Here is a 142,173-nt window from a genome sequence, read left to right on the forward strand (position 1 = left end):
GTATGTATGTCCATGATAGTCTGTTTATGACACATAACTCCTAATTAAGAATACAAATGGAGGCAAGGGTGAAGTCTACTTTATTCTTGTCAATGACTTTTTAGTCCTTAGTCTTATTTCAAGACTTTCTAGTCTTTTTGTCTTTGGCAATAGCTATTCTAGTTTAATACTATATCATCTTTGACTGATTTTATAGTCTTTTTGAGTGACATAAGAGTATATTGACATTTTAGTTCTTTGAAGTTCATGTTCTTCATACTTACACTAAAAAAATAAAAAAAAATACAAATTTTGATCAACAACAAATAATTCTTCTGTAGTTAGAGTAATTTCATCTTCAAGCTATAAAATCAATATTGATTGTTTGTTTAATTTTTTTAAAACAAATTAAATTAATTATGTTCTTAAATATTTTTATTTTTAATAATATAAATATAAATATTTTTTTAATTTCATATTATTTTTAAATTTGAGATCAAGAACGATCTTTCCTATTTTGAAAGTTACTTATATATTTAAAAAGATGAAATAAGAGCATATACTCTTTAAGTTTGTCATAGTTTTTAAGCTGTAGCATATTTTTGATACAATAAGATCTTTAAGCTAATATTCAAAGATTTTTGGCAGCTTCAAATATAGATTGCAGCTAAAGACTTTGTGTAGTCATGTGATATTTACTTAAGAATAAAAAATTTCCATCATTAATCTTATGGACTTTTTTAACTACTACCTATATCTAAATAATTAGGATCTTTTGATTTTATATATTTCCTTATGAATCTTTAAATTTCAAGTTCATATGATTCTTTATTTATAATAATAGATTATTTAATAAGATGGCTTATTTTATCCAATATACAAAAACTATCATAAGTAAGAAATTTCTAAATTTTTCTTTAATAATATATATTACTATCATAGATTGCTAAAGAATATAATATCAAATAAAGGAATTCAATTTGTATTAAAGTTTTAAAAAATCTTTTTTAAGATGCTGAAAGTAGATATATAATTATCTTTGATTTTTTATCTTCAAATGAATTGAAAAATTAAACTAATAAATCAAATTTAGAAGCAATATTTAAGATATATCATAAATTATTATTAAGATGATTAGTCAATTCCTTTGATTAGACAAAAAATTAATATAGATATTTATTACAAATAAAAAGCTTAATTACACATTTGTAATAAGATATGGTTACTTCATACTAATATTAAGACTATTTTTCTTATAAAAATTTGGATTATTGTCTACTTTAACCATTATAAAAAATGAGAACTAGAAGAATGTATTTAAGAAGAAATTCAATTGACTATTGGTAAAGACTAAAAAACTAAAAACTATTTAAATTAGAGTAGTAGTAAGAAAGAAATTGATAAGTATAAGAAAGGTCTCATTCTTATCTTTATATACACTTTTTAACTACGAACTATATGGTGATGTTTTATAAAACCTCCAACACATGCATAATTTGCAAGGCACCTATCTATTTTGTAAAACAAGCTTCCTATATGTGTGCTACATGTCCAACTTATTGGCTAAGTTTTTAACCTACTAATTATCTATAGACACGTATGAAAGCAAAGTTTTATCTATGAAGCATCTAAGAAGCTTATTTAGAAGATAATATCAAATTTATTTATATTTTAATTACTTCTATTTAATCAAATTATTTAGATAATTATTAAAATAAATATATAGAATTCTGATAATTATATCTTATTTGTGAACAGATAAATTTAATTATTTATTCATTATATCTATTAGAATATATAAAAAATATCTTGTATTCTACATGTCTCTTCTTAAGCCATACAAGATAATAGATATATTAAAAAGAAGATAAATGGCACTCCTCTCTATATGATTACATACTAATAATCAAGAGTTTGAAGTTGAAGAACTCTTAGACTCAATGTTGTATTGAAATAGGTTGAAATATATTATATATTGGTGCGGATATGATATTAATAAATATACATAGAAGCCACTTATGAAACTTGCATATGCAACAAAAAAGTTTGATATTTTTCATTAACAACATCTATCAAAATAAAAATAAAGAATCAAGAAATCACTTATTTTAAAAATAACAAGGTTTAGCAAAGACTACATTTTATTTCTTATCTTTATTTGTGGTTTTTATATATTTGTAGTGCTAAAGAAATAAAGAATCAATAACCAACATATTTAACCAAAGATGTTGCATTTTCTAAGTTATTAGACAAAGCAATGAAATTGTCACTACTTTCAAGACAATATAATAGAAATGAAGATCCTTAAGAACAAAATATTCTTCTTCATATAGATGGTAAAATGTAATATATTTGATATTAAAATCTTCAAAGAAACTCTCAATATTTGATAATATTATTGAAGGTAGAAAGCATCCATGATAGTATTTCAAATATTTTATTTTAAAGTAATTATAAAGGTGTCATAATGATCAAATAACAAGGTGTTCTATTTGCACAAGTATGTAATACTACCAATGGATGAGAAGACCTACTAATTATCTTTAAAATGAATAAAGATCAAAATATGTGATAAATATAATTTATCTCATTTTGGACTTCCTCAACATGTCATTACCACTCCTTGAAGAATTCCTTCATAAAATAGGGGATTAATATCATACACATACATATTTATGTAAATTAAAGAAATTAAATAGAAATAAATAAAGTAAGTAAATTTAATATTATCTTATAGAGAAGCTTTTTAGAAGCTTTTTAAAGATGGATTTGACTTTTTACATATTTTTAGTTAATTAATAAGTTATACACTTAGTCAACAAGTTAGCTATATTTTGTTTATGTTGGTGACTTGTAATACAAGTTAGTCATGAGGTGCTCATGAAAGAAACTTGTCTTGCAAGCTGGGCATACATTATAGATCCTATAGAATGATGCCACATAGATCCTAAATTGGATAGTATATATGGAGGCAAAAGTGAGACCTTCTTCAATCTTATGTCTTCCTATCTTATTCCTAGTCTTGTTTCAAGAGTCTCCACTTTTCTTATCTTTGAAAATAGTTATTGTAGTTTTAATATTAAACTATCTTTACGTGATTATCTACTCTCTTCATATGACACAACAATGAATTGAGATTCTTATAAGTTGTGATTCATGTCCTTCGTAAATATCAAAATATTCTTACAACTTCATATTAGAATAAAATCTTCAAGATATTTATTCTATAATTATATTAATAATATTAAAGAATCAACTAACTAAAAAAAATCAAAAATATTTTTTCTAAATTATTATTACTTTATTTATAAGAATTTATAAAAATTAGAAAAAATACAATAGATTGTTTAAGGTATAATAAATAAAAAAGCAAAAAAAAACAAAAAATTAAAATAAAGTTTAAAAACTTTGTTTTTACATTTGCGGTCTTAACTATGTTTTAATTCTATGTACTTGTTTATAAATTATAATAACACTTAATTTACATCTCTTTTTTGTTTACTCATGAATATATTTTTAAAAATAATTATATATTCTTTGTATATTTTTAATAATTTTAAATAATAATAATTTAAAAATATTAATTAATTATCAATTTTAATATATATTATAATTTATTTTTAATAATTTGACAAGTATCGTAATAGATTGTGACATATAATTGTTTAAAAATAAAATTTAGTCTTTATTAATTCAACAAATAAATACAAATAGAAAAAAAATCACTTAAAATTCACATTTGATGTCACCCTCTTTATTGTTCACAATTTAATTAAATCCAGACATTCAACCTTGAATGTTTTGCCGAAACAATCAAGCTAAGGTTAATCTAGATTTCAATGTGTATTTTTCTAAAACTTACTACTTAATTACAGTGCATTAAAAAAATAAATGCCCAATGTAAACATTTGTATTTGCAACTAAAACATCTCATATCAAATAAAGAATAACCAAATTAAATTAGTATTAATATAAAATTTATTATCAAATCTCAAAAGAAACCCACAACAAGAACTTGAATTCAAACAGTTTCTACAAACGTGAAAATCAATAAGCTACTTAAATTAAGCCTAATAACAACAAGAACAACAAATTTTGACATAGGCTGTGATACTTTCGAAACTTCCTAATCTTGTCATATATGGCACATTTAACAACTATACCATACTAATCTCCAACACTCTAGAATATCCATGAATTTTTTTAAAAAAAACTTTTGCATAATCACAGTTATATAAAACTACGAATCGCTTCAACAACAAAACTTCATCCACTTACCATATGTTTGACTGGCTTCTCAACACTCTTTCTAACTAATTTTACAAAAACTTCAACTTAGTTTTATTCAAACCAAATAAGCCATGAATAATCTTCTAAGCACTTAAAGGACCGATGTAATCTCTCATCAATCAACTTACAAAACATCAACATTGCCAGTAGGTTCTACCACAACAAAAGGTGGCTTGTCCTCTCGTCCAAGCTACACAACACGCGCACTATCCATCCCACCATAACCGAAGTGGTTTAAAGAAGAGAGCGTGACAGAGCTCCCTGTCCCAATATTCGTCAAATTCTACAAGAGCAGGTTTCTAATGGTACAACGAAGAACAAATTGTTAGTGGTGGGCCATTCTTCGTCCTTGACGGGAGCTCTGTCATCGCAGAGCTCTAAAGCTTGTTTCATTGTCAAATATAACCAGCGTCAAAGAATCCAAGATCACACACTCGTCGATGGTCCAGGTGATCACGGCACGCGTGGGCTTGTCCACCTCAAGCGATAGTGCTCGGCTTCCTTGTGTCCACATAGACCCATCGACTTTTGGCACGCAGGATCCAGCACACCCAACGTTAACTTTCCGAGGCTCACAACGGTGACCACCATCACACTTGTATTTTGTGGGCTCCGAGTGCGAAAGATCCTGAACTTCGCGGTTTGTGAGGCTGGCGGACCACCAGCGGAACAAACTCCACAGAAGGGCCATGTTGGTGACGATGCTGGGAAAGGAATGCCACATTCATCTGGTTTTGATGGAAGCGGAACCCGTTTCCGTGGCTGCCAGCAGCGTCCAAGACGACCAACCTGATGGGAATTTCATCCAGATTGTCTCGCTATCCTGGTGGAGCTCGCCTTCTCCAATCCGCTCGCGATACAACTGCCCCGAACATGATTTGCGCTGGACGAAGTCCTTATAAAGCCCTGGCCCGGGGCTGAATGACGGCATCGAGGCAGTCAAGCGAGTCCGCTTCATCTGTGCATTTGATACTTGTAAGACATCTCCCGTTGAGGAACGTGGGTGTAAACATGGCAGCAGCTACCGCAATGCACTCGACAGCCTTGGCTGGGCAGAGTCTGGTGAAGCCCGTGAACGAGCTGTCCCGCAAGGTTGGCAATGTCGAGGCCCGCGTCACAATGCGGCGAACCGTGAGCAAGTCCGCTGGCAGCGATAGCATCTGGTACTGGCTCTACCTCAGAAACTCGTAGTTGACAGTCTTGGGTGCTTGATGGTTGTGTTGGGATTGAGTTGGCTGTGATGTGGTGGATGGAATTGGGTTTGTTGGCAACTGGAGGCTCACGCCCGACGCGTCCAATTTGTGGTTAGAACCGAGTGCCGGGAATGGCACTCGTCTAGGGGTTGCGGTGGATTGAGTTATCCCCTCTCTGATGAGGCGCAGAACTGGGAGGTGGAGGCCGGCAGTGAAACTCTGACCAATGTTGGGGTTGCAAGGGAGCCCCATTCCGAGAGAGTGCATTGTGAATGTGGAATCCGGGATAGGGCGAACCGATGTCTAAGTGGAAATTGGTACTGGTGGTCAGGTACGGAGCTGACAGGCCAAAGTTCTTGGGCCCATTCTCCGGCGAGACCCCGTCATATCTGAATGGCGAGTTCGCCGGCGACTACGGATGGGACACCGCTGGACTGTCGTCAGACCCGGAGACGTTCGCCCGGAACAGGGAGCTGGAGGTCATCCACGCCCGTTGGGCGATGTTGGGGGCTTTGGGGTGCCTGACCCCTGAGCTGTTGGCGAAGAGCGGTGTGAAGTTCGGCGAGGCGGTGTGGTTCAAGGCCGGAGCTCAGATCTTCAGCGAGGGGGGGTTGGACTACCTGGGCAACCCCAGCCTGGTGCACGCTCAGAGCATTTTGGCGATCTGGGCATGCCAGGTGGTGCTGATGGGAGCCGTGGAGGGGTACCGTGTTGCGGGAGGACCGTTGGGCGAGGTGACGGACCCCATCTACCCTGGAGGCTCATTCGACCCCCTGGGTTTGGCTGACGACCCGGACACGTTCGCAGAGTTGAAGGTGAAGGAGATCAAAAACGGGCGATTGGCGATGTTTTCGATGTTCGGGTTCTTCGTGCAGGCGATCGTGACCGGAAAGGGCCCATTGGAGAACTTGAACGACCACTTGGCGGACCCGGTGGCCAACAACGCATGGGCGTACGCCACCAACTTCACCCCCGGGAACTAGATAGTGCATCCGTCGAAATCACTTGAGAGTAGGACATTGAGATGGTTACGATATTTTCTGTGTTTTGGGTCGCCCCCAATGTATTCTAAGTAATGCGAATTCGAAGAACCTTCCGTTTGTGAGACCTGGAGTGGTGTTTGGTAAGCCACGACGATCTGTGTCCGATGGTTTGCTGTGTTATTGAAGTTGTATGGCGCAATTCCCAAATTGCTTTGTCATGGATGTATCGTTAATATCTTCAGTAACTCTTACGTCTTTCACTTACTGTCAGCGCTAAATAGACTGTGTGAATGATCTTGCACCAATGTGTATTGCTGCAAGCTCAATGGGAGCAAATATGTATTACCCCTGTTTCTGCGACATATGGGGTGAAAGATATATCAATTGGCAAGTGAAGCTTAGTTATCTATAATCTGTGATTGTAGCCTACAGTAGCCTCTGTAATATGTGTTGTCAACTCAATTCAGTGTAAACAATTACGGTTCTATATCTCTACATTAATTCACCATTTTCTATCCAAATGCCTATGTCCACTTAGCTAATTGCTATGATATATGTTGCATATATAACCTATTGATATACCTTTCACCCCTAATGACAAAATTGAAAGAAGGCAATTGAATATGCCGAGGATGTATATACCGTAGTACAGGCTGAATAATATGCTTTAACTTTTGCGTCTGCAAAATGGATGTTGATCAACATTTTCATAGACAGGGAATATAACCAAATGGCACCAATAATTTTAATCCATGTACATGTAGAAGTTGTTATCAATAATTTGTGTAACAAATGATCACTTTTAGAGACATGTCATTTCTGAACCACAACTATTGCATTTTTAAAGAAAAATCCGAATTTTCAGAATTACATTAGAAAGCAATCAAACTCAATAAATCATGATTGTTACAACCTCAAATCTCTGTAACAACCCATATTAGAATAAAAATTGTTGTAGCTCAATATATACATATATATATATTGAGCTACATATTGAACTGTATTGAGCTATATATATATATATATATTGAAGATTAGCAAGATCTTACATAGTTGCCACCACATAGAGTTAAACCATAGTAAGTTGCTAATAATCAAAAGATAACAAAAGCTTAAAAGATGTTACTATGGTAGCGGCTAGGATTTTAGGTGGCATCTAGGATAAGAAGAATCTAAGGTTTAGTTGGATGTAAGAAAGAAGGATGAAAATGATTAAGTTCATTTATAATTGATGTAAACTCTAGCTATAAGTAAAGAGTGTTGGAAGTAAGAGTCATCTTACTCCACACTTCATTTTGTATGTAATCTTGCTAGTATTGAGTGTTGTAGCTTCTGACTTTTCTTTCTTCAATAGGTTATGGACTCACTCACATTCCTTTGTGAGTTTTTTTGAAGTTTTATGAAGTCTTTGTTGTTGTGTGGAATAGATCACATTATTATTGCTGATATTAGGATTTTAAAACTTCTAACTTTTAGATTCAGATCTAGATCTAGATCTTTGTTTGCTCTTACTTGTTAAATACATCTTGGATTCAGGGTTTGATTTGCACCTTATGGTGATGTTATAGAATACTACTGTTGTGTTTTCTTATTGATTAAGATTCTTAGTTGATTAACTTTGTAGTTTCATGTGTTAAAAGAACTTAAGGTGCTTAAAAGTCCTCTTATAGTATCTAGAGGTGATTTGTAAGCATAAAAGTAATAGAAGAGTGACAAATCTAGTTTGATATGTTTATATTCATCATTGAACTTGTAAGAGGTCTTAGAAGTGAAGTTGAAAGTATTTTGAAAGTGAAAACAATAGTTTATTCACAAAGAGGGCATTTTGAGATTTTAAAGCAGCAACTCTTTCTTGCTTATTTTGAGAGGTTTAGAACTATTTCTCTTGATCTTTTTTGATACATCTCTTCCTAAAACATGGCTTTAAGTGAAAGTGAAGGCCTGAGAGTAATTGAAAAGTTTAGAGGTGAAAATTTCTACCATTGGAAGATCAAATTAGAACTTTTGTTGGCTTCTTTGGACCTATGGAATATTGTAGATGAAAGTGAAGAGCCTCCAAGCATGCATGCTGATATAAAGGAAAAGAAGGACTACAAACGTTGTGAAAAGAAGGCCTTTGGATTGATTGCATGCAATGCAGATGAAGCCAACTTCTACCACATTATCTCTTGCAAAGGACCAGCGGAAGCATAGAAGACTCTTTGCAACATCTATGAGAGCAAGAACTTATCTAACATCATCTATATAGGGAAGAAGTTCTTTACATGTAAGATAGAAGGAGGTGAAGACACCATGACACACATCAACAAGATGACGACACTTGTAAATTAGCTTGTAATTGTTGACAAGCCCTTAGAAGAAGCAAATGTTGTCATGACTCTATTTATGAGCTTGCCAAAATCCTACAACTATCTCATTGTAGTTTTGGAATCCATCAAGTTGAAAGAACTTACAATGGACTACGTGATAGCAAGACTTAGCCATGAAGTAACCAAGAAGAAAGAAAAAGAGTCTCAAAGTAAAGATTAAGCACTCTACTCACAACAAGATAAGGACAACTATTCAAGCCAACGAGGTAATGTCAAAAATTGCTTCATTTGTGGCAAAATAAAATATTTTTCTTGAAATTACTACAAAGATAAAAAAAAAATGGAATAAGAGAATATAAATAATGTACAAGATACATTTGGAGGACAAGATTATGCATTCATGGCAACAAACAGGACCTTTATGGCTGCCATGTCAAGATGGATTGTAGATTTAGGCTGTTTCAAGCATATGACACCTTATAAGTATTCATTTGATACTTATGAAGCTATTTCAAAATCAAATGTGATTTTGGCAGATAGTAGCACATGTAAAGCCATTGGAATTGATTCTATTATGGTAGAGGATGTTGTGAATAGACAAACCAATAGAATCAGATTAAAAAATGTGCTCCATGTACCTAAGATGAAGTAAAACTTACTTTCAGTGAGTAAACTTGTAATATAAGGTTTTATGGTTCAATTCAACAAGAATGGATATTTTGTAAAAACATTGTATGGAAACATAGTTGCCAAAGGCTCTAGAGAGGGAAATTTGTACTATCTCAAGTGTAAGAAGGTTAATAGAGTAGAAGTAGCTGCATTTGCTGAGTTTACATCAAAGCAAGATTAATTGAATATATGGCATGGTTGTCTTGACGATTTGAACGTGAAGAGCATGAAAAAGCTTAAGTCTATGGTAAGTGATTTAAATCTTGGAAAAACAAGCCAAAATGTAATACAACTTACATGTGAAGGATGCATACAAGGCAAACACAAAAAATGCCTCATTTCTAAGTGGTGTAGCAATATGTCCTACAAAGTTATTAAAAATTATCTATTCTGATGTATATGGACCTATAAAGAATATAAGTATTGGAAGGGTAAGGTATTTACTCATTTCTATTCATGATTTCTAAAAAAAAAATTGGATTTATATTCTTAAAGCAAAGAGTGATTGGTTTTGGAAGTTTAAGGAGTTTAAAGTATTTGTTGAAAAACAAAGTAAGTGCAAGATCAAAGTGCTACATACAAACAATGGAGGTGAGTACATATCTAAGCAATTTGATGTTTATTTGAAGAATGAAGGAATTGCTAGACAAACAACAACTCCATATATTCCACAAAAAAATGGTATTGCTGAAAGCACAAACTGAACAATTGTGGAGATGGCAAGAAACATGCTTCATGTTCAAAATTTTGAAGTATGAATTTAGGATGAAAGTTGTGGTGAATGTAGTATATACAAGGAATAGGTATTCAACAAGTGTTCTTACATCAATGACAGAATAAGAAGCTTGGAGTAGAAGACAACCTTGCATTTTACATATGAGGACCTTTGGATGCATTACATATGCAAAGACACCAGATTGTATGAGGTCCAAATTTGATGCAAAAGATACAAAGTGTGTTTTCTTAGGATATTGTGAAGGTACGAAGGCATATAGGCTAATGTATTTGGACACCAAAAAGATCATCAAAAGTCGTCATGTTGAGTTTTTAGAATATAAAAGTACTTGTAAGTACTTGGAAATGTGTCCAAGTGGGAGTAATGATGTATTTGTGGACACATCTCTAATTTCAGCAACAAAAGAAGAAGTTGAAGAAAATAAAGATGATAAAGGTGTGAATGAAGATGAAGAGGCAAAGAAGATGAAAAAGAAGGCCTTACAAATTCTAAGGACCAACAATGAAGATGTTGAAGATTATGATGATGATGATGATAATGAAGAGTATTAATTTTTAAGTGAAAAAAGACAAGCTTTAAGAGAGAAAAAGCTTAGAAGAGAACTTAGAGTACAACAAGCTGAATTTTCTTCAAATCAAAAAAAAAAAAAAAAAAACCTTGTGGCAAATGATAGAAGAACCATATTTTTTCTCAAATAAGTGAAAAATATGCAAATGTTGCTTTCTTTGCTGATCCGTTGTCTTTGTGTGATGCTATAAAGTTCCAAGATGAAATTAAGTGAGAGAAGGCTATGGAAGAAAAATACTAATCTCTTAAGAACAATGATATATGGGAATTGGTACTTTTTCTACCTAATTAATCTAGTGTTGGTTCTAAGTGGGTATTTAGGACTAAAAGAGATGTAATGGATATGGTGGTGAGGCACAAGGCAAGATTAGTTGCCAAAAGATATTCATAAGTTACTAGAATTGACTTCAATGAGACTTATGCACTTGTTGCCAAATTCACCACCATTAAGACCATTGTGGCAATTGGAGCAGCAATAGATCTTGAAATGCATCAAATGGATGTGAAGACAATCTTTTTGAATGGAGAATTATAGGAAGACATCTACATAGATCAACCTCAAGGATTTGCACAATAAGGCAAAGAACACCTTGTATGCAAGTTGAAGAAATCCTTATATGAATTGAAACAATTACCAAGAGCATTGTACCAACGTATGAATATATTTTTTTGTCAATAAGTGATTTGTAAGTAATGAAACTGATCATTCATTATATGTGATGTAATCTAAAGAGTTCTTATTGATTGTAATCCTCTATATTGATGATTTGACCATCTTGGCTAATAATATGGAAAAGATGGATTGAATGAAGGCCATATTAGAAAAAGAGTATGATATGAGTGATTTGGGAGAGCTCCACTATTACTTAGGAATGGAATTTATAAGAAATTGTGACAACAAGACCATTACAATGAATCAAACCAAGTATATTAAAGAAGTGTTGAAAGAATTTAATATAGAGGAGTGCAAGCCCATTGAAACTACTTTAGAGGCCAAGTTGAAGTTGATGAAGCTTATGGATGAAGAGTATGCAAAAGTTGAAGGTGAGATGCAAAGTATTCTATACAAGACAGCAATAGGCTCACTTATGTATGTAATGGTGGCCATAAAAGTGGATCTTGCATTTAATATGAGTGTTAAGAGGCAACACATGTCTAAGGCAAGACCTTTGTATTGGGCAATGGTAAAAAATATATTGATGTACTTAAAAGGTACAAAGAACTTCAAATTGTGCCTTGGTGGTAATAATATTGATTTGCAAGGATATTGTGATACGGATTCAGTTGAAGATATAAATGATAGAAGATCTACAATGAGATATGTATCTTTTATTGGAGTGGGAGACATTTCATGGAGTTGCAAGAAACAACCTACCATTCCAAGATCAACCATAGAGACTGAGTACATGATAACAAGTCATTGTACAATGAAAGCATATTGAATAAGACAACTCTTAGAATACATTGGAATAGTGCAATTGGAAGCAACTCCAATAATGTGTGACAATCAAAGATGTCTTGCATTTGATAAGAATCTAAAGCACCATTCAAGAACCAAACACATTGATGTTCAACATCATTTCATATGAGAAAAAATTAAAGATGGAATAATAGGTATGAAGTATTATACTACAAAAGACATGCTTGTTGATGTGCTTACAATAGCATTGGTGAAGGATAGATACCTCAAGTTGATAGAGGCATTAGGCTTAAAAGCCTTTTAACAATTAGCAAAGTGGAAGTGTTGAAGATCAGCAAGATCTTGTATAGTTGCCACCACATAGAGTTAAACCATAGTAAGTTGTTAATAGTCAAAAGATAAAAAAGAGTTAAAAGTTATTACTATGGTTGCGGCTAGAATTTTTAGGTGGCAGTTAGGATAAGAAAAATCTAAGATTTAATTGGATGTAAGAAAAAATGATGAAAGTTATTAAGTTCATCTATAATTAATGTAAACTCTAGCTATAAGTAAAGAATGTTGGAAGTGAGAGTCATCTTACTCCATACTTCATTTTATGAGCAACCTTGCTAATGCTAAGTATTGTGGCTTCTAACTTCTCTTTCTTCAATAATAAATATATATATATATATATATATATATATATATATATATATATATTAATTAGTAGAAACTTGTGCCATTGGCCATAAAAAAAGTATAATAGATTAATTTTTGGTTGCTAAGTCAAAAATTGACCACTTCTAAAGAAATATTAATCAAGAAAAAAATATATATATGAGTATATGCATAACAATAGAACCATTTATATTTCTTTAATGTAATTGGCAAACATATACATACTTTTTTATTACAAATATAAAATAACTAAGTTAAAATAATTTCTAGATAAACTACATCTATAGTGGTATTTTTGTCTTTATTATTTTCAAGATGTAAGAACTTCATCATATTTGGAGAAACACATTGTGAAAAGACAACATACAATTGTTCATGTACAAACATTGTGTTTCTATAATATATTCCTACTTTCTTTAATGACTATCTTTGAGATTTGTTAATAGTCACTGCAAATCCCACCTTTATTAGAAAGTACCTTTGTTACCTAAATATACATGCACATCTGAAAATGTATATATATATGTATATAATGTTATGATTTGTTTTGCAAATTTACAACAAAGCTACTTATATCCAACTTTTTTCATAATGTTCTATTGAATGTCATTGTTATTGTGAATAGAAAAAATAAATGAAAATAGAAAATTTATATTTAAAATATTTAGATAAATGAGAAATCAAGTCATGGTGTAGCAAATGCAAGCTTCACAAATATGGACAAAATACAAAGCGATCAATTAATCAACATGGAACTAATTATTTTAATATTATAATAAAAAAATTTATAATAGTGATTTTATATTAATTTAAAATATGACTTAAAATAACTTTAAAAAATATAATATGTGGCTAGAAATTTAAAAATTATCATATATGTATATATAATTCTTTATAAAAATGTGTAATGATTTTAATTTTATTTCTAACATTGTATCCTTTGATATTACTACATAATACAGTTGAAAACACATACTTGATTTTTTCCTTAAATTTTAAGTCAATCACCTATTGTAATTAAAATGATTTATCTTAAAATTAAAAATTAACAAAAAAATCAACATCAATTTATTTTATAAATTTTATTTTAATTACATTTTTTTTTTCCTTATAACACATCTATAAAAAAAATAATAAAAAAATAATAAAAAATATAGCATATAATAATAATAATTAAGCTAATCTGATTTTGGAAATACAATGAAAAAAGAAAAAATAATTAAAATTTAACATGGTTCAGAAACATATTCACACAATCAATAATTTTCATGTACCTTTCTATTTATTGTGCTGTAAAAATGATTACAAAATTGATATTGTGATTGCCATAACTGTGGAATAGTATATATGAAGAAAATATGAAAAATTGTATAACTGAATAGTACATGATATGAATGTCAAAATTATATTTTTTGAGACATTGAAGAGAATAAAAAAAATGTAAAATTTATTTACAAACCAGAATTGTTAAGAATAGCAGTAGCTAAAATCTAAGTGATATCCACTTTGTTCTAAGATTATTATATTATGAATCATGTTCATTTTGAACTATAGGAAAGAACTTTCAGAAGGAAGGCTTCTAATCAGAATGTCTGTTTTGCATAAGTGATGTTCATCATTCTGAAGATATGATACCTTTTGATATTTGTAATTTTGGCAAAGAAATTAATATTGGAAAATTTTACATATATCAAGTTTGAATGATTTATTTCTTATCTTATTTATTCCAATATGTAAGTTCGATCTTCATTGTAATGCATTTAAACTTTGAAGTAGGTCATTGAACTATCTAATAATGTTTGTTTATTTTTTGAATTTTTATTATTGAATTTTGATTCATTTTTTTTGTATTCCTTATTATAAATTTAATCTAAAACTTTATGCAAATACATCATTTAATCTTATATAGATTGAAACCAAATTATAAGTTGTACTTCCAAATTTAATTTAATTTTTTAATTATATATCATATTATGCAATTAAATCTAAATATTATAATTGTATGCAGCTAGAATTTAGGATTTTATTTGCTTTGAGTGTTTGATATTATAATCATAAATTTTTAAAAAATAATAATAGAATCAAAAGATATATTTCAATTTTTTTCTTATAATTTTAAATAAGATTATGTAAGTTCATAAGATGTTTATATTAATTAGATAAAAAAAACTTAATAGAATCATATATGGTATATAGTTTTTTCTTTAAGAAGCTATAAAGAGATTTTTTAGTCATAGATTATATATTTAAAATTCTATAAATGTACCATATGGCTATTGAAATTATTTATACCTTTAGAATGTTATATTGGAAGCAATTTACATCTTGATGCTTAAGCCACAAGCCTGATGGTATTTAAAAAGCTTCCACAAGACATTTTTGGTAGTTAGTATTAAAAGCAATACCAAGGCTATTCTATCACTATTAAAAAAAGCTTATACAGCTTTATGATGGTCTTCAAATGATAGTTTTAGTAGAACTCTTTGTTAGATTTATAACTATTGTGATTGCAATATTAGAGACATGGTCATCAATACAAACCTATATATATATATATATAAAAAAATATAAAAATATATATATATATGAAGACAACAATATTATAGTAAAGAAGATAGCAAAGCATTACTCTTAGAGACATGATGATGACAAATTTGATATCAAAAAATGGTATAAAACGTAGAAGATTAAAAAAACATGATTAACATTAAATCTAATTCAATATTAAAAAATATCTTAAGAATGGATTATTTTAGCTTACATAATTTTAACATCCTTAAAGAGTACCATACATTGAAACTATAATATATATATATATATAGTCATTATAAATATTTTTGAAAGAGCAATTGAATTATTCATGGTTAATATGTATGTAAAGATAATACATACGTAGAGACATAATTAAAAAAAAAAAACTCTTCAAATTTGATAGCCATAATAAAGAGTAGCAAAAGAGTTTTTTATATAGAATATTATATATACAAATCCAATCTTTGCATGTAAACTTTTTACATAGAAAAGGGTTGTTTTTATTTAGAGCATCAGATAGACTACATAACACAAGTCTATACTTAGTTCTACCTACATGAATGCATGCACTTATAGAAATAATACTTGGCTAATGCAAACATGTCTTCTTCTTGGCAAGATCTTATGTAATATTATTCCATGTATCTATGTAAAAGATAATGTTTCATTTTTGTTGAGTTGGCATAGACTTCTCTGCTTAGTGATATTGTTAATTTCCATCCTTAAACACATTGATTATACTAGTATTAAATTATGCCACCTACTATTGGAATACACAATACCAAGGTTGTATCACTATTTGGCCATTAAAAGTTCTAAAGATTGTGAATCCAAGTCAATTGATAATAGATAGTGAGAGATAGTAAGTGTTGTATAATAGATAGCAAGAGCGGCAATTAAAGTCTTAGAAAAGATAACAAAATCTTACTTCTCACATCAATTATGCTATATTCACTTGAAGATATTAAAAATAGTTCTTTTATTTCTTCTTATATCTAAAATTAAGATTTAGGATAAAAAAAATTAAAAAAACAAAAAAAAATTAGAACCACCAATTTCCTATTTTTTGATCTTTTCATCTAACTAAATTCTAAATCTTTTAGTCTTGTTGAATTAACTAGATTTTGAAAATTATGGATATTTGCTAATAAGTTAATATCAACGAGATTTCAATTAAATTGACTCATAGACATTAATGATATTAGCTAAATCAAAGATATCATAATCAAGTTACTTTAGCTAAGTTATAGGTACTATATTTGATTCAATAATATAGTGTCATTCAAATTCATCCTAAACTTTGCATGTAATTTTGATTTATAATATTCAACTAATATTATGCATAGCTTTATTCAATGCTAATTCAAGAACTTGATTTAGTTTTGAAGCATTCACAATAGCATCATTACTTGTGTAAATTTGATTAATAGTAGCTTTTATAACCAATTTTGTAGCAAAGCTTAGTAATAATAATAATCATGTGAACATAGTGTCACAGATATATACATTTATCTCAATAGTTATATGATTAGGTAGGAGTAGGTAAATATAGATTAATTTCTTTAAAATCTTTTAGAGAAGCTTTCTAGAAGCTTTATAAATACGGTTTTGACTTTAGATATATTTTTAGGATAGAAACTTTGCCAACAAATTAACCACGTGTTGATAGCTTGTAGAATAAGTTAACTCTCTGTAGAAGCTTGTAGAAGAAGCTAACTATGTGGCGCATACATAGATAACTTGCCTTACAAGTTAAAACATGTGGCTAACAAAGTCAACACGTTTTGGAGGTCCTATAGGACATCGCCATGTAGCTCCTAATTAAGAGTATATATGGAGGCAAGAGTGAAGCCTTCTTCACTCTTGTCAATGCCTTTTTAATTTTTAGTCTTGTTTCAAGACTTTCTAATCTTTTTGTTTTTGGCAATAGCCATTCTAGTTTAATATTTCATCACCTTTTGAGTGACTTTCTAATTTTCTCTAGTGATATAAGAGTGTATTGAGGATTCTCTTTCTTTAAGATTCATGTCCTTGACAATTAAAGCCTTTAAATAAGAGATTGAAGAAGTAAATTGTAAGTTTAAAGTAATTGATAATAAAAAACTAGTTGGTTGAGTGAATATGAGGTATTAGGTCTTACATAGAAGAAGACTTTATTAGAGTGTTATATAGTGAAGGAAACTCAAGTACATACTCACTTTCATTCTTTTCCTTGATTATAAGTAGAAATGTAAAAAAAAAAAATCACCATTTAATTGTCTTAAGATAGCCACGTTTAAAGTCTTTGGAAGATACCATTATTTTGTTGAAATTGTAATACATTATATTGTATGTAATATTTGGTTCTTTTTGTTTCTCTTAGATCTAAAAAAACATTGAATTACTTTTGCAATTCCCGTAGATGCAAGAAAATAGTTATGTTGTATGATACTATGGTCTAAAGCAGAGACAAGTGGTGAAGATTATGCAACCTAGTAAAATTATAGATTAATACATCATCTATTGGTTTCTTGTATGATTCATCTATCTAAGGTTGCTATTAGAAAATTACAATGCATCTACAATATACAAACTCTTGTTATTGTTTTCATTGTGGTTTAAAAAGCTTGTTTTTAGTATCACAATTTTTTTCTCCTTTTGGAGTTTGGATATCCTAACATTATATTGGATGAACTTTGTAATTTTTTGCAACTCAAATACAAGATTTAAATATTAGGTTGTTGCTATTACCAACAATGCTATAGTGAATATTGTAGAAGGTATTGATAAAACATCCTTAATAAAATATCCATAGATAAGTGCCCATAATTAATCCAATTTTTCTTCTAATGATGATTATAATGCCATATTTTACCTTAATAATGTATTTTTTAATTCCAAATTCATATGAATATTGCTATATTTAAATAATAATATATATTTTTCATGATTTTTATGATTGATGGATCAAATTCACAACTTATGGGATTATTGTTTAATTTTGCTCAACTAGCCTATCAAGGGCTTTAGTTTTCCATGCATTCTTATATCATATACTATTCATACATTATCTGGTAACAATTTTTAAATAACTTAAACAAGAAGGAAATCATGCAATATATTGATCTCATTCAACAAAGGTATAATCAACCAAAATATACATAGATTAGAATAGACATCCAATGTTAAATTCTTTTTGTTGATAAAGTTTATAAACCTATGAATATTGAGATATGAAATTATTTGATTGTATATAGAACTAAAGATAACGGATTATTTTTCTTTTGATTAACAGATGCATAGATTTTTTTTGTATTCATATTGAGTTGAATGGATATAATAGCTACTAGTATATTAAAAGCATTATAGAATAAATAATATATTGTATCCTAACAATACAAAATATAGTAAAAAATTATTCTAGATAAGAAAAAATTATGTATAACATCACAAAATATATCCAAGCATAGTGTTAATACACATTAGGTACATTGTGGATATACAGAAAGCAAGTATCTATGAAAAGACCTTTGCAATTTACTCCTATAATTACCTAGATAATATGAATAGATAGAAGTATGTAAATCTAAATTAATTTTATAAAATCTTATAGAGAATCTTCTTAGAAGCTTTGTAGAGGTAATTTCACCTTTATATGTATTGATAAGTGATTGCTAGATTGAATACTTGGCAAATAAGTTACCTACATATTACACATATTGGTAGTTTGTAATACAATCTAATTATGTGGCACACACATAAGAAACTTGCCTTGCAAGTTTAAACATATGTCTTATAAATTGAATACATATTAGAGGTCCTATAGTATTGTCACATAGCTTCTAATTAGATAGTATATATGGAGGCAAGAGTGAAGCCTTCTTTATTCTTATCAATATCTTTCTTGTTCTTAGTCTTGTTTCAAGAGATTCTAGTTTTCATGTCTTTAGTAATAGCCATTTTAGTTTAATTTTATATCATCTTTAAGTAAATATCTAGTCTTTTTGAGTGGTATAAGAATATATCAATCCTTTGGATCTTTGAAATTTATATCTTTAATAACATGTGGCTAACTTATTAGCCAAGTTTTCAACCTATTAATCACCTAAAAACATGTATAAAGTCAAAACGTGTCTGTAAAGCTTCTAAAAAGCTTTCCTATAAGATATTATCAAATCTATTTATTTCTACTTACATCTATTTAACTTCTTTAATCTAGCTAAATATATATATCTATGACACAAATCCAAGATGGATTTGCATTGATAGTAATAATTTTAGATTATATGCTACTAAATTAATTTATTTTTAATAACAAATAGATCAAGTTTTGGATAATCCAACTTATTTCAAGGTCAATTAGTCTTGATAATATAATAAAATAACCATACCCTATCAACAACTTTGAATGAAAGTTGTTTTTTTTTAAGAACATATAAGTTAATTTTTTTATTTTTCTTTAGCCTCTTTTAATTCTATCTTTATTTTTGTGTAATTTTTTTTAATTTTACTTGCCAAATCTTCTATTGTTGAATTTTTAACGTTTAAAAAAATCAAAAGTAGCACATTATACATGATAACCATAATTGATTGAGATTGGAGTTTATTTAATAAAAAAATATTCTTGTATTTCTTGTTGTCTTATTTGAAAATGTACGAGGTGCTTGGCTATCAAAGATAACTTGTATTATGCAACAAATAATAAATCTTAAAAATCCTAAATAAAATTTTATTGAACCTTAAATTTTTTAATAAATTTTTGATCAAATCCTATAGAATTTTAAAAAAATCCTAAAAGATAAATTAAATAAATTATAAAGAACATTAAAAAATTAAAGAAATTTTAAAGAAGTTATATAAAAACCTTAAAATAAATTTAAAAACAAATCTTAAAGAAGTTATAAAGAAATTATAAATAAATTCTTTAAAATTTCTTTATAAATTTTAAAAATTGGTAATTTCAATGAAATTACAAAAAGACCTAAAAGAATCTCTAAATAAATCTTTAAAATAACCTAATTTAATCTTACATAAATCCCAATTAAATCCTAATAAAATATTAATAAAATCTACTAGTTTACAATAAGTACAATTTTTTTTTTAAAATCTAACCTATTAATTAGAAGAAAAATTTCCTAATTTTTTCAGATATCAATTGTCTTCTTTTTTCAACCTTGATGTTAATTTACTAATAATTGTATCTTAATATTGTATTATTCAATTGCCTTCAAAATTTATAATTTTTTTTTTTTTATTAATTTAACTATTATCTTACAATATGTTGCCTCATTCCAACTAACAAATTGTGCAAGATCAAAAAAACCTTTACTGATGCTTGAAATCCAAAATCCAAGGTCGTAATCCAATTGAAATTTATTATCTTCAATCTAACCATTCATTCGATTTCAATTTTACAAAATGCATTGAAAAAAATTAATTTAATAATTCCACAAAGTTTTATATGTCTATGTTCTAGAATTTTTACAAAATCCTCATATATATTAACTCTTTTTTATTGTCTCAAAACCTTGAATTACTTTAAACATTTCTATCTTTAAAAATAATTTAGAAACTCAATATTAATTAAAATCATCTACAATTAATACTCAATAAAATCTTGCAAAGTTTGATGTATAACCATGCTCTCCAATCAACAATGGAAGTCCAAAATTTGATGTAGATATGCGCTTATATGTTGCCAAGTCTAGATTCAATCCTAGTTCACAATTGGTCCTCTACAAGTATCAATTTTTAGCTTTTGAAGGTAATTTTTGTTAAAAACTACTCTTAATTCTTTTTTAAAGATGCTTATATTTCTTTTTTTCTAATTAATTATGTTTTTTTCTTGTTTATGGCCTTACAAAGTAAATAGAATTCTTTTTTTACAAAAAACAGCATTAACACTAAATATATTTATTATCTTCTTATCTTTTACCTATGACTTTTTAAAATATAAGTCTTTTTTCTTTTCTTTTTTATCTTATAGCTGTATTAAAATAAAAAAATATATCATATAATTATATAAAAATTCTACTAATGGCAAGAAAGTTGTTAAATTGTCTTGGTCATAGTTGATGGTGCATCACAAAAATCATTCTAATACTTCATTTACACATTCTTTTTATCAATCAATTTAAGGATGAAAAGCTAAAGATAACTTGATATCAATTTATAATATATTAAAGACTGTTATCTAAAAGATTTAAATAAATTAATGCTTGCAATCAAATATAATGTTACTTTGAGGTCTATGATATTCATAAATATTATCTGATAGGAATTTAATTGTTTCTTTTCTAATAATTGTTTTTAGATATAATATATTTTTTTATTTTAATAAAATAATCTACCATTATAAAAATAGAGCCATAAGGATTTTAAATTAAAAGATCTATAATGAAATCCATTAAAAAAAATGAAAATGATTGCTTGAAGGAGTCTACATGCTTGGTGATGTGAAATCTTTACTTTAGAAGAAGTGTTACATTATTGAAAAATTGTTCTAATTTCTTTTCACATTTGAGGCCGCCAAAAAGCCTTTGAAATAAGTTCTAACATTTTCTTACATCAAAAGTAGTTTGCTACTAAAAAGTTATATTGTGCTAATAATACACATAATAATAATTTATCTTTGAAAAAATATAAACAACAATTATAATAAAAGAAGTTGTTTTTTGATTCAAATTCATTAGAATCATTATAAAGGCTATCTTTAACATCAAGAATTTAAAAGGTCTATTTTTATACTTAAATAAAATTTTATCAAAAAAGTAAAATTAAAAAAATAAAAGCAATAAATATTATTGGCTAAATAGCTTGAGACTATAATTCTCTAATTTCATAATGAAAATTTTGTTTCTAGATCTACTCCATAATGGAATAGTTCTTTGCAAACAAAGATGTTAAACAAGGTTTTTTGCATAATTTTCATTAATATTTTATTTTTAAGAAGTAAGATTGTTCTACAATAAGTTTTAAATTGGTCTAAATGGTGATTGAGTTCTTTCTTGAAGATAATTTTCACATTTATAAGATTAGTGTTTAGACAATACATTAGCATTTTTCTTTTCAAATTTGTCTTAATATTCTTTATATTGCTCTTAAATTCCATTATAGCCCCTATTAAAACAAAGACTTAATATTACATCAATCACAAAAAAAAAAAAAAAAAAAAAAAAATCTTTATTTATTTTTTTATTTTTTTTGGCTTATATAAGTGCATTAATTCCAACAAATAACAATTAAGATGGTTTGTTGATATTTAAAATGAATCTTAAAGAAAAGTTTTATAATTTTTAATTTATATTTAGATTATATAATACAAAGAAATATTTTGAATTATAAAAATTATTATTAATATTATAGAATATTATTTTTTATTTTTTATTTTAAAATTAAATTTACTTTAGTTTTATATATTAATAGTAAGATTTTTATAATACGCATATAAAATACTGGTATTAAATAATTTTAAATTTTAGTTTTGAATCAATTGTGTAGAATTTTTTTAACATTTAATACTAATAAATTCAAGAGTAATATATAATTTAATAAACTTAGTGTTTATTTTTGAAAGATTTATGTATTGTTTAAATTGTATGCAAATTGCATAAGTTCCATGCAATATTATTTTAATAAATTATCTCTAAAATGAACATTTTTTTTTCTTATATTCATAACTATATATATATATATATATATATTTATTTATAAAATACTAACTTTAATTTGTAGACAATAAGTATTAAAATAAGAAAGAAAAAAATGAAAGAATATTAATGCAAATTTACTTTTTTTGTTGGTTAATTTGTATTGACATTTAGTGGAATCATTTAAAAACTTTAAAAAATATATATATTTTTAAAAACAAGTAAATAATAATATTTAACAAAAAAATCTATTTAATTAGCATAAAAATTTATGTATTTGTGTACTAAACTTTCATTGGGCACTAAAGTTTGAAACATTTTTTATTTTATTATAGCAACATGGTTTTGGGTTCTTGGCGTTATGTATACAACACTTTTGAGTGTTATCAGATCTACAACTTTACCAAGGTAGCTTTGAATTAGTACACAACACAAGTTTTTGCAACCATTTTTTGATACAGCGACTTGGGTTTGGGTTTTAGAGTTTCAGCGCTTGAATAACAACACACCCATGAGATGTTATCAAGTTTAAAGCGTTAAACTTTACCATGAAACTTTTAGACATAGCAATTTTAGAAATGTGTATTTCATAAGATTCTGCCACGTTTCTGATTTCAGCAACATAACAACATAATTTCTGGGGTTTTCTGATTTCAACAATACAGTTTCCTGATTTCAACACACACCAACACAATTTTTGCCAATTTCTCATTTCAGAGAGACATCAACACAATTTTCCCCCATTTCTAACTCAAGCAATTCAGTTTACTGATTTCAGCGACACAGTGACACAGTTTTTGGAGTTTTCTAACTTCAGAGAGAGCTTTCTGATTCCAGCCACATACAGTTCTTGCCATCTTTATTTTTTAATTCAGTAACACAGCAACATGGTTCTTGCTGCTTTTTTTTTATTTCAGCAACACAACAACACATTTTTCTTAAACCTCACCAGAATTGCTGTAGAGATCTACAACCTTACTTTGGCATTCTTCTCCGACCACACTCCGGAAACATGTGAAGACAGACTACATGCAAGGGAGAAAGACGACATGAATTTGCACTGCAAGCAGATTGAGAAGACATCTCTTTCGACCACATGCCAGGTGGATGCAAAGAGAAATTGAGAAGAACTCTAAGCTCAGGAAGCAACTCAGGCTGAGCTACAACACTTAAACAAGGCTCAGTCTGAATTGATCAACCATCCGCTCCATACCCTATGAGAGCCAGGCGTCACTCTTAATACAGGATTCGAACTACTGTTTAGGATGCGGTGAAGCTGGAGTGGCTACTGAGGAAGAAGAATATCGGGGTGTCCAATGTCCAAAAGACAACGTTAAATGTGCATGGCACTTCTACAACACCTGCAAAACTTCTACGACCAAAACTAACAGTGTGGAAGATGAAACCACAACATATTAATTCAAAAGTGACCGGCCCAGGCCTAGACAAAATGCCATCAGTCTACACATGTAAATTGCATATACATGTTCTGGGCGTTCCGTGCTGTTTCCAAAATTGTCAGAAAATAAGTTAATCTGTGGACAGCACGCTAAGGGCAGCTAGCACTGCGCGAAGACAAAGCTGGGCCAGCCTGGGCTAAACGTGTGAGGCAGCTCAACATACACTAATGTCTTGAACGTTGTCAAACACTTATATCCACAACTTCGGATGTTTCAGAACTTGACTTGATACCAAACACTTCCAAACACACCCAACAGACAAAGCGTCGAAGATACAAGAACATTCCAGGTCTAACAAATAAAAAGGTTCTTCGAATTCGCATTACTTAGAATACATTGGGGGCGACCCAAAACACAGAAAATATCGTAACCATCTCAATGTCCTACTCTCAAGTGATTTCGACGGATGCACTATCTAGTTCCCGGGGGTGAAGTTGGTGGCGTACGCCCATGCGTTGTTGGCCACCGGGTCCGCCAAGTGGTCGTTCAAGTTCTCCAATGGGCCCTTTCCGGTCACGATCGCCTGCACGAAGAACCCGAACATCGAAAACATCGCCAATCGCCCGTTTTTGATCTCCTTCACCTTCAACTCTGCGAACGTGTCCGGGTCGTCAGCCAAACCCAGGGGGTCGAATGAGCCTCCAGGGTAGATGGGGTCCGTCACCTCGCCCAACGGTCCTCCCGCAACACGGTACCCCTCCACGGCTCCCATCAGCACCACCTGGCATGCCCAGATCGCCAAAATGCTCTGAGCGTGCACCAGGCTGGGGTTGCCCAGGTAGTCCAACCCCCCCTCGCTGAAGATCTGAGCTCCGGCCTTGAACCACACCGCCTCGCCGAACTTCACACCGCTCTTCGCCAACAGCTCAGGGGTCAGGCACCCCAAAGCCCCCAACATCGCCCAACGGGCGTGGATGACCTCCAGCTCCCTGTTCCGGGCGAACGTCTCCGGGTCTGACGACAGTCCAGCGGTGTCCCATCCGTAGTCGCCGGCGAACTCGCCATTCAGATATGACGGGGTCTCGCCGGAGAATGGGCCCAAGAACTTTGGCCTGTCAGCTCCGTACCTGACCACCAGTACCAATTTCCACTTAGACATCGGTTCGCCCTATCCCGGATTCCACATTCACAATGCACTCTCTCGGAATGGGGCTCCCTTGCAACCCCAACATTGGTCAGAGTTTCACTGCCGGCCTCCACCTCCCAGTTCTGCGCCTCATCAGAGAGGGGATAACTCAATCCACCGCAACCCCTAGACGAGTGCCATTCCCGGCACTCGGTTCTAACCACAAATTGGACGCGTCGGGCGTGAGCCTCCAGTTGCCAACAAACCCAATTCCATCCACCACATCACAGCCAACTCAATCCCAACACAACCATCAAGCACCCAAGACTGTCAACTACGAGTTTCTGAGGTAGAGCCAGTACCAGATGCTATCGCTGCCAGCGGACTTGCTCACGGTTCGCCGCATTGTGACGCGGGCCTCGACATTGCCAACCTTGCGGGACAGCTCGTTCACGGGCTTCACCAGACTCTGCCCAGCCAAGGCTGTCGAGTGCATTGCGGTAGCTGCTGCCATGTTTACACCCACGTTCCTCAACGGGAGATGTCTTACAAGTATCAAATGCACAGATGAAGCGGACTCGCTTGACTGCCTCGATGCCGTCATTCAGCCCCGGGCCAGGGCTTTATAAGGACTTCGTCCAGCGCAAATCATGTTCGGGGCAGTTGTATCGCGAGCGGATTGGAGAAGGCGAGCTCCACCAGGATAGCGAGACAATCTGGATGAAATTCCCATCAGGTTGGTCGTCTTGGACGCTGCTGGCAGCCACGGAAACGGGTTCCGCTTCCATCAAAACCAGATGAATGTGGCATTCCTTTCCCAGCATCGTCACCAACATGGCCCTTCTGTGGAGTTTGTTCCGCTGGTGGTCCGCCAGCCTCACAAACCGCGAAGTTCAGGATCTTTCGCACTCGGAGCTCAGATAAAAGCAAATGTCGATGTCTTCGTCCTGACACAAGTCTCATTCTACTCTTGGTCGGAAAACTTGATATCCTTCTTGTTTGTCTAAGGCACCTTAAGAAACATCATCATGGAGGCCTAGTAGCTGGCTTTATGAGGCTCATCGCACAGGAAGTTCACGTTTGGCAAACAGAGAAATACATTTTATCTTTTGATAGTGTATGCTTCCTGTTCACTTTGTAGTTCCGTAATTTCTAGTCATCGTTTCCTTCGCATTCTGTTCACAAGGTGACGTGTTTATTGTAAGGAATTTGAACTATTGGTTCGAGGTAGATAACTCAGGCCTGATTGCTACTTCATGAGTACCACACTGCTCATGCGGAGACATTTGAAGAGCATGTTCACATGCATCCTGTACAGGATGGTCGTAGATTAATGGCAGTTTCCGATTTCCACCTATTTCTCGTTCTTGGCTGCGTACGTTGTAAAATACGCCAACTTGATGAATACTAAAGGTTTGAAGCGAACAAGTCACTATCTCTCGTGTTAGGTGCTAGACACTCTAGACGCGTAGATGATTATGCTGTGTAAAACCATCCTACAACCTGTCTGGAGATAGGAGTCTTCAAGTGGCACTACAGCGATTTTTTTTCAAGATCATGGGGATAGTACAGGGTTATTTTGCATTTGACCACAAGTTGGATAGCATTTAAGTCCTCCAAGACAAAGTTGATAGCTGAGTAAGTCATTGCAGCCTTTTCCACTATTTAATAGACTACTAAGTTTATTGAAATTTCTCTTTAATGCTGATAGCTAGAGTCTATTGGAATAAAAATTATAATCGAGCTATAAATTGAACACAAGTTTAGAATGGAATCGTCACAACAAGCTAAAATATGAATAGTCTTGGATGTGCATTCCCAAAATAAGTCTTTGGATATGGGCAAAACATTGCTAGATAATTAAGCCAACTGGTTCTTCACATTCTATAAGTAAGTGAGACAAAAACCCCAACCAATACCTAGTTTTGCATAAAAGACTCCTAATAATTTAAATGGTTTTAAACACCTTGTTTTCTTTGATTGAAGTGCCTATGGGAATTACCTTCAAAACATCATATCCCATAGTTTAAGTTTCCAATATAATTAGATTTCTCAATCCACTTAAAAACTATTCCAAATCTACTCATCTCCATTTTTTTTTCTTCTTCAAATTTATGAAATTTCTCACCTTTTATTGCAACTTAATTATCTTTGTTCAATTCTTAATTCACCATTCTCCAATGCAATTTAATTTTCCAATCTACTTGGAAACTCATCCAAAGCATCACATCTCCACATGCTAAGCTTCTTCAAATATGTCAAGTTTCCAAACCCTTCTTGTAAGTTTCTCAAATTTCTACACTTTGAGAAATCTAATTCTTCTAATGCAATAAGATTTCTCAGTCCACTTGAAAACTCTTCCAAAGCCTCGCATCTATGTATATCTAGATTCTTTAGAAATATTAAGCTTGTAATCTCATGTGATATTATTTTTAAGCTAGCACACTTATTTATTTTTAACTCCTTCAAAGAAATGAAAATTTTCCATCTTTTAGGAAGTGCTTCTAATATTGGATAATTTTCAAGGTAAAGAGCAACTAAGGATGTCATGTTGCATAAGTTGGTTGTCAATTGTTTCAAATTTTTACAATTTTTTAGGTGTAAATTTGTCAATGATATAGATTTAAATGCATCATTTGGAAAAGATTCAAGAAAATTGCAATTGTCAAAGTAAACTATACGCATTTGGCTAAAAGCTTCATATTCAATAATGTTCCAAAACTTATCAACATTCTCTTTTTGGATTTGGTAAATTGAGTTTCAATTAAAAAGTGCATAATCAAACATCGAAGCTTGAAATTTTGTCTTACAAGAGATAAAATAAAGTTAAAATCTTTACAATAGTAAAAAATCAACAAACAAAGGTGTGTATATTTCATAATATTTACTTTCAAATTTTTTTGGTAGTTTAATTCTTGTTACAGCTTTGTGAAAGATAGGCCTTCAATGAATTTTGATCTCTATACATACAAATATGAAACTAATATTAAATAATATATTTTTATTGCACAAATTATTTTACATGCAAATTTACATGTTTGAAAAGCACAAGTTTTGATAAGTTAATAATATAAAACTCACCTTTTGGTTACAATCATTAAATATAGCCAAACATAAATCTTGACCTCGAGATCTCCCAAACTCAGTCTCTGCAATCATATGGCCCATATCATGCAATTGATCATGCATGTGTACATATCCATCATTATCTACAATAATTAATGACTTGTCTTTAAGATTTGTAAGGACTTGTTTGAAAATTCTAATATCATCATTCAATGGGCATAAAAGTTTTCCTTCAAATATGCTTCCTGGATATGAATCTTTGCCAAAAAAATATGAAACATCCAAAAACATGTTTTTTTCATCATCTTTAGATCATCGAAGCTAATTTTTAATGTCCTCCAAATCTTCTCATCTCTACTTCTATTATCCCTTACTCGCAATAATCTATACAAAGTTTGCTCTCATATTCTTAGTTGTTGATTTTTGTACAAGTAAGTACCCATAACTTCCATATTCAATAGACGTCTACCACAAGCATTAACAATCTTCTTAGCCACATCTTTCAGGTATAATAAACAAGGTGCAGTGGTTGAAAAGGCATGCATAGAAAATAATTTTGTAGACTGTACTTTATCAAGGATTTTCATTTCTATTCTACCTTGTATTAGAACATGTTGTTCTAAAGACCTCCAAGTGCAACTAGTTACAATTAATTTACTACCATCATTATCTTTAAATAAATCAACACCAATAGCTCATCCAATTGGCTTATACTTTTTATGTCATCCAAGACAATGAGAATCTTTTTTATTTTTCGAGCATGTTTCAGGATGTCTTGTTCCTCTTGTAAAGAACACACTTGAGATTACTTATGTAAATTTTCCAACTTATTCTTAAATATAAGTCTATATTTTCTATCTTTTAAGTCATCTATAAAGCATGTTGCATCAAACTTATAGAAGATATGGCTATTGAAAGCCTTTGCTAATGTTAACTTGCCAATTCCACTCATCTTAATGATCCCCAAACTACAAGCATTTTGTAATTTTCCTTGCAATTCAATCAACTTTTTTTCTACACCAATTAATTTTGAATATCTGAAAACTTTGTCATGGACTTGAAACAATTCACAACCTCTTAAACTTCAGTATTACAATAATTTATACAAATAAAAATGTCCACATTTATTACATTTTTAGTTACATATTATACTATATTATAGTATTTACTACAATAGTACTATAATCTCAAAAAAATTCTTACCTTATTAACAATTTGATTTGATGAATCTAAATTTTCTTGATTAACAATCAATGGGGTAGCAAAATTCAAAAATATGATTTTTGTTGAGAATGTTTAGAAACACACAAGAATAATAGTAAGTCATACACACACACAAGAGTAATAGTAAGTCATACACACAAGAAGGTTTCTAAGGAGAGAGAGCTTCACACATAAAAATCTATTGATCTGGTTGTGTCTTGTATACAAGAAGAGAAAAGAAGAGAGGATAAACAGTACTTCTCTACTAGACTCTAAATATTGTAGCTATGGTATTTATTATAGTCTACAGTAAATATTATGGAGAGCATCGGCTACATTTAATGATCTCAACACTCTTCCTCGCTCATCATAATATTTACATAATATTTACATAATATAAAATTTGTATAGAATTATGATCTATACTTTTCTAAAATCTTGTAAGATCGACAATTGTTGCGTCATTAAAACCTTATCTAAGAAAATCTTATTGTATTTAAGGACAAAACCATACATGAAGGAAAAAGAGTACAACTTCATTTTCTTTAATTATTTAAAGAGCTCATTAACTTTTTTATTCAAGAAAAGTAAGTTGTTGCATACAAATGCCATAAGTAAGTCGATGATAGTTGCACAATGGAAGAGCTTTGGTGAAGAGATCAGTAAGGTTATTTGTAGATTCAATTTTCTTAATTATAAGTGCTTGATCAATAATCAAGTCATGGGTATAACTAAAATACTTAGGATCAATATGCTTTGTCCTGTCGCCTTTAATGAAACCAACTTGGATCTGTACAATACAAGCACTGTTATCTTCATGCAAGATAGTTGGAGAATCATCATATAAAAATCCATAAGTTTTTTGAATGAATTTATCAATTGATCACAACTAAATACATTCTCAAGATGCTTCATGTAAGGCAATAATTTCTGCATGGTTGGATGAAGTTGCAATTATTGTTTGTTTCACTGATTTCCATGATATTACAGCTCCATGTCTTAAAAATACATATCTTATTTGTAATTTAGCTATTGTAGTATTAGATTTATATCCTGCATCACAATATCCAACCAATTTTGGATCTATGGATTGTGTGTAGTATAATCCTAAATCTTCAGTACCTTTTAAATAACGTAATAAATATTTGATGTCATTTCAATGTCATAGTGTTGGATGTGCACTACTTCTTACAAGAACACTAATTGCAAATGCAATATCTAGTCTTGTAGATGTAGCTAAATACAAAAGTGCTCCAATCGCTTCGAGGTATGGATATTGATCTTCCAATATTTCTTCCTCCTCTTCGCATGGACAGTATGGAACATGACCATCACGACCATGTCCAACCATTAGTGAGGACAATGGATAAGTATCAATCATATTAAAACTTTGCAAGATTCGTCTAATTTACGTTAGTTGGTAGAAAAAAAAAGCTACCATCTGTTAGATGCATAATCTGAAGATTAATGCAGAAAGTTATTTTTCTTAGCATTTTCATCTCAAATTCACGTATAAGTAGGTTAGTAGCAGTAACACATGCAGATGTAGTGCCCACTAGGTTAAGATCATCAACATATATAGCGATGATTTCAAAACCAATTTTATTTCATTTGATAAATAAACAAGGGATTAGTGGATCACTTATAAAATTATTTGTAATTAAATAATCTCAAAGACATTGATACCACATGCATCCGGATTATTTTAAACCATACAAAGCCTTACATAATTTAATACCACAGTATTGTCATGGAACGGGTCAATTTGGAGTTCTTGTTTGTAAGCCAAGTCGAACTTTCATATAAATATTTGCATCAAAAAAACCATGTAGATATGCAGTTACCACATGCATCAAATGTATCTCAAGGATGGCATAAACTGTCATTCCAACAATATATCGAAATGTAATTGAATCCATGACTGGAAAATATGTGGATTCATAATTAATGTCAAATCCTTGAGTAAATCCTTGAGCAACAAGATGAGCTTTATAGTGGGTTATTTGGCCTTGAGCATCTCGCTTGCATATTAATACCATTTTATATTCCATAGGGCGAGATGTAAGAGTATCTACAATTGGACCAAAGACTTTTCTCTTACGCAAAGAAGCATACTCCTCTTCAATAGCAGTTTTTCATTTTGACCAATCAGAGCGCGCATCGCCTCCTCAATGGTTTGAGGTTCAAGATTGTCTTCCTCGCAAGAAAGGGCTTCTATAATCATATATGCAAATGATTCATCTACCATAATAGATGGTCTGTCCCAAATATCATTTGTAGCACAATACAGAATAGATAATGCTTTACTCAACTTGTTCTTATTCCTTCCAATTCCAAGATTATTTTTCATAAGAATTGAAGGTATATTCATGATGATATTAGATATATCATCATGAATTGGTAGTCCCACAAGATGAGTGGCAATTTCTTGAGAAATAATACTAGGATTAGTCAATTTTATAGCTTTCTTCTTACGTGGTTGCTTATCTGGTCTATGAATTCTTTTAGTTGTTGTTGTTATAACTTGAGGTATTGTAGTCAATAGCACTGCAATCTAAGCAGGTGCATTCTGAGCCTCATTAATAGGAACTCTTGTAATTCTAGGTGCATCATTGAAGCCATCAGGTATTTCATCTGCGATTCATTTTAGATGCAAAATTTTAGCAACTTCAGTTTCTGCCAAAGATGTCCTAAGATCGGGATTCATTGTAAACATTTTTGGTGCTTCAAATATGAGTACTTTATTCTTTTGTTGATTGGATACTCTTCTTTGAAGAGATGGGAATACATTTTCTTCAAAATGACAATTTTACAAACAAGCACATAACAATTTGCTAGTTGATGGATCAACAATACGAATAATGCTTGATGAATCAAAACCAATATATATGCCTTCTTGTCGATGAGTTCCAATGGTATGTCGTTGAGGTTATCATATTGGAATCCAAGCACGGCAACCAAATACTCGTAAGTGAGATACATTTGAAACACGATCCAAAGTTCTGCAAGATCTTCCATTTCCAAAAATTGATGTTATAATGTAGGTACAAGATGACGACAAAGGAGAAGAAGTGCTTTCCAATGAATAGCAGGAGGTATAGAAATACTTATTATAAGAGATTCTTCAAACATAATGGCATCCAAGAGTTGTTCTGAAATAAATTTGTTTTTGCTATTCTTTCCATAATAGATAATTATTTCCATCCATAATCAATGGTGGAAATAAAAGAGCTTGAAAATATTGGGATGCACTAATAATAGTTGGAACCATAGTAGAAGTAGTTAAAGATGTTGAAGCACTCATTATAAATAAATCTGTAAAGAAAATACAAGATCAAGTAAAAAAGTTGAGTAAAACGTACCTTAAAATATAAAGTCAAATAAAATGATAAACTTGAGCTTGAAAAATAAAATATATATATATATATATATATATATATATTTATAAAGGCAGCAGAACAGCAATCAGATGGCGGCAACAGAACAGGCAGCGGTAGGGCGACAGTGACGGTAGGGCAGCGACAACAGCGGCGGGCATCAGCAGAGGCGATAGGGTGATGGTGGTAGCGGTGGTGGCAGGTAGCAATGTCAGTGACGACAAGGTGGCAGCGGCAAGGAGCAATTTGGCGACAATTTGGGGTGCAACATGGAGCAAGCTAAGGTGGAGCTAGGTTGGATGAAGTATTCTAAAGAAGTATTCTAAGCAAGCAGGGCAGAGAGTAGAACAAGTGCTCTAAGAAAGCAGCTAATGTGTGAGGGGCCAGCAAGAAGAGCAACAACATCATGAGGCAGACACTGAACAAGAGTAGCAATAAGTTTAAAGAGTCAAGACTAAAGCAAAATAAATTGTGATAGTGTGTAGAAGAGAGTCGTGTTGATAACGTATTGAGAATGTTTAGAAAGACACAAGAGTAATAGTAAGTCATACATACACACAAGAATAGTAGTAAGTCATACACACAAGAAGGTTTCTAAGGAGAGAGAGCTTTACATATAAAAATCTATTGATTTGGTTGTGTCTCATATACAAGAAGAGAAAAGGGGAGAAGATAAACACTACTTGTCTACTAGACTCTAAATACTGTAGCTACAATATTTATTGTAGCCTACAATAAATATTATAGAGAGCGTCGACTACATTTAATGATCTCAACAATTTTGAATAACCATTGAGAGAACCATATGCATTGAATACAAGTGACAAAATATTGCAAATTTACTTTGAAACTTGTCTATCATTGCTTTGAATTCAAAATAATGTTATCGCATGATGTATACTTTTTATACTTTGAATCTCTATCTTCCAAAGGACCTTTGAGCATTGTCTTCTTCAACATTTTTAAACTTGTATGAATCTCAAGAAATGTAGGCCTCTTTAATGGATTCAAAGACTAACAATTATTTAACAATTGCAATTCTTGTGAACAAGCATTTTGTAAATTTGGTCTTTTACCACTCTCTATATTTGCTTGTTAAATTTTAAGTTGATATTCACCACCAAAAGATTTTGTTCTCAAAATAATCTCATTACACATCATCCCAAAACTAAACAAATCTAATTTCAAAGCATTTACCTCTAGCAAAGCTTCTCTACCTATATTCTTTTTTATAACCTCTGGAGCCATATATCCAATTGTACCTAAATTTTCTCCTCTTGTACATACTTGTGGATTGTCCTTCACTTCAACTTTTGAAATACCAAAATCAAGTAACTTCACATGTACACATGTCATATCATCCACTTTTGATATATCTACTAAATTAACAATAACATTCTTAGGCTTCAAGCCACGACATGCTACCTTCAAGTCATGCATGTAACACATTCCACATGCAATTTGTAGCATAATATCCATTGCAATTACCTTTGGAAGTGGCCCACTTTCTTTTATCATTGTAGATAAGGTCACCTTTCCTTCTTCCATAACATATTCAAATTCTTTTTTTTTTTTTTAGAAAAACCACAACAAAAAAACTTAATGATGTTTGAATGACTTAATCCACCTAAAATGCCAACTTCTTTTAAAATTTCTTTTGTGTATTCCTTTGATAAATCAACAATAGGAGTAACCTTATTTGCACTCTCCAAATCCAACCATTTTGTTGAATATATTGCTACACCTCCTTGTCTTTTTCTACTCAATAAAATAGGTGGTCTTCTATATTCAAGAAGAGGATACTCATCAAGGAGAATAATAATGTCTAATCCACCTCCTTTAGCCTTTTCAATATCCCTTATCCGTCCTATAAGATAATGTGCAAGTTTCATGTCTTCACTTCCAAGTAGTTGATGTAATAAAATTCCATTAAGCATCTGGAGCAATGACAATAAATCTTGATCAACTTCATCAATACATGTTGGAAAAAATTTGGTACTTCTTTTAATCTCAATAATTTCTTTAATTTGAGTAGAATAATAATATTGAGAAATATTACATATGGTATCACAACAACATTTAAAGTCCACAAGAAGTTCTCTAAAAGTTTTTTTGTTATCAATTTGCAACACTACAATCTTAAGCCAATCTTCCTTGCAACATTCTTCAATCAAGGCTCTTGCTTTGTATATAATTTGAAACAAGTCTTTTTTTGCTCCATCAAACACATTAGTGCAAGATCTACCAATAATGCTTTGAATTCTTTCAACACCCCTTGAAAAGTTTTGCAATAGATTCTTACATTGTCTTTCATTCAATGTTGCTTCTCTCAATGATATTGTAGCTTTTGTTATAATCTCTATTGATAGTTGCAAAAAGTCCATTTTATAATACTTAAACAACCTTAGTTGCTAAAACTATTTGTTGCATCAATAAGAAGTTTAGAAATAGGTAGGATCACATAATATCTCTTCTAATATTTAAAAGAAACTTTTTTAATCCACCACCTAACTTCATTTCTATATCATTTTAATTCTTAGAAACAATCTTAGCAAAAACCATCAAATATGTAACTAGAATATATTATTAATATAATAATGCTCTAAACACTTAGTAGTAGCATACTAATAATCCATGCATTTATCCAACTACTCACAATACAATAAAAACTTACAAGTATGACAAGATCAATGACTCTTAATTAATGATATAGAATATTGTGCCTAATCATTATAAACATTAATGTCAAAATATAAAATCACAAGGTGAACCAAAAAAAAAAACAAATACCTTAAGTGTTTTAATAGAGCTATTCCAATGTAAATTCCATAAGAATTCCAATTCCTCCAAAGGCAACTTCAAGTTAGAGCTTTCAAAAAACAAATATGCTTGTCTTTATAATTTAGAATATTTCAAGTTGGTATACATGTACACCTATTGTTCACAAAGACAAGCATCCTAAGATGTCAAAACTAAATCATTATCAATTTAATAAATCACAAGATACAACTCCCTTACAAACTTGAAAGCATTATAATAATCTTGTTCTAAATTACTTTTTGGTCTTAGTTAATATTATGAGACTTCTATATATAATATAAAATTAGCAATGTTATAACAACACAATGATCTAATGACCTAACTTCACAATACAAGGAAAATAGTTCTATAAAGGCCAAGGAAGGCCTTTATAATAACTATCTTTTTTCCACAACATCCACATAGAATAGATAAATTCTTGCAAATTAAATATTCTACAAATACTTCACACTATAGAAGTTATGTTCATTTATAACAAAGCTCAATAAATCATAATTGTTAAAGAAAATATATTCTAAGATAATTCATTTAATTTTCTCATATTAATTAAGAATGTGTAATACATTAATTAAGAATATGTAATATATATCATACATGAGTAATAAAAATGTATTATACATATAAACTATAACAATCAAAATACTCTAATCTTGAACATACATCTTCACAAATTCCTCATTTCAAATATAGGCTTGATTTCTCTCCATTACACCTCTAAAATCAATTCAAACAATCAAAAACCATATAATTCTCAAATGATTAAGACTATTTACTCACCATTAGAAAGCTATGCTTAATAATGGAGGCATTGAAAGTACACAAAGAATAAAAAATAATGGCAAACATGATTACAATTCAAATTAAAGAAAAAAGATATAACCAAGTAAAAACTTCTAACCAATGACATCCTACACTTCCTAAATCTAAACCTAAATCCCACACTTCTTAAATATAAGCAAGGTTAATATTCTTCAATACTTTCTAATTCCAAAAACTAAAAGAATTCCAATCTAAAATCACTCCCAATTTTAATTCCATGCCAACATGTTCATATCCTATTTGATAAAACATCCTAAACAAATCAAGACTTCAATGATGATAACAAACACAAATATCATATAATTTAACTCATATAATATGCACCAAGATTACATTATTATTATTATTATTAAACTATTCTTAAAATCATTTTCTTAAGTAAAAAATTGTTTTCTTATTCTACGCTCCACATCAAAACAATCTCTATGTACATAATTACCATCACTCTATTCCACAACCCACAAAGCTGCATCATCGCATATGTTACCTGCTACTGGATATGGGTGTCATAGGAACAGTAAACCATGCAACGCTTGTCCACAACATCCGCCGTGCTTAGCTTCTCTCGCCCGCGGTTGTCGTTAATTGCTCCTTGAAACTCAACCAAGTGATAGCTATTTTGCATCTGAAATAACACATTAAGCCCACTCATCGTTAAGAGATGATCTCTACATGTGCAGTGGTCATCTCCCTCGCTCCTCTGCAACACAAACAATGACCGCAGAGCTCAATTTCGACTTCCGGAGCAAGACCGTCGTCAACAGCAAACTCGCCGGCGTCCCGTGACTGAGCCGCAAGTCCCGCGTGAAAAGGGCAATAATGAGGAGGCTTTTCCTATACTAACGAAAATACAGCAGTAATTCCTTCACAGAATGGTCGTGAAAGTGGTCATGTTCTGTGACAGAATGGTCGTGCCCTAAATCTTGTCCTTCTTCAACTGCCCCAAGAGCCGCGAAAGCTCTTCAATCACTCTTTAGCATTTTTGAACCTTCGCCTGCGTCGTGCATCCTCCGCTTCGTTCCTCGATCAACCAGCTCAAGCACCATGGCGGAGCAGGTGCTGTTGGATGTCACATAGTTGATTGTCTGAAGAAGTTTTCTTCCTTTGGGAATTTTGGCACTAGAGGTGTGTGATTAGAGATAACTAACTACTTTCTGGAGAAGCACGGAGAGCACAGAAGCCTGTTTCACCTGCTCTAGCCAAAGAGAGCAACGTCACAGAATGTGAGGATGCGTGGAAACGAGAAGAGAAGACACACAGCTTTCAGCGAGCGGGAGGCAGATAGTGAGGGTGAGGCCAGGCCAGGCGAGAAGACATCCACTGCATGGCTGTGAAAACGCGTGGCTGTCGGAGGTGGCAGCCTTCGCGCCAGAATTCCAGCGCTGGCTCCTTGCCCGATATATCTGCATGGCATCCGCCCTAGAAGTAGCCGCGTGCACCACGTTGTATACAGCCCTGGAACCGCGTCGAACTATAATAAATAAAAGTTGACGTCGTCGCAGAACCAACCACAGAAATCGACACAAATGGTATCCTTGATTGATATCACACGTCGACAACTTGGACTTGGTTCTAGATGATAATACACCACCACCCCATATGTCCTTCGCATCCCGATTTCTGGATTTCATTCGGAAACAGACAACTCATTCTTTTTACCAATAAGATATCAAAGATTACCATTTTACTAAGATTTCTTACATTTCTGAGTTAAAGCAGTTTCTTGTAACACTACATTATTTGATCTCATCTTGTAACATGTTTTAATGGTAACTCGTACATTTGTTTTTACTAATCGATTTTCCTAACAAACCAATGTTCATATCAGAGCAGCTCTTTGACCCAAATCTTCAAATACTGCACTGAAGAAAATGCCTTCCACTACTCCACAAAGTACAGAATAAATTTGAGGCTTGCAGATTTATCTACAAGCAACTCAGCACAAGGAACATGATGGGGTGACGGCACAAATTTCTTGCTCCTCAAACAGGCTAAGAGATGCACAAGTTAGACCGAACAACGATTCAAGTGACTCAAATGGCTATTTCTCAGTATGAAATAGGTGATTTCTTAGGGCTATTCATGAGATCAAAAAAACTCTAATAGTTGCTGCAGCAGCCATGCTTGGCTTCTCACTATGTTCATCTTCTGTAAGCAATGCGCCACTAGAATGCAGCAAACTGCTACTTGGAGGAGCTAACATAGACAGCACCTACTCTGCCTAAGTCCGCTGCAGTTCCTGCATCTTGTGGTCTTCAAGGACTTGCCTGTACAGAAACAAAACTCTTGTTTTGTGTACTCAACCTCAACAATCCAACAGCTACGAGTTCTTTAAGTTATCTAGAAGCACGAGCACTTTGAAAATCAGGAGTGTAGTTTAGAAACGCATGAATCTAGGCTCCAAGTCCCAGGTTGAGGTAAATTCCACTTACTTCAGAAGAGAAGCGAGTCGCTCAGGGTGCATTCGCCAAAAAGAGCTTCCGGAACTACGGGTGAATTCAATAAGATGTTAGAAAGCGAGATGTACTCCAACTTTGTGCGTGATTTGATCAGCCACTCCGTAATTGGATTGGCACGGTACGCCACCACACTTGGAACCCTTGCTAACAACAATTGCATGCTCGCTGTTCCCGATGTACACAACCCTGCATCGCTTGCCTTGCAAAGAAAGAAAATACATTAAAATAAGATTATATTCACACCAGATAAGCTTTGTAAAACAGCAGAAGTTCAAATCAATCTAGACAACCTGTGGAAGCAAAATATGAGGTCCTCCTAAATCTTGAAACACCAGGTTTAGGGTTCTTAAATGAAACAACACACGAAACATTTACATTTACAATGAACAGCTGCAGCAAGTCATTTATACAAAGGTCTAAGCCACTACACCGTCGGTTTCACAGACAAAAATATGAAAGGAGAGCTTGAAACTTACAGCAAACGCATCATATTTTTCGAGATCTGAAGCAGCTGGAACAACTATGGCAGGGATTTCCCATCTGGATACGGATTCTTGTACCATGTTTGTGACAACAGAACTTTGTGCAGTTGGTACGACAGCTTTGATATGCGGATAATCTTCAGCTAGACGGTGCATGGCGATTCTGAACAGTGGCAGCATGCGCTTCACTTCTTGAACGCGACTCCCAGGCAACACACTAATAATTTTTGTCCCTGCAAATGATTAGATCTACTTCAGTGAACACTCGAAATGACTAAACTCAAAATTTCTCCAGAACTGGCAGGCATTTATTTAAGGCCTATTAAGAGAACATTGTTGAAAATATAAAGCATACCAGACTGCACACCATGTTTTTCTCGAAAATTGGTCCCAAATCCTTGAATCTCCCAGTTCCTTGGTGCGCTATTCTCTGCACTCTGCACATGACATTACTCATCCTCAAAATTACTTCGTGAGCTGAAACAAAACAACACAGAAATATGATGTGCAAGAAAAAGAACTAGAAATTAAGGAGCCTTACTAGAACTAGCAATCGGATGAATTCATGCATGAGGGCTTAGGTACCAGAAGGCCCGTACAGGTACATTCATATAGGGGTCTTCCAGTACAGGTTGTCCCACAAAAGTTGCTCCCAGTCCATGAGCTTTATACATCGGAGCTTCGAAGGGCAAGATACACAAAAGGTGGTCAACAAATTCTTTCATACTATCCAACCTCGCATCACCCATTTTCCATGCCCAGTATGATGGTGCTAAGTAGTGCACCAAGATGGGCGGCTGCTCTGTTTTTTTTCTCGTATATGGCTGCACCACAGAAGGCACACGCTGGTCCTCATTAATTTCATGATGCAGAAGAACAGGAATATGAGGAAGAAATTTCTCGTTGTTCGAACATGGAATAAAAAATGATGTACAAGTCATGTCTCTTACTATATCAACAGGCACAATGCTTGCAAGCAGTACCAATCTCGAAGTGTCCGAACCCGAAATCATACTATAACCATTACTTGTCAGGCTGCGAAGCACACGAAACGAGAACCCTTTCGCGTCCACTGTGACAACTACATGCGGCTCGAAATCTACAACTTCTGCAACAGTCTGACGGAGCCGCCGCTAATCCATGACACAGCACATTCAACATGCATGAAAAGTCGATGAACATGTCGACAAGAAAATTGGTTGCACTAACGGACTAAATCCACAATAGAATATTAGATACTCTAATGAGCAGCGTCCAAAGATTAGGCTAGAATATTAAGCGAACACCAAACAGCTGCGTCTCAGCTCACATGGTTCGGACCTAATGGAAATCGATAAGTGCAGAAGGTGTACCCATATGCGAAACATGTGAGGAAAGAGCTCAGCTGCGCCCATGACAGTGATGTATTCCATCTTGAATACAGAATTCAACCCCTCTTTCTCCATGTTAGCTCTGCTTGCATAACCAAATCTGCTGTCGAAATGAAAGCATCGAGAAAGACTACGAGAAAGGAAAAAGAAGAAAGAAAGAATATCCCTTGTAGGATTCTTGAACATAATATATCTTAACGAAACTGCATGCGAGAAGTATGCATACACCCCGAATGCTAAAGATTCATTACCCGCCTACTCCTGCAAAACGCAATGGCTTTGGTGACAAGCGGCGCAAGGACCCCATGAGTCGACTTCCAATGACATCTCCAGAAGGCTCCCCTACCACTATAAAAACCCGGAGCTCTTCGACGCTATCCCCGACATCCGATGCCACATTCGACAAGGGAGATGCAAATCGCGGATACTTCAGACCAACTGCATCTAAGATCCTCCATTCCGCAGCAACTCCAAGTGACCTCTTCACAAACAGCAACCCCTGCCGCAACATGAGGAACCCCCGCTTCCTTCCTATCTCCACGAAAACCCGTCCCCAAAATCAGCCCTCAACCTACTCGCCCAAATTGCGAAATACTTCACAACCAATCTGTTGCTCAACGATGATTACCCATACATAACGATGATTAAAGGAGTTGAGGTTTAAAGTCTTTTAGAATTTAAATTTCTATGGGTAAAAATATATTTTGGCAGAGGTATTGATTTATTTGAGATAAAATATGTTGAAATGTTTTGAGAAATTAAAAATGTAGGAAGTTTGAACAGTATGCACATTAAAACATACTCAGTATCAAGTTCTTAAAGTATGTGCTAATTTGGTTGTTCTTAATGAGCTGTATTTTTTGTGGATATTTACATACAAGACATTTCACACTCCCCGTGTCTTGTTGTTTTTCTTGTTTTAGTGCTGGTTCTATTATCCATCAGAGGTTTGCTCGTGCTGCAAGGAGTGGCGAGACCCTCGTCCATGGCCACGTCCATAGCTGTACGTCGCCTTGTCACAGCGCAGGGCCTGCAGCTTCGCCGAGCACTGCAGCCTGACCCCTGCGCTGCCCGCGCCTGTTTCCATCTCGCTAGCAATGGGAGGGGTGTGGTTTTGCTGTGAGTCTTTTGGAGAATTTTGGGTTGTTTTGATGCTCGCGTTGTACAGATGTTTTGGTTCTTTTTTGGGTGTTTTGTGTGCATGTATTCAACGGAACGTGGGATTTGTGTTGATGTATTGCGTTGGTTTTGTTGTTAATCTTGTGTGCTTTAGAGCGCTGTTGTTTCCCAGGAGTCAAAGTTTGGTCAAATCTCATGCAACGGTACGCCTTGGCTGTCGTTTCTCTTTTGGAGATGTTTCGGCTTGTTGTGCCATCATTGCAATTACTGTCGCGACAGCTTGTTTGATTAGGTTTGGTTTGGTTTTCTTTGTTTGTTTTAATGATTTTATGTAGTGAGGAGTGAGCTGAAATGCTTCCAAAGAGATTGCAGAGACACCTTGCAGCTAGAGATTGTGGAACCTGTTAAATGAGATTCAGAAGGTCTGCAGCCTTGGGCGATGTGGCGCAAATTTAGAGCGTGAATTTGCATAATGCTGTGGTGTATGGGATTGATTGCACCTGATTATTGAGCTGCAAAAGAGTAGTTGGATTTTTTTCACAGGAACATGTACTTGTCAGAACAATTTATGGGTAGATCCCAGTAGTTTGCAGTCGTTCTTGGCGCTTGGAATCGTTGGCCGTCTTGAATTGCTACAATTTCATCCGTCCTTAAAGCAAGCAATAAAAGTTTGAAAAGATTTTTCTTCTGGGTTGAGCTATAAAGATGCTTTAAATGAATTGGCAAGCTTTAGCATAATTGTTACAGTTCACTTGGAGGCGCCTTAGAGAACCTAGCTGTAAGACGCTTGCAATTCAGTAATAATCTAATAGATTTAGCGTTCAGCTGAGTTAGACGAGAGAGGTTTCTCGCTCATAGGCGCCGTCCTCGATGTGGGTCTCATGACTCGCCGCAGCAAGTTTGTCCTCTCGTCCACAGTTTGAGCAATTTTGATACAATTCGAGGGTTGGCAATGAAAGAACCAGTAGTTCGACCAATAGAAAATTTTGATGAGAGGACCAACATTCATGTAAGGATTGGCAATAAGTTTCTACATTAATTTTACATGAACAACATGAATGTTATCTTTTAATATGCACCGTGGAATATGGATTTCTGTGACGCTTACTTTTGCACCATGCATGCAACAGTGGCCGAAGCAGCTCAATGTCAATATCGTTTAGGTCGATCCCGAAATTACTGACATCATTGAACACGAGAAAAATCTTCAATGGAAGGTATGATTTCTAGCACTGTTTCCATTATGTTTATGTCAGAATATCAAGTGGTGTTTGATGCTTGCATTGCCTTTTTTAGGGCTTGACGATGTTGTATCTTCCTCCACTCGTGTCACGATTGACAGGGCCTCGAGTTGATCCCATCAGAGAATTTCACGTCTGTTTCAGTTATGCAGGCAGTAGGTTCCGTCATGACCAATAAGTACAGTGAAGGATATCCTGGTGCTCTCTAGTACGGTGGTAACGAATGCGTCTTCTCCCCTTCTCGTCTTTAATCGATTTTCTTCAACACATCTTCACTGCGACATTGGATGTAATTTTTCCATTTATTATGTCGTACTGACTTCTCTATACAAATGCAGATTTATTGATAAGGCAGAAAGGTAGTGTCAAAACAGTGCTCCCGCAGCTTTCCTCCTTGACCTAGACAAAGGAGTTTGCTTCTTTTATCTGTATTTGAACAAACCTTAAGCTATTAGACTGTGTCTCTGACCTCGAAATTGTTCCTGCCTTATTTAGTGTAGCATACTACACTAATATGAAACATCTGTTGAACAATGAATTTGCAGCCCCTCGCTGGATCACCAGCCAACTTTCAGGTTAACACAGCTCTCTTGAAGCCACATGAGCGCATAATAGTTTTAAATCTTCCCCATGGTGGTAATATATCTCGTGGGTCCCGGGTGTGACTGCTGACAAAGCTCTTTGCATGCTACTTTTCATTACTGACTTCACAGCGCCACAGAATTTGTTCAGCTATTTTTGTGCTTGTTAGTAGCTTTAAATTTCTCGAATTGCCATGCATTTACTAATTGGCTCTGGATTTCATGGCAACCTACGGATACAAAGAAAACCTTGGCTGTTTCAATTTCCTTTGAGACCATGCCCTGGAGACTAGACGAGTCAACCCGTTACTTTGACTGTGATACGGTAATCGTTGAAGTTTATTGATTGGGGTTTTTGAAAATCGTCTTCATGCAGCTATTTCATCTTCTCAATGGACGTCTTTGTATCCTCTAATTTTTTGGGGGTTAACTTTTAAATATTAAATGCAGCAATGCTTACTCGTCTTGTTTTCCTCAATCCATGATGAAATTGTGCATCAGTTATTGAAAAAAATAACATTTACGTTCAGTTGGAGAAAAATGCATTTCTTTTCAGGCCAAAACTGATAGTAGCTGGTTCTAGTGCCTATGCTCGCCATTACGACTACACTGGTATGAGTAAGGTGGGTTTCAATCTCCTCGTTACAATCAATTCTACTGTATTTTTCTCCATCTGCAAACGCCAAGATTAGTGTCACTCACACCGAGATCATGTCACCAATATAACAAACCATAGAGACTGAACATATTGGTGCCAAATTGCCGTTTTGTGTAGCGAATAGATGCCGAGTTTTCTGCAGTGAGAGGGCATGCACCTTCGGCTTGTTTTCTGCAGTTTGTGGGACTTACTTTGACCACAACTTTCAAAAATTTATCCAGGATTAGTTTCCATTGTTTCATGGACTAAACTCCTAAGGATAGTATAAAATGATAAATAGTAAAAGTACTCATTTTGTTGAATCTCATAAGTAAAGCAATGTTTGGGCTTCCAAGGGAACTGCCACATGAGAATGGACGTGGGAACTCAAGGATGAAACGGATGAATGATATTTCCCAGAATTCATCAACTTCTGGTTTCCACGTCAGCAAATTCCCGGCGCCAGCTCAGCTTGAAGGGGAAACCCCTCGCGGCGCCATGACGAGCACGCGAGTGACGAGCCTGCGCCAGCCGCGACGTCTCCGCTGCCGTATGCGCGGGATCGCCGTCCCGCGATAGAATCCTCACACGATCGCAGTCCGTAACCTGCAAGAAAACCAATACGAGCTCGGACCGGACTGTTGTGTAGATTCTGTCCCACCTGAGCTGCTCACGCACAAGCCCTAGACAGGGTTTCCGTGTGCCCTCGGTGCGTCCGTAGCTGGGGTTTTCCTTCTGGTCATCACCACTCTGACTTTTTCGCAATTTCCTCTGTAGATTTGGTGTTTGAATAAGTGAGCATTGAATTCACGGCGGTGTGATGGGAGACTCCAGTGCCAGGGCGACAGCGCAGCAGCCTGCTGGAGCTGTTCCGTCGGCCCCTTTGAAGCCGCCGCTGTGGTATCGGTACAGAGCAGGCGTGGGAGCTCTTTTGCTCGTCAATCTCGGGATAGGAGGTTTGTGCTCTCCTGCTGTGTTCTGGTTTTGTCTTTGAAATTATTCACATTTTTTGCGGAATGGATTCAATGTTCGACTGGATTGCTTATTGGGGGGATAGAACTTGTGGGTTGTTTCGAATTTTTTCTACACAGAGATTAGTGAATTCCTGTGTACCTAGTTTTTCTTTTTTCTTTTTCTTCTTTTTTTTTTTTTTTTTTTTTTTTTTTTGTATCTTGGAGTACCGGGGTTGTGAATTTTTCAGGAGTTGCAGCAGGTATGATTCGTCACGTTTGATATGGTAATGCAGGAATGCGATCTAGCTGCGTCTCAAGTTCATGACTCCTAGATATCCTATGGACCTGCGAGAGTTGTTAGGGTATCCGGTCTTAGTTCTCTGTAACGTAATACTTGTTTTGACGTTGACCGATTCTAGTTTCGGGAAAGGTCGAGCTATTTTTCACTTTTCCAAATAGGAGCCATTCATATCGCAATATGCTTTCACTTTCGTCATATACTACTTGTTTTGTGTTCAATGTTTTGAAAGAAGAATTTTACAGCTGGATGTTCCTGTCACTTTGATCTCTTTTTTATTATATTTAGCAGAATATCCAAATTTTCAAACATTTTTCACGTTTTAATTAGAGGTGTTTTAGATTTTGGGTCCACTGCTAATACAGAATATATGTGCAGAGTCGAGAAAGTGCGTATGTATGCGGTGTCTTGGTCTCAACCCCGTTCTTTGGAGTAGATGTCGAGATCTGATTTCATCTGTGGCAATTGAAGTTTCCGATTGTTGAAATGTCTGTGTGTTTGTTGTGCAGGTTATGTCTTGTCTCGTCCGAGGCCAGTTCTTGATGCTCAGCTGCATAACACAGCAGCTGAGCCTGAGAAAGAGAAAGCCGTCCCTGAGCAGGTACCTGTGGCAGTTGTGGCGTCTGCCGTTGCAGCTGACGAAGCTCCACAGTGGGCACCACCTTCAAAAGTGCCCATTTCTGAAGACGAGCAGCGGCAGATGCTGCAATGGGTACTTGAAGAGAAGAGGAAAGTAAAGACTAAGAACAAAGCAGAGAAGACAAGGATTAACGAAGACAAGAAGTTGCTGAAGCAGTATTTGAGATCAAGCCAACTTCCTCCGCTGGTGTAGGCTTTTCAGAGGACAAACTTGACGAGAGCGGATTTCCTCTTCAATTGGTCGTTTGATATTTCAATGAACCAGCAAACTATGGCATGTCGTTGATGTTTTCAAAGCTGCAAGTTATGTGAGGAAGGAGAGATTGCTCTAACATGGGAACAGTGGGTTGAATAAAAAAAAGTAATTGATCATGGCATTGTTAGATAATGTATTGTCTGGAAAACGGTCGTACATATCATTGATTTTTGTAAATATTCATCTTGACGTTGCTTCGACATTGGCTGAAATGTACACATTTGTCAAGTATTTGTGAATCAACATTTTTACCATTTTTCGGTGCATCTTACACCAGCTCAAGTAGAAAAATGTGTTCTCATCATCTTTTGCTTTACTGTCTTACTACATTGATGTGCATGTGTGAGTAGGGACATGTGTTCACTATGCAAATGATTGTTACATGCCCGTTGATTATTTTGAAGGAAATTGGGAAATATAATTGTCATTTCATCATAAATTTTACTACGGCAAGTAATTATAAAAGCATGACTTTGTAGGTTTAATAATTCGCATTTGTGTAGGACTAAAAATTTTTGAAGATTCATTAATTATTCTCCATTCAAATTTTTGTTTGGATAACAAAGTGGCAGTTTGTGTATATTTTCATTTACCAAGCTGATCTGCATACTACTCGATAGAGCATAGTGATTATGAGAATCTTTTTCCAAATTAAATTTGAGCAATGCACAAGTTATCATCAAGTTAAGCCAATAGCTTCAGCTGCGTTATTTTACGATGCTACATTAAAAAGCTATATTTGACATGACGCTCACGCGAAAGGAATCAGATAATCTAGTGATATTTCCCCAGTTGACCGCCAATATCAGAGTACACTTTCATTGCCCGGCGACTATGGTAAGCCAGCCATGAGCTATGATGGCACCAACATGATACTGATGAAAAAGCCGTGTAGGCAGTACCTGCAAATATCATCACATTCCTTCTCAGACTGTAACAAATGACACGGAATTATCAGCTACTACATTTGATAACAAATTATCTTGAGAATATATTGTAACACAATCCTCCAAAGGCTCAGCTGAGTAAGAGGTTCATCACAAGTGAGAAAGACATAAATACAAGGCGACTTCAACCTTGCTACCCCATACCTGCAGCACGATGGTGAGGGTACAGGTTCACAAGAGAGACCCCAAAACTTAACACTTCCTCACAAAGTCAAAAATACAAGCTCCATCATCGCCTTCAACCACATGCTGGACACAGAAGAAATAAACCGATTACTGGACATAGACTACGTCATATACCAGGCGACTTCCAGGTACACACAAACCAAGTGGAGTAAACTAATCACCAAACCCTACACTACAAAGAAGCATAAACAACTACTCATTAACCAAATCAAGCCATTCATCACAAGTCCGTCAAACAGACCTCCTATTACGGCACGAAGACAAAAAACCATAAGACCTCAGTACTGATTTGAAAGGGAGGGGGTAGCCCGCAGGTCGCATCACGGCTCTTTGATTACAGAGCTTGCTTAGCGGGCAGGCGTCATTGTGCACAACCACGCGAGCCCCTGTTTCTACCCCGAGCGGCACACGATCCATACAGCCCAAGCAACCAAGCGCACAGACCGAAAACAATCGGAGTGACGGCAACGAGGGCGAGATCCGAGGCCTGAAGTAGAGCAGAAGCCCGCTCGTGAGCACTCAGATAAGATCAAGTAGTGTTTTAGGGTTAAGGCCTCACTCACTCGGTTATATAGAACGATGAAGGCCTCACCCCCGTTTGGATGAATTCTCGTTTTACCTGTTCGTCGAGCTGTGTGTGAACTTATGTATAGAGCTTTGCAATTGCTTTTTGATTAATGGTTGAGTTTGTTGTCAAATGTATATATATAAGAAAATAAATAACTGAAAAGCATGTTGTAAAAAAAAAATTGAATTTTTTCTTTTGAAATTATTTTGGCACACAATATATTATAGAATAAAAATCATAATAATAAAATTATTACTGTAAAGAATAATAAAGCAATTTCCAATAAGCCATTTCATACAATGTACACAAATAAAGTTCAATTGCCTTTTAAAAAAATTATTCTTGTTCAATATTTAAACAGATTTTAATATATTCAGGAAGACTGCTATAAGAGAGACCAAGCAAGAAAAATGTTGTTCTATATTAATATTTAAGTATAAAAATACATGGCTTTATATTTTTAAATAATAGAATCAAATGAAAGGTATGGAATTGAATATGTAATTAGTTGTATTTTTATAGTGTCTCAAAATTTATAATTAGGCAACATAAAATAAAATAATATCAACAAAATTAGATGGATCAATATATATATATATATATATATATATATATATATATAAATTCAAGAATATGATAGAAAAAATAATCAAAAATAAGATATATGTTATCAAAGTGAGTTTTTAAATATTTGATAGTTATTATAAGAAATTATAAATATTCTTGTAATTTTTATTTTAGGCATATTAGATTTTTATTTGTAAAGTTAGAATAAAAAATACATTATGCATGTTATATGTTAAAAGTTTTGACCTCATATCATATTGATTGTTTGTTTTCTTTTCTAAGAAAGTAAAAAAAGAGTAAATATTCACTCAAAGATAGTTATAATATTGACCGTACAGTTTCAAAAAATAGTTTTAAGTCCATTTGTAAAATAAAATAAAAAACATACGAATATCTGTTATGGAAATTTATTTTCTACTACTAAGATTTTAATCATTCATATGTTAAGTATAAATTTGTCTAATTAAAATAAATATGTTTAACAAGACTTTAGGTGGTGTTTTCTTTTTAAATTTAAGATTTAAAACATGGGCATATTTTTTGGTTCCTTTTTTTTTTAATTAAATCTGATAAACCATTTTATTTTTAATTTGTTTTTAATATTCGGTCATGAATCTAAATAAAATATATTGTATTTAGGTAGAACAACATCTAAACTTATTGTCCATAATTGCATGTTATTTTTAGATTATCATCTATAGCATTTTCTTTATTTGTTGTTTTTTTCAGCTTAGATAACAACATAATAGAAAAATACTCTTTTTTATATATTTATTCCAAAATTCTTTAAATATAGGATATAGTAGATACTGTAAAATATATGATTGGAAAAAATAACAACATAAATATGGTTTTATTTCTAAATATAAGCACCAATGAATATATATATATATATATATACATACATTCTTAGTGCTTAATATTTGTGCTTGCTTAACCATTTTGAGTCTCAGTATCTATACTTAATTCATCACCTTCATCATTCTTGCACTTCAAAAACAAGTAAGTATAATATTAAAAAAAAGTCAATTGGATCTACCAAATTCTTTATTTAAATAAATGATTATTACAAACACTTATCTTTTGTAGATACAAGTCTATGGATGCTTTTTCTAACATTACATATAAGGTTTAACAAATAAACTTCTTAATTAAACCTAAATATATATATAAAAAAAAAAACTAGTACATTATTATCCATTGTACATTAAGTATACATGAGAGGTTTTTATTTTTTATTCAAATTTTTTAATTTAAATTAGTACACAAGCAACATGTAAACAAAAAAATACTTTTTTATATTAAATTTATTTATTTTTAGATTAAAATTAAATACCAAAAATAGTCTATCATATAACAAGAAAAGTACTCAATATCCCATTCTTGAATTTGGATGGTGGTAGTGGCTACAATTAACTAATTTCCCTCATTATTTAATCATGAACTGATTTATTTTTAAAACATTGCAATTTCATGTAGGTTACTCTTATCTTTAGATAGTCTCTTCTTATTTTTTTTTTTTTTTGTTAAATTCTCATTACCCTTGAATTATAGCAAAGCCACTTTAAATTGGTTTATGACATAATTATTGCATTAAGAATAAGTGTGGTTTTTTTAATTAAAAAATCATATGTGAAACAAGATTAAATCATCTTATAAATTCTATGTAATTTGGAAATATCAATATTTAGTTTTTATCTAGAAATTTATAATTATTTTTTTTTTTTCAAAGAAAATTACTTATATTTTTCTGAACACTTGAACCACAAGCATTATAGTTTATGAAAGGCTTCCATATATATATATATATATATATATATATATATATATCTTAGAAGCAAATGTATAACAAGATAAAAATAAGGTAATCTTTATCCTTCTTAATTTGTTTAATATGTATAAAACTTGATTCAAGCGTCTTTAATTTCTTTGTATTTGACAATTTTTACTATGGTTTTTATTTTTTTTTATTTTTTTTTATTGATACATAAATATAATTTACCTTTACAAGTTTTTTTTATATTTATACACTTGAATTATTTTTTTTAATAACAAAAAATAGAGATAAATACTATTGATTGTCTTGGCCTTGATGTTTATGTTCTTCATAAGATTTTAATGTATTTACAAGTAAAATTAGGGTAGAACTTTTAAAAAAAAAAAATAAGTAGAAGTTTATATATTAATACCAAGTTGATATAGATTACATTAAAAATGGTAATAGTCTAAAAAAATACATTATTTAAACTAAATCATGATATTTAAAATTTTTCCTATCACCTTAAACTTTCTATATAAATAATTAAATTATTATTTTTTTTTACATATAAATAAGAATATCCAAAGCTCTACAAGCATGTAAATATATATTTTTTCTGAGATTCCAATTATATATTAGAATTGCAAGAATCTCAGAATTTTAATACAATAAAAAAAATTCCAAGTAGATCATGATTATGTAAATAGATATATTCATTGCAATAATTAAAAATAAAATAAAATCGAGCAAACGATTGTAGCATTGTTTAAGGACTTAGTGTATATACAAAAAAAATATAGTTAATTAGCTTGTTTTTAAGTACAAAACTATTGAAACTAAGCTAGTTCAATATTTATTTCATTGTCAAAGTTTGCAAAGCTATCTAAAAAAATGTCTTGATTTTATGATAATTCACAATATGATTAATTCAAGCATGATTTGCTAAATTAATGCAATGCTGTGTGGTCTTGACATTCACAACATTGTTGATGTCTTTAAATTTGTAACTTGTAACATTACATTTAAAAAATTGAATATGTTTTTAAAAATGATAATGACACACTCTTTTGTGATCTTATTGTGTGCATTGTCAAACCAACAAAACATCTTGCTAATAATAACATCAATAAAAGTGTTGTCCACGTATACATAATATTATAGATCAAGAACTCCTAAAACGTAAGTTAATGCTGAAGTGATAAAACAAAGAAGCAATGTTGTTCAAAAAAAAAAAGAAAAAAAGAAAATTAGAAAAAACTATCCTTTTTAAGAAACAATTAGTTTAAAGCATTTCTTCCAGTGTTTAGTATGCTACAACTCCATGTGTTTTTGGTATATGTTGGGACAAAATGGCTTCTTAAAATACATCACATGGGAGGTGTAATTGTATTTCCTACCAATGTTCTCATTATAACCAAAATGAAAGGCATGGCATCACAACTATCATCATTGTAGCATTGCAATTGCACACTTTCACAGCAAATTAAATTTTTTTTTCTTGATTACGAGGGATAGAATGTGTTTAAGTCATTGAAATAAGAATACTTGATCAAAGCAAAATACAAGACCTTCTGCAAGTTAGGAAGTCTCTATGGATTCTACAAGGCTTTAAATGTGACACCACACAAAAATCAAGTGTGACTTAATGCGATACTTGGGTCCAAATTGCCTTGTTTAAAGTGACCTAACATGGGTGACCAAATTAAATGGGCATGCTGGTTTTATTTTGAGCATACCAGAATACTTCATTTGGATGGAACACTGATTCCGCACTTTTATACTCCAAGTGTGCATGTGGGCACTGTGCAGTTAACACTTCATTGTGATGAACGCTCATTCCACACATTCACACTCCATCGGCGACTACTCGGGGAGAGCGGTGCATGAATGAGAGATTGTGGTGAGAGGGGGCAACTTCCGATGCATCAGCTGAAGAAATGGCGAGAGCACTGGCAGAAGGTGCCCAGGTGGTGCGGCCACGGCGGCACAGCAGCCATCACACATGGCCTCGCACACACGCCCCGCACGCATTATTCGCCCCACCCAGCTCGACTCCCAAGCTGCAGTGCATGTGCCCGAGCTCCCCCTCCGATTCCCCCACTTCGTGTTCCTTCCTCCGCTGACGTGATTTGTTGCTCGGTGCTTCGGAGGAATGTGTGCATTTCACTTTGCAGCACCCCTTTCTTTTTGTTTTCAACTGGATACTGTCTCGAGGTTTTCATTATTTCCTCGTACTTATCATTCGCACTATTCCATGTCGTTTCATGTGATATTTGCACGTGCGTTAGGTGGTGTGAAGTGGGTTTCGGAGCGGGTGCGGAGTGCGGAGTGTGGGTGTCTAAGTTGGACGTATAGTTAGTCCGATTGGTGTTCATGCAATGTCGAAGAACTCCAATCTTGTGCAGGAATTGGACATTCTAGGATGGACCAGATTTCAGCTTCAGTGTGTTAGTTCGCGGGTTTGATAGGAACTTGCGTTCAATTATCAGCAAATTTGCTGGACCAGGTCAAGACGATTAGTGTTAGCGTTTGCTCGTAATTCAAACTATCTGCTTAAAAATTCTAACTTGAGTGGTTAATTTGGCTGAAGCATTAACGGGGGTTCAATGTGACTTTTGGATTTAGAAAGTTTTCGAAGCGTCGTGTTGATGCTTTCGTCGGACTAGTTGCTCTGTCGAAGTTAAAAGAGCAGTATGAGTTAGTAACCGAAATTGGAATCAGTCACAATTCGTTTTTGGCAAGTCTTCGTAGGGCGCAATCGGATGCAACACGCTTGCTAGTGATTTGAATGTTGATTTCTTGTGAAGATGGCAGGTGATCTGAAGGGATGGTGGAGACAGGAGAGAGCGGAATTTGCTTTGCAAGAGCGTGAGTCAACTACTGCATCTTTTTTTATCCCCTCTCCTGTTGAAGGCAAGGACACCAAGGACCGGGAAGCTGTGAAACTGATTGCCGAAGAAAAGCGTGCGAGGGCGAAGGCTTGTACTGATGGTATGCTGTATTCATTGTTTTGAATAATAGTTGGGATATCAGGTATCCTTCTCAGATTTGAATATTGGCTGCACGATGTTGTTCGCTGGGATTCAAGTAACCCATAGCATGCCCACACCCGTGTGCGCTACCGTTTGTGGAGTAGAAATCACGTTAATTTATGAGTGGAGTTTCTGATGCGTCCCACTGCGTTTAGCTATCCAGAACCAACTGATAACGCATCGAATACCCTGGTACTGAAAGATTGAGTTCAGTAGTGAAGTTTTGATTGACTTTGTGTAGAGGGTATGAAGGAGGGTTTGAAGGCGGCTTTTGTTGCATGTCTTGCCACTGCCATTCCAACGGTAATCTCTCCCTGACTCTACATTTCTTCATTGGGGCGTGTTAGGTTACTGGAGTTTAGTTAAGAGATCCTGGATGTCTAGCTTCTACATCAAATGAGAGCGTTGCTTTTTCCGCTTTTCCTTCAACTTGGAAAGAATGGCTGTGAGATGCAGCGTTGTAGCCTTCAATGTTAAATAAGTTTGGTGGAAGGATGGAAAGGTTTCGGAGTCGCACTAACGTGTGATGTTTCCATGCATCATGAAACCAGCTTACGGCTGTTCGGATGGTTCCATGGGTCAAGGCGAATGTCAACTACACGGGACAAGCCCTGATCATCTCCGGAGGTGAGGGATTCATCCGGTGTTTATGAGGCTCTAGAGAGTAGCTTAATGTTCCGGATTATGACTTGGATGCTGGCCTATGCCATTAAATTTCTTATTTTATGTTGTATCTTATGTTATTTTAATTTTTAATCCCACCAAAATGTTGAATAATTGCGTGTATCATGGTGATATGCATATATATATATATATATATATATATGGGTGTGAATGAGTACCTCATGTCTTCCTGTGTGGCGTGTGCAGCCACTATAGCAACTTACTTTGTTGTGGCAGAGCAAACTATCCTCGAATGCTCTCGCAAGCAAAACGCAACTAATCTTGAGAAGAGCCGGGCTGGATTATCATAGACAATCTGGTAACTACTTACTGTAGATCATTGATGTTGAGGTAGAGTATTAATAAGAAGAATATTAATAAGAAGAGCAAGTAAGCAGACCTTTACCTTCAATTATAAACAACGGCAGGCTGTCAATGAGGACATTTGTCACGAATTCTGATGCTTTTAGTGAAGGTGCACATTTTCACTTAGCCGTAACCACATTTTCAAGGTTATTTGGTCATGTTTAGAATATGTGTATTCATGCTTTAATTTCAATAAATATTCAGAACAGATATGACTGCAACTGTGTTTCAGCTCTAATAGTTTCACTGTTGGAGATCAATGGAGGTTTGCTAACTGTGCGTGACAGCTATCTTTATTCATTACAAAGAATCTGCGGCAAAGCCTCATAAAGTCTCATACTTTAATCAGAAATTCTTAGATTCAAGAATATACATCCCTTCAACATATTACAGTTAGATACAAATAAGTCTGACCTATACAAGATTCCTTCTCAATCCCCAAAAAACACGGCCCGAAAAGGAAAACTCATATGTGTTGCATTGAAGTAGACTACCACCATGGCAAGAGAATAATGAGTTCTTGTAGCATGGTGGGAAAGTCCGAGAATGAGAGGAGAACTAAATGACTGGCGAGGTGTTGAAGAATCATGAATCATTTTTGGTTCTGAAAGCACGTCGGAACCTGTCGCGCAAATGCTTGAAAGGATGCCTGTCCTTTTCCATTGCTCGAACCAACGAGTTATCTCTGCTCTGACCTTCCACAATCTTGCTTCCATCGTGTATCTTCTCTTTCTTGGAGCTTTTCTCTTTTGTTCCGAACGGCTTCGGCTCCACAACGTCGCTTGGTCGTATTTCAGGTGCCTATAGACATCGCAGACCGTACACATCGCATAAGGAAATATCCTTCGACTGAGTGCCAAGGTTGTCGAAGGTTCTGCAAAAAGTCTAAGATAAATCCCAAACACGAAAACATTCTGTAAATGATTTCTTCATCGTTCACATTTAAACTGCAAACTTTGGGGGGTGGCATAGCACGTGTAAAACGCCACCGTTGTTTCAAACACGATCAAAAGCACTACTCCAGGACGAAGAATTTCTGCTTGCTAATTAACACAGCATAGTCTTAACGAACAATCTTGCGTTGGTGCTGCCACGTTCGGGTCGAGGCAAATAGCCTCGGCGCATATTCCTTCGAACAAGCAAATCCTGACACTTTAAACTGAACACAGTAAATTCCCTTCATTTTGTTCCGTTCCGTTCAAAGCAACACCTGCTTGATAGCTTAGTCACGTTTTCAAGTACTTGATAGTTCTTATAGCTAAGGTATTGTAATCTGCGTAACGTGATTAATAACAACCAAATATGCACTCTGGTAGACATCTTACCTTAGCAGTTGCTTCGACATCCTCAGCTAATTTATACTCAGCTTCATTTTGTGTAGGCAATGAAGAAGACTTGGCCTCCTTTACAGATCCGCCTGGGGCGTTCTGAGGCTCCTCCACTCTGGATGTCGATTGTGAGACTGCAGATACATTTGCCGCACCACTCTTTTCGGCGTCATCCTCCTGTACAGATTCTGGCCTTGGAACTGCTGCCGAAGACCCCTTTGCAACTGCTTCCCTTGGTTCCTTAAGCGTGGATGGCAATCCCAGTTCCGAAGATTCAAGTGAGCTGGGAATATCTTCCTTATGTATAGGTTCTAACGATGTGCCACTCGGTACAGCTACTGAAGAATCTTTCACAAGTGCTTCCTTAGATCCTTGCTGCGTAGATGCCAGATGTGAGGGATCGAAAGACGCAAGAGCAGTGTCACGCTTGTCACCATGATTTTCTTGTATAGAAGCTGGAAGTTCCAATTGCTCATGCTTCAATTTGGAATCAACTCCAGCCAATTTGGAATCGATACATGAAAGAGTCCTCTCAATACTTTCCATGTGCTGAACAAACATACATTAAAGGTCATGAATATCAGAAACGGAATCACCCTAACTTGTCATTTATAATCCTCACAAAACTGCCAGTAACCTTCAACATTACAAGGGTGTAGAAAGACTCTGATTTACCTCAGTTAAACGAGCCTCGAGAAAAGAAACTCGCTCAACCAATGTGCCCTTTGACTCCGTTTCTCGCAGCAGGGACCGCGCAGTGCGAAGCCTCTCTCGGGTTCGAGGAGTAACCAGCTGCGAATTTGGTGACAAGTTGTGTTCCGTCGAAATTGTCTTAGGATTGTACTTCTCTTCCAACATAGACATCTGAATAGCAAACACACAGAAATTTGAGTAACGACATTCTTCAAACGGCTTCCAACACAACTCTCAATCGCCATGATTTGAATCCAAAGGAATTTTCGAACTCGATTGAGATTGGCTTGGTTCGTAATCTTCAGAATTTGAGAAGAAGTGATATCGACTGCAATGAGGCACAACCTGCAGCTCAAGGTGTTCAATACGATTTAGGATTGGTGTTCCGCGGGGGGTAAGAAGCCGTGTCCAGCGGGAGGAAGTGGGAGAGTAAACATTCAGTTTATCTCCTCCTTGTGGTGTTTGAGGAGAACTCGGCGAGCTAACATTTTGCAGACCTTCCTGCACTGCTACGTCCTTTTCCTCTGGCTTTGAATCAAAACCTCCCACTAAATTTGCCATTATGACCTGGTTGCAAGATACACGTTTCACTACTTCAGAAATAGATACTTCCATAACACCATTCTTGGAAAGCAAAGCCAAGATGCTTCCTGCAACATCAGAAGTCACACACTTTTGTGGGTTGAACATACCGTTGGTGCTTGGGCCACCCTTCCAACGACTGTTGCTACGGGCTGCAATGTATCCACCACCAAGTCACCGATCGACTCCAACCCTTTTCCGACGAGGGTTTCTGGTTGACCACCTTCTTCTTTCGGCTTAGAATCTTCCTTGACAGGCATTTCTGGCGCACCACCACCTGATTGAGGTGCATCAGATATAACTGCTTCACCACCTCCTGTCTCGCCTGTAAAACTCTTCTGTACGAACTGGTCTTGCTTGCTTTCTCCTCCACTCTCCAACACTGTGTCATCCTGACTTGACCCCGGGGAAGCCTCATTGACAAATTCCAACGACTCACCAGGTGGGACCTTGTGGACATACGCCATGGTGCCAACGAACGCTAGACCGCCTGCAAGGAACATTAATTCACCTCAATACTGCCAGTTCTCACTCCGATTCCTCTGGACACTAGAGTCTCAGCCCGAGTAAGACAACTGTCCAAGAACAGGAACCTATACATGCTCTTCACAACCTCAAACATCAAATCCTTATCTGCCATCGCAATGCCCCTCATCTGAACAACTACAATCATCACAACTCCACTGGGTCAATAAACAAGCACAACTCATCTCATCAAATCCAACCGAATCCACGTATTCCGCAGCAAAGCACTTGTGCATCACACATCCTCCCTCATCGTATCTCCATGAACCAGCCACCCCCGCAAATTGTGCACAAACATCCACACATACCTCCCGAATTTCGCTGATTCCACCCGGTACAAGTAAGCTACAGTGCATGAACTAACTCCCCCCCTTTATCAAGATATTCATGGTGGCACCGCAAAGGATCAGCTACCTGAAACCCAATTGAGCTTAACCCCTTCACGAGCAGTGGTTGCGATTAAATTAAGAAACTAGTGACGATTCCCATGCTCATGTTTGTCGCTACGCACTGCCCAACCACACTCCCCACTCTGAATGGTCTCGCAGTCGTAGATCTTCATGACTTATTTAGTGGGTATATAGGATAAAAGGTAACTGGGTCCGACGCCTAGAGTGGAATCGGACACGACCCTGAAGCAGTGGCTATGAAGCGAGAGGTGGCAACAATTGGCTCGACGCCGGAGGAACCGAGGCCCGCGAGCAACGCGACTACGGCACTAGTTTGGTGAGGAAGGCGGTCTCGTACTGCCAGTCTTCATGGAAAGTGTCTCACTTATAGGGGTGAGACGAGTCAACGACTGACACCTGGCGAAACCAGATCCTCATTACGCTGACATGGACTCCAGCTCCTCTCACCTTTCCCTGCTGACGAGGAGTCGGCTAGAGCAGTACCATTAAATGGATCCGTGAAGGTAACTCACACGTGTACTCAAGCATGATTAGTATCTGTTTAGTTCATGTTTACTTTACATGTAATAATATATTGTTACGTTGAAAGTGGAAAGTACCATAATATGGGGATATGTTTTACCATGTAAGCAACTGTTTTGCGTATTCAGGTGAACTATTCAGACAAACAGTTATTGATGGCATCATGTTAAAATTTACTCCACATCAGAGTTTCCCAATTCTTACAAAGAATGAATTCCCTTTCTCACCTGAACAAATATAATAGAACGTGCAAATCTAAATGTACTCTTACTTAAAGAGATAATTTAAAGACAAATTTTCTTGTTATCTCCATTACTCACAACTCTTTGAATGAATTACAGCATCCACCATTAGTTTAACCACCATCATCGATTTGTGATCACAAATGTCGGACTAACCATGAAACAATCGCAAAACATCATGTGGACCCAAAGCTAGTTGTAGATAATGGTTAGGATAATGTTAACGGTAGATACACTGCAGAAATATCTCCATGAGCTCTAGATAGGAAAGCGACGGTACAAAAATGTTCCAAGAGAGCCGACAGTTTCGTTCGTCACCATCGCCGTCGCCGTCGCCGTTGAGTTTAAGGAGATCCTCAGTGTTCGTAGTGCAGCCACGCAGCTATGGCGTCCGCTTTTGCTGCCTCAGCTGCCGTGACGCCGGCGGCGTTTGCCGAGTCTTCGTCCTCCGTGAAGGCTTCCTCCGGTCTCAAGAGCCTCATCTTTTTCTCCCGTAAGTCGTAGAGCTGGAGCAGCTCCATTCCGAACGGCAGCTGCGTGCAATGCATGCAGGTGTAAAGCCCCATCGATAATGTAAAGTTCGAGATGCTCTCGTACTTGCCGGCTCTGTCCGAGGACGACATTGCCAAGCAGGTGGAGTGCAAGATCCGGTAGAAGCTGATCCCCTGCCTGGAATTCGATCCCGTAGGCACCGTCTCCCGAACCCTTAACTCCAATCTCGGGTAATACGATGGCGTTACGACAATGTGGAAGTTGCCCATGTTCGGATGCAACGACACGTCGCAAGTGTTGAAGGAGATCCAGGAGTGCACGAGCGCGTTCCCTCAGTGCTACGTGCGAGTGCTGGGCTTCGGCAACTTGAAGCAGGTGCTGATCGCGGAATTCTTGGTGGGAATCCCCTCGGTCTGAAGCCTTTGTTGACATGATTCCTGGCCCTTGGACAGTGACATGCCATGAGAAGTAAAAATGCGAGAAGAATGGGTCCGATTAGTGGCATGGCTTCAGTCCGAAATTTGCTGTAACCGAATAAGGGCATCCTGCCATTTGGTTTCCCACTCAATATGTCCTGTCCCGCTTAATCATGGGCTGCGATGTGGGATACGCGTACATTGTTGGGAATATCATTCGATGTGAACATGTTTTCCACGTGGGAAGTTGTGCATTGTACACGTCAACGCGGACAACAATTTGGCCTATGTCCCTTCACGGAGATGCTGTAACGGCGCATCCGTAATCGACGGAATTACACGAATGGTTGTCTCTCACGACTATGATCTACTGGGTAGCATGATCCTGTAGTGACAAACTCATATCATTTCCCTCCTGTTACCTCGCTATGACTTGTGTCATAATCACAGAATTAGGCGTGAAAATCTTTAACCCAGATCCAGATTCGTTCGATGTTGGGGACTTGTGGGTAGTTTTCGTGTAGGATCGATGGATTATTCTGATTCTGGATTGTATGACAGGAATATGAAGAATTTGTGTGAAATGGACCTATCGGACATGAGTAACATGAAAAAAATGAGTTCAATGACATTAGACGAAAAAGATAGAAACTATGGTAGTTCGAAGCTTTCTTGGCACACAGAGGAGACGCTCACTCACCGAGAACCTGAAATGACAATCCCACTTGTTAGTCCAGGAATAGAAGTGACGAAGTGTATAAAAAATGATGGCAGCTGCATTCCTCTCCGGAAGCTTGGCTGCTTTGAAATTCCGGCCATCATCACGGGTGGTGCTTCTTGCACAGAATTGTTTTAACTACTCATGGCTTAGGTCATTGATCGATAAACGGGGAAGGCTCTCTTGTCCAATTATTAGGTTTCGAGTCGGGATGAACAATGGGTGGTCTCAAATTTTAGCAATGAGCAGGCTATGAAAGGAGAACTCATAAATTAAATTACCTTCTTTGTTCCATGTTTGCTGTCCCTTGGACCACCCTTTTCAGATTTGTGACATCAGACGTAGAAGTCGTCAAATATGTATCCCAAGGAATGGAACTACATTATGTCGAAAGCCACTACGCACTTTACTGAAACTCGCATTTGAAGCCTCAAACTTTGAAGGCCTGCTATCCTCATTTGAATCTATGTCATGATAGGAACATATAGAGGACGAGCTTGAAAATTCTTGTTTCTATCATTAACAAATACTTCGAAAGTAACGTGACGTAGATGTGAAGAATCGGCCAACAGTAGAGTATCTGTTTTTGAAATAGCGTGCTTTTTGGACAGGAATGCACCAGGTGACTGGAGCACACAGACCTATTGATATTGAAAAATCGGTGCATGACATGAAACTCTATGCTTTTGCCGGGCTTGGAGTTTTTGACGTGGCCGATACATGTGAGTCTCTGGCTTTTGGAGATTCCAATAACTTCAGGCCTTAGTATCCCATTTAGCGGTGTCAGAATGTATATGAGCATAATGCGAGGCTGACATACCCACAGCGAAGTTTAGTGCAGGGTCTTTATTTCACGAAGCCCTCACTTTTGCTCTACAGTCAATATTTTCTTTCCATTCTGCAGATGGACCTGCTGAAGATATTTATGGCAGGTTTTATGATGAATATTGGGGCCGCAGGCCAGTCCTTGGTTTCACAAAATTTGACCCTGGCTACGGTGAGGTTCGTTTGCCTGCACGTGAATCACTGTTCCAGTCATTGCATCCTTCTCAATATGGCACTCACTTCTGGCTAATATTCATGTAAAATTAACCTTGCTGGTGGTGTAGGCAATACTGGTGCAGACACTCGGCTTGTGGTGGAAGCTATTATAGATCGGTCTCGGAATCGAATGAGAGTGGCCACCTTGGACATGGTCCAGTTCCATTGGTACGTTGTCGAAGAGCTTGCCAACTGAACGACAACATACTCACGGTTTAGATGTCTTGGGACTTTTCTCTGCTAATCTCCATTTCCATAAATTCCAGTTTTTTTCTTCTTCAAACAAAAGACCTAACTGGACGACAATGAGTTTGAGATCATGATTTCATCTTTGTTAGACTCGTTGTATGTCCAGCACTCATACTGAAGAGCGAAGCCCAATTTTTTGTTTTTGTTTTTGTCAATTCTTGAAGGTGGGATTATAGCGATGAGCGTTATTGTGTTTCTGTGAAGTGGCTACACACTCTTCAACAAGAGGGCAAAATCAAGGAGCTGGGACTAACAAATTTCGACACTGAACACATGGCGAAAATAGTTGAGGACTGTGGGATCCGAGCAGTGTCCAATCAAGTTAGTGATTCACCCTCACCGTCCTCTCAAGCGGTAATTTCTTGAAGTTTCTGTTGCTCGGAAAAGATCAGGCTAGTTTAGTCTTTCGGCAATTCACACATGCGTACTGATGCCGTTACTTGGCACGTATGATCAGCGCTTCACAAGAACATGACATTTGAACCCCTATTGTTGCTGAAATCGATTGTGGTGCTACGCAGGTGACATACTCTGTGATTGATACACGGCCCGAGAAGAAAATGATTGCATGGTGCTTACAACATGATGTGAAGCTTCTTGCTTACGGGTGTGTAGATTCCGGGGTTTTGTTCATTTGTCGCATGCAACAGTCTTCGTCCGGACACTTCATTCTGGACCTTGAATTTTTTGTTTCATTTTATTATTATTAGTATTATTATTATTAGTATTATTATCATTAATATAACAATAGTGCTTGAAGGATAGGCAAGAGTGTAGTTGGTGGGCAGCTCTCTCGCTTGTTTACTTCGTAATGTATAAGTATGATCGGTTCTTAGATTGTAAGATGTCTCTTTGAACCGGTCAATAATAGAATTTTCCTGCATTCTAAAGAGTATGTGCAGGACGTTAATGGGCGGCCTTCTTTCAGAAAAATATTTGGGACAACCTGAGCCCCTGAGGACAGACCCTATCAATACACCGTCAATCTCCAAATATAAATATATTATAAATGCATGGGGAGGTTGGGCTCTATTTCAGGTAGGTCGTTAGATTGTAATTAGTTTTCATAATTAGAACGTTTAGTTTGATTGCTAATGTGTAGTTTTTTCATTATCTCCTATATAATTAGAAAGCACTGCTCAAGCTTCAAGTTGGTTAAATTTTATTTTTGCAGGAACTCCTCCTTGTTTTAAGCATGATTGCCAAAAAACATAGGATTAGCATTAGCAATGTGGCTGTGAGATATATTGCAGACAAGCCTGCAGTTGCCGCAGTTATTGTAGGTGCTCGGCTTGGGGCGTCACAACACATTGCTAGTAACCAGGCTATATATTCATTCCCAGGTGCTGTGAAAACATGACATAATTCTAAGTACTTTGCTGTTGATCATTCAGCTTTCATAAAAATAGTATCAACTTTTCTTTCAACAAAGGAAGTTTTAAATTGTGAAACAGCTTTGGTGCACTTAGATTAGCAGTGATTTGCACAAATTTCCCTAAACCTACTTCTATTTTTTAAGGTGAGTGATGTATTTTTTCTTTCATTCTTAAAGCTCAAACTCAAAAAAAATCGCTTTGAAGAGTTTACAACTACAAATATGACCCCATCAAAAATGTGGTTTTTGTACAGGTCTAGATGAGGGAGACATTGATCTCATACACTCTATTGTGAAGAAGGGAAGTGAGCTCCATGGAGATCCTGGAGATGAGTTCAGATAGTTTGTGGAAATTGTCTTGATAATATTATTGGATACAACACAGTGTCTCTCTTGGATGTTTTAGTATGTTTCATATTTGAATCTCAGCCTAATGATCACGCCTTGACTGATGGTACCATTTCTTTAAAGAAATTTGCACCCATTATGGAATCATGACCACAATCTTGCATTTTAACTGTTACACCAAAATCAAGCTGCAAGATGAATTTGGAACTGAGTCCAATTTCAGCTTTTATTTTCAAAGCACACTTTAAGTCATCTGTTTTGTAGCTTACCTCCCGTCACAAGTATTCTTAGATGGTATTTTGCTTGTATTTATCTCAGGCGTTAACTGATTATACTTACTTTAGCGAAAAAGCATACACCAAACAAGACATGAGTTATATAAAATTGTAAAAGCAATCATACTGTGTAATCACTGCAACTAGTTGGGATGTTAACAAACCATTGGTATAGTGTTTATTAAAACATTGAACACTGCATCTTGTATGCTAAGTTTCAAATTTTTGTAAATCACTTTAAATCTTTGATAAAAAATGAAATTTTTAGGTACAGAAAAATAGTAGCAAAACATTTAGAATAAAATTTGAATAATAAAAAATTATCTCTGGAATAATATTACCTAATAACATATATCTTTACAAATGAAAAAAATGAAATTATTAAATAGAATAAAATATGAGAAAAAATTGAATTATAATTAATTAATTTTTATTAAGGATAAACAATATTATCATATATAAAGCAAAGAAAACAAAGCTTAGAGAGATTGAATGCATATTATCATTTTTTAAAATGAAGTAAATTAAAAATTTCTTGAAATATATATATATATATATATATATATATATATATATATAAGTGAATATATTAGCTTCTAGAGATAAGTATACTATTCTACCTCAAAAAAGATTTGTACTCCAATAAATGATTTGTTAAAATCTTTCTTAATTCTATTATTGACATGGCATGAATTTTTTATAAAAATCCATTACAAGGTTTTAAAATGTCAATGATACAATACAAATTTGGTAACAATTAACTAACTTAAAAAAAATTGTAAAATAGTATCAACTAAAAATACCAAATTAAATTACCAAATTACAAGTACAATTTTATAAGTTCAAAAACACATTAAAATTTATCCAAAGTTATAATATCAGATTTAGGATAAAAAATTAATAAGTATATTTTGAGAATAAGTTTTCAAAAAAAAGATGGTTTGAAAAATGTAGTTATATCAACTATCAACATAAGCATTTGAAATCATACATTGAAATCTCAACTATAAACAACAAGCAAATCCTAATTCCAATAAAATGATACATACTTTAAAATATATATATTAAAAAAATAAAAATTACTAAAAGATATAAATCAAGGTCTAAATAAATATAACAAGATTTTTTTAAAAAAAACTCAAAATGTAAAGAAATTTATAATGTTAATAAAGCTTATATTTGACTTTATCTTAAAAACTTTTAGGACCTTTTTTTTTAATTAAAAAATGTAACAAAATGTAAAAAATTAAATTACTAAATTTTATCTAAAGTTTTTTATTTCATTTTTTGAGCTATATAATAGAAAAAAATTTCTTCAATCTTAATCTAATTATTTAACTACCACCAATCTTTATAAGATAATAATTGAAATATAAAATGAAAGAATTTTTTTAAGATTTAAAATTGTAATAATTTAAAAAAAGGTTAAAAGATAAAAAGATAAAAACTAATATGATAGAAAAAGTAATCTTAAAATAATAATAAAGAGTAATCCACACTATAAAATTCTTTTTTAATGGTAAAAGTCATCTATTATCAATGAAGGTTTGAGGATTAGGTAAGTTTAGAATCAATTTTTTAACCTTATATTATAATCCATAGACAAATTAGCTAATGAATACAACATCATATGACTTGATATCAATTACAAGTTGTCAAAATTGTGAAGCATATGACATCCCTAATAGATTGCATTCTCGCAGTATACAAATCTTGTTGGTTGCAATACAAATTGTATCATGTTCTCCATGCATAGATCAAGATTTTGCCAAAAAAACCTCCAAATTATCTAATATTAGATTAGATTTTTTAAAAAAAGAAAAAACTAAAAAAAAAAAAAATCTAAAAGTTATGTTTTAATAAACTAGTTTTAGAATTGGAGTTGGATAGCTTTAGAATTGGAGTTCAATCACAAGTTATACTTAATTGATAAATATTCAAAACTTTGATCTTGTACCATCAAACTTCTCAAATAAGAAATTTCTTGGTTTTTTTGCATTTAAAAGATGTTCCACCATAGAAGAAATAACATAAATTAATATAGATGTTAAAGCATTTCAAACCTTCTCTATATCTTTATTTCTTGGCAATCTTTGTACTCTTTGTGGTAGTAAATTAAGTTGATGCATCACAAGTATTAACTCCCTCAATTGCTTATGTATTTGCACTATTGCAGTCTTCAATTCTACAAGCTTTGTCATGATAACATGATAGAAAAGATTAAATGTCTAATATCTTTCAAAATAAGTAGAAAGTAGGACTTGAGAATAAAGAAAATTTTAAGAACAATATCAATTTAGAAGTAGATAATCTGCAACTTCTAATAGACTTATGTCTTATTAAGAAAAATATATAATTTGATTTTAATCAAGAATAGATAAAGCTTTGATATTGTACGTATATTTTTATGAATTTATCAAAGAAAAGAACTCAAATAAGATACATAAAAAAGTGAGATATGTATCAAAAATAGATGATAAATAAAAATAAGAAAGCCTCACTTTTGCCTCTATATATACCATCTAATTAAGAATTCAATAGCAATACTCAATAGGACCTCCAATATATATCTAACTTACATAATACAAGTTTAACTTGCAAAAAAAAAAAAAAAAAAAAAAAAAAAAATCTATGTATATGCCACATGATTAACTTATATTACAAGCTACTAATATGTATAACACATAACTAACTATAAGGGTAAAAAAAGTCGACCCTCTCATTTGCTTACTTTTTTGAAGAAATCCTTGATGAAATAGAAGAGGTAAGTTAAGCTAAAGTAATCTTGATGCCTATAGAAATGCTACAAAAACATAGCAAAAGAGCTATTGAGAGGACGACTTTCTTTATTCTAAAGTTGATCTTGTGTAGAGGCATGAGGCAAGTGCATAATAAATAATAATTGGGAGTGAATTTCAAATGCTTTAAAAAAAAGATCCATGATTTTATTTTATTTTATTTTTATTTTTATTTTTTTTAGAATTTGAACTGCATTTAAGGCTTAAATGAGAAGTTAGAAATTAGTTTGAAGATAAAAAGCAACATCCAAAGTAATTCATAGATTTTGGAATTGAAATTCAAATCATAGTATAATATATTCTAGATTGTATTATAATCTAATGTAGAGTTTTAGTGTAGCATATTGCTGCAGATGATCTTAAGTTACAACAAGACTACATGTCAAGGACAAGAATCTGATTAAATCAAATAATCAAATAAAACTTATTTCAAATAAGTATGATAAAATAGAAGTAAAGAAACATATATATTAAATAGAAATTGGAATGGCTATTATCAAAAGAGAAGAAAACTAAAGCCTCTTGAATCTAGATTAGAGTAAGAAAAGAATTAATAAGAATGAAGAAGGCTTTACTCTTGCCTTTAAATATACTATCTACCTAAGAACTACGTGGCGATGTTCTATAAGACTTCTAATATGTGTTGACTTTACAAGCCACATGTCTAAACTTACAAGTTTCTATTTGTGTACTACATAATTAACTTATTTTAAAAGCTATCCATATGTGTGCCATGTGGCTAATTTATTGAATAAGTTTCTAATCTAAAAATCAACTATAAACATGTTTAAAGTTAAAATCATGTCTATAAAGCTTCTAAGAAGTTTTTTTTAGAAGATATTATGAAATTAATGTATTTTTATCTACTTTTATCTACTTCTATTTAATCATATAGGTAATTACTAGAATAAATATGTATATTTTTGATATTATTCCTCCTTTTAGGAATAAATTCCATAAGGGAAAATTATCATATATTGAAGAAATTTAAGATGAAATGAATTATATTTGCTTTGATCTTTCTTCTCTTCAATGATGGTTGATAGGTCTTCTTAGTTATTGATAATGTTTCATATCAAGGCAAGAAAGACCACTCTATTATTTGATCTTTGTTGAGGCCTTCATAACTTCTTTTAAATAAAATATTTGGAATACCATCACAAATTATTTTTACCTCTAATGAAATCATGAAATATAGAGAGTCTCTTCAAAGGTTGTAATATCAAATAAGTTATATATTACTATCTATTCAAGGAATAACATGTTATTTTTAAGGATCTTCATCTTGATTACGTTGTCTTAAAGGTTGAAATAATTATAATATTTCATCTGACAAATTACCAAACGATAGCTCTTGAATAGAATCTATTGATTATTGGTTCTACATCTCTTTAGTGCCATAATATCTATAGAAGCTACAAATAAGGATAAAATATAGAATATTATCTTCTCTTGATTTTTTTATAGTAAAGATTTGTTATTTTTAACCTAGATTTTGATAGATGTTATTGATAAAAAGCTTCTACCTTCTTTGATGTATTTATAAGATTATTTGCTAATTTCCATGTATATTTACTAATATTATATCCATGTCAATGAATAAAATATTCTAACCTATTTTGGTGCCACTTTGAGTCTAAGACTTCTTCTACCTCAAATTCTTTATTATTGTCTACTTCTATAGGAAGAAGTGGTGCTTATTTTTTTCTTGATATGTTCATTATCTTCTATGGTTCAAAAAGAAATACATGGAATATAGAATAGATCTTCATTGATTCTAATAGATGTAATCGATAAGCAATTGAATTGATTTATTTACAAATAAGAAAAGGTCTAAGCTAACGATAGTCCAACTTGTCACAATAGCAAGTAGACTTGATATTATAACTAAGTAATCATACCTTATTACTTATATTGAATTGTGGTTATTCTTTTTGATAGGAATGTGCATTTATTTTTTATCATTCTTGAACTTCTTTTAATTGTGCCTTCATTGTTGTATATAGTTGTAACAAATGATTTGTCAAATCTTTTGCTACACAATTATCAACTCTTGAAAATTCAAAAGCATTAAATCATGGATGATAATCTTAATGAATAAAAAAATTTATTTAGTAAATAAAAGAATATACTATATTATTATAGGAAAACTCTACGTATGGCAAAAGAATCATCTAATCATCTTATTAATAATTGATGGTATACTTCAAATATTACTCCAAAACTTGATTAATACACTCTCTTTATCTATTAATTTGAGGATAAAAGGCTAAAGATAACTTTATATCTACCTTTAGAATCTTAAAAAGGATTTTCTAAAATCTTGATACAAATTAGGTCCTTCTATCTAATGTAATATTCTCAAATAATCCATGATAGCAATAGATATTTTAAAAATAAAGCTTAGCTATTTTTTTGCTTGTGATAGATTTTATACATGGTACAAAATGTGCCATCATGGTTAAATGATTTACTATTAAGAATATATATTCATACAAACCTAAGATTAAAAGATTTGTGATAAAATCCATAGCAATAGAAGACCATAATTGTTCAGATATGGACAATGGTTGGAGAAGTCTTTAAGGATAATAACAAGGAATTTTTGACCTTGAACAAACATCATATGACTTGAAAAATTCTTTCATTGCCTTTCACATTTGTAGCCACCAAAATTTATTGGATATTAGTTCTAAAGTCTTGTTATTTTTAAAATGTTTGATTACTGGATAATCATGACATGCTTGAAAAATACGTAAACATGATTCTCCTTTGAGAATATATAAGCATCCTTTGAAATAGAGTAGGTTGTTCTTAAACTTAAACTGAAAAGTATTATAAGATTTAAAAGAATAATTTTTGATATTATGAATAAGAAGATCAGAGGACATATTTAATTGAATTTATTTGACAAAAATTAAATCAATAATCAATGTCAATTTTATTACTCGAAGATAAAAATACTTTGGCTTCAAGAGAGTGATTCTTTATTAATAAAAAGATGTGTCTCTTTCTTTTGGTGTAAGATAAAAATATCTAGAAACGAAATCTCACAAATATTATTATTTTTTGAATCAATAACTGATCTTAAAATCAAATCTTGACAAAAACATGCTCCAATGGGCTAGACAATAATTCAAAATATGTGTTGATATAAGATATTCAAGATTATTTTGGTCCATATAAATAGTGATTGGATTAGAAGTGCCTTCTAGATAATAACACCATTATTGAAACAAATTAATAATTTTGAGAAGTTCTTTATTGTGAATCTCATAGTTGATCTTGATTACTAAAAAAAAATTTTAAATGAAAAGTTATTGAATAAAGTTTATCATCTATTTTCATTTTTCACAATACAACACTCAAAGCAAAGTCCAATGTGTCTGTTTCTATAAAGAATGGCTTAAAAAAGTTGAAGTAATACAAGATTAGTATAGAAATAAAAGCTATCTTTAAAGCTTCAAATATTCCTTCTATTTCTTAATTCTATTAAAATTTGTCTTTATAAAATAAATATATAAGTGGAATTGTAACTTTAAAAAAGTCCTTAATAAAGATCTAAATGTAGTTGATAAATTTCAAAAAATATTGGATATTTTTTACCGTTTTTGAGATCTTTTAATCCATAATAGTTTGAACTTTCTTAAGATCCACCATAAGTCCATCATATGAAATAATGCATCCTAAAAATTTATCTTATATAGTATAAAATACTCATTTTTTTTTTTTTTTTTTTTTTATCTTGGCATAGAATCCTGTATCTTTTAGTTTTTGTAATACATAATGAACATAAAGTTCATATTCTATTGTGTTCTTAGAATAGATAAAGATGTTGCCTAGGTAAGAAACAATAAAGTCATCAAAAAACTTTCTAAAGACATCATTTATTAGTTGTTGAAAAGCTACTAATACATTTGTAAGTCCAAAAAGAATGACATTATATTTAAAATATCTATACCTAGATTAAAATGAAGTCTTCCATTTATCTCCTTCTTTGATGTATACCTAATTATATGCTCTTTATAGATTTATTTTTGTATAGATGTTAGCTTAATTCAATTGATCAAAAAGTTAAAATATCAAAGGTAGTGGATACTTATTCTTGATGGTGATTTTATTGAGTCATTGATAATCTATAAACATCTATAATAATCCATCTTTTTTAATGAAAAATAAAATTGAAGCTCTTATTGGAGATTTGGAATAGCATATAAAGTTTTTGGTTACATTTTCTTCAATATACTCCTTGAATTCAGCCAAATCATTTTGTGATAAACTTTAGATTGATTCAAACTGTAATTGGACTTTTTTTTTAAGGTCAATTGAGTAGTCATAACAATAATGTTCCGAAAGAGTATCTGCATTTTTCTTCTCAAATACATCTTAAAAATCTTGATATTAGCTTAGAATACTACTTGAAGTCTTTTTACCATTAAAAATACATGTGGTATAAATAATTTAAGATAATTCTTCTTTAGTAGCATGCAAGAAAGCTCTTGTACCTACAAATATATATTTAGTTTCATTAGACTTATAACTTTCTACTTAATTACTTATATGCTTAGTTATACTTTAAAAAAAATTAAGACTATAAGAAATTCAATCCATTTTAGGATTATATTTTTTTAGCCATGATAAAACTAAAGTGATTGGAATAGAGGAAGACTTAATGATATCAAATATTTCAAAGCTACTATGACCATTAATTTTTATTTCTATAGGAAGGATTTTACAAATAACATCTTTTGAAGATAATGGACGACCATCTATGACTTCTCTAAGAAAAAGTTTAGTTTTCTTCACTAAAAGTGTATTATGTCTTTTAATAAATTCTTTATCTAAGAAACACATTAAAGCTCATGAATCTAATAGGCAAGTCCCTTTGTAATATTTAAGTTTAAATTTAATATTTATTATAAAACAAAAAGAAGATTTTGAAGAGAGAATAAGACCTTTATTAGGTGTTGTACAAGGTTCCAACTGCATGGTTCCTATTTTAGTTGGACAAACTCATTTTTTGATATGTATATATATATATATATATATGTATATATATTGATTGTTATACTCTTTGTTTTGTAGTTGCGTTGCTTCTTTGAACAATGTTGAGCAGTATGCTCAGATTTTCCATAATACAAGCATAATCCTTCCTGGCAATAATGAATCTTTTCTTATTGAATAAGAGGTTTGAAATGTAGTACATCAATTTGAATATCTTCTACTTTCAAATGTACATGTTGAAGAGATGTTGGTATTGTCATTGAACTATAATAATGTTGTTGTGATATAATACAACTAATGAATGAAAGAAAAAGAAAAGAATATTGAGATTCCATTTATTATAGGATTTTTTAAGAGTTTGTTTAAGATCTAAGATTTGATAAGGATTTGGTTTTGGATTTGATCTAGAGTTTGCTTAGGATTTGATTTAGAACTTATCTAGGATTTATATAGAATTTAGAATTTCATTAAGATTTCATTAGAATTTATCCTAAGATTTGGTTAAGATTAAATTAGGATTTCAATCAGGATTTGATCTAAGATTTGTTTTAGGATTTGATTAAGATTCAATAAAAATTTTAATTAGGATTATATTAATATTTCTATTTTTAGTATTTCTTTAAGATTCTTTTTTATTTTTTTAAAGATATTTATTTTTAGTATTTCTTTAATATTATTGTTATTTCTTTAAAAAAAAATTTTTATATTTTTTTAAGATTTTTTTATTATTTTTCTTTGAAATTAATTTAAAACTTCTTTGTATTTCTTTTATAATTTCTTTTTAATTTATTTTAAAATGGTGAAAGTTTGTTTAAGATTATTAAGGTCTATTTAAGATTATTTAAGATTCTATTAGACTTAATAGAGTTATTCTTGTATTTTTGTTTATCTTCCACAGTTAGGCACTTGTTACTTTCTTAAGTAAGAACCATGTAATATAAGAATGTTATGGGACACTTGTAGAAATTTCAGATTGAAATTCAAAAAGTCAATTCTTATACTTTATAATTAAATTAATTACTTATCTCAATGTTTGAAGATCAGATAAATTGACCAGTAATTTTTTTACCTCATATTATAATTTGTAAAAAAATTGGCTAAGAAGTGCAATATCATCCTACTTGATATCAGTTGCAAGTTGTCAAAACTATTAACCATATAACATAATTGATTGATTGTCTTATTGTAAAATATAGATCTTATTAATTGCAATACAAATTGCATCATATTTTTCAAACATGGATTAAAACTCTATCAAAAAAGCCTCCATGTAACAAGGTATATATAAGATATTTATAGTACTGACACGTAAGGATAGATAATTGGAACCATGTTTGAGAAATTATGGAAGTCTCTAGAATTGGGGCTAAGTTAATAGGCTATGTAGGATCCAATGTGGAACATTCTAAAAAGAACTTAGGGCAATTATCTAAGTAGTATCTATCATAGAACCTTCTAAAAAGGATTTAAGGTGATTATCTAAGAGAGACTCATCATCTAGAAATATTCTAAAAATTTCAAGGTAGTAGAATAAAGTATAAATAGGACTTACCAAAGTCTTTTGGGCATCAGATTAGGTATGGCTTTGGACCTTTTTTTTTAGTAAAATTTGGTTTTTCATCTTCCTATTCAATTTTGTTTGTTCTAATTTTCTTTCTTCAATTTTACCTTTTGTTTCTTATTTTTTTTTTAAATTCTATTCAATTTTATTTTGGTCCATTTTATCCTACTTTGTGATGAGGTTTTATGTTGATGTAGATTAGAAAGATCTTAGACTCTTAAGATAGAATGGTCATGTTTTATTAATATTAGAGCAAGTGCTAGACTATTCTTTGGTAGTATGTCGATAGTCATCATCTAATTCAAGGTTAATTTTTGTAGTTATACTGGGTATTAAGTTGAGGCTACCATGAGTTAGTCTTAAAAAGTTAACTAAAAGATGAGAAGACATTATAATAGTGGAGTCTAGTGGAGAATTACAACATGAAAAATATGGTAGAATAATCCCAAATGGAAGCTCAAATACAATACTTTTTAGCCTAGATAACTACTTTGCAAGGGTAAATCAAAGCCTCTAGAATAAGAGAGTCAACATCTATTAGGCTGAAATTGAATAAGCTTTGTACATATTCTAGGACTTCAAGGTAAGAAGGTATATGTCAATGACTCTTCAATATGCGACAATACCTCTAACTATCTAAGATAAATGCCACTAAATGAATTATGTATGTAACTAGTTATTTGAGAGATGTAGTAGCCATTTGGCAGCAACATCGAGTTCAAAGCTATGAAGCTGAAGGTAGATTTTGTGATTAGGAGGAATTTGAGACCAAGTTCAGAAATCAATTTTGATTCATCAATGCAAAAAAAATAATACACAATTAATTGTCAAATCTTACATAATTTAGGTTAGTGCAAGATTATGTTTCTTGATTCAAGTCCATTTATGTCCAAATTGGTAATATTTTAAAGGCGTAGATGATGGATTAATTTTTAGAAGGTTTGAAACTAAGAGTTGAATGAGAGTTGGAAATAAGGGATCCACAAACATTTGAAGAAGTAATTAAGATTGCAGAGAAGGTTGATGCTATAGATTTTAGAAATCATGGAGCATGACCTATAGCACAAAGTCCTATATTATTATCTAATACTATGGCATAACAATCAATGCCAATAAAAATTGATGTCCTACAAGAATCATTGACACTACAAAGATGATAAATATTGGTACAAAAGAGATTGTATTTCTATTGTTGGAAGCCATACCACCAAATTGGAAGTTATCCAAAACTCCAAAATTCAATCACCAAAAAAATAAGGTAGGTTTACAATCTCAAGTCTCACTAAATTGATAATAAAATAAAGCAGGAAAATCAGGCCTTTGAATGAAGGCACCAAGGATTAGTACTGGGAATAGCTACTCTCTCTTAGAAACACATGACATAGCTTTATATAACTATAAAAAGAATTGACTAGTACATCTAATGGGACTATTAAGAAGACAGCCATGTTGAGTGCTTGTAGATTGTGGTTCTATAGAAAATTACATCTTAACTAAAATTACCAATCAACTTGGGATTAAAACTAAGATAATCAAGAGAGAGAGTATATACCTTACAAATGATTGAAAGAACATATTAAGTGAGACATGTAAACAAGAAATCTTGAAGTTGACTGATACCTATATCTTAGGAGAGAGGTTCAAGATAACAAAGCTAAGATATGATGTTATCTTTAATATACCTTATCTAAAGGTGAAAAATAAGTAAGTTGATTCAGTAGAAAAGACAATTTTGTTTAAAGATGGTAGACATAAGATAATTGGATAGTAAAAATAATCTCCTTTTAAGATGGTGGACGTAAGGTGATTCTTCCTACATCTGCATTGAATGAAGAAGAAAAACAATCGGCAACTAAAAACTTATTTATAGGGATGATCTTTATAAAAAAGCAAATACAACATAAGCAATTGGTATATATAGTGGTTCTAAATCTTGCATCAATGGTGGAAAAGACAACCAAAGGAATAGAATAGGCAGAGCAATTTTTATGAGAATATCAAAATATCTTTCTAAATGACCTACTTTAAGGCATGCTTCCTGATCGAGGTGTCTCCTTTTAAATAAAACTAGTGCTTGGAGCCAAATTAGCAAATCAATCAATTTATTATCTACGACCAAATAAACTTCAAGATATTGAACGAACTGTTGGAAAAGGGCCTTATTTAAAAAAACACATCACTATGGGAGAGCACCTATACTCTTTGCATCTTAGAAGGATGGTAGACTTCAACTTTGCATCGACTATCTAGGCCTTAATAAGCAGATTGTTAAGAATGCATGTCTACTTCAACGCATGGATGATCTTTTTGATTGACTTTGAGATGCAATCATTTTTAGCAAATTAGATCTTTGAAGTGGCTATTGGTAGACATTTATCATAAGAAAGGATATAGAAAAAATGACATTTTATACACGCTATGGATATTTTGAATGGCTTTTGGCCTCATCAATACTCTAGCTTCTTTTATAGGTTACATGAATAGATTGTTTCAAGACCTATTAGATAAGTATGTAGTTGTCTTTATTGAAGGTATTCTTGTATATAATAAAATTTCTAAGAAGCATGAACAACACCTATCAAAAATATTGTGTTAGCTGCAAGATAATTGCTTTTATTGCAAGCAATCAAAATGTGAACTTTAGAAGTTAGAAGTCACCTTTTTGGAGCATGTGGTATCATTCGAAGGCATGTACATGGAGCAAGATAAGATAAAAGCAATGGAAGATTGACTAACTCCTAATGATACTTTCAAAGTATACTCATTTTTAAGTCTTGTTGGATATTATTACCATTTTGTTCGGCAATTTGTACATATTGTTATATCATTGATAAACCTATTAGAGAAGGATGCCCTATTTGAATGGAAACTAGAGCAATAAAGCACTTTTGATAGGTTGAAGAAGGTACTTATTATTGCTCTAATATTGCAACCATATGATCCCAATCTTTCTTGTATACTTGACATTGATGCTTTCGACTTTGCTATTGAAGCAGTCTTTCAACAAGATTTTAATAGGAACCTTCAACATAGGCATTTAAATCATGCAAGCTCAGAAGGACAAAGTATAATTACTCTACATATGATCGAGAGTAATTAGCAATTATACACGCCACAAAATTATAGTGTTACTACTTATTGGAGAAGCTTCTAGTTGTTTGGACTAACCATCGGTCCTTGCTATACAATTAGTATCTGAAAAATATGAAATCATAATATATTGTTGAAAAGAATAGTTGTAGCTTTTTAATATCCATCTTGAATACAAGTAAGAGTAACAATATAATGTGTCAAATAACTTATTGCGAAGACTAGACTTGAAGGCTAAATTAAAAGACAAGGCAAAAGTCACTAACATTAGAAGTATCATTTTAAACCTAACTAAAAAAAAAAAAAATAGAAAGAAGCTATGCATTGAAATGCTTATTTTAAGATGCTTAGTGATTGAATGAAGGTGGGCAATATACAGTATTAAGATTACAGTCTTAGTTATGACTTGCTCTATTTCAAGAAGCAAATTTATGTACCTGATAATGCTATACTCTACAAATATATACTTCAAGAAGGACATGACATCCCAATATCTAGGTATTTAAGGCATAAGAAGACTCTAGAATGGATCTCAAGGACATGATTTTGGATAGATTTGAATTGTGATGTTTGAGCTTTTGTGCACTTTTTCGAGTCATATGAAAGTAATAAAGTAGGCAACATGGTATCTCTTAGATTATTGTACCTAATTCCACTATCTATGGCATATTAAGGATAGGTGATTATAGATTTCATTATGTGTTTGTCACAGACTCTTCATAATGATATTACAATTGTCATTTTTATGGATCAATTCTTGAAGCAACTTTATTTGATTATAGTGCACTCGAATATTGATGTTTTAGCACTTACACAAGTCTTTTTTAGTATTGTCTTTTGTCACTATGGATTATCTCATGTCATCATTTCAAATTGAAATCCACACTTTATGAGAAGTTTTTAGCAAGCCTTTTTGAAGATATTCGACACTTAACTTACCATGTCTATAGCCTTCCATTTCCAAACAAATAGGCAAATAGAGTGTATAAATATAACCTCAAAAAATATGTTGTAGGCACTTGTAATAGTTCATCATAATGACTGGAATGTATATTTGATGTCTTTAGAATTTTTTTACAATTATAGTATTTAAGCAAATACCAATCATTTACTATTTTTCTTTAACACTAGGCAACATCTAATTATACCAATAATTCTTTATCATCCCATCAACACCAACAACTTGATAATTGAGGAGTTTGTACAATGACTTACAATGATCTTATAAGAGGCACAACACTACCTTTTTATTATACAAAATCAATAGAAATAGTATGCAAATAACCACCAACAATACAAGAGCTTCTGAAAGGATAATAAAGTGTTATTTTCTAATACCAACTTACCACTTGCTACATCAATCCAAATTCGTAAATTAACACCTAGATAGCTTCGACTTTTTTATATTTCTATAATAAATTTTGATGTTGCATACTACCTCAGGTTTTCACCACATATTTGAATCTATCCAAGCTTCCATAATTTTCAATTGAAGGAAATTTATATTAAGCCAAAGTGCTTTTCGGATCGATACCAACTACCACCACTACTAGTTGTACTTGATGACCAACAAGAATATGAAGTAGACAACATTTTGGAGCATCGCTATATTTGTAGTGGTAGTAGACATCTACAACTTTAGTACAAAGTTCTTTAGAAAGGTTATCCCATCCACGATCTTGTGTTATAATACGACTATATGGTCAAAGATGATAATATGGATCTTATTATAGAAGAGCCAAGTTAAAAGATAAAGTAAAAAAATATAGATAAAAGATAGATAGATAGTAAAACTTTTAGTAGTAATGCTATCTTTTTTAAAAAGTAACTTCTACTTACCTTGTAGGGCCATAAATAAGGCAAAAAAAGAAAAAAAAAGATTGAAAAAATAAATGATATAAGTATCTTTAGGAAGAAGTTAAGAGTAAATTCTAGCAAAAATTATTTAGAAAAACTAGATATTGATATCTAAAGAAGGCCGGTTAAGAACTAGGATCGAAATCAGATCCCAAGGCACAAAACTGAGTCTCAACGACAACTCTAGGACTCTTTTGAAGATCGAGGAGTGGAATTAGAGAACAGACCTAATAAGATTTCAATGAGCATTGGTTTTGGGTGATTTGGATTTGTATTGACTTTGTAAGAGCTTTGCAAAGTCAAGGTTTGTTTTGGATGACTTCGATTTTGTGAAAAAAAATAGGGTTTATATTTTAGGTGATTTCAAGAGTTTTGTAATAGATCTATGAGTGAAATTTTGTTGGTTAATGGTTATAGTTGTGTTCAATATATGTTATGAATTTGAGCTCGATCTAATAGTTGAATTAAGGATTATTGAGGTTTAAGTGAGTCAAGGTCTCAGAAAGTAGAATTTTAGGTCTAATGAGGGTTTTAAAGATTTTTTGCAATCTACTAGTTGGATTGGAGTGAAATTTATATGAGAGGATATTAAACTTGTTTTCCTATATTTATGAGAATTTTTAGATCAATTGAACGGTGAAAAGGAGAGATATTGGCTCTGGAAGATTGATATCAAGGTTAGAAAAGGAGGCGAGCCAATACCTGAGCACGTTTTTGAGGATATCGACTATTTGGTAATTTCAATCCTTTTCAAAAATTTTGTGCTTGTTTTCAACTTAGTTTTTAAGAAGTTTGCAAAATTTGAGTTAAGATCAACAGTTCATTCATTAGTTATTGAGGTTTAATTCTATCATAGAAATTATTAGAGTTTGGTTAGGGTTTGGTTAGGGTTTGATTTAGGATTAGGATTTGGTTAGAGTTTAGTTAGGATTTGATTAGGATTTGGTTAGAGTTTGGTTAAGATTTGATTAGGATTTGATTTGAGATTAGGATTTGGTTAGAGTTTGGTTAGGATTTGATTTAAGATTAAGGTTTGGTTTAGGGTTTAGATTAGGATTTGGTTAGGATTTGATTTAGGACTAGGATTTGATTAGAGTTTGATTTAGGATTTAGGATTTGATTTAGGACTAGGATTTGATTAGAATTTGATTTAGAATTTAGGATTTGATTTAGGATTTAGGGTTTGATTTAGAGTTTAAGGTTTGGTTAGGATTTGATGAGGATTTGATTTAAATTTTAGAATTTTATTTGAATTTGTTTAGGATTTAAGATTTAGTTAGTTTTTGGCTTAAAATTTGAATGAAGTCCAATAAGATTTCAACTAGGATTAAATTAAGATTGAATTGAGATGTATTTGAGATATGTTTGTAATCATTCAAATATTTCTTTAAGATTTTTTATTATTTCTTTGGAATTCCTTTGAGGTTTTTTTGAATTTGATTAAAGCTTATTTAGCATTATTAGTGTTCTATTAGAATTAAGATTTTGTTGTTGCAATTTCTATTTTACCTTCTACATCCAGGTGTCCAGAGCATTCTCATGTAAGACTTTACGTAGTACGACAACGATGCATTGTAGGAACCTACATAGAACCTCATCCATTGCCAAGAGATAATTTGGAGATACCATCGAGAGCAAAGCAAGGACATTTTGTATTAGTAGAGGAAGTTTAACTATAATATGATAAAGATAACATATTTGTATTGTTGACAAATAGGGATAGATAGTTAGAACCATCTTTAAGAAGTTATGGAAGTCTCTAGAATTATAGCTAAGTTAGTAGACTATATAGGATCCATTGTGGAACATTCTAAAAAGAACTTAAGGTAGTTATTTAAGTGGAACCTATCATGAAACCTCCTAAAAAAGACTTAGGATGGTTATTTAAATGGAGCCTACCATAGAACTTTTTAGAAAGAGGTTAGGGCAGTTATTTAAGTAAAATCCATTGATATACCAATGAATCTAACTTTTTTCAAAAAAATATGACAAAATAAAAGTAAAGAAATATGTATATTAAAAAGAAACTAAAATGGCTATTGCCAAAAGAAAAGAAAACTAAAGACTCTTGAATCTAGACTAGAGTAAGTAAAGAATTGACAAGAGTGAAGAAGGCTTCACTCTTGCCTATATATATATTATCTACCTAAGAATCATATAGTGATGTTCTATAGGACCTACAATATGTGTTGATTTTGTAAGCCATATGTCTTAACTTATAAGGCAAGTTTTCTATGTGTATGCTATATAGTTAGCTTGTTCTATAAGCTATCAACATGTGTGACATGTGTCCAACTTGTTGACTAGATTTTTAATCTAAATGTCAACTATAAATACATATAAAGTTAAAATCGTATCTATAAAGCTTCTAAAAAGCTTATTTAGAAGATATTATAAAATTAATCTACTTCTATCTATTTTTACTTACTTCTATTTCTATTTTCATATAGATAATTACTAGAATAAATATAAATATCCTTGAGAGTATGTCTATGACTCTACACAAATGATTATACCCAAGGTTGAAGCTTGATAGTGTCTTAGTTTCATTTAAAGAACATATGAAGACTTTAATGGATTATTTTGGAATTACTTTGTATTTGTTTTAAAAGAGTAATATTCTTTTAATTGGATGTCTTCAAATTTGAATAAAAGCCCGAAGTGAATTAATATTACACTAACTTATTAGCCAGGTTTTCAACCTATCAATCACTTATAAATATATATTAAGGTGAAATCTCATCTATAAAGCTCTTAAAAAGCTTCTCTACAAGATATTCTTAAATTTATTTACTTTTATCTATTTCTACCTATTCATATTATCTACATAATTATTAGAATAAATATGTATAGTCAAGATAATATCATGAGTTGTATCAAACTAGCAAATAATATAGTTATGCATGCAAGAAAAAATATATAGAATTACAACATCATTATGTAAGAGAAAAGTTATAAGATGGAACTATAGAAGTGAAATTTATTCTCAATAAATATCAATAAGGTGACATCTTGATAAAATCTCTTAAGAGATTTTATTTTCAGCAAAATTATAAAATAGGAGGATTATTACAAATCCCATACAAAAAAGAAATAGAATATTGTGCAGATACTAAAATTAAGAAAGACTTGAAGATGAAGAAATTTCAAGATAGCATTGTGCTTCACGCAAAGTTTTAAAACCTCTTAAATTAATATGAAAGAAATAATTTATTTTGGCTTCATATGCTGACTAAGACATATAAATACCTAGGTGCATATCGTGTTAAATTGCATAATCAGTAGGAACATCCTCACTATTGGCCAAGGATTAATCTCTATTTATTGTTGTGTATTAACTGAATGAATTTGGAAGCAAATTTCCAATGAAACTCGTGGATGAAGTTCATCCTCGGGTTGCTTATTAAGCCCTATCGGCATTCCAGGGCCTAGAGCCTAAGTTGCAGCTCAAGCTCTCGACTAGGCCTTCAAGCCCTAATTCGACGACGTGATCGTCGTCACAATGCGGCGTTGTGGGTACGAAACGCAGCGATGCATGGACGATTAGCTTGCGGCGACGCCATGATCCACGAGCACAATTCATCGTCGATACAGACGAGGAGTTGTCGATGCTTAGCCTGCGTCCACTTTGCATCTTCTGGGTTCAAATTCACAGAGCCCTTTCGGTCTCCAAGCTTAGCTATAATCGATGGTGTACACGCACAAGGAATTAGTGGACCACGTGAGCTCCTTGCACCGCTGGCTCATCAAGCTCAGCACCACATTCGATGTTGTGGCGATGGCGTATCGGTAGCCGTCGGTGAAGACGGTGGGCAGCTCGGGTGAGACGTGGGTCCATGTCCCGTTGGCAGATTTCGTCACTGGTTGATGAAGCCTGCGTTTGACAGGAGAATAGGAGATGTCCCACGTTAGCTTCAAAATGGTTCAATGAAGGTATGGTGTTCTCTCTCTCTCTCTCTCTCTCTCTCTCTCTCTGTGTGTGTCTGTGTGTACGATTATTTCATCAGAAGCGTGATTCAGGATTTTGAATTGGAAACATTGTTGCGAGAGACTATCTTGTGGAAATTGAAAAAAGGAATGGGACCTCAGTCGACCATTAGTTGGGGCTCACCAGTCGGAGTTGCCTCTTACAAACACGTAAGGGATCTTGGACTTGGTAGCGTTGAGGGCGTTATATGCGTCGATAGCTTGAGCTACACCAACAGCCTCCATGGCAGACCTGTATAACGTTTTCAGAGCATGAATAGAATGTGGATGCGCACATTTCCTGTCGGTTCGAAGATTAATTTGCAGTTCGTAACCAATGGATTGCAGATCACTTGAACCGTTTCAAAACCTAACTGATTCCTTTCTAGTTATCCTGCCATGAACAGTAAAATGGCGTTTCTTCTAAAAATATTATAGACTAGTTCGAGGCTCTGTTTGAAAGCCGCTCTACTCAACATCCTCTTCAGGTTGGGTACCAATTCTTATCATGGCGTATCATGTGGTTTACCGAACTCTCTACGACTCAGCGAGAGAACAACGTTTGGTGTGAGTTTGTGTACTCACACTGCAACAACGTCCTTCGGAGTGACTGAGGAATTGAAAGCCTGGTTGATGGTGAGTGCTGTGTAGTTCCTTGCCGTGATCTCCCACGGCACTCCCGAGTAGAAAAACTGCGAATCCACCTCCACACATTGCCTGTAATCATACACAGTCGGAGTCTTTTTGGAGTTCAAGTTATATGTTCTGTTCGTACTGGCGCTGATGTACGCGAAGTACTCCTGCTCATACTCCTGCAATACCGGAATGGAGCGATTTCAAGCATCGTTTTTTCAACTGCCCGTCAGATATATTCCACAATGAGCTCATCTTGCTTTCAGGAAGCAAAACGTGTATGAAAGTAGAGAAAGGGGTTTTTAGTGATAATATTCGATGGCAATCGAATCAATTTACCTGAAGAAAGGTGTTTCGCAGGGGCGCTTGCCTGATACTGCTGGATGTTATGGAAGCTGCGAGGATCTCATCCGCCAAAGCCAGGCTTCCTGCTGTGTGGGTATCGAAGATGCAGTCACCGTAGAGGTAAGCGGCGGTGGGCCCATTAATCTCTTCAGGGCTGAAGCACAAGTCCGGGTAACCCTTCGCTTGGCCGATCCAATCCGCAAGCTTGCAGTTCCAGTTCATAGACATGGGAGTCACGCACACATCGCCGAGACGCGTGATCTGCAAAGTAGTAGCGGATCAATTGAAGAGTTATTCTTAAAATCTAATTTAAAAAAAGTAAAAACAAGAGAAAAAAAAAACAAAAAAACCCAAGCTCATTAATCTCGACACATTAAAAGTCGATTTCCTGGTGCTGACAACTATAGTTTCCCACACATACTTTGTGCGTCGGGTTGGCCTTCTCGCAATTGTCAGGGTTCAATATACCACCCACAGCAGCAGACCAGCCAGATGTCCCCACGTAAATTAGCTCCTTAAATCTCGATCCGAGGCACTTCGCGAGGTCGATGGCGCACAAGGCAGCTGTTGTTGGACCAATGCCTGCAACCAATCAATCGTAAACTGACGTTAACAGCAGTGCGGGTATTTGCGTGTCGTTGGAGATTTGCGATGGACTGAAGGAGGTCATGAATTCCTATGCGCACCAGAGGTTGCAACAATAGTGGGTTGGCCCATCAACTTTCCCACAGTGACACGAGGGCACAGCAATGAGCCCCTAGGAATGTACACCGGATTCTGCAACGACTCCTCGAAGTGGACAGCTTCTGGAACTCCCGAGAATTCGCCAGGGTCAGCGACCATGAGCACCGTGTATCCCTCTGCTCCGCTGAGTTCATCCAAGCATGCTTTGGTCCTTGTCAGGCTGCAACTGTTTATCCACGTACAAAAAGCACAACATCAGCTTACGGTCCCATCCAGAGGTGTATCCATTGGTCACCAATTTGTGGAGTTAATCTCAGCAAAGCACAGGAACAGAATTCAATGGCCGAGACTCCGATTTTCGTTACCACGTCGAGCGCAATCTAGCAGTGAGCAACAGTAGCAGCAGCGGCAGCAGTCCTTTCGCCATCTTTCCTCCTGGGTGGGTACATGAACTAAGTGAGAAAAACTGGGAAAATTTCAGCGGGACCAGAGGCAGAAACGAAGCCAAAATCCAGGATAGGAAAAGTTCTGAGGGTATATAAATAAACAAATTACAATTAGAAGACTGAAGTGATCATTGGAAGGCTAAAAATAACAATTAACGGGGATTAATTTAGAGGCGGAACTTGTCTGCACGACTCTGTCGAACAACGAAAAATCACGCGAAGTGTCACCAAAACTTATACATGAAGTAGACTGCTTTAAATGCTCGTGTTTTCTGTCAAAGCAGACAACTGCGCATGGGGGCATCACAAGGAAATAGAAAAGAAAAAGAGTTCAATCGTCTCCCAGCTTGGCATTCCAGGATTACAAACTAAGGCAAGAGGACAAGACACGAGTTTTCACGCTGAAAACTAATTTGGTGCAAAGGTTTTGCCATCACTAAATTCCGACAGAGAAAAGGTTACCTCGCTTCAGACCAACTTAGACTTCTGAGCTCCGGAAAACAAAAGGGTCCCTGCAGCACCACAATTAATCGAAGCAAGAATGTAAATTTGCAACCAACATGAGCAGTACATCGGTGTTCCAAAGTGTTTCCAAACACTGTGATCCACTCCCAGCCGATCGTATTGACGTCTAACTGCAGCCTTGGAAGGTCCGACTTATCCCCATGCGCAACGCATGGTAGCAGCTAAACTATCCGTATCTCCACAGCCAATTTCCTTTTACGACAGGTCCCTGTCCCTCTACCGTCTGAGCAACCGATTGCTTTTGTTTGCCGCACATGACTACTGCAATAAGTTGAACTTCCACTTGGAATTAACAACCTCCTTCATCAAACGCTTCCGCACCCGGCTTCCACCGAAGTCCCGGAATGAGTCTTGACACATGGCGCCAAAAAAGTCAAACCAGTCGCAACCAATCATACGTTGTTAAACGAGGATCAACACCAAGAATACAATATAATATGCCATCACCATACCAACCGGCGACTACCAAGCAGATGGCAGCACCCGAGAAGCCGCAGAGGAAGCTCATTCGGGTTACAACTGGTGACCACAAGTGAACCTGTCGGAGCTAGTCAGAGAGAGGACAAAACTCAACATTAAAGAAGATGCAGTGGGGTCCGCAAGCTCATAGTCACGCCACCGGATAGGCCACGATGGAAAAGTGAGCAATTTTTTTCAGAAACTTGGTCAGAGCTGTACAGAAAGAGGCAACTCCACGCTACGCTGACGACTCTGTGGGTGGCGGTGAATCGCACCCTACCGCGTGCAGCAGCATTCTTTAAGTGTGTCCCAGCGTGGGATACGCATGTGACAGGGTTCCAACCACCTTGCAATGGCCTCGTGCTTGCGGCATCGCAACCGAGGGACATGATGCAGAACCAGATGTGGGTTCCTGCGATTCGACCTCGCAGTGTGCGGCCCTTGAGCTCGCGGTCCATGTAGTAGTCGTCGTCGTCACGCACGGTTGTTGCTGCTGTTGTCGGTTTGTGTTTCCTGTTAGTTGTTGGGCTTGTGCGAGCTTCACGTGCCCCCTCACTCTTGTTTATGTTTAGAGAATTGTTGAAATCTACATCCCCCAAATTGAAATAGCTACACCCCACGTGATCTCCTCGTAGAAAATTGTCCAATTTAAAATTATATTTTATATTTTTGTTTTTTATTCATTCTTTATTAACATTTTTTTGGTTGCCAAAAACACAAAAAAACTCATTTTTTCCAATTTTAGATTTATAGATCAAAATTGGGATGCCAAACTCGCCCTAAACGTAGAAACGTGCTTTTTAATTGTAGAAACTTGCTTTTTAATCAATTAAAATTCTGTAGAGGTCATGTCAGATGTAGCAATATCAATTCGAAATCTAACGTTAACAATTATATATATATATATATATATATATCTGAAGGTGTGTCTTTGTGTGGGTGTTTGTATGGTAGTTGTAGATTCTGGTTTTGATGTTCTATGTACAAATATGATTTGAAATTGTTTTATTTTTTATTATTTTGGGTTGCGTGCAATGAAATGAATACTATTTTTTTTTAGAGATATGGGTATCTTTTCTTGTACTTTGCACATAATGAGCCTGGCTTTGAGCTTGGAGTGATGGAGCCCACCATTTTTAATAATTTTGTTTTCTTCCATGCTTGGTGGGATGGGTGCTTGCCATGTGACAAACCTAGTTTGTAGGATAATTGTTTGGTGATTGTTAGTGATCTTGTAATTATGGAGATTGGAGGACACACCAACTATTCATGTTTGTGTGTCCAAGTCTACATGTAACTCTTTTGTGATTGAACAACCATGTGTAGGACAATTGCCCATGACTATTTTGGTTTGATTTTTTAAAATTTTAAACTGACCTTGTGAAGATGTTTTTAAGGATTTTATTTTATTTTATGGTTTAGTTTGATGAGAATTATGTAAAGCTAATTAATTTTAATAAATGGTGTGAATTGTTGCTAACTGAAGCGACTGAGAGTCGGTTTGTTCTCAGAACTATTCTGAAATCTGGAAAAACTGCGAAGAGTGAGAAGTTGAGTGAGAAAACTCTTCGCAGTTCTGAGAATAGACAAATTTGCTTGTCTCAGCAAAATGCAGCTTCAGATGTGGAAAGAAATCAAATGGGTGCGAGATAACGTGACATAGTTTGAAGTGCGTTCGTTCAATTTCATCACTTTCAAGCTTCTTGAGTCTGCTTGTGCAAAATGCCCAATGTTAAGAGATTGTGAGCTTCAGCTCAAGATCAGGTGAGGAAGATCTTCAGAAGTACCATGCATTTGTTGCTTCCGACTAAGTGTGAAGCAATGCTCTTGGATTTGAATAGGAAAGTTGAAAATCGAATATGGAAAGAGGTAGTCTGCGAAAGCTGTCAATGGACAAGTGATCAAACCTGAAACCTGTGAAATTTCAACAGTCATTTGTATCACAAGCCCCATAAGACAAGAAAAAGTTGTCACATGTACATCCAGCATGTGAGAATCGATAGTTGCTGCTCATTTTTTTGAAACATTGTATAGACAAATAGCTACCCTAAAATGGCTGCACGGAACACATTTTGTAATGCTTTTGAGTGCACCTAATGGTACAGAACAGTAAGAAACCCTGAATATTTGCATCACAATGTCTCTGCTTCGAAACAAATGTCGTTAATGATACAGCTGAGTTAGTCGATTGGTGATCCGACTCATCAAATAAAAAAATTAAGTGTAATTACTCCCTTAAAATGGTATTGTCTCGTAGCCTCTTGTTGCACCTTTTCAGAGGCAACCCTCAGTCAACGAGAAGTTTCCAATGACGTTGATTAAGAGCTGCAAAATTACTTGTGAACATGAAGAAAATAAGCCAGGTGGGACTTTCTTCAAGGAGTAAGTGAGTTCAATTACCCCGATTGACATTGCAGACGCATACCTCACAGCGTCATAGACCTGGATTATCTCGCAATGTCCTCAAACTCTACAAATTTCATTACTTAACATTTAAAAAGTCATCGACTATGAAGCGGAATGGCATGAATGATTTGAATATTCTCGATTAATCCACTTGCAGACAACAGGATGAAGAATTCAGTGGAGAACCTCACGAACCAAGCAGTTGCAAATCTTTTTGATGCTAAGTAAGAGCTGTAATAGACATTGATTATGTTCAGTCATCACTATTCAAGGTTCAGCATGAACTCCAATTTAGGTGACGGCAGAAGAGGAGGGTAATCAGGAGTATAATAGCTCCAACAGTTCTGTACTCGGGGGTTGAAGACAGCAACACCAAGAAACCTGCCATGAGCGAGATTGCAGTGCTTGTGAAATTGCTTACGAATCAAAATACAAAAAATTGAGTAAGAATGTGTTAGCTCATTGATAGGGTAGACTTGTCATGGTTGGAGCATAAAAGTGGGAGACCATGAAGATGTGAAATAAAATTACTCAACTTCTCTAATTTACACAGGCTTCAAATTGTATTGACCCACCTTATTGAATTTCTTCATAATCTTCCAACTGAATTCGTTTGTAGGAATGAACGACTAAAATTGCTCTGTAAACAGAGTCATCGATCGGGTGCAAAGATTATGTTCTTCTCAGAACTGCAGCTGGCAAGATGATGGGGCATTGGGAGAACTCTATATACACAGCCTTCAGCGTCTTCTCGAGCTTTAGACCTTTTTTCATAACCCAAGCTCATGTCAATGATATCCTGGGTGATGCTAGACCTCTTCTCTTCGTCGTCTTTTGCCTTCAGTCATAGGATGGGTAGGGGACTACCACCAACCTAGTTCAAAACATGAGACTAAGTGGAGAAAGTTACTCCGCTACAGAGACACTTTTGTCAAGATGCATGTGCTTGTGGACCAGGGATAAGTTTTGGCTGCTTGTCTTCAGCTGAGGTCGTGGCTTCATTTGGGACTTCTAACACGTTCACTTTCTCCGAGGAACTGTTGATTGCAAGAGTCGGCAAAAGTGAAGATATCATGGTCGAGCACCAGTCAATAATTTCAATATCCTGAATCTCCAAGTAAAAGTTTATTACAAGTTTCCATCTTGTCACGAACTGCTAGCAAAGGCTTCTTTGCTTGCTCATAACTTCTACTTAAGCTGGGATGTGTTCGAATTGCGGAATTGGTGTTCTTGTTGCATTGTAATGACTTTCAAGAGCGGATTTTGGTGGCCAATTGCTACTTCAGTAGAAAATTGGTTAGCAATGCCCTTAGACTATCAGGGCTATGCAATTTTGGCCTAATCCAATGCATTAGCTATTAAAGAGATTCAGACTTGAGGTATTTGCAAAACCAAATAATTGGAGGTTGATTAGTGATATTTTCAAGATCACTTGAAGTATCAAATCCAAAATATCATTGTTCAAACTTCATTACCATCTTTAAGTTTTTGATCTATCACTTAATATTTTCGTAATTTGAAAAATTCAAAGAGTTGTGTGGTATAGAATCAAAGAAGGAAGAGAGTTAAAGCAAGTGATACAGTTTTTGATATTTCACCCACCTTTCTTTTGATATTTTGATTTCAAAATCATATATCTTACAAGGTGAGTGATTTGGTGAAATATCATTAGATACTTCAAGATGTCATTATGGATAAAATATTATCCAAAAAGGCCAAGTCTAAATTTTCTTATTGAATTGACCATCAGTCATTGAAGTGGTTGATGGTAAGCAATATATTGACTAGCAAGCATGTCAATTGAACTCTCACCTTCTAAGAATATAACTTCAATACTATGTCAAAGATAGGAATGACGAATATGAATGAAGATTAACTCATTATGAACTCAAACCTTGAATTGAAAGACATCATAAATTGGTAAAATGACTGGATTAAACCATTAATTAAGTATTTAGTAATGTTGGTGGTGGCCTATCTAGCATTAATTTTAGGGACCAAAACAATCTCATGCTGTCATTGAAAATAGTGACAATGGAAAGATCTAGAGTTGAAATATGCAACAAAATCCTACAAATTATTTGTCAAAGACAAATAAGACTATTTCTCTCTACTTTTGCATTACACATTTTATTTTAATTTATTTAATGAGAATTAATCTCTAAAATACTTTGACTTAGTGTTAGTTTTTTTCATATGAGTAATTTATTTTTTATAATAAATCTCAATAGTAATCTTCATAATAAACATCAATCTATAACCAATTTTTATTTTTAATAAAATATTATTAAAAATCTATTTATATATATATGTATATATATATTAGAATTTTTTATCCTTAGAATTTTAAAGATGTAAGCTATGAAAATATTTACATTTTCTATATTGATATCAAGATTAGAAACAATAATCATTTTTACAATTATATGATTAAAAATAAACCGAATTTTAGTTTATTAGAAGTATAAAATATTATACTGATATTTATATAATAATAGAAATTATATTTGTTTGTTTTTTTGTACAATAATGTTTTTTAGTATATATATATATATATATATATATATCATATTTACAAGATGAAACTTTAAAATTAGACTTATAACATGTAGGACTAGTTTTAAAATAAAATATTGTACTATAATTTTTAATCCCTATTTAAGAACTTTAAAAAAAAATCTTTAATCTTATTATCTACTTCACGTTCTTTGGTCTTCTTATTATAGTCATCTATTTGAATGGTTAAGTTTTGAAAATAATTCATCATACATATCTAAATTAAATATAAAAGACTTTATTTTTTTAATATTAATTTATTTACTAATTTTTAGTATAATATCTTGAAAAAATAATAAATATTTTAAATAAATATATAGGTATATTATTATTTTCTATGTTTTTTAGTAAAATATTTTATATATATAAATATTTAGTTTTATAACTTTATAGTTTTTGCTAATGTCTACTATAAGTTATTATTAAACCTCTTATTAAAAAATAAGTTATACAAGTCAAAGAAATAAATATAACTATGTTAGATGGAAAAAATAGTTATATTATTCTTAAAAGATTATCTTTTATAAATATTCTAAATATAAACTATACTATCATATATAAATTTAATTAATAGTATTTTTTATGCCATAATTATCTTAATATAATTTGTATATATTTTTTTAGTTATGTATTGTGAATAATGTTTTTTCCTCTAGATTTTTATGTAATAGTATTATTTTAATATATTAGACCAATAGAATTTGTATGGTATTGACTTTTCTCTTTTATATAAAATATTAATTGGACATATTTTTTATGTTAAGTAAGAAGTTTTAGATAATAATAATAAAGTTTTTGAGTCAATCTTTATGCTATTTATTATTAATAATCATAAAATTAGACTCTAAAGTCTAATAGATAAAATGTTATAAAAGTTGCAATAGTAGTTATGGCTACATGTCTTATATCTAAGTGATCAACTAATTTATGTATTCAACATTTATTTGTATAAAAAATCATATTAAAGGTTGAATTAGGAATTGAATATTTTTTTTTTTAATAAAAATGATGTAAAAGAGTCTTTTTCAACAAATCTCTTTGCTTGCTTATATTTAATATTTAATATTTAATATTTATCTAACTTGTATAATTTTCTTATAAAGAAGTTTTAAATTAGCATAATTCTTGAAAGTCAATAATCAATTATATTTGTATAATAGAAATAATACATATTAACATCTATAAGATTCTATAATATTAATATTTATAAATGTGTAGATAAAATAAAAATATAAATAAGCTTTACAGATTTAATAAATAAATAAAAATTGTTACTTATATAAGATATAAAAGAAGGACATCTACTATCAAGAATAATATATAACTATATTTTGGTACTTATTATGCATACAACATATGCAATATAGAATGAATATTGTGAATGTTAGAAGTAAGAAAGGTGCATATACAATGTAAATAAAGATTGTGAAATGGATGTGCAAATAATCATTTTGTAGTTGTTAAAAAATGTCTATGTGATTCTACATTGATTTAAGGCTTAGAATGTATTGACTTTTATTTGACCAAATTATATTGTGATAAAGGTTCTAAGAAAATAACCAATTCCCATATTTATGTTTGCAATTTGAACTATCTTATTAAAGATAGTTAAAAAAAAAAAAATACAATCATTGTAATCAAATCAAGGAAGTTAATAAGTAATTGTATATTTGAGAATTTTGATGCCATATATTCAAAGATTGTAATAGAGCCTATTGAATGGTTTTTTAGATAGTTATTTTTTAGAAAAAATAATAAAAAAATAAAAAATTTAATTTTTAGATATAAAGTTATTCTTTGTTGTGTGCAAATTATTTTAGATATTCATCTTGTTGAAGTTTCACCACTTAGTATTGCTACTTAAAGTACTCTCAAAACTTGACTTTATTAAAATAATTATAAATTTGATCAAATCAAGTAATCATGTGTATATATTAAAGGTAAAAAATTCTTTAGATAAGAAAAATAAAAAATCTTTATATTGAAGATAATAAAAGCATGTCAAGGATTTGGTTTTTAAATGCAACCAAGAAGAGGTTTTTAAGATTAATAAATAATATTTGACCATGTCAAATATATAAAATATTTGGATAACTATAGCATAGCTTATTTACAAATTGGACTATTACAAGATCTAGACTTTTGTAGTTTGTAACATAGAATTGGTACATGTAAATAAATAATATTTATAATAATACTTATTGAGTGTTATGATACAAGTTTGAGATAAAAATTTGTATAATTGACTTTTAAATTCTACCTAAGATTTTTTTAAAAAATATATATCTAATAAAATTATAAATTTTTTTATAAAATTTATCTATTTGATGGCTTTTACAACAAAAAATCGTGTTCTTAACATCCCAACTATATTAATTTTATAATTAATGTGTAAACTTGAATGGTAAGTATTTATAATTAATGTAATATGCACTATTTATTGAATAGGACTCTTTGGTTGTTTTATTGGCTATAAATTAAGTCTGTGTGTAATGCCCATTATAGTTAGCAAAAAATTCATCTATAATTTGTATATACTATAGAGTATTTATTATTTTAAATATTTTTTTTATTAAAGTGTATTATTAACTAATGTAATATAAAATATAAATTAAGAACTTATATTTCAAAGGCATTTTATAAATAGTATGATACACACTAATTATAGATAAGAATATAATACCATCTTAATTCTATAATAAGGCCTTCAATGCCAAGTAAATCTAACTTAAAGTTGCTTCAAGAAGGTGCATATCTACTACATTGCAAATAAAAAAGACAATTCGACTAGTTATTGAAGTTTTAAACTTTTTAAATCTTTTTTGTTTTAAGCTTCAACATAATTTTTTTAATACATAAATTGATGAATGTTTGATAGTCAATGCTAATTGTATTGTTGTTATAGATTACAACATTTTAATAGAGGCGAAATTCTAATAAAATATAAGATTTCAAATAATGAATTATTATAGATTATTTGTTTTGATCATTAAAAAAACTTTAATACTAATTTATATAAAAAAGTTTAAATTATTATTTTTTTAAATTATTGAAACTACAATATTAAATTTATGCACTTATTTATTTTATGCTAAGTCAGAGATATAATATTTTTTGCTTCTTTAGATAATATTATAAAACTTGAGTGCTCTTCTATTCTAAAAAATTATCTAAAGATATAAGATTTTTTAATTCTTTTTGTAATAATATCAAAATTGAATATCCACTTATATCAATATTTTTAAAAGATATAAGATCTCTTAATTCTTTCGATAATGATATCAATATCAAGTGCTTATTCTCAATAAGTTTTGTTAAAAAAAATATATTTTTTTAATTCACAAAGAAGTAATATCAAATTTAAGCATCTAAGAATGTTAAATTCTATTATAGAAATTAAATTACCTATTTTATTTGAAAATGTTATCAAACTTAAGCATCAATTCATATTAAGGTTTTTCAAATAAATAAAAAATTTCAATCCATATTGATTTTAAATCATTTCCAAATTTTTTAATTTTAAAATTAATCAAAGATTATTCTTAAAATATTTTAAAATTTGTAGTCATTGTTTGATTCAGCTATATCCAAATCTTTTCTTTATTCTAACCATAATAAAGATTTTTTTAAAAAAATTGATTTTTTTAATCTTGTAATTACTCATGCATCATTCTAATTCTATTATTTTTTACTTTTACTAATAATTTATGATTAAATTTATCCATTATAAGATTTGTATCTTGATCTATAGAATTTTTTTTATTACTAATATACATGTATGATGCTCTTTCTTTCAATGTGCAATGTAGACACACATTACGACAAAAATAACAACACATATTTAAAAGTATATATATTTTTTTATTTTAAAATAAATCAAAGATTATTTTTAAAATATTCTAAAATTTATAGTCATTCTTTGATTCAGCTATATCCAAAAAAATTCTTCATTTTAACCATAATAAAGCTTTTTTTAAAAAAAATTGATTTTTTTTCTCTTAAAAATATATCTAAAAGTATTGAGCTCAAAAAAAGTCCATTGTAAGCTTGAGCAATCTTTTTTTTATTATAAATAATTTTTTAAGCAATTCTACTTAATATCTATAAGAATAATAAATAATTAATTCTATACTAATATATTCATTAAGTTTTTTAATCACTATTTTATGAATATTAGAACCTAACTTTATATTCATTTTCAATCTTATGTTGTTATAATTATTGTGCTACTATTAACAATATTTAAAGCATCTATGATTTGTTATAGGTTATTTAGGTGGAATCGACCATAGAACCTTCTAAAAGAAGTTTAAGGTAGTTATTGAAGTAGGATCCATCATCTAAAAATATTCTAGAAAGTCTAGGGTGGTAGAACAAAATATAAATAGGATTAGCTAAGGATTTTTGGAGTATTTGGTCAAGTATGGCTTTGAACTCTTTCTCTTAATACATTTGGATTTTGTATCTTCCTATTTTGTTCTGTTTTGTTCTAATTCTAGTTGCTCAATTTTTTCTTCTGTGTCTTATTTTATTTACTTCTGTTTAGTTTTATTCTAGTCCAATTTGTCCTATCTTGTAATGAGGTTTCATATTTCTATAAATTAGAAGGATCTCGGATACTTGAAGTAGATCAATCTTGTTTCATTGATATCAAAGTAAGTGTTAGACTATTCTTTAGTAGTATGTCGATAGTCATCATTTTGACCAAGGTTAGTTGTTGTTATTATACTAGATACTATATTGAAGCTACTACAAGCTATTCTTAAAAAATCATTCAAGAAGTGAGAAAGTATTATAATAATAGAATCCAGCAGAAAAATTATAGCATGAGAGATATGGTGGATCAATCCCAAATCAAGACTCAAATACAATACCTTTTAGATTAGATAGCTACTTTACAAGGACAAATAAAAGCCTCAAGGAGAAGAGAGTTGACATTTGTTAGGCTAAAATTGAGATTTTAAGACAAGAAGATGTATGACAATGGAGATAAATGTCCTACAAGGATCATTGACACCACAAAAACAACAAATATTGGTACAAAAGGGATTGTATTTTGTCACGAACATTCGCATGTAAGCCAATAATTATGTGTATAAATAAGTAGAAATAAATAAAAGTAAATAAAAATAAATGAATTCTATAGTATTTTGTATGGAAGCTTCTTAGAAGCTTTATAGATATTGTTTTGACTTTATAGGTATCTTTAATTGACTTTTTGGAATTAGAAACATGGTCAACAAGTTGGCCATGTGCCACACATGATGTTAGTTTGAAGACCAAGCTAACTATATAGTCCACACATAGAAAAACTTGTCTTGTAAGTCAAGGCATGTGTCCTACAAAGTCAACACATATTGGAGGTCCTATAGAATGTCGCCACATAGCTCCTAGTAAGATAGTATATATAGAGACAAGAGTGAAGCCTTCTTCACTCTTGTCAACTTCTTTCTTGCTTCAAGTCTAGTTTCAAGGGTTTCTAGTTTTTTTGGCTTTTGGCAATAGCCATTCCAGTTTCTTTCTTAATATACATATAAGTTATTTTTATTTTTTCATCTTTCTTTGAGAAAAGTCTCACTTTTTTATTTATCTTTACGATGTTCTTATCCTTGACAGATTGACAAGAGTGCACTTATAATATCAGAGCTTTGTCTAATCTTGATTGAAAGTGGATTATCCTTTTTTTTTGATAAGACATAAGCATATTAGAAGTTGCAGATTACCCTCTTCTAAATTGATATTTTTTTTAGTATTTTCTTTGTTCTCAAGTCCTCTCTTCTATTTGTCTTGAGCGATATTAGACATCTTCTCTTTTCTAAGTGTTATTATGGCAAAACTTGCTGAAATGAAGAGTGCAATAGCACAAATGCAAGAGCAATTGAGGAAGTTAATGCTTGCGATGCATCAACTCAATTTACCACCAAAAAGAGCAACAAGATTGGGAAGAAGTGAAGATATAGAAATGATTAGAGCTGCTTCAATACTTGCACTAAATCATGTTCCTTTTCCTATGGTGGAACGTCCTTCCAGTGTTAGAGAACCAAGAATTATTCTACCCGAGAAGTTTGATGGCACCAAATCAAAGTTTAGAGGATTTATCAATCAAGTACAACTTGTGATTGAACTTCAATCCCAAAGCTATCCAACTCCAAGATCGCAAGTTAGATTCATTAGTACGCTTCTTTCAAGTTTAGCATTGTCATGGTTTTCATCTTTTCTTGAACGACGAGATTCAATATTGGATAATCTAGAGGCTTTTTTGGCAGAGTTTTGATCCATGTATGGAGAACATGATGCAATTTGTATTGCAACCAATAAGATCCATATTTTACGACAAGGCAATCGATCAGTAACATTATAAGCTTCACGATTTTGACAACTTGCAACTGATATTAAGTGAGATGATGCTACACTTATTAGCCAATTTCTCTATGGATTATAATATGAGATAAAAAAATTAATGCTCAATTTACATGATCCTCAAACATTGAGTCAAGCAATTGACTTTGCTATAAAGTGCGATAATTGCCTTTTTGAATTTCGATCTAAGAACTGTATAAGTGGACCTCAATGTTACTATAATTCAATAGCAATATCAACATCTCTTCAACACATACAATTGAAAGTAGAGGATATGCAAATTGTTGCAATACATTTCAAACCTCTTATTGAGCAAGAAAAGACTTGTCATCATCAAAAAGGATTGTGCTTATATTGTGGAGAACCTAAGCACATTGGTCAACATTGCTCAAAAAAGTGATGCAATCATAAAATGAGGAGTACGACCATTAATAGAGATAGCATGTTGAATTTTTTTTTTGTCCTGCTACAATAAGAACCGTGCGGCTGGAACCTTGTACAATGCCTAGTAAAGATTCTATCTTCTCTTTAGAACCCTCTCCTTGTTTTATGATAAATGGTATTCTATGACCTAAACATCTCAAAGCCTCTGCCTTGCTAGATTCAGAAGCCTCAACATGTTTCTTGGATGAAAAATTTGCTAAAAGACATAGCATATTTTTAGTAAAGAAAACTAAACCTGTTCATGTAGAAGTCATAGATGGTCATCCGTTGTCTTTAAGAGATATTATTCTCCTGAAGATATGAAGCCCTTCCTATAAAAATAGCAACTAATGGTCATAGTAGCTTTATAATATTTAATATCATTAGATCTCTTTCTAATCCAGTCATTTTAGGTTTATCATGACTAGAAAAATATAATCCTAAAATAGATTGGACTTCTCGTAGTCTTGAATTTTTTGAAAGTATAACTAAGAGTGTAATTAATCAAGTAGAAAGTTATAAACCTAGTATAATTAAACTTATATTTGTAGATACAAGTATTTTCTTGCATGTTGCAAAAGAAGGATCACCTTGTGTCATTTATGCCACACTTGTTTCTATTGGTGGAAAGACTTCAAGTGGCATTTTAAGCCAATATGAAGATTTTCAAGATGTATTTGAAAAAAATAATATGGATACTCTTCCAGGACATCGTCCCTATGATTGATCAATTGACCTTCAAGAAAGAGCACAACAACCATTTAGATTAATCTACAATTTATCTCAATATGAGTTGGCTAAACTCAAGGAGTATATTGAAGAAAATTTGACCAAGAACTTCATACGCCATTTCAAATCTCCAGTAGGAGCTCCAATTTTATTTGTGAAGAAAAAAGATGGATCATTGTGGATGTGTGTTGATTATCGAGGACTCAATAAAATCACTATCAAAAATAAGTACCCACTATTTTTGATATCTGGACTTCTTGATCAATTGAATCAAGCTAAGATCTATATAAAAATAGATCTATGAAGAGCATACAATTTGGTATGCATCAAAGAAGGAGATGAATAGAAGACTACGTTTTGAATAAGGTATGGATATTTCGAATACAACATCATGCCTTTTGGACTTACAAATGCACCAACAACATTCCAACATTTAATGAATGATGTCTTTTGGGAGTTTTTAGATGATTTTATTATCTATTATCTAGACGATATCTTAATTTATTCTAAGAACTCAGAAGAACATGAACTTCATGTTCATCAAGTATTACAAAAACTAAGAGATAGAGGACTCTATGCCAAGATAGAAAAGTGTGTATTTTATACTACTCAAGTCGACTTCTTAGGATACATCATTTCAAATGATAGACTTATGATGGATCTTAAGAAAGTTCAAACTACTATGGATTAGAAGATCCCAAAAACGGTAAGAGATGTCCAATGCTTTTTGAGATTTGTCAACTACTATCGGATCTTCATCAAAGACTTCTCTCAAGTTGCAGCTCTACTTATACGTTTGACTTACAAAGACAAACTTCAATGGAATCAAGAAGCAAAAGTAGCATTTGAAGCTTTGAAGACAGCCTTTGTTTCTACACCAATCTTGTATCGTGTTGATTTTTCTAAGCCATTTTTTATAAAAATAGATGCATTAAACTTTGCTTTAGGTGCCATATTGTCACAAATGGGAATAGATAATAAACTTCAACGAGTAGCTTTTCATTCTAGAAAATTTTCAATAGTCAAGATCAACTACAAGATCCACGACAAAGAACTTCTTGCAATCATAGATTACTTTGAAGAATGGTGCCATTATCTATAAGGTGCTTTTAGCCCAGTCATAATGTATATGGATTACAAGAACTTTGAATATTTTATGTCAACACGTATTTTGAATAGTCGCCAAGCTCGTTGGAGTATGTCTTTGTCAAGATTCAAATTCAAGATCACTTATCGACCAAGAAAATAAAAAGGTTTGTCAAATATACTCTCTAGATGATTTTATCTTGTACCAAAGGAAAGAGATGCTGCTTTTGATCAACAACAAATAATTCTCTTGAAGCCAAAGCATCTTCATCTTCGAGCAATGAAATCAATACTAATTGTTGATTCAACTTTCATTAAGAAAGTTTAGTCAAGTATGTCTTTTGATCCTCTTATTCATGACATTAAGGAAAATCCTTCAAAGTCTCATGATACTTCCAAGTTTGAATTCAAGAAGAATCTACTATATTTTGAGGGCCGCCTATGTGTTCCAGAAGGTGAAGCTCGATTACGTGTTCTTCAAGCTCGTCATGACTTTCCAATAGCAGGACATTTTGGATACAATAAAACTTTGGAACTAACATCTATGGATTTTTGGTAGCCACAAATGTAGAAAGCAGTCAAAGATTTTGTACAATCTTGTGATGTTTGCTCAAAATCAAAAACTCCTCGTCATTGACCTTACGGACTTCTTCAACCATTATCCATTCTAGAACAACCATGGTCTTCTATGGATTTCATCACGGATCTTCTAATCTCAAGTTCTTATGACTCTATATTTGTGATAGTAGATCGTTTTATCAAGATGGCACATTTTGTATCATGTACAAAATCTATCATAAGTAAAGAAATAGCTAAGCTCTTTCTTGATAATATCTATCGCTATCATGGATTATCCAAGGATAGTATATCAGATAAGGGAACTCAATTTGTATCAAGATTTTGGCGAATTCTTTTCAAGATTCTAAAAGTGGATATAACATTATCTTCGACATTCAATCCTCAAACTGATGGACAAACAGAGCGTATTAATCAAGTTTTGGAGTAGTATTTAAGATGTACCATTAACTATTAACAAGATGATTGAACAATTCTTTTACCATTGGCAGAGTTTGCTTACAATAACATGGTACATTCTTCTACAAAATAAACATCGATTTTCTATATGGTGTGGATATGATATTAGTAAAGAATCTTGCAAATGCAGCAAAGACGGTGGAGGTTTTTTATCAATGACATCCATCAAAATCAACATGAAAACCTTCTTTATAAAAGAAACAAGATCTAGGTAAGATAACATTCTACTTTCAATCCTTGTTTATAGCTTCTTTGTAGTTGTGATGCTCAGGAGATAGAGAACCAACAACCAACGGATTTGACTCAAGAGCCTTTATTTGCTAACTTGCCCGATGAGACATTACGATTGTCACAACCTTCAAGACAATGCAATCGAGATGAAGATCTTTTAGAACGACATATTCTTCCTTGAATAAATCATGAAATACAATGCGTTTGGTATCACGACCTTAGAAAGAACTCCTAATGTTTGGTGATTTTACTAGAGGTAGGAACAACTCTTGATGGTGTTTCAAATATTTTATTCGAAGGAAGTTATAAAGGCCTCAACAATGATCAAATAACTGGGTGGTCTTCTCGCCTTGTTTTGGGACACTATTGATGGTTGAGAGGCCCTATCAATCATCTTCGAAGAGAACAAAGATCAGAGTATGTGGCAAATATAATTTGTCGCATCATAGATTTTTTCAACATATGATTACCACTCCTCATGGAATTCATCTCTAGAAAGAGAGGTAATGTCACGGACATATGCATGTAAGCCAGTAATTACATATATAAATAGGTAGAAGTAAGTAAAAGTAGATAAAAGTAAGTTAATTCTATAGTATTTGATATGAAAGCTTTCTAGAAGCTTTATAGATGCTACTTTGATTTTATAGGTGTCTTTAATAGATTTTTTGGAATTAGAAACATGGTCAACAAGTTGGCCATGTGCCACATATGATGTTAGCTTGAAGACCAAGCTAACTATATAATCTACATATAGAAAAACTTGCCTTGTAAGTCAAGGCATGTGTCCTACAAAGTCAACACATATTGGAGGTCCTATAGAATGTCGCCACATAGCTTCTAGTAAGATAGTATATATAGAGACAAGAGTGAAGCCTTCTTCACTCTTGTCAACTCCTTTCTTGCTTCAAGTCTAGTTTCAAGGGTCTCTAGTTTTTTTGGCTTTTGGCAATAGCCATTCCAGTTTCTTTCTTAATATACATATAAGTTATTTCTATTTTGTCATCTTTCTGTGAGAGAAGTCTCACTTGTTTATTTGACTTTATCATGTTCTTGTCCTTGACATATTTCTATTATCAAGAGTGAGGCCATTAAATCAAAGATTGTCCAAAACGTCAAAAGTCTAGCACCAATAAAATGAGGCAGATTTATAGTTTCAAAATTCACCAAGTCAATAATGAAACAAAGTATGAAAACAAGGCTTTCCAATAAAGGCATCAAAGGCCAATATTGAAAATAGCTATTGTCTCTCAAAGACAAATGGTATGGCCTCAGACAACTATAAAAAGAGTCAATTGGTACATCTAATGGGACTACTAACAAGACAACCATGTTGAGTTCTTATAGATTGTGGCTATACAAAAAATTACATTTCAACTGAAATTGCTAGTTGACTTAGAATTAAAATTAAGATAATCAAGAGAAAAAGCATATACCTTGTAGATGACCAAGAGAATATATTGAGTGAAACATATGAAGAAAAAATCTTAAGGTTGATTGATATATATATCTTAAGAGAGAGATTCAAGATGACAAAGCTAAGATATGTTATTATTCTTAATATGCCATGGTTAAAGATAAGAAATAAGTAAGTTCATTGGATAGCAAAGATAATTTCTTTTAAAGATGATGGATGCAAGGTGACTTTTAACACCTCCATATCAAGTGAAGAGGAAAGATAATTTACAACCAAAGACTTACTTGTAGGGACGACCCTTATAAAGAAGTAAATATAGCAAAAGTAACTATTATATATGGTGGTTCTAAATCTTACATTAGTGGTAGAGAAGACAACTAAAGGAATAGAATAAGTACATCAATTTATATGAGAATATTAGAATGTCTTCTCATCTAACCTACCTATTAGCGGGCCTCTTGATCGAGGTGCCTCCTTTCAAATAAAACTATTTCCTAGAGCCAAATCAATAAGCCAACCAAATTACTACATAGCACCAAAAGAACTTGAAGAACTATAGAAGACATTCAACAAACTCTAAGAAAAAGACCTCATTTGAGAAAGCACATCACCATGGGGAGTACATGTACTTTTTCCATCTAAGAAGCATGGTGGACTTTACCTTTGCATTGACTTTCAAGGCCTCAATAAGTATACTATTAAGAATGCATATTCACTTCTATACAAGGATGATCTTTTTGACTAATTTTTAGATGCGACCATCTTTCTTAAATTAGATCTTTGAAGTGGCTATTGATAGACACCTATTACATAAGAGGATGTAAAAAAGATAATATTTTATATATGCTATTGATATTTCAAATGGCTGGTTTTACCTTCCAACCTTAGCAATGCTTCAGTCTCTTTTAAAGGTCACATGAATAGATTTTTTTGAGACCTTTTGGATGGATATATAGTTGTCTTCATTGATAATATCTTTTTATATAATAAAATCCCTAAAGAGTATATACCTACAAAAAATACTATGTTGCTTTTATTGTAAGTAATCAAAATGTAAACTTTGGAAGTCAAAAGTTATCTTTTTGAAGCATGTGGTGTCTTTCAAAGGCATGCATATGGAATAAGATAAGATAAAAGTAGTGGAGGATTGACCAACCTCCAAGAATGCTTTTGAAGTCCACTCATTTTTAGGCCTTGCTAGATATTATTGCCATTTTATTTGATAATTTGCATACATTACTGCCTCATTGACAAACCTATTAGAAAAGAGTGTCCTATTTGAATAGAAATTGGAGCAGCAAAGCACTTTTGATAGATTGAAAGATGCATTCATTATTGCTCTAATATTGCAACCGTATATTTCCAACCTCTCATACATTTAATATTGATGCTTTTGACTTTGGTATTGGAATGGTCCTTTAATAAGACTTCGATATGGACCTTCAACTTATGGTATATGAATCATGCAAGCTTAGAAGGGCAAAGTGCAATTACTTTATACATAATTGAAAGCAATTAGGAATTATATATACCACAAAGATGTGGCGATACTATGTGTAAGGAAAGCAGTGGTTGTTTGGACTGACTATTGATCCTTGCTATACAATTTTTATTTAGAAAATATGAAACCATGACATCATTATTGTAAAGAACAGTTGCAATTTTTTGATATACAGCTTGAATAAGAGCAAAGGCAACAATATACTATGCCAAATAGCTTATTACGGAGACCAGACTTGAAAGGTGAATCGAGAGATAAGGTAGAAGTTACTACTATTAATAGTGTCATTTCAAATTTAAGTAAAGAGGTAAAATGGAAAGAAGCTATGCATTGAGATGCTTATTTTAAGATGATTAGCGATTGACTAAAAGTGGATGATATACAATATCAAGAATATAATTTTAGTGATTACTTGTTCTATTTCAAGAAGCAGATTTATATAGTCAATAATATTATACTTCAAACATATATACTTCAAGAGAGATATGACATCCCAATATTTAAACATCTAGGACGAGAAAAGATTCTAAAATAGATCTCAATGACATGCTCTTAGGCAGGTTTGGATTATGATATTTGAAGTTTTTTTGTACTCTTATAAATCATGTCAATGTAATAAAACTTACAATATAGCATCTCTTAAATTATTACATCTAATTTTGCTACATATGGCACATTAGAAGTAGATGACTATGGATCTTATTACAAATTTATTACAGACATGTTATAATTATATCGTAGTTGGCACCTATGTAAATTGACCCTCAAAGCAACTTCACTTGGCTGCAATGCACTTGGATATTGATGCTCCAATGCTTATATAAGTCTTCTTTGATACTATCTTTTGTCTTTATGGATTATCTTGTATCATCATTTTAGATCAAGATCCACGCTTCACAAGAAGTTTTTAGTAAGCCTTATTTAGGCTATTGAGCATATGACTTACTATGTCTATAGTCTTCTATCCCCAAATAATTGGACAAATAGAGTATGCAAATTAAACCTTGAAATATATGTTGTGGACATTTGTGGTGGTTCATCATAATGATTGGAATGAATACTTGATACCTTTAGAGTTTGCTTATAATAATAGTATTTAAGTAAGTTCCAATTATTTTTATATTTTTTCTTAATATTGATCAACATCTAATTATGTTAGCAACTCTCTATTATTCCATCAATATCAATAACTCGATAATAGAGGAATTTATACAACGGCTAACAATGGCCTTATAAGAGGCATGACACTACCTCTTTACCACACAAAAATCGACAAAAGTAAATTGTAGATAACCATCAGTAACACAAGACCTTTTAAGAGGGTGATCAAGAGTTACTCTTTAATACCGACTTGCTACTTATTACATCAACCCAAATTTTTAAACTAGCACTTGGTGGCTTGGACCTTTCCGCATTTTTTTAATAATTTCTAATATTGCATAGTGCCTCAAGTTTTTGCCATATATTCAGATCCATCTAGTCTTCTATGTTTTGTAAGTGAAGGAATTTCATACCGAGCCAAACCGCTTTTCAGATTAATATCAACTACCACTACTACCAATTATAGTTGATGATCAACAAGAATATGAAATAGATAGCATTTTGGACCATTGCTACTTTCGTAGTAATAGTAGATATCTACAACTTCAATACAAAGTTCTTTAGAAAGATTATTCCATCGAAGATGCAATATAAGAACATGCACAAAATCTCACCTATTACCAAGAAATAATTTGGAAATACCATTGAGAATAAAATGAGGGTATTTTACATTAATAGAAGGACATTAATTGTATTATTGACACATATGAATAGATAGTTAGAACCATGTTTGAAAAATTATGGAAGTTTTTAGAATTGGATTTAGATTAGTGGACCTAGTAGGATCCATTGTAGAACATTCTAAAAAGAATTTATGGTGGTTATCTAAATTGGGCCTACCATGTAATCTTCTAGAAAAGACTTAGGATGGTTATATAGGTAGGGCCTATCATGGGACCTTCTAGAAGAAATTTAAGGTAGTTATCTAAGTGGGATCCATCATTTAAGAATATTCTAGAAAGTCCAGGGTGGTAAAACAAAGTATAAATAGGATTGACCAAGGCCTTTTAGAGTATTTAATCAAGTATGGCTTTGGATCTTTTCTTTTAATATAATTAAATTTTGCATCTTCTTATTTTTTTTCTATTTTATTCTAATTCTAGTTGCTTAGTTTTGTCTTCCGTGTCTCATTTTATTTACTTTTGTTCAATTTTTTTTTAGTTCAGTTTGTCTTACTTTGCAATGGAGTTTCATGTTATTGTAGATTAAAAGGGTCTTGGATACTTGAGATAGACTAGTCATGTTTCAATTGGCATATATCTCCTCATTGAATTATAAATTGTTTGATCAACCTATAATGCATAAGGTAGAAGTAGAGGCCATTCTTTCACTCTTTTATTATAAGCTTTAATCAAGGCTTTTATAATTGGTGGATTTCTATATTTACTCTTTGTATTCTCCTTTAGATTATAAACAATAGTTAATGATAATTTAATTTCATATTTCTTAAAGAATTCAAAAGCTTCATCTCTATCCAATTTTCTTTAATTTACACTGATCTTTTCTATACATCCATAGCAACAAATAACATCCTCAAGTAAAAATATGTATATTTTTTCTATGGAATTTATTCTTAGTACCTTGCCTTTTACTTAGTTTGATAAATCTTCATGAGCCAAAATTAAATATCTCATTTTCCATAATCTCATTAGTATAATAACTAAATTAACAATCCATTTAAAATGCATAGCCAAAAGAAATGTCAAATGTAAACCATCTCAATGTCATGTATTTGAATTCATTTGACAAGTTATATAAGATTCTACAAATGAATTTGTATCTTGATACATATTCTTCTATCAATATTATTCCTTCAATTTAGCAAAAGTAACTCAAATTCTTCTATGCATGCCTATAGACTATCATGAAATTCTTTGAGTAGTCTTTGTTGATCTTCTTTGGTACCTACTACTTGTTGTGATATTTCAATATTTGATTTTGGCCTCTTTCATGGAAATCCTCCTTATTATACAAACTTATATGCTTTTTTTTTCTAATCTATTTAAATTTTTCAACCAACCAATTAATATGCTTGATTAATATGTTCAAATAATATTCAATATTAAATAATTCTTTTTCATAATTTTCTTCATGAAATGACTTATCTTCTTTATTTAATTTAGCAACCGAATAAAATTTTGTATCTACATCATCAATATCCTCAATCATCTCATCTTTTCTATCATATATTGCTCAAGATAATATATTTGCTACCAAATTGTCTTTCCTTCTAACATGTCTAAATTTCAAATTTAATAATTTGATATAAGCAATCTATCTCAATATTATAATATCTCATGTTGTATAATTAGTAATCATCCCAAGTAAAGGCAAACAATCCATTTCAATTACCACCATTTTCTTAATCAAATAATCTTTTTCAGCTTCCATAGCTGAAACAACTCTCCATAATTTCTTTTTTACTTGTGAATATACACGTTGGCAAGTACTTAAAACCTTAGCTCTAAATTGCATTGCAAATCTATATCTATTCAAATCATCTTAGCCTGTAGTCCATCCAATGGCAGTTGAACTAATATCCACTGTAATAATCCTTGGTCTATTACACTTATAATCAATTCTTTTTTAACATTGGAGGTAATGTCAATAATTTCTTTAATCTTTACACTAATTTAATATATTTTTTTCTTCATTTAGACTAATAGCCCTTGCATAATAGTTCATACAATGGATTTGTTATGTGAGCATAGTGAAGAATCCAATTACGATAAAATACACATATACCTAAAAACCTATGAAGTTCTATTAAAGAACTAAAATCCTCTTTCATTCTTCCAATTACATCAATCTTGATTGGATATGGTTTTCTTCTATAAAATCCACATAAATGTCCAAAAATTATGACTTCTTGTATTTTAAATTTAGATTTTTCATCTAATAATGTACAATGAACTTCTTCAAGCTAAGTCAATATTTTTTTATAATCTTGTCTATAATCAATAATATATTTATGACAACTTTTTTTATCTAAAGTTTTATCCTTGTCTTTTTCTTTCTACTTCTTAATACTAACATCAACTAGAAAAGGCATAGTTTTTTTTTAGAATAAAATCCCTCAACACTTTTTTTTATCTCGCTCATCATATGCACAACTGAGTTAGTTATGCCTTGAGAAAGAATATATATTTTAATTAGGCTAAGTAATATTTTCTTTAATTTCATATTTCTATTCTTTGATGCAAGTTGAAATTGGTCACGGCTCAAATACAAATCATCCATTGAATAGATTTTCCTTTCTACAAATACTTCAACAAATTCATCTACTATCGATCCAATTCCTACATTTTCGATAGTTACCGCTGTTGGAATAGAGAGAATTTGCCTCAAGAAAATGTTGGGCTTCTAGCTGTCACTAATCATTCAATCAAGCTTAAAAATAAGGAAAGCCCTAATTTTATATATAAATTTCTCCTTTTGAGCAATTACACCAAATATACAAGCCTCAAGTAACCAACAACATCCAAAATATGATAAATTCTTTAAAACCTTGTATATCTTTATGTGGAAATTTTTCCAAACTTCAATAGCTCATATCTCCTAATCCAACCGTCCAAAAAAACTCAAATTTTACATGAAGTACCGATATATTCTTATTAACTTCTACAACAAATTTCAACTGAAAATTCATTGCGGATCTTGAGATATCTTTAAAACCCTAACAGTCGCTTCAAAACCTTGTCTTTATACACTTGCATGTAATTTTCTTTATATCTCATAAAATATAAGCTCAAATGCCACGAAATTTATATATATAGCTTCTTAACACAAAAAATTACATTCTCTAAAAAGTTTGAGCCAAAAATTTGTCCAAAAATTCAAGTTATGGCTCCAACCATTACTATAAATAAAACTGCTCACTTATTGCCTTTGATTTGGAAGTGCCGCCTTCAACTCCTTATAACTCCTTTACATAAAATCTAAAAGCAATAAGTTTTTCATAAAAATGTAGGCCTTAAAATTGTTGTTCCATTTGCACCTTCCAATCTTCAAAAGCTACTATACAACTCCTCGTATCTTCAAAAGAGTAACAGTATGTCTTAAATAAACACCTTAACTTCAAACGGCTATAACTTCTTCATCCTAATTCTAAATCCTCTAATTTTTATACACAAATTGTACCTCAGATTCTAAACTTTACAACCCTAGATTCTATTCTCCGAATGCTTTCTTTGAAGTCGCCGAAACCCTTGTTAAGGTCGTGGGCAGCCTCCTCAAAGCCCATTGGGCATAGTATTCGACCAATAGGGATGAAGTTTCCCATTCCTTTCCTTCATCCGACCATGCCTTACTTTCATCCCTCTCAATTAGCCTCCTACTAGTTTAGATTTTCATCCTTAGGCTTCCACCTTTTCTCAAGGCTTCATACTAAACATTTAGGTCCTATATATATATATATATATTTTTAAAGTCAAAATCAAAATAAGTAAAGAAACAAAGTAAAGTTTCTTACATCAACTCCTTTTAATTTAATCTACTAGCCACTCTAACACACATCTAGATTTATTAACATATAATATGTTTTAACTAATTTTTACATACTATAAGCATTTACAGTACAACACCGCATTCATTGGCTCCATATCTTGAATAAATTATAATGATCCATTTTTCTTAGGCACTATAAACCATCGACTAGAATATGATGGAAAAGATGGCTTCAAAATCTTTATCTTCATCTTTTCTTTCAATAATTCCACCAAGCTTGATAAATGAGCCATTGGTATTGAAATTGGTCTTAAATTCTAAAGTATATGTGGTACAATAAAAATGACCATAGATATTATAATATTTGGATCCATACACACAATTTTTTGAGATTCAAAGGCAAATGATCTACCTAATTTTTTCAACATCTCTTTGAAGCAAGCAATTTCTTTTGGCAACAAAAAACCATTAGAATCAATTTTTAATTCTTCAAAAGTTTCTTTAGTGAACCTATGCCTCATATTCCTTAGATCTCTTAAGCTTTTTTTCCTTGATGCTTCTTCTATTTGTTCTTTAGAATCTTCTAGCAAAGGTCTAAAAAAAAATGTCACTTTCTTATCTATTGTCTTATATTTTGTCTCAACTATAATCTTTGGTGCTTGAAAAGAATAAATCATATCATAAACTTTTCTTGAATGAATTTGTATAACTTTATCATTGTTATTTAATCCAATAGATGCAATCCATTTCAAAGGATCTTCTATTCTATTTTCTTTATAAATACCAATAATCTTTTCATTATCTTTTAATATTTCTAATTCATACAACTCTTTTTCAATAGCACATAATTCCTTTCTTTCTTTTCTTTTTAAATTTTCAATTATCTTATATATAATACTTCTATTCTAAAAAATATCAATAAATCTTGTATCAAAGACATCTATATCTTGCAAGAATACCTCTTCTTTTTTACCTCTATAATCTTACTTTATAGCAATATTTGCAAAAAATCCTTGAATTCTTCAACAATCCTTGGCAATGGATTTTCTTTCAATTTGTGTTGATTCCGCTCATGATTTGAAGGCACAGTCAAAAATTATATTACCCTCCTCCCATCCTCACTAAAAATTCATGTATAAACTAAACCATCATCAAGTACATTTGTTTCCATCTGAGTTATAATAATATATGGTTTTTTTGAAATAAGAGGATAAGATGTTGCATCTTGAACAAAGAAATTTTGCTACATTGTAATATCACCAATTTGAATTTTCACATCTAGACAAGTATTATATAATTCATCTCATATATTATTAGTTGCTTGTATTGCTCATCTATGCTCTATATCAATTGGCCATCTTTGTTTCATGTAAAGATCCTTAGATATAAGATTTATCTCCAAACCATGATCAATCAAAGCAACAACTAGCTCATCTATATCTCCAACCTTCAATAATGCCTCTATAGTTGCTCTATTCTAATACTTCCGAGTATGATGATTTGAAACCTCTTTATCCTTATTACTTTGATCATCAAAACATACTCTTTGATTATGAATCCTCCTCTCACTTGCTAATTCTTTGCAACAATTACGTAATTTATCTTTTTCATCCTTACATATGTATGTACTAATAGCATGATTTAATCCAGATTCTTCCATTAATTGCCTCTTTATATAATACTTTCAATAAAGACATCATGGAATTCTTTCATGACAATTCTCAAAATCTCCTTTAATGTGAATTCAATTTAAGAATTGAGCTTATATTCTTCAAGCACTCTTTTAAATTTGTTATTGCTTCAATATTAGAGAGTAGTTCGTAAGTTGTCAATTTATCTTTATCTTTCATTTCATTTGTTTTTTTTTCTAATATTATTAAAGTATCCTTTATGAGCAATTCTTATGAAGCCACTTCATCATCCTTATTTCTTCAAGTTTGCCTCTTGAAAGAATTTCCTTCTCTTGTATCATCAAAATTTCTTCTCATCTTTTCTTCTATTAAAGCTTCATGTTAGCTTTAAGCAATGTATGCATGTAGTAATAAAGCTTCTATAGGATCTTTCTAGCTTATAGTACCACAAATTATTGCAATAATTCTTAATAAAACTTCTTGTAGCATTTTTTCTTTTTGCATCATAGAAATGGCTGAAGACCAAAATCCACTTACTTGAATATTTCTAATAAAATTTTATTTTCTATCATTATCTACATTAATTCTATAATTTATAACTTCTATTGCTTCAATCCCATGTATTACCAAATAATTCTTAATTAATACTTTTATATCTCTTTTATCAAAGATGGTTTGGAAAAGATTACCAATATCCTTCAATGCAACTTTTCCATCTTTTTAATAAACAATGCTTTCTTACAACATGTCATTGAATTCACCACAATCTTTTTAAAAATAAAAATCATCATCACATCAAATACATCTTTGCATATATCCTTATTTAAGAGTAGCCTTTGAACTTGTTACAGAAGTCTTCTACTCAATCTTTGTAAGTTTGATTTAAAGATCCCCCATCCCATGTATAATTTCTTCAAGTTCCATATTTTCTTTCTTTAGTGTAGCTAGTTACAATTGGACAATAGGCATAGTCAATCTTATAGTAGGCATTGAGGTTTTTGGTACTTGTATCCCTCTTTGAGCACCAAGCCTATCATTTCTCCTTTCTCTTTTGGCAAGCAATCTAATAGCATCTTCAATAGCCTTCTACTTTGTTATCAATCCTTCATCTTCTTTATTATCTTCAAGAAGAATCTCTAACTTCTCTTGTAATTCTCCATCAGCAGCTTGAAGAAATAATTAATTTTTTTTTTTTTTATCTCAATGTTAATTTTTTTATTTTCAATAATCAAAAAAATTAACTTTCAAATTTTTTTAATAATTTTGTAGCTTACAAATTCTTGTTAGGTCATTCAATCCATTATAAGAATGATTTCTTGGTAACTCGATCAGTATTGTCTAAAAAATACTCATTTTTTGATATATATAAAAATACCTTCTATGAACTTCCAAATTATTCCATAATAGACCTTATATGCTCCATTATCTCTAATTTATAGCAAGCTCAAATAATGGAATCATTTTCTTTTCAAAAACATGATTCAATTTTATTTCTTACACATAATATTTTAAATATTTTAAAATATTCTTTCCAAAAAATTAGTCACTCTTGTTAACTACCGCTTGCAATGCTTTGGTTGCCAAAGCTTCTTTGCAATTATTGCTCTATTACTATTGTACAAATAATGTAAATTCTTAAAACAGTTTTGTAATATTTGGATCAAAGTACATACCTTATTCATTAGTAGAAAATTCACTTGAAGCTCTACTTAAAAATCCACATGACACTTCGGCATGGACATATACATCTAAACCAATAATTACCCATATAAATACGTAGAAATAAGTAAAAGTAGATAAAAATGAGTTAATTCTATAATATCTTTTATACAAGCTTCTTAGAAGCTTTATAGACGCTGTTTTGACTTTATAAGTGTCTTTAATTGACTTTTTAGATTAGAAACGTAGTGAATAAGTTGGCCATGTGCCACACATATTATTAGCTTGAAGACCAAGCTAACTATGTAGTCTACAGATAGAAAAACTTACCTTATAAGTCAAGGCATATGTCCTACAAAGTCAACACATATTGGAGGTCCTATAGAACATCTCCATATAGCCCCTAATAAGATAGTATATATAGAGACAAGAGTGAAGCCCTCTTCACTCTTATCAACTTCTTTCTTGCTTCTAGTCTAGTTTTAAGACTCTCAAGTTTTCTTATCTTTTGGAAATAAGCCATTCTAATTTTTTTTAATATGTGTAATTTCTTATTTTTATTTTTTCACTCTTTCTTTGACATAGATTTCATTGGTTTATGCATCATCTTTTAGTTCATGTCTTTGACAAGCTCCACCCAAAGTTTCATCAAAAATTCCAAATTCAACCTTCTTACCTTCTTGCACCATCAATTTCAAATAACCACAAATACAATCTTATATCTTCTACTCCAAACTTTGAGATCAAGTTCACTACTTATGTCATTATATATTATCATGTTTGAAAATGCACCGGATATCTGGTTCTAGAAGGTGAAGTTGTATTTTACAAGTATTTAAAAATCTTAATATGAATTATCCTAAAAAGAAGAGTGTAATTTAAATTTTAATTCAAAAATACTCAAATTCAATATAAAGTGCTCAAAAATACTCTCCTTAGTAATTTTAATTATACATAAGCTCCAATTGCCTTATTACTTTCATAATTAGGTAATTTTGATTTTTCTTTATAAGTCCTAATTCTAATCAGAAAGCTTTAGCAAGCTATAGCTCATAATTTAACCATCCACTTAGAACAAAATTTTGCATAAAAATGCTACTATAAGTCTTTTATGTATTCAAAAGAATTTTCTCTAATCTAACTTATAAATTATGAGAAAATACTTAAAAATCACACTGCTGTTATTTGACTACCAACTTGAAAGTTGATGCAAATATTCTAGCTATGATTTTTCTTTCTATTATGTAACTTGATCTTTAAGTCCTCTAACATCATGCAAAATTTTACTTTGATCCAATTGGTAGATCTTCAAATATCATAAAAATCCTATCCAACCTCAAACTGCCAACTTTTGATACTTTCATGTATTAAAATCTAGATATCTTTTAATTATATTATTATATTAATATAAAATTTTACACAAATTTATCACATCCAATCAACTAAGTACTATTAAATTTGGAACCATAGATGTGACACCAATTACACAAACTAGTTGAGAGTGCTAGGCCTAATTATATTGTATAGAATCCAAATTACCAATACAAATATTGACTTTGAACAACAATTGCAAAATCATTCCAAATCCTATGAAAACAAGCTTTACGTCTTTATAAGAAGCTTTAAGCTAGCTCTCCAATTTTAATTGTTGATCTTAGAATGCCCCCTTATTTTGACCTAGGCAATTGTTTTAGTAACTTGAGGTCTGATTTCAACCCAATCTCACAAATAGTGTTGTGATGTAAAACGACTAATAGGTGAAAGGATGAAAAAAATATCATATTTTTGAAGATATTATTTTAAATATATTATAACAAATTATCTTAAAAAATAGATAATAGTCAAAGGATAGAAAAAATTAAAAGTGATAATATTACCTTTTTGCAAAATAGGCTTCTATTCACTTTGTAGGACCACAAATAGAAAAAAATAAAGTAGATTAGAAAAATAAAAAATATATGCACTTTTAGAAAGAAGTTAAGAGTAGTTTGTGGCAAAAATTACCTTAAAAAGTTGATATCCGGAGAGGACCGGTTACCAACCAAGGTCGAAATCAGACCCTAAAGCACAAAATCAAGCCTTGACGATGATTTTGGAATTCTTTTGGAGATCAAAGAGTAGGGTCTAGGAATTAATTTGATGGAGTTTCTATGATCATTTATTTGGATGAATTTGAGTGTGTATTGATTTTATAAGAGGTTTACAAAGTCAAGATTTGTTTTGGATGACTCTGAATTTGTGAAATAAAATGAGTGATACTTTTTGGAGAAATTTTTAAGTTTGGCAATAGATCTACAAGTAAAATTTTAAGGGTTTGTAGATACATATGTGTTTAATTTATACTATAAGTTTGAGCTTGATCAGAGGGTTAAATTGGAGGTTATTGAGGTTTAAGTGCATTGGAATCATAGAAAGTAGAATTTTAGATCCAATGAGGATTTCTAAGATTTCTTGCAATCTACTAGTTGGATTGGAGTGAAAGTTTTGTGCACAAGTAGTAGACTTCATTTGATATACATATATAAAATTTCAAAATGATCAAATAGTTTGAAAGGGAGATTTTGGCATTGGAGTTTTATCATTTAGATTGGAGTAGGAGAGTAGCCAACACTTGAGTAGATTTTAGTATTGATCTTCTTTTTAGTGAGTTTGATCTTCTTCAATTTTTTTTTCTTTTCGTCAACTTAATTGTTAAGAGATGTGCAAATTTTGAGTTAAAATCAATAGTTCATTCATTAATCATTGAGGTCTAAATCTGCTATAGAAATTACTTGGAATTGATTAAGGTTTGGTTAGGATTTAAGGTTTGGTTTAGGATTTGATTTGATTAGGATTTGGTTAGGATTTGATTAATATTTGTTAAATATTTGATTAGGATATGTCTAGGATTTGTTTAAGATTTAGTTAGGACTTATTTAGGATTTTTCTAGGGTTTGGTTAGGATTTTTTTAGGATTTGATTAGAATTTGGTTAAAATTTAATTAGGATTGATTAAGATTTGACTAGAATTTATTTAAGATTTATCTAGGATTTGGTTAGGACTTATTTAAGATTTGATTAAAGATTTTATTAGGATTTAATTAGAATTTAATTAGAATTTATCTAGGATTTGATTATGATTCGATTAGGATTTGAGTAGGATTTATCTAGGATTTGTCTAGGATTTGATTAAGGCTTATTTAAGATTTGTCTAAAGTTTGGTTAAGATTTGTTTAAGATTTGATTAGAGTTTGATTAGGATTTGATTAAGATTTGTTTAGAGTTTGACTAGGATTTGTCTAGGATTTGTTTAGGATTTTTTTAGGACTTATTTAGGATTTTTTTAAGATTTGATTAGGATTTATTTAAGTTTTTATTAGAATTTGGTTAGGATTTGATTAGGATTTGTTTAGAATTTGACTAGGATTTATCTAGGATTTAGCTAAGATTTGATTAGGGCTTATTTAGGATTTATCTAGAATTTGATTAAAATTTGTTTAAGATTTGGATAGGATTTATTGAAGATTTGATTAAGATTTGATTAAGGTTTTTCTATGATTTGTCTATGATTTGGTTAAAATTTGGTTAGGATTTGATTAGGATTTGACTTAGATTTGTCTAGGATTTGGTTAGGACTTATTTAGGATTTGATTATGATTTGGTTAGGATTTGTTTGAAATTTGATTAGAATTTGTTTAAGATTTGGTTAAAGCCATTTAAAATTTGATTAAAATTTGATCAAGGTTTAATTATATTTTGACTAAGATTTAATTAATATTTTATTTTAATATTTTATTAAGATTTTTATTTGAGTATATATATATTTTTTGAATTTCTATATTATTTTTTTTAATTATTTTTTACAAGATCTCTAAGAATTCTTTGTATTTTTTCTATAATTTCTTTGAAATTTTAATTGAATTTTATTGATATTTGATTATACTTTCTAATTTTTAATTATAATTAATTTAAGAATCTATTAGAGTTATTAGGACTTGTTTCTGCAATTTTCTTTTTATCTTCTACAACTAGGTGCTCAATACATTTTCAAGCCAAATGCCACGTAATACGACAACGATCGACCTCTAAGTATCAATTTAACCTATGATAGGAATTTTTTGGCATAATCTTATTTTCAACTTAGTCTTAGTATCAACCATGCTAATTATTTACTTCTTTTAACCTAATTTTATCAGTTTATGGTCTTTCTAAGGCAATAAAAATATTTTTTTAGTCTAGAAGATAAAATTACTAATCAATCTTTAACTTAATAACTATTAAGACAAGAAAATAAAGTAAAAGACTTTTATAAAAGCCATGTTTAAATATCTTGAATTATTATTGAATCAAGATAATTAGATATTAATTTAAAATTTATTTTTGATTATATATTCATCATATAGTTGTATTATAACATGACTATGCCAAAGTTCAAAATCAGCCACTATATATACTCTTGAATTCTAAAACCTTGCTTGTGACATGGATTAAAACAAAAAATTCTTATCAATCAATTTTGAAATGGATTGAAGGATAACATCAAATATTTGTTAATGACAATGCCAAAAGTAGATTCTTTAGAATAATGTATTTTTTAAGCCATTGTGAACTCTTATTTATGCTCCAAAATTTTATTTTTTAATTTTTTCTTATTTTATGATAATTGAGTATGTTAGATTAGGATTTATATAAGTAGAATCTGGCTTTATTAATTTTTTAGAATTATAACCTTTGATGGTATAAATCCTAACCTGATTCATTGAGTTAAATTAATTAAGACCAAAATTATAAGGATTAGAAATTAGAATAGTAATTTGATTAGTTTTAATAATTTAGAGATTATTAGTCATTGCTATAAGGGTTGATTGTGAGCCTATGAGTTCACCTACAATCATCTCATATGATTTAGAGTGAATTAGAATTAGAAATTTTTAAAAGATTAAGTGAAGTTTAGAAATGACAATTTTGAAGCATTTTCTTCAAATTCAACAAATCCAAGCAACAAAGTAGTTTTTTTCAATTAATGAAGGCTTTCAAATGTGATGGCGGCATTGGATTCACCTCATGGAGTGAAGAAAACAAGATCAGCACCTTCTCCTCCAACATACAAGTGGAGCACTGAAATTTTCATTTTTGAAGGATTTTTCAATAATTGCTAAAATCTTTAGAGATAAAAACTTTCATAAAAATTGCAAATTAATATAGATGGAGGTATGTGAGTAGTCAATCTTAGCATAAAAAGGTATTTCAAACACAATGGTGAAGTTAGATTTACCAAAAATTGCTTTTTTGACCACTTATAGAAGCCATCAGCCTTGGTAACGAAATTAGCTTTGGGTGAATGAAGGCTGTAGATCTAGATTAGGGATCTTAGAAATAAAGGGTGGAGATGCAACCACCCTTCTATGAGCCTTTACTCAATTGTATAAGTCAAGCTTGGTTTTTCAAGCCCTCTCTCTCTCCTCTTTTGGTGAAGGACAAAGCTATGCCAAAATTTGGCAAAAAATCCTAATTTTAATTTCATTTAGATTTTTAAATCTCATTGTGAAATTTGTGGATGGATGTGCATGGATTTAGTTGTAAATGATAGTCATTGGGTTTTAAAATATGATTCATTGTGGTAGATAGCTCCCTTGGTCTCTGAAGTACTCGTAGGATTTTAAGAGCCTTGGATTTTCCTCAATTAGTCATTTAGTTTTTCTAATTTTAATGTGAAATTTCTTGTGTTTGTAGCTTTTGTTGCTAACTTTTCAACAAGATAAGGCTTACTCAATTTGGAATTGAATTGAATTTTTGGTAAAATTTTGATTGCAAAAAAATCGACTGCCTTTTCAGTTTGGATTAATTGAGTTTGGGAAGGCATTTCCTACTATCTTATAATTGGATTCAATTAAAATTTTAAGAGCATTGAGCTTTGAAAGGCACAAGTTTTGCTAGATTTGAAGATGATTTGGAGTTTTAAAAAATTTGTAAGTAAAGGGGGATGGTCACTAGATCACTCAACTTCAAAGGAGCAATTCTTATGACTAAATTACTAAATCACAACGAAATTTGTTGGAACAAGAGCATCTTTAAGTTAACCTTGCAACAAACTAAGAATTGTTCAATTTGAAGCTAGTTACTATTTTCGAAAAATTTTGGAATAGAAGGGGGTCGCTGCCTTTAATCCTTGGATGTTGTAAAGGTGCCTTTGCTTTTACCTCTCTTATTTTATTTTATACTTTTATCTTCAAAGTAACTCGTAATCTCTACATTTTAACTTTTGGCTAATAAATTTTAAGTTTTAAGTTTTAATCTTTAATATTTTTACTTTAATTTTTAATTTTAATTTTTAAAATTTAATTTTTAACTTTATTTTTAACTTAAACTTTTAAATTTAATTTTCAACTTTAAATTTTAAATTAAATTTTTTACTTTAATTTTTAAATTTAACTTTTAACTTTTAATTTTAACTTAAATTTAAGTTTTTATTCTTATTATGAGTTAATAATAATAACTTAATTAATTATTTTTATCATTTTGCATAGTAAATTTTATTTAATATTTTAATTTAATATTAATAACCATTGCTTGGAAGGAGTTAATTTTAATTGAACTACAAACACCTGCATTTAAATTAACTTAAAAATTTCACAATTGAGAGTTCTTTCATTCTATCTCTTGAGCTTGTTGTGTATTACTAATTCCATAGAGTGGTGGATTTTAGGCTCATAGCCATTGCATGTAAAAATCAACTATTTGAAAGGCATCAAGAAGAAAAATTTGATTGAAGAAGAACAAATCAAGTAAGTACAATAATTCCTAAGTTTTCAAAAATTTATTCATCAAGGATGGAACTAATACAAATTGATATAGTATGTTTTAAATTTCTCACTAAATAGTAAAATATTCAATATCATTAAGAGGATTTGTACTTATATTATAGAGGAGTTAAACAGAGTCTTCAATATTATCCAAAAAATAATATAATCACAAAATAAGGAGCATAGTAGCTAAAAAAGAAAATGTGCTAAAAAAAAGTTTTTCCAATTACAATAATAACTATTCAAATAGAATTATGCGTAACATCTAATAAAGGTCATACTCTTCTTTTAAATCCTTGACTTTATTTTATAATAGATATAAATTTAGGATCTTAAAATCATTATTTTTTTTATTTTATTAGATTCAAGAGCCTGAACTTATTTTGTAGATGAAGACTTTGTCAAAAAAGTAAGAAATATTGTTAGTCAAAAAAATTAAAATCATAGATAGTCATTTATTATCTTTTAGAGATATTACTCATAAGAATGTTCTTTTAGATGTAGTAATTAAAGATCGTAATGTTACAAATATACATACTTATTTTAATAATTACCTATATAATTAAATAGAAATAAAAAAGTAGATAAAAATAGATTAATTTTATAATATCTTCTAGAGTAGCTTCTTAGAAGCTTCATAAATATAATTTTGACTTTACACATATTTATAATTGATTTTAAAGTTAAAAACTTGATCAACAAGTTATCCACATGTCAGAAGCATAGGTAGCTTGTGGAATAAGCTTATCATATGACATACATATGGAAAATTAATCTTGTAAATTAAGACATGTGGCTTACAAAGTCAACACATGTTAGAGGTTCTATAGAATATTGCCACATAGCTCCTAGGTGAAAAATATATATAAAGCCAAAAGTGAAGCGTTCTTTATTTTTATCAATTTCTTTCTTATTTTAATCTAGATTCAAGAGTTTTTACTTTTTTTTATCTTTTGGCAATAGCCATTCTGATTTCTTTTAAATATACATGTTTTCTTATTTCTATTTTATCATACTGATTTGAAAAAAGTCTCACTTGATTATTTGCTTTCATTTAATTTTTATTCTAGATAAATTAATAAGATTATACTTATAATATTAAAACTTTGTCTTTTTTTGATTAAAAATAGATTATCCATTTTTCTTGATAAAACATAAGCATATTAGAAGTTGTAGATTATCTTCTTCTAAATTAATATTATCTTTAGTATTTTCTTTATTCTTAAATTCTCTCTTCTATTTTTCTTGAGCAATATTAAATATCTTCTTTTTTCTAAGTATTATCATAGCAAAGCTTCTTGAAATGAAGAGGGCATTGGCATAAATACAAAACAAATTGAAGGAATTAATGCTTACAATGCATCAACTTAATTTATCACCATAAGGAGCAATAAGAATAGCAAGGAACAAAGATATAGAGATGATAGGAGTTCCTTCAATATCTTTATCAAATCATGTTATTTTTTCTGTAGTAAAATACCTTTTTAGTATTAAAGAGCACTACCCTAGAAGTTTGATGGCACAAGATCTAAGTTTTAAAGATTTATCAATCAAGTATAATTTGTGATTGAACTTCAATTTCAAAGCTATCCAATTCTAAGATTACAAGTTAGCTTCATTGATACATTTCTTTCAAGTTCAATATTATTATAATTTTTATTTATTTTTGAATGATGAGATCTAATATTACATAATGTGGAGGCTTTTTTGGTAGAGTTTTGATCTATGTATGAAAAATATGATGTAATTTATTTTGCAACCAATAAGATTTATATTTTACAAGAAAATAATTGATCAGTAATGTTATATGCTTCACTGTTGCTAAGAAGTGAGATGATGATGTATTTGTTAGCTAATTTTTCTATAACTTATAATATGAAATAAAAAAATTAATATTCAACTTATATGATCCTTAAACATTGAGTCAAGTAATTGATTTTGCTATGAAGTATGATAATTAACTTTTTGAATTTTGATTTAAAAATTATACAAGTTTTAACATTATTATAATTTAATGGAAATATTAATACCTCTTCAATACATATATTTAAAAGTAGAAGATATATAAATTAATCAAGAAGGCTTATGCTTGCATTGTAGAGAACCTAAATACATTGCTCAATATTGTCCAAAAAAGCAATGCAACCACAAAATGAGGAGTATGGCTATCAAAAAATATAGCATGTCAAAAAAATATATTTGTCTTGCTATAATAGGAACTATGCGGCTGAAACATTATAAAACACCTATTAAAGATCACATTCTCTCCTTAGAATCATCTTCTTATTTTACAATAAATATTATTTAAGAACCTAAACATCACAAAGTCTCTCTTTTATTTGATCAAAAGCCTTAGTATGTTTCTTTGATGAAGAATTTGCTAAATGACATAACATATCTTTAACAAAGAAAACTAAATCATAGATGTTCATCTATTGTCTTCAAGAGATATTAATTATAAAATCCTTCCTATAAAAGTAATAATAAATTTTTATAATAGTTATGTAATATTTAATATCATGAAATCTTTCTCTAATTTAGTTATTTTATATTTATCATTGCTTAAAAAATATAATCCTAAAATAGATTAGATTTCTTATAGTCTTGATATTTTTGAAAGTATAATTAAGAATATAGTTAATCAAGTAAAAGTCATAAGTCTAGTACAACTAAACTAATATTTGTAGATACAAGAGCTTTCTTACATGTTACAAAAGAAGGATTATCTTGTGTCATTTATGTCGCACCTATTTTTAATGGTAGAAAGACTTTAAGTGGATTTCAAAGAAAATATCAAGATTTTAAAGATGTATTTGAGAAAAAAAATGTAAATATTTTTTTTGAACATTGTTGCTATCACTACTCAATTGACCTTAAAGAAAGAGCTCAACCATCATTTGGATCAATCTATAATTTATCACAAAATAAATTTGCTAAATTTAAAGAATATATTGAAGAAAATTTGGCCAAAAACTTTATATATTGTCGTATTATGTGTTGTCTTATTAAAGAATACACTAGGTACCTAGTTATGGAAGGTGAGGTTGTGTTTCATAAGTATCCAAAAAATCCTAATACGTTTCATCCATATGTCAAGAACATAATCCGAATTTCAATTCAAAATTATTAAAAAAACATTCTTCTTACTAGCCTTAATCATACATAAATCCCAATTACCTTGTTACTTTCATATTTAAGCAATTTGGATTTTTCTTATAAACTCTAATTCTAATTAGTGAGCTTAACAAGTTGTAATATCTAATTTGACCATCCACTTAATGTAAAATTTTGCATGTAATTGTCAATTTAAGTCTTTTATATGCTCAAGAATTTTCAGCCCAATCCAACTTATAGATTGTGAAAAAACCTCTCAAAATTGCACTAATATCACTCAGCTGCCAACTTAAAAAGTGAAGCAAAAATCCCAACAGTGATTTCTCCTTCTTTAATTATTAACTTTAATTCAAAATTGGTATGCAACTTGATCTTTAAGTCTTTCAACACCATGCCAAATTTCACCTTCATTCGACTAGTAGATCTCTAGATATCACAGAAATCCTAATCAATTCTAAATTGCCAACTTTCAAAATCCTCCTGTACTAAAAATTAGATATCTCTAGACCACACTATTATATCATTACAACACTTTGTATACAATTTGCACACCCAATAATTCAAAGAGTATCAAATTTTGAACCATAGATGCTACACCAATTGCACAAACTAGTCAAAATTGCTAACTTTGATTATATTATATAAAATCCAAATCACCAATATAAACCCTGATTTTGAACAACAATCGCCAAGTCTTCAAAAATCCTATAAAAACCACCTTTATGCTCCTAGAAAGAGCTTCAAGCTAGCTCTCAAATCCTAATCTTTGATCTTTGAATGAATCTCTAATTTACCCTAGGCAGTTATTTTAGTGACCATAGGTCTGATTTCGACCTTGTCTTACAAATGGTTGATCCCAAGGTATCAATCTAATCTATCTTAAGGATTTTTTAGTCCAATCCTACCTTCAACTTGATCCTAGTATCAACCATATCAATCATTTACCTCTTTTATCCTGATTTTAACAATTTATGGCCTTTCTAAGGTAATAAAAGAATTTCTATATGTTAGAAGGTAAAAATACTAACTAACTTTTATCTACTTACTATTAAGATAAGAAAATAGGCTAAGAAGCTTTCATAAAAGCCTTATTAAAATATTTTGAATTCTTCTTGAACTAATATAATAGAGTATTAATTAAAAAATTATTTGTAGTCATATTTTCACTATATAATCATGTCACAATACAACAACTCCATTCCAAATCTCTAGCAAAAGCTCCAATTTTACTTGTGAAGATAAAAGATAGATCATTACAGATGTGTATTGATTATTGAAGACTCAAGAAAATCACTATTAAAAATAAGTACTTGCTATCTTTGATATCTAGACTTTTTGATCAATTGAATCAAGTTAAGATCTATATAAAAATAGATCAATAAGGAGCATATAATCTGATATGCATCAAAGAAAGAAATGAATAAAAGAATATGTTTCAAACTAAGTATGGACATTTTAAATACAACATTATATCTTTTAGACTTATAAATATACTAGCAACTTTCTAACATCTAATAAATGATGTCTTTTTAGAATTTTTAAATGACTTTATTATCTATTATCTAGATGGTATAATAATCTATTCTAAGAATACATAAGAATATGAACTTCATATTTATCATGTGTTACAAAAATTAAGAGATATGGAATTCTATACCAAAATAGAAAAGTGTATGTTTTATACTACTCAAGTTGACTTCTTAAGATACATTATTTCAAATGATGGACTTATAATAGATCTCAAAAAACTTCAAATTATTATGAATTGAAAGATTCTAAAAATAGTAAAAAATATCTAATATTTTTTGAAATTTATCAACTATTATTAGATCTTCATCAAGGACTTTTTTCAAGTTGTAGTACCGCTTTCATGTTTGACTTGTAAAGACAAACTTCAATAGAATTAAGAAGCCAAAGCAACATTTGAAGCTTTGAAGATAACCTTTATTTTTGTACCAATCTTATATTATATTGACTTTTTTAAGCCATTACTTATGAAAATAAACACATTAAACTTTGCTTTGAATGTCGTATTCTCTCAAATAGGAACAAATGATAAATTACACCTAGTAGCTTTTCATTCAAGAAAATTTTCAGTAGCCAAGATTAATTATGAGATTCACAAGGAAGAACTTTTTATAATTATAGATTTTTTTTAAGAATAATACCATTATTTAAAAGGTACTTTTAATTAAGTCACTATTTATATAAATCATAAGAATCTTGAATATTTTATATCAATATGTATTTTGAATCATTGCCAAGGTCGTTGAAATATATTTATATTAAGATTTGATTTCAAAATTCTTTATTAATCCAAAAAAAAATAAAATTTATCAAACGTTCTTTTTAGATATTCTTATTTTATACCAAAAGAAGGAAACGTATCTTTTAATAAAGAAAGAATAATATTCTTGAAATCAAAGCATTTTCATCTTTAAGTAATAAAATCAACATTGATTGTTAAATCAAGTATATACATCAATCAAGTATGTACTTTGATCCTCTGATTCATGTTATCAAAAATTATTCTTTTATGTATTATAATACATTCAAGTTCAAATTTAAGAACAATCTCCTATATTCTAAAAGATGCTTATATATTTTGGAAGGAGAAGCATATCATGACTTTCCAACAACTAGACATTTTGGATACTAAAAGATTTTGAAACTTATATCTAGAGATTTTTGGTGGCCACAAATGTAGAAGGTAATAAAAGACTTTGTTTAATCATGTAACATTTGTTTAAGGTCAAAAATTCCTTGTCATTGATCCTATGGACTACTTCAACCATTGTTCATACGTATACAATCATGGTCTTCTATTTCTATGAATTTTATTATAAATCTTTTAATCTTAGATTGATATGATTCTATATTCATGATAATAGATTGTTTTATCAAGAAGGCATATTTTGTATTATATAAAAAATCTATCATATGTGAAAAAATAGCTAAATTTTTTCTTTAAAATATCTATCGCTATCATAGATTATCTAAAGATATTATATCAGATAGGAAGATTTAATTTTTAGCAAGATTTTAGAGAACCCTTTTCAAGATTCTAAAGAAAGATATAAATTTATCTTTGGCCTTTCATCCTCAATCTCATTGACAAATTGAGCATGTTAATTAAGTTTTGAAATAGTATTTAAGATGTACTATCAACTATCAACAAGATGATTGAATGATTCTTTTTACCTTTAGTAAAATTTGCTTAAATAACACAGTACATTCTTCTACTCATCAAATATCTTTCTTTGCTAAATATGATTATCATCCATGACTTGATGCTTTTGATTTTTTAAGAATTTTTCAAATTTGGCAAATTCTTTATTAAAGCTATATGTAACAATGGAGGTGCAATTAAAAGAAGCTCAAGAATGACAAAAAATAAATACAAATACCTATTGCAAAGAACAATCACAATTCAATATGGGTGACAAAGTATGATTATTTTGTTGTAATATCAAGACTATCTATTCTTATAATAAGTTGGACTATTATAAGTTTGGACCTTTTTTATCTATAAATAAATCAATCTAGTAGCTTATTGATTAGACTTATTGGAGTGAATAAAGATCCATCTTGTATTCCACATATTTCTTTTAGAAGCATACAAAACAATGAATATACTAAGAAAAAATGGATGCCACTTCTACCTATAGAAGTAGACAATAATAAAAAATTTGAGGTGAAAGAATAAAGAAGTCTTAGACTCAAAGTGGCATTAAAATAGATTAAAATATCTTGTTCATTGGTACAAATATGATATTAATAAACACACATTGGAGTTAGTAAAGAATCTTGTAAATGCAGCAAAAAAAGTAGAAGATTTCTATTAATCACATCTATCAATACTTAGATAAAAAAATAATAAATCTTTGCAATAAAAGAAATAAGATAAAGAAAAGATAATATTCTAACTTCTATCTTTATTTGTAGCTTATGTGTATATTGTGGCATTAAGGAGATAGAATACCAATAATCAGCGGATACAACTTAAGAGCCATTATTTGCTGACTTGCCAAATGAGACATTGTGATTATTTCAACCTTCAAGATGACATAATTAAAATAAAGATACTAAAGAATAACATGTTCATCCTTGAATATATTATGAGATATAATATATTTGGTATCACAACCTTAAAAGAGACTCTTGATGTTTGTTGATTTTATTAGATATAGAAATAACTTTTGATGGTGTTTCAAATATTTTATTTGAAAGAAGTTATGAAGGCCTCAATAATGTTCAAATAAAAAGATGGTCTTCTTAATCTAAAATAGTACATTATTCATGGCTAAGAAGACCTAACAACCATCTTTAAATAGAATAAAGATTAGAGTATATTATAAATATTATTTATTACATCTTAGATTTTTTTAATATATGATAATTATACCTTGTGGAACTTGTCTCTGGAAGGTAGAATAATATGATGGACATATTGTCAGAGACATACGTACTTATTTTAATAATTATCTATGTGATTAGATAGAAGTACGTAAAAATAGATTAATTTTATAATATCTTGATAGATATAATTTTATTTATAATTGACTTTAAAGTTAAAAAATTAATCAATAAATTAGCAATATGTCACACATGTAGGTAGCTTGTAGAATAAGTTAATTATGTATCACATATATGAAAAACTTGCATTACAAATTAAGACATGTAACTTATAAAATCAACATATGTTGGAGGTTCTATATAATATCACCAAGTAGCTCTTAGGTGGATAATATATATAGAAACAAGAGTGAATCGTTATTTAATCTTATCAATTTTTTCTTGTTCTAATTTAGATTCAAGAGTCTTTAGTTTTTTTACCTTTTCACAATAGCCATTTTAATTTTTTTTTAATATATATATATATATATTTCTTACTTTTATTTTATCATACTTTTTTTAAAAAAAATCTCATTTGATTATTTTCTTTTATCAAGTTTGTGTACTTTATGTATAATAGTATAATAATATTTAATATGATAAGATCTCTCTCCAATCTAATTATTTTAGGATTATCACAATTAAAAAAATATAACTATCAAATAGATTAGATTTTTCATAATTTTTAATTTTTTCGTAGTTTAATCAAAAATTTTATTACTTAAGTAGATACACATAAGTCTATTACATCTAAATCATTATTGATAGGTATAAGAGCTTTTATAAATGTAGTAAAAAAAATATCATCTTTTGCTATATATGCCATATTTATTTTGAGGTAAAAAAATATCAATGTTATTTTTAACTAATATCAAGATTTTTAGGATATTTTTAAAAAAGATTTTAAATATTCTTCCAAAGCATTGATCCTATGATTGTTTAATTCATTCATAAAAAAGAACTCAATTATCATTTGAACTAATCTACAACTTATTAGAAAATGAGTTAGCAACACTAAAAGAATACATTGATAAAAATTTAGCTAAGACTTGCATATACCATTCAAAATCTTCAATATGAGCTTTTATCTTATTTGTGAAGAAAAATAATGGATCTTTATGGATATATGTAGACTATCAAGGACTTTATAAGATCATTATCAAAAATAGATATTTCTTACCTTTGATTTTAAGACTTCTTGACCAACTCAATCAAGTAAAGATCTATACAAAAATAGATCTATAAGGAGCATATAACTTGGTTTGCATCAAAAAAAGAGATGAATAAAAGACTATTTTTTTTATCAAAGTATCAACATTTTGAATATAATATCATGCCTTTTGGATTCATAAATACACTAGTTATTTTACAACATCTCATAAATAATATTTTTTATAAATTCCTTGATGATTTTATTGTGTGATATGTAAATGATATTCTAATCTATTATAAGAATATAAAAAAACATAAACTTTATGTTTGTTATGTATTATAAAAACTTAAAGATACAAAATTACATACCAAGATTAAAAAAAAAAAAAAAAAAAAAAAAAAAAAAAAGTACATATTTCATACTACTCAAGTTGACTTCTTAGAGTACATTATTTCTAATAAAATATTAATGATAGATCAAAAGAAGTTTCAAATTATCATGGATTAGAAAATTATAAAAATACTAAAAGATGTGTAATTTTTTTTTAAGATTTATCATTTATTATAAAACCTTCATCAATTTTTTTTTCAAGTTGTAGCTCTATTTATACTTTTGACTTATAAAAAAAAATTAAGTCTAGTTAAGAAGCCAAAACATTGCTTGATGCTTTGAAGAAGGAATTTACTTCTATACCAATCTTGTATAGCATCAACTTTGTTAAGGGATTTTTAATAAAAATAGATGTATTAGATTTTGTCTTAGATGTAGTATACTCATAAAAAAGAAATAAATAGTAAATTATATTTAATAACTTTTTATTTTAAAAAAAATTCAGCAATAGAGATTAACTACAAAATCTAGCATAAAGAACTTCTTATAATTCTAGGTTCTTTTTAAGAATGGCGTCACAATATAAAAAGAAATTTCCATCTAATTATTGTATATATAAATCACAAGAATCTTAAGTACTTCATGTCAATATGTATGTTGAATTATTGCCAGACTCATTAAAGCATGTTATTATCAAGATTTGATTTTAAGATTACATATTGACCTAAAATACAACAAGATTTATCAAACGTATTTTTTAAATATTCTTATCTTATACTAAATAAAAGTGATATAGGTTTTGATGTCATAGATATATACATTTATCCCAATAGTTACTTATATGATTAGATAGAAGTAGATAAATATAGATTAATTTCATAAAGTCTTCTAGAGAATCTTCCTAGAAGCTTCATAGAAACGGTTTTGACTTTAGATGTGTTTATAGGTTAGAAACTTGCTTAATAGGTTAACCACATGTTGGTAGCTTGTGGAACAAGCTAATTATATGGCACATACATAGATAACTTGCCTTGCAAGTTAAAACATGTGGCTAATAAAGTCAACACATGTTCGAGGTCCTATAGAATATCACCACATACCTCTTAATTAAAGAGTATATATAGAATCAAGAGTAAAGCCTTCTTCTTTCTTATCACCACTTTTTTAATTCTTAGTCTTGTTTCAAGATTTTTTAGTCTTCTTGTTTTTGGCAATAGCCATTCTAATTTGATATTACATCACCTTTTGAGTGACTCTCTAGTTTTCTTTAGTGATATAAGAAAGTATTGACGATTTTCTTTCTTCAAGATTCATGTCTTTGATAATTTGACAAAAGTGCTAACAGACTATTTCTATTTTTTTTAGAAGTGAGTGGATTACCTTACTTCTATTGTTATGTTTTGCAGATTGCTGACTATCCACCTTTAAACAAAAAAATCTCATTTTCTAATACTAATCTTTTCCTTAAAGAGAGTGAATTATCCCTCTTTGTGGAAATTTTTATTAGAGGTTGCAGATTACCTTCTTCTAATTTAACTGTTTAGATTTTTTTGAGTTTTCTATAGAAGAAAAGATTATGGATGCTATTCCTAATAGAAGTGAGAATAGATTTGTAATTATTGTAGATCTTCACGAGTTTGTATAGACTCTTAGGACAAAAATTTCATGCATTACCAACATCAATCATAGAAGCACTACTTCTATACGTATGGAAGAAGTCTAGAATCTATATCAAGAAGTTATGCAGTTGAAAGAAACAAGTCAATTAGCTTCACAATCAAATTAAGTGGGTCTTGTTTCTAGAAGCTCAAGAGAGGTAAGAATTAGTATGCCTAAGAAGTTTAATGGAATAAGATTAAAATTTCAAGGATTTTTACAACAAATTAAGCTCTACTTAAGGTTATGTATTTTCCAATATGTAGATGGATTTACTCAAGTCGGCTTTATAGATGCACTTCTATTTGAAAGTATTCTTTCTTGATTTGTACCTTTGATGGAAAAGGATTCACGACTTTTTTATAATTTAAATTTATTCTTAAAAGTGTTTATAGCCACATTTGGAAAAAATCATCAAGAACGAGTAGTAGGCATTAAACTTTTATATTTATGACAAGGATTACAATCAGCCACTACATATACTGCTAAATTCCAAAACCTTGTTTGCAACATGGACTAGAATGAAAAAACACTTATCAATCTATTTCAATATGGCTTGAAAGATAGCATCAAAGATTTGTTATTAATAATGCCAAAAGAAAAATCTTTAAAATAATTTATTACTTAAGCCATTGCATACAACAATTGATTATTTGAAAGGTGTCAAGAATAAAGATTTGATTGAAGAGGAATAAATCAAGTAATAGCAGCAACTCTCAAGTTTTCTAAAGCGTATTCATCAAGGCGAGAACCAATATAAATTGATACAATATATTTTAAACCTTTCATAGAGTAGGAAAAGACTTGACGTTATCAAGAGGGTTTGTGTTTATATTATAGAGAAGCTAAGTACACTGCTCAATTTTGTCCAAAGAAGCAATACAATTACAAAATAAAAAAACACATTTATCAAAGAAGATAATGTGCTGAAAAATGAGTTTCCCCAGCTACAATAAGAACTATGTGGTTGGAATCATGTACAATACCTAGTAAAGGTTTTATTTACTTCTCAAATCCCTCACCTTGGTTTACAATAGATATATGTTTAGGACCCAAAAATTACAAAGATTTTGCTACCTTAATATCACTGAATCCTTCTTTGTGAAAAAACTAGTATTTTTACTCTCAAATGACACTCTCAAATTCACTTCTAAGACTTTTCACAAGTTTGATGACCAATCTAACTATCTCAAATCTGATTTGTCACTCTAATATCACTCTTATACTCACAAATCACCTCTATATACCATAAGAAGCCTTTTAAGCACAATTAGCAACTTTAGGACATGAAATTATAAAGTTAGATCACTCAGGATCTATCTCAGCAATAACACAATACAAACTTTGCCTTTAGATGGAAAAAAACCAAACACAAACACCAAAATGTTCTTAACCACAAGTAAGAGCAAACCAAGATCTAGATTTAGATCTGAATCTGAAAGTTATGTATTTCTAAAGCCTAACATCAGCAATAATAACTTGATCTACTCTACACTTATAAAATTACTTCAAAGAACTTCAAAAAACATTCAAGCAAATGTGAGTAGGCCCATAACCTATTGAAGAAAAGAAGTCTAAAAGCTACAAATAGTTAACATCAGCAAGGATTGTACTCTAAGAGAAGTGTGGAGAAAGATGTCTCTTACTTCCAATATCCTTTACTTATAGTGGAATTTACATCCCAAGTACATAGATTTCATCCAAAGTCACCTTCATCCTTTCAACTAGATCTAGATTCATCTTAACCTAGCTCCCACCTTAAAACCCTAGCTGCCGCTATAATAACTTCTTTTAATCCTTTAATGCTTTTTGACTATTAGCAACTTACTATGATTAATCTTTATGTGGTGGCAACTAATTAAGAACTTCTTGATCTTCAACATGTACATCAAAGCTATCAAAGAATCTTACAAATATAGTAAAGAAAGTTGAAGCTTTTTATCAATGACATCCATCAAATTCAAGATAAAGAATAATAAATCTTTGCTATAAAAGAAACAAGATCAAAAGAAGTTAACATTCTACCTTCTATCTTTTTTTGTAGCTTCTGTATATTTGTCATACTAAAGAGATGGAGAACCAACAACTAGCAGATTTGACTCAAGAGCTTTTATTTGCAAACTAACTAGATGAAATATTACGATTGTCATAACCTTTAAGATGACAAAATTGAGATAAAGATCTTCAAGAATTACATGTCCTTCTTCATATAGATGGAAAGATACAACATGTTTGATATCACGACTTTAGAAGAGACTTTCAATATTTGATAATTTTATTAGACGTAGGAACAAATCTTGATGATATTTCAAATATTTTATTTGAAAGAAGTTACAAAGGCTTCAATAATGAGCAAATAATATGATGGTCTTCTTGCCTTGGTATGAGACACTATTGATGGCTGAGAAGTCCTATCAACTATCTTCAAAGAGAGCAAAGATCAGAGTATGTCGCAAATATAATTTACCACATCTTAAAAATTTTCAACATATAAAGACTAATTTTCATGGAATTTGTCACTAGAATGAGAGATAATGTAATAGACATATATATTTATTCCAATAGTTACTTATATAATTAGGTAGAAATAGGTAAATATAGATTAATTTTATAAAGTCTTTTAGAAAAGCTTCCTAAAAGCTTCATTGATGTGGTTTTGATTTTAGATGTGTTTGTAGGTTAAAGACTTGGTCAATAAGTTAACCACATGTTGATAGCTTGTAGAACAAGTTAACTTTGTGATGTAGCTTGTGGAACAAGCTAACTATGTGGCGTATACATAGATAACTTGCCTTCCAAGTTAAGACATGTGGCTAGCAAAGTCAACACATGTTGGAGGTCCTATAGAATATTGCCACATAGCTCTTAGTTAGAGAGAATATATGGAGGTAAGACTGAAGCCTTCTTCACTCTTGTCACTTTTTTTTTAGTCTTTAGTCTTATTTCAAGATTTTCTATTTTTTTTTTAGCAATGGTCATTCTAGTTTAATATTACATCATCTTTTGAAAGACTTTCTTCAGTGATACAAGAGTGTATTGAGTATTTTTTTTCTTCAAGATTCATGTCCTTGATATTTTATTAACAAAAAATAGTCATCTTGAAGCCTAAGTAATTTCATCTTTCAGCAATAAAATCATTATTGATTGTTGATTTGTTCTTCACTAAGAAAATTCAATTAAATATGTCTTCTAATCTTCTTGTTGATGATATTAAGAATACTTCTTCTATGTTTCATAATATTTTGAAATTTGAATTCAAATAATCTATTCCATTTCAAACATCGTATATATGTTTTAAAAGGAGAAGTATATTTACGTGTTCTTCAAGTACCTAATAACTTTCTAACAATATGATATTTTAAATACAACAAGACTTTAGAACTTATATTTAGAGATTTTTAGTAGCTACAAATATTAAAGATTGTAAAAGACTTTATACAGCCATATAACATTTGTTCAAGATCAAAAATTCCTTATCATCAATCCTATGGACTTTTTCAACCATTGCTTATATCAAAACAACTATGATCTTTTATTTCTATAGATACTATTATGGATCTTCTAAGTTTAAGTTCATATAACTATATATTTGTGATCATAAATTACTTCATAAAAATAGTATATTTTATATTATATATAAAATTTATTTTAAATAAAAAATAGCTAAGTTTTTTTTTAATAATATCTATTATTTGCAAGGATTATCAAAAGATATTATGTCAAATAGAAGAATATAATTTATATTAAGATTTTAGAGATTCTTTTTTAAGATATTGAAGGTGGATATAAAACTATCTTTGGCCTTTCATCTTTAAACCAATGGGCAAAAAAAATGGATGAATTAAGTTTTGGAATAACATTTGAAGTATTCCATCAACTATTATCAAGATGATTGGACAAATTTTTTGCCATTAGTAGAGTTTAAGTATAATAATTTGATAAATTCTTCTATTGAAAAAAAACCTTTCTTTACTAATTATGGTTATCATCCATGACTTGATACTTTTGACTTTTTAAAGGTTAAGAATCATGAGACAAAAGATTTTACAAATCATTTATCAGAGCTTCATACAATAATGAAGGTATATATTAAAGATGCTCAAGAATGATAAAAAAATCAATAGAGATATCTATTGTAAAGAACAACCATAATTCAATGTAGATGAAAAAATATGATTACTTTGTTACAATAAGAAGACTACTTATTCTTGTCACAAATTGGACTATCAAAGATTTAAACTATTTTTATTTATTTATAAGTCAATTTTATTGCTTATTAATTATATCCATCAATGTCTATAAAGATTCATATTATATTTGATATATCTCTTTTTGAGCCAAATAAAATAATCAATATCTTGAAAAGAAGACAAATGCCTCTTCTTTCTATGAAAGTAGATAATAATCAAGAATTTGAGATAGAAAAAGTCTTAGATTTAAGGCAATATCAAAATAGGTTAAAATATCTTATTTATTGGTATGGATATGATATTAGTGAATGTACATAAAAGATAGCAAAGAATCTTTTAATTACAGTAAAGAAGGTTGATACTTTTTATCAATGATATCTATCAAAATCAAAATAAAGAATAGAAAATCTTTACTATAAAAGAAATAAGATTCAAAGAAGATATCATTCTACCTTCTATTCTTGTTTGTATCTTTTATATATTTGTAGCACTAAGAAGATAGAGAACCAACAATAAGTAAATTCAACTTAAGAGCTATCATTTGTTAACTTATCAAATGATACATTGTAATTATGACAATCTTCAAGATGATATAATTGAGATCAAGATCCTCAAGAATAACATTTTTTTTAAATAGATGGCAAGATACAATGCGTTTGATATCACAATCTTAGAAGAGACTTCTAATATTTGATGATTTTATTAAAAATATAAATAATTCTTAAAAATATTTTAAATATCTTATTTAAAAGAAGTTATGAAGGCCTCAACAATAATCAAATAATAAGATGATCTTCTTGCCTATGTATGGAATACTTATCAATCTTCTATGAAGAGAACAAAGATTAGAATATATAGCAAATACAGTTTGTTGCATCTTAGATTTTTTTATTATATGATGACCACTCTTCATAGAACTTGTTTCTAAAAGAAAAAGTAATGTCATGGACATACATATTTACTCTAATAATTACCTATATAATTAAATAATATTAGAAAAAAATAGATTAATTTCATAATATCTTCTAGAAAAACTTCCTAAAAACTTTATACATGTTGATTTGACTTTACACATTTTTATAATTAATTTGTAGATTAGAAACTTGATTAATAAGTTAGCAACATGTCAAGAGTGTTGATAGCTTGTAAAACAAGCTAACTATATGATGCACATATAGAATATTTGTCATCCAAGTTAAGACATGTGTCTAGCAAAGTCAACATGTGTTAGAGATTCTATAGAACATTTTTACATAGCTTCTAATTAGATAGTATATATATTAGCAAAAATAAAGCTTTTTTTATTCTTATCAAGTCTTTTTTTGTTTCTAATTTAATTTCAAGAATTTCTAAATTTATAATCTTTAGTAATAATTATTCTAATTTCTTCTTGAAAATATATATACTTTCTTACTATCATTTTGTCATCTCTCTTAAATACTTATCTTATTTATTTATGTAGCTTCTTTTAGGTTCTTATTCTTGATACATATATATTTATCTAGATAAAAAAAATATTAAGTAGATATTAAATATAAATATATTTGATAATATCTTGTGGTGAAGCTTGTTAGAGGCACCATAGATGTAGATTTGACTTTAAACGTATTTGTAGTTAATTGGTAGATTAAAAACTTTGCCAACTTATTAGTCTCATGTTGCACATTTTGGTAGCTTGTGATATAAACTACTTATGTTGCACACATGTAAAAATAAAATTTACAAGTTAAATACATGTCTCATAAATTAGAGACGTATTTGAGGTCCTACAAAATATTGCTACATAGTTTCTAGTTAGATAGTATATATGGAGGCTAAAATGAAGTCTTTTCTATTGTTATTAATGCCTTTCTAGTCCTTAGTCTTGTTTCAAGAGTCTCTAGTCTTCTTGACTTTAGCAATAGCCATTTTAATTTCAATATTATATTAATTTGAGTAAATATATATTCTTTTTGAATGATACAAGAGAGTATTGAGGTTTTATTTTATGTGATTCATGTCCTTAATAATCCAATATCAAAGATGGTTTTTTATGTTTTTATAAAATAATTTTTTAATTATCTTTTGGACTTCATTTAAATCTTTATACATTGATTAGACTTTGAATTGGTTTAAAATATTGTATGAAGTTGTATAATTATACATTTTATCTTGGATATTTTTTATAAAATACAATACATCACACATGTCTATTATAATATTAAATGTGATCTTTTTCTATTCTACTTATACATACAAGATATAATATCTTTTTTTTATTTATAGATAATTATAATATTCCTAATAAAAATTCTTTTTCTACTTGATAATTTTTTTTCATATCTATTTATATTAATAATAAAAAAAGATAATATAAATTTAACTAAAAAGTAAATATGCTAAATTATTCTATAGATATACATATACAAAATTTTATTTAAATACTTTATTAATGTATATAATATCAAGATATAATAAATAAAAAATAAAAACATATTTAAATTAATTTCTTAAATAAAAAGTAAAAGATAGTTATTATATTTACTAATGGAATGTCTATATGCTTACATTTATATTCTTTTGTTATATAATTATATATCTTGTATGCATAAAAATAAGAATTATTTTTGTATATATATTTCTATCAAAAAAATTTAATTTAGAATTATGAATCTTTCACATATATTATTAAAACTTGGGCATTGAAAAGCATTTCAATTCTAACAATCATTTATTTATTAAATAAATTTATCACAATTTGAAAGTAAATTTGATATTTTATTATTTTAAATTATTTTAATTATTTTTTAAAATATTATTGATATCAAAAAATAAATCATTTTTTTGAATTAATCTTTAATAATATCATAACAAATAAACATATATTTTCTTTATAAGGATATATGTTTTTTGTAAAAAACTTTATTTTCTATATCTTTCAAGTTGCATATCTTGAATTAATAAGGTACATATTATTCTTTTTTGTCTTTAACTTCTTTTTAATATTACTTTTAGAAATATCAAAGACTATAAATTTAATATAAATATATTAAAAAGAATATTTTTTTATACTTTTATCTATTATATTGAATGGTATATTTTTTGATTTGAGATTATAATAGGTGATTTTTATGTCATGAAAATATTACATTCTTCTTATATTTTTTATATAATATCAATAAAAAAAATAAAAATAAATAAATAAAATCCAACATATTACTTAAACATATTTACACGATTTCTATTACTAAACAATAGTTCTTATTTTTAATATCTAATCAAATTATTCCATAATTTCTATCACAATTATTTTTTATTATTACAAAAAAATGATAATATTTGGATGGTTTAATTAAACTTAGATTCCTACTTCTTTATATAATATTTTAATAAATACTATATTTATTTTTCTTGAAGAATATAAGTGTCTCAATTATTTTAATTAATAAACTTTTCTAAAAGATCCTTTATTGATGTATTCTAAAAGTTTTAAACATTTTAAATCTTTTCAAATTTTTAAAATAATAAGTTTTCCATCTTTTGTGACATATAAGTCTTTTTGTCTTTGTAATATGTGTTTCGTTAATTTATATTCTTTAAGAGAAATATTTCCAATATATTGTTTCAATCTCTTATAGAAGTTTTTATTATCATATTTAACTTTATCAAATATTATAATATCCAATATTATTAATATAGTGGTTTTAAATTCCATTAAATAGTTATTAAAAAGAGTAATTTTTATTAGAAAATATAGTACTTTTAGTTCTAAACAACCTTTTTAATTTTTTTTCTTTATTTAAAAGATTGGTCTAATTTACCAATTACATTCTTTATATTCTTTACATTCTTTCACTAATAAGTAGATTTTATTCATTATGATATAAAAAAACCAATAAATAGAAGTCCAAATTATTTATTGCCATTGTTGTAAATTATCAATTTTTGAAATACTTCTCTAATACATTTAACATTTTTACAAAGATCGATACATTGGTATCTATTTAATATATCCTCATTATTTACCAATTCTTCTATGTCTTTGATATGAACTTAACATTGATACAAAATATCTTTTATTTTTAATACATCTTATTTGGAATCTATCTTTTGTATCTTTAATATGATTATTTTATTACTTAAATATTTTTAAAGATTTTCTTGTCCAATATTCAATCAAATATTTCTAAAATCTTCACATGTGTTTTTATTAATAGTTCCAAATTGGCAATATAGAATTATGCATAAGTATCCAAGTTTTCTCTTCTAATCAAATAAATAATATTCCATATTAATATCATTTTTTATCTAAGCTTACATTTAATTTAATATAAACCTTGTAAAATATATTAAAATAAAATAAATAAATAATGATATGTATAAGAATTACACATACATCCATACTTATAGCCATCATTTGACTATACAAGAGATTATTTAATTTTTTATTTCCTCAAAACATCAAAACACATGCAATACTTAGCAATTGATTTCACAATTATCTACAAACCTAATGTTTTGTCTAGAATGTGATTTCTTCTAAATATATACAAGTCATTTTTGTATATTCCTTATAAAACTTAGGCTGACCAATTTTCTTATTTTATCCAAATTCTAAAGTGTACCACGACTAATTTGACCTGAACCAAGTTAAGTAACAACACCTCATCGACTTGTTCACATCCAGGTAAACTCGTGCTCTGAACATAATTTCTCAACGAGTTTCTATGGAAGTCTATAATCAATTGTTAAGCATTCTCTTTTACTTCCCTAACAAAAGTCCAACATTACTCCACAATTTACAACTCCTAAGTACTCAAGAAGTATGATACCCTTGGCATATCCATTGCACATGTCTTCAATGTATTCGAGTCGCTCCAAATAAAGCCTTTGCAAAATCACATGATCTATCAAAGGTCAGGATTGAAGTGGGGACCTCTCAGTTGTAAAAAACCATCTTTATTATAGGCGGAAGTGAGACAAATAAAGTCTTTCTAATTCATGTCCTTTTCTTAGAATGTAGAAACTTGAATAAAACGAAGGATTTTGTTCCTTGCTAGCTGCATTGAATCTTATAGGTACTGGTTAACATGTGGTAGATAGAATCTTCTATTTAATGGTAACATTTGGTAGATAGAATCTTCTATTTAGATAAGCTTTGATAAATGATAATCAGCCAGAAAATAATTAATTCTCTTTAGTGTAAACAATTATTAAATAAAATAATTGATATGTTATAAAAATATTAATATATGTATTAATAGTATAAATTTACTGTTTTCAAATTTTAATTTTTAAGAAAACATTTTATTTGATAAGAAAATATTACAAAATCAAAAAAATTAAGCAATAAGAAACAAACAAATATTTTCTCACATGACTTGTAAAAAAAGAGTTGTAACAACTTAAAGAATCTAAAAAATTATCTACAAAAGTTATAATACTTTAAAATTTACCTTTATGTATTTCAAATTCTTTATGTAAAAAATGAAAAAAATGAAAATATGTTGATTTATATCAAAATATTTACGAATTGATTCATATTTACAAATAATTTTGTTAAACATTTGAATGGGATAATAACTTTGTCTATAAGTTTGTTAAATTTATACACAAGTTTTATTATTGTTATTATTATTATTATTATTATTATTATTATTATTAAATATATACTAATAAAGCATCTTATTGTGGATTATGCAACATTAAGTTGATGTATAAAGTGACATAAAAAATAAAGAATAAATAACTAAGTGAAGAGTCTATATTTGTTTTATATAAAATATAAGTGTTTTTCCAAATCACTATCTTAATGTAAAAAAATATTACAATTGTGGTTGATTTAAGCATATCTTTAATAACTCACCTAAAGTAGGATTTTTTAAAATAAGAAAATAAATATTCATTATGATTTTAATAAATTAATTTTATATTTATAAAAATATATATATATATATTTTTGTAAGTTCAATTTTGATTTAGATGAAATATTATATATTATTTTTAAAGAAGAGGTTTTTTAAAATTAAAAAATTATTTTGTCTAAAGAATGTTTATAAAAGATAATAGCATAATTAAAGCTAATAAAACAAGGCCCATTCTTTTGGCAAATTAAGTGAAGGACAAAGATAAGAAGATTGGATTTTAAAATGTCATTTACTTATGTAAGATAAATTATAATTATTTTTTATTTAAAAAAAATCATGTGATGTGATTTATTAAAATAGATATAGTATAAATGCATCCATGAGAAAATTAATGACTATAGATAAAAGAGAAGAAAAATCATATTTTTTTATATTTATAATAAGATAAATAGTATAGAAGTGACTCAATTTGCATCCAAACAAGTTAAAATTTTCTTTGAAATTTTTTCATTTATTATTCTGTTATAAAATATTAGCTATAAAAATTTTGCTAAATAACATAGCCTTTAGTAAATTTTATAATATATTGATTTTAAGTTTATATGCAAAATTTGCATAAAAAATTAAAATTAAAATACATATATATATATATATATATATATATATCATTTGTAAGTAATAGAGAAACTTGTATCATCAAGTTTTTTGAGATTGTAAATTTAATTTTGTAGGTCAATAAAAACTAATATTTTATAATAATAAAAACTATCTTAATATCTGCAATTTGATGCTCTATAACCTTTACACACAATGCTTTCAGTGTATTTTGGATTTGTACACTATACCATAGAAAAATAATTAATAAGTAATAGAATTAAGAATATTCAAAATCATAATTTTTTGTGGGCTTTAAATATTACAAATTTTTATTTTGGTTTAAATTTAATTGACTTATTGCATTTCTATGTGTTTTTAATTTTAAAGAAGAATAATAAAAAAATATTTATTTTCTAAAAACTTATGCTTTAATTCTTATCAAAATAAGATATATCTATTAAAGAATAAGAGATTTTTTTATTAAAAGAAGTCTACATTAATTGGCCATAGTATAGTAATTTAAAATAACTTGAAATAAAAATTAAATCCAAATTTAAGAAGTAGAAGGTCAATGGTTGAGAGTCTTGTTATGAAATCTCAATAGTAATTGATAAAATTTTGTCTATGGTTTTTTATCTTTTTTTAAAAAATATATATATATATATATATATATATATATTAAAAAAGAATACTTTATACAATTATAAATTCAGATTGATTTAATATTATTTAAATCAATTTTAAAATAATATAATATGATATAGTTTAAATTTCTTCTTAAAAATCATCTTCTACTGATACATTGAATATGAAGAAAAATTAATTCTTCTACACTACAATCATATTATTTTATTTTTATTTTTATTTTTATTTTTTAAAAGAAATAAATAAAATCTTCATTTCTTTTTGTAAACATAAAATACATTCAACCCAGTTACAAGTGACTCAAGTAAAATTAACTGATTTATTAAACACAGCTTAAAAGATAAAACAAAAAATGATCCAACTGATTTGAAATTGCCAAAGGCAATTGCTGAGTCATAGACCCGAGTTGAAGATCAATGTCAAGGCATTTATGTGCTGTAATAGTGGTTGAAAAGCAAATCCTCATAATATAGCTGGAAAGTATCCACTAGAGAGTTCCTTCCATTAATGTGGAAAAAATGTCTTGATGACTTTACTATAGATGGAGCAAGGAAAAGAGATGATGCAATTAATTTGACCTCTCCATGTGTTGACCACAATAGCTTGGTGCCACAATAATCAAAGCAACTTGGCCTCTTCGCTTGCTTGACTTTTTATCTAGATTGTCTACTGAGAAACAAGCTAAAAAGAATCAATTGTCCTTTTAGGCATCTCTAATATACCATAATCTTACATTGTGGGGTTGTGATGCTCAAAGTTTTGAAAATGTAGCTCCAAAAAGGTTCATTTGCTACTTGTTTTATTATACATGGAGTCACTTGTTGCACATCTTTTACTAGGGCTCTCTATAAAGAGGCAATGCATGAGCATATCTTGAATCCTTGCTTAGCTTTGAATTGAGTGGTTTGCCTAATCTATGGTTTCATATACAAGAAGGATGTTATCTAGAATAAAATACATTAGTAGAAAAATTGACTAATCAAATGAAATGATTTCCATGAGCATTGGCTAAAAGTAGATTTGTAATATCTTAGCAAAGAGTTTATTGGCAACATTAAAGAGGGTACTGGACGGCCAAAATGTTAGTTGTTTTGTTGTGCCACTCTTGAATAGTAAGGAGATAAGACCTTGTGTGATGCCCAATGAGATTGACTACTCACTTTTGTTATCATAGCAGGATAATTGTGTTTAATAACATCTCAAAAGGTTTTAAAGAATTCCGATATTATCCCATCCGGCCTTGGTGCTTTCCCTGGAGCCATGTTTTTCACAACTTTGTTCAGCTCTCGCACAAAATTGGGGTCCGGAGCTCGGCCTTCATTCTGGTTGTGAGACAATCACTCACACTATCTAGGCTCGTGTTTGTTGTTGTTGCGGCTACGTCTCACTTTGGGAGACACTTT

At 31.0% G+C, this 142,173-nt stretch overlaps 8 protein-coding genes, 2 long non-coding RNA genes and 1 pseudogene across 30 annotated transcripts; 5 read left to right on the forward strand and 6 right to left on the reverse strand.

Annotated features, from left to right (window-relative positions):
- Positions 1-5,207: 5,207 nt before the first annotated feature.
- On the forward strand, positions 5,208-6,569 carry LOC149988199 (chlorophyll a-b binding protein, chloroplastic). The gene is made up of 2 exons (XM_090253415.1): positions 5,208-5,432; positions 5,794-6,569. The coding sequence occupies exons 1-2, from the start codon at positions 5,281-5,283 to the stop codon at positions 6,443-6,445; spliced, it is 804 nt and encodes a 267-aa protein (XP_090109541.1). The 5' UTR covers positions 5,208-5,280; the 3' UTR covers positions 6,446-6,569.
- An 18,146-nt stretch (positions 6,570-24,715) lies between these two features.
- Positions 24,716-26,073, reverse strand: LOC149988200 (chlorophyll a-b binding protein, chloroplastic). Its single transcript, XM_090253416.1, has 2 exons — positions 25,852-26,073; positions 24,716-25,490 (listed from the first exon to the last, which is right to left on the reverse strand). The coding sequence occupies exons 1-2, from the start codon at positions 26,001-26,003 to the stop codon at positions 24,839-24,841; spliced, it is 804 nt and encodes a 267-aa protein (XP_090109542.1). The 5' UTR covers positions 26,004-26,073; the 3' UTR covers positions 24,716-24,838.
- Positions 26,074-34,595: 8,522 nt separating this feature from the next.
- On the reverse strand, positions 34,596-38,386 carry LOC149988201 (uncharacterized). Of its 3 annotated transcripts, XR_016504954.1 has the most exons (3): positions 37,262-38,386; positions 35,926-36,069; positions 34,596-35,072 (listed from the first exon to the last, which is right to left on the reverse strand). It is a non-coding gene; the product is annotated as an uncharacterized LOC149988201 (long non-coding RNA). The 3 variants fall into 3 exon arrangements; XR_016504955.1 differs by lacking the exon at positions 35,926-36,069; XR_016504953.1 differs by lacking the exon at positions 34,596-35,072 and having other exon boundaries at positions 35,389-36,069.
- Positions 38,387-38,623: 237 nt separating this feature from the next.
- On the reverse strand, positions 38,624-41,696 carry LOC112287279 (putative lipid-A-disaccharide synthase, mitochondrial; annotated as a pseudogene). Its single transcript, XR_016504956.1, has 7 exons — positions 41,337-41,696; positions 41,068-41,167; positions 40,666-40,848; positions 40,315-40,539; positions 40,071-40,152; positions 39,710-39,948; positions 38,624-39,432 (listed from the first exon to the last, which is right to left on the reverse strand). The product of XR_016504956.1 is annotated as a putative lipid-A-disaccharide synthase, mitochondrial (transcript).
- Positions 41,697-41,813: 117 nt separating this feature from the next.
- On the forward strand, positions 41,814-45,242 carry LOC112287280 (uncharacterized). Of its 5 annotated transcripts, none has more exons than XM_073536666.2 (4): positions 41,814-42,204; positions 43,335-43,421; positions 44,583-44,649; positions 44,802-44,986. In XM_073536666.2, exons 1-4 carry the CDS (start codon positions 42,071-42,073, stop codon positions 44,931-44,933), a joined length of 420 nt encoding a protein of 139 aa, XP_073392767.1. In that variant the 5' UTR covers positions 41,814-42,070; the 3' UTR covers positions 44,934-44,986. The 5 variants fall into 5 exon arrangements, 4 of the variants coding, with proteins under 4 accessions (XP_073392767.1, XP_073392768.1, XP_073392769.1 ...); XM_073536667.2 differs by having other exon boundaries at positions 41,818-42,204; positions 44,809-44,986; XM_073536668.2 differs by lacking the exon at positions 44,802-44,986 and adding an exon at positions 45,020-45,226 and having other exon boundaries at positions 41,830-42,204.
- Positions 45,243-45,316: 74 nt separating this feature from the next.
- On the forward strand, positions 45,317-47,009 carry LOC112287278 (uncharacterized). The gene is made up of 2 exons (XM_024530145.3): positions 45,317-45,619; positions 46,424-47,009. The coding sequence occupies exons 1-2, from the start codon at positions 45,484-45,486 to the stop codon at positions 46,744-46,746; spliced, it is 459 nt and encodes a 152-aa protein (XP_024385913.1). The 5' UTR covers positions 45,317-45,483; the 3' UTR covers positions 46,747-47,009.
- A 430-nt stretch (positions 47,010-47,439) lies between these two features.
- LOC149988202 (uncharacterized) lies at positions 47,440-48,504 on the reverse strand. Of its 5 annotated transcripts, none has more exons than XR_016504951.1 (3): positions 48,220-48,503; positions 47,901-48,005; positions 47,440-47,711 (listed from the first exon to the last, which is right to left on the reverse strand). It is a non-coding gene; the product is annotated as an uncharacterized LOC149988202 (long non-coding RNA). The 5 variants fall into 5 exon arrangements; XR_016504949.1 differs by having other exon boundaries at positions 48,184-48,503; XR_016504950.1 differs by lacking the exon at positions 47,901-48,005 and having other exon boundaries at positions 48,220-48,504.
- Positions 48,505-52,688: 4,184 nt separating this feature from the next.
- On the forward strand, positions 52,689-55,118 carry LOC112287738 (early nodulin-93). Of its 2 annotated transcripts, none has more exons than XM_024531079.2 (5): positions 52,689-53,050; positions 53,644-53,827; positions 54,110-54,171; positions 54,420-54,495; positions 54,739-55,118. In XM_024531079.2, the coding sequence occupies exons 1-5, from the start codon at positions 52,724-52,726 to the stop codon at positions 54,840-54,842; spliced, it is 753 nt and encodes a 250-aa protein (XP_024386847.1). In that variant the 5' UTR covers positions 52,689-52,723; the 3' UTR covers positions 54,843-55,118. The 2 variants fall into 2 exon arrangements, with proteins under 2 accessions (XP_024386847.1, XP_024386848.1); XM_024531080.3 differs by having other exon boundaries at positions 52,949-53,067; positions 53,651-53,827.
- Positions 55,119-55,161: 43 nt separating this feature from the next.
- LOC112287736 (uncharacterized) lies at positions 55,162-58,773 on the reverse strand. 8 transcript variants are annotated; one of them, XM_024531074.3, is made up of 6 exons: positions 58,440-58,773; positions 57,611-57,990; positions 57,264-57,485; positions 56,901-57,089; positions 56,223-56,774; positions 55,162-55,698 (listed from the first exon to the last, which is right to left on the reverse strand). In XM_024531074.3, exons 2-6 carry the CDS (start codon positions 57,965-57,967, stop codon positions 55,483-55,485), a joined length of 1,536 nt encoding a protein of 511 aa, XP_024386842.1. In that variant the 5' UTR covers positions 57,968-57,990; positions 58,440-58,773; the 3' UTR covers positions 55,162-55,482. The 8 variants fall into 8 exon arrangements, with proteins under 8 accessions (XP_024386842.1, XP_024386841.1, XP_090109544.1 ...); XM_024531073.3 differs by having other exon boundaries at positions 58,334-58,752; XM_090253418.1 differs by having other exon boundaries at positions 55,162-56,049; positions 58,334-58,709.
- A 1,729-nt stretch (positions 58,774-60,502) lies between these two features.
- On the forward strand, positions 60,503-64,078 carry LOC112287737 (uncharacterized). 2 transcript variants are annotated; one of them, XM_073536835.1, is made up of 9 exons: positions 60,503-60,934; positions 61,437-61,547; positions 61,730-61,822; positions 61,935-62,034; positions 62,280-62,469; positions 62,637-62,722; positions 63,018-63,153; positions 63,290-63,458; positions 63,745-64,078. In XM_073536835.1, the coding sequence occupies exons 1-9, from the start codon at positions 60,637-60,639 to the stop codon at positions 63,831-63,833; spliced, it is 1,272 nt and encodes a 423-aa protein (XP_073392936.1). In that variant the 5' UTR covers positions 60,503-60,636; the 3' UTR covers positions 63,834-64,078. The 2 variants fall into 2 exon arrangements, with proteins under 2 accessions (XP_073392936.1, XP_024386846.1); XM_024531078.2 differs by having other exon boundaries at positions 62,280-62,436.
- Positions 64,079-81,586: 17,508 nt separating this feature from the next.
- Positions 81,587-85,285, reverse strand: LOC112287249 (uncharacterized). The gene is made up of 8 exons (XM_024530076.3): positions 84,960-85,285; positions 84,417-84,486; positions 84,054-84,277; positions 83,789-83,949; positions 83,362-83,628; positions 82,975-83,201; positions 82,535-82,642; positions 81,587-82,297 (listed from the first exon to the last, which is right to left on the reverse strand). Exons 2-8 carry the CDS (start codon positions 84,476-84,478, stop codon positions 82,099-82,101), a joined length of 1,248 nt encoding a protein of 415 aa, XP_024385844.1. The 5' UTR covers positions 84,479-84,486; positions 84,960-85,285; the 3' UTR covers positions 81,587-82,098.
- Positions 85,286-142,173: the final 56,888 nt, after the last annotated feature.

Source organism: Physcomitrium patens, chromosome 10, assembly GCF_059467195.1.
Source record: "Physcomitrium patens ecotype Gransden chromosome 10, ASM5946719v1, whole genome shotgun sequence".
Taxonomy (NCBI): Eukaryota; Viridiplantae; Streptophyta; class Bryopsida; order Funariales; family Funariaceae; genus Physcomitrium; species Physcomitrium patens.

Excerpts from the sequence above, each read along its gene's own strand:
- LOC149988199 (XM_090253415.1), top strand. The coding sequence starts at position 5,281 with ATGGCAGCAGCTACCGCAATGCACTCGACAGCCTTGGCTGGGCAGAGT. Across the intron at positions 5,433-5,793 it reads GCTGGCAGCGATAGCATCTG|GTACGGAGCTGACAGGCCAA; the intron begins GTACTGGCTCTA and ends ACTGGTGGTCAG.
- LOC149988200 (XM_090253416.1), bottom strand. The coding sequence starts at position 26,003 with ATGGCAGCAGCTACCGCAATGCACTCGACAGCCTTGGCTGGGCAGAGT. Across the intron at positions 25,491-25,851 it reads GCTGGCAGCGATAGCATCTG|GTACGGAGCTGACAGGCCAA; the intron begins GTACTGGCTCTA and ends ACTGGTGGTCAG.
- LOC112287280 (XM_073536665.2), top strand. The coding sequence starts at position 42,071 with ATGGCCACGTCCATAGCTGTACGTCGCCTTGTCACAGCGCAGGGCCTG. Across the intron at positions 42,205-43,334 it reads GGGAGGGGTGTGGTTTTGCT|TGGCCGAAGCAGCTCAATGT; the intron begins GTGAGTCTTTTG and ends TGCATGCAACAG. Across the intron at positions 44,650-45,083 it reads ACTACACTGGTATGAGTAAG|AATTCATCAACTTCTGGTTT; the intron begins GTGGGTTTCAAT and ends GATATTTCCCAG.
- LOC112287278 (XM_024530145.3), top strand. The coding sequence starts at position 45,484 with ATGGGAGACTCCAGTGCCAGGGCGACAGCGCAGCAGCCTGCTGGAGCT. Across the intron at positions 45,620-46,423 it reads CGTCAATCTCGGGATAGGAG|GTTATGTCTTGTCTCGTCCG; the intron begins GTTTGTGCTCTC and ends TTTGTTGTGCAG.
- LOC112287738 (XM_024531079.2), top strand. The coding sequence starts at position 52,724 with ATGAGAGATTGTGGTGAGAGGGGGCAACTTCCGATGCATCAGCTGAAG. Across the intron at positions 53,051-53,643 it reads CAACTGGATACTGTCTCGAG|ATGGCAGGTGATCTGAAGGG; the intron begins GTTTTCATTATT and ends TTTCTTGTGAAG. Across the intron at positions 54,496-54,738 it reads AGCCCTGATCATCTCCGGAG|CCACTATAGCAACTTACTTT; the intron begins GTGAGGGATTCA and ends TGGCGTGTGCAG.
- LOC112287736 (XM_090253417.1), bottom strand. The coding sequence starts at position 58,003 with ATGTTCCTTGCAGGCGGTCTAGCGTTCGTTGGCACCATGGCGTATGTC. Across the intron at positions 57,486-57,610 it reads GGGTGGCCCAAGCACCAACG|GTCATAATGGCAAATTTAGT; the intron begins GTATGTTCAACC and ends TCTTGCAACCAG. Across the intron at positions 56,775-56,900 it reads TCGAGGCTCGTTTAACTGAG|CACATGGAAAGTATTGAGAG; the intron begins GTAAATCAGAGT and ends ATGTTTGTTCAG.
- LOC112287737 (XM_073536835.1), top strand. The coding sequence starts at position 60,637 with ATGGATTATTCTGATTCTGGATTGTATGACAGGAATATGAAGAATTTG. Across the intron at positions 60,935-61,436 it reads AATTCCGGCCATCATCACGG|GAATGCACCAGGTGACTGGA; the intron begins GTGGTGCTTCTT and ends CTTTTTGGACAG. Across the intron at positions 63,459-63,744 it reads GGCTATATATTCATTCCCAG|GTCTAGATGAGGGAGACATT; the intron begins GTGCTGTGAAAA and ends GTTTTTGTACAG.
- LOC112287249 (XM_024530076.3), bottom strand. The coding sequence starts at position 84,478 with ATGGCGAAAGGACTGCTGCCGCTGCTGCTACTGTTGCTCACTGCTAGA. Across the intron at positions 83,950-84,053 it reads CACTATTGTTGCAACCTCTG|GCATTGGTCCAACAACAGCT; the intron begins GTGCGCATAGGA and ends GATTGGTTGCAG. Across the intron at positions 83,629-83,788 it reads AGGCCAACCCGACGCACAAA|ATCACGCGTCTCGGCGATGT; the intron begins GTATGTGTGGGA and ends ACTACTTTGCAG.